Here is a 143,132-nt window from a genome sequence, read left to right on the forward strand (position 1 = left end):
GAGCATATTCTATCAAGGGCCAAGAGCCCTGGGATTCACTGGGACTTACTGCATATGTGTGGGATGAGGGTGAGGGTAGGTGTGAGGGAGCCCTGGTTAGGATGGCACCACCTCGAACTTGACTTGGTAGATTCAGCTCCCCATGCTCCTTCCTACATGGTCTCCCATGTGACCTCTTTTCCTCCTCTGCCAGGAGAGTCAAAGAAATTCTCAAAAGCTGTAGAATTTACTGAGAGAAGTAATCCGCTGTCACTGCATGGCTAGACACCCAGAGGACCGCGAGGACAGCTTCAAAATGAATTATGAAGGCTGTGTCCCAGTGTTTCTGGAGCTGTACTGGTTCATCAGTTGTAACAAGTCCATCAAACAGTGTATGAGGCTGAAAGCTGTGTGTGTGGGAAAGGGGGTCCTGTGCCGGGTGCAGAAGGGAGTCACACAACCGGATGTGTGTGGAGGTCGGAGGACAAATGATGGAGTCAGTCCTCTCCTCCCATCATTTATGGGTTCCAGGGATCAACTCGGGTTGCCAGGGCTCCACATGACCTGCTCTCATCTGCTGAGCCATCTCACTGCGCACTCACTTCTATTACCTGTATTCATTATAATCACTCACTTGAAATATAGAATGTAACCACACTGTAATTCCTATATTGCCTGAAAATCCTTGTTGGAGTATATAAGCTGTAGGATAAAAAGTATACAGTAGGAAAAGTAGGAAGAACACAAGAACGAACCTAAGAATACAGGAAGAACACAAAATAGAGAATAAAGAAGGAAACCATCAAGAGAGTGTGAGTGTCTTTCCCTAACCCCCTCAGATAGAAACGTCTAGTATGTGCCGACACTGTGGATTCCCTTTGAGCCTGTGCTGTCTTGAGGCAGGCCTCCCAGCAGCAATAATTACTAGGCACACACACACACACATTTATACTTTCCTAGTGGGCCAAACTTTTGTTATTATGGTATGTGTTTATGACTTAGAATAGATTTTTAAAATTCCTCTTGTGGGGGTGTGAGCACACATGTGGAGGTCAGAGGACCAGCTGGGGGAGTTGCTCCTTGTCATACACCATGTGAGTCCTGGGGGCGCTCAAGTCATCAGGCGTGGTAGCAGCAGCTGCCATGTGTCCTCAAGACCATGTTACTATCCAAACACTTGCCTGGGCCAGCTACTTAACTTTCGAGGTGTTGCTATCAGCTGGCCCTTTACTTCAAACACTGGCACAGCACTCTGGGGATTTTCCTGGCTCACTGGCTGCCCTCACATGATTGTCAACATGTGGACGATCAGATGTGTGAGTATTCAGTCAAGAAAGCCATCTTAAGACTTCTTGCTGGGATCACTCCTATTACCAAGGATGGTGCTAGGACCCAGTCAGCAAAACAACCCATGGGGATTGAAGATGAAGAACTAGCTACTTGGGTGATGGAAACTGACGTGGAACCCTGGGAGGTGAGCTACCCCCACCACCCCGGGGTGGGGGAAACAGTCGGAATGGGTGATGTTGGTTGCCATAGCCATATTCTAGACCTTCTGATGGAGCATCATCTGGTGTGGCTGGTACAAACTAGGTTGGTGCTATGAAGAATGGGGCTGACGGCAGAGGCGTTGACAGGGTCGCACTGAGTCACAGTCAGGGGTGAAGTGGGCTGAAATTGGGAGTCTCCTCTGGCAGTTTTCCACCGCTGGCTTCCATCGGCTGAGCCTCAGCCTCCAGGCACCATTTGTTCAGGGAGCTTGTCGGCTTTCTGTACACCACAGAGCAGGCAGGAAGGGTGGCTAAGTGATCTGCGAGCAAAACACGGATAAGGCCATGCCTTCCATTAAGGCATGAGCCCCATTACCATGACAGATCTGGGCAAGAAGGGCATTTTCATCTGCTGACCACCGCGCATCCTGGCAGGAGCTGCGGGCTGGGCTCTGTCCTTCCTATGTTCCACGGACACCACGGAACTCCTTGTGCCTGCGTCCCGGTTCCCAGGACTACCTCGTTCCAGATCCGTGAGAAGTCACTCAGAGAGCTCAGCGTAGGAGCCATGCCGCCGCCCCGTCACCGTCCTAGGGTTCACGCACGCTTGGACTCCGCATCCAGATGTGACTGCAACCGGGGTCTTTCGCAAAGCAGCGCTCAGACCGCAAGCTGCGGAAGTGCACTGCCGCCAGAACCCGACGTTACCGCGAACAGCACACAGCAACACCGCTTCACAGGCCGCCACCACTCATCCCGCGCGGAGAGGCGGGGGTGTGTCGTCGCCTAGAAGGCGCATGCGCACCTCGCGCGGAAAGCGGTGCATTATGGGAGGCGCGCGCTTTTGCCGCTTCCGCGAATATGGCGGCGCCGTAGTCCGGGCGCGGGATCCTGGGGCACGGGGAGGCTGCGGTACGCAGTCCGGGTGCGGTGATGGCGACCCCGGATCAGAAGTCTCCCAACGTCCTGCTGCAGAACCTGTGCTGCCGGATCCTGGGCCGGAGCGAAGGTACGCGTGGCGGGGCTCAGGGCATGGAGGCTGAACGCCATGACCCCGGGCGGCCGGGTAGCTGTTATCCCTGGCCCCGGGGAAGGGAAGGGGTGCGGCTCGCGGGCTGTCCCTGGCCTGGGGACCGGTGACCACCGGGCATTGTGTTCGCTCCCGGGTCCGAACTGCGCTGCGGCCTGCAGCCCTGCCTCTGCGCGCTTCTCACTCTGCTGTCACCTCCGCCTCTGGGGTGATGCTCGCTTATTCCAGTGGAGTTCGAGTAGCGGATGACGCTCCTGAGAAGCCAGACCTCAGGGCAGTTTTGCCCACTTTACCCGTGCTGGAGCGGTGGTAGTCGGGGGGGGGGGGGGGGTCAAGGATCTCGTCTCTTGAAGCTCCTTTTTGGAGATGAATGGGGGCGCGTCTTGAGGAAACAGTTTTGTAATTCACATGACTGGTTACTTGCTCCGGTGTCTCAGAATGTAAAAGATAATTCGCGCGGGTTGTCAAGGAAGACCTTTGCATTTAAGAACTGAGAGGGCCTTTTGATCGTCCATGCTTTGTAACAGCATTTGTAACAACTTGTCAGGGCAGAGGATGAATTACTATGTGTCACTGCTAAACTATTAACGCAGTTCTTACTTTATACCTTGCTGTGTTCTTTATTCATTTAAAATTTATTGATATAAAAAAATCCTGCAGTGCGAAATGTGACTAGTGTGTTGGTGGGCAGATAGTGTTTGTACGTGATAAGCGCTATGGGGAAAAGGTAGGGTAAGCCGATAGGAGTCAAGGGGAAAGTAAGTCTCCGGGAATTAAAGCCGCTATCCCAGCGACCCAGTGAGAGTGAATGAGGGTCGTTCCAGCGTCTCTGGGGAGAGTGTCCTTTCTGGTTGAGTGTCCCAGTCATAGGTGAAATCATATATCCAAGGTTATTAGTTATGATTTAGTGCACCCTAACATTATTTTTCCTTTATTGCATTGGGTCCAAAATTTTAACTTCCAGAAAGAACCTCATAGTTATAACTGGATTTTGAAGTTATTCTTTATGAATTTCTAAATTTGAATTTTTTTACATAAAGGTCCCTTTGGATTGGTAGAAGTTTTACAACTTATAGGTGATTTTTAGCAAAATTCTGTACCCTCCCATCCTCTCCCGTTTATGATTATGTCTGAGTTGGGAGTCACTGGTCTCAGATACAGGATAAAATACTGCACAAAGCTCATTAAAGGTGACGCTGGCTCTCTGTGGATGGAGTGGAGAGTTGCTGAGGGGACTAGCGTCTCCATTCGTACACACTTTGTTGGAGTTTTGTCCTGGTCTGACAGGTGTGTAGCAGTAGCTTGTTGTCCCTGGTGCTGCTGAGCATCTTTTCATGACTTCCTTCTAACAGACATTCGGACACCTTTCTAATGCTGTGTGTGATTTGTTTTGTTTTCTCTCCAGCATCTGCTTATGTCCTTGTAGAGCTGCTTCTTCCACCCTTATAGTTTTGAGTGTTCTTTATGTTTCGCGGACGAGACCTTAGTTTAGTGTTCTGAAAATGTTTTTTTCCAGTATTTTAACTCTTAACAGTTTTTTTTTTCAGACAAAAACTTTCACATTTTTAAAAGTTTTTTGAGATTAAAAGATGTGTATAGATGGGCTGGAGAGATGGCCCAGTGGTTAAGAGCACTGGCTGCTCTTCCAGAGACCTGAGTTCAATTCCTAATAACCACATTGTGACTCACAACCATCTGTAATGATATCTGGCGCCCTCTTCTGACATGCAGGCATACATGGAGGCAGATTGTTGTATACATAATAATAACTAAATAAATCCTTTAAAAAATGTGTATAGGTATTTTACTTGCATATCTGTCTGTGCATCATGTGTGTGTGTGTGCAATCTGCAGAGGACAGAGGAGGGTGAAGGATCTCCTGGAACTGGAGTTGCTGATGGTTGTGAGCCCACATGTGGGTGCTGGAAATTGCATCCTGGTCTGTTGGGAGAGCAATCAGTGCTCTGAACTGTTGAGCTATTATCTCTCTAGCCTCCAAATCTTGATAAATTTCAGTTTATCTGTATCAGAAAGGGGAGGGGCAGGGAGGTAGCTCAGCAGGTAAAAGCACTTGCTCTGCCATCTCCAGAGCCATGTAAAAGCCTTGCATGGCGGCATGCGTTTGTAATAACAGCACTATGAGGGCAACGTGGGAGGCAGAGATGGGAGACTCATCTGGAAGCCCACAGCCAGCTGGTCTGGAGTTTGCTGCTGCTGCTGCTGCTGCTGAGTGATAAGAACAGAAAGAGAGACTGCTTTCTCAGCAAGGTGGAAGGCAAGGCAAGGACTGATTCCAGAAAATAGCCCTTTGATTTCTGCATGGATGCTACCTCTCAGCCCCATAAATAAGAGAACAAAATACTTAAAAATGATCATGATTTTGGTGTCATGTGAAGAACTGTTACCAAGTCCAAAATCATAAAGGTTTCTTTCTTTTCATCTTTTCCCCTAGGAGAGGCTGTATTATATTTCTTAAGCGTGTTATGACTTAGATTTTTGCTATATGGTACAAGTCGAGATTCAGTTTTGAGTTTACCAAAGGAACCCCTCCCCGATCCGTACTTGCTTTATTCTTGTCTTGAAGACTGAAGGTGTTGAAATGGAACCTTAAAGAATGTTGATAGCATCGGCCGTGCCAGACTAGTTAAAGCCAACATTTGTGAAGGAAAGGGCCTCATGTCAGGATGGTTTTTAAAAGCACCTAATGTTTCAGAAAGGTTTAGATGTCCAAGAGAATTGCACACACACAGTCCTCATTTGCCCAACACTATCTCTTTCGTCTTGGCGTCTTGCTTCCTGATATGCATTGTCACAGTCAGTAGTAATACGTTGATGTTACTACGCAGAAACACAGCTCCCGCTCAAAGGGAGTAAGAGACAGCTTACTCTGGAGCCAGACATAAGTGACTGTAGTGTGGGAACACAGATTCGGGGTACCCCTAGTGCCTTGTCCCAGCATGCTCACAGTTTCATGAGGTTTAGTAACAATAAAATAGAGTCATCAGTCGAGGTACTTGTCGAGTATATTGGAGTGAATGTCAGGTTAGGTGGGTTACAGCAAAGCAGGGAATCTGTTGTTGGCCTCAGGCACTATTTGATGACATTCTCATCTTAGGGTTGGTGGAGGCTGGGGTTCTCTGCATTCCAAGACACTTACCTACTAGTCACAAGGACAGATGTTAGGTCAGACACAGCGGTGAACAGTGAATGGCCTTTAAGACAGCTCCAGACCCACAACATCCTACCTGTGCACAGTCACAGAAGTTCTAATTCATCATCTTTGTAGAATCTTTAATTTTTTAGACTTATTCAGGTGTTGCTTCATACTTACGCTTCCTTCTAGCTTGAGGCCCTGTCTTCTTATTCTTCAGGTCTCCTTGGGCTCCTCTGGACTTGGGTCTTTCTTGATTTTTGTTTTTTGGTGAGTTTGCCTAGTTTGGATCCTCAGGCAGCAGGAAGAAACTGTGAACCACTTAGCCTGGCTTAGGCTTTTGAAACCTGGAAGCTCACCCCCAGTGACACACCTCCTCCAACAAAGCCACACCTACTACAAGGTCACACCTCCTAATAGTGTCATTTCCTGTGAGCCTATGGGAGCCCTTCCTTTTCAAACCACCACCTGGTATGGGACAATTGTCTATATTCTGTCAAAATATGTTTTAAATAAATGCTTATTGACCAGTAGCCAGGCAAGAAGTATAGGTGGGACAGCCAGACAGGAAGTAGAGGTGGGTCAATGAGAACAGGAGAATTCTGGGAAGGAGGAAGCCCATTCCTCCCCAGTCCAGTCCCAACCACAGAAGAAGAAAGATGTGATTGCCCCGCTGAAAAAGGTACCAAGCCATGTGGCTAACATAGATAAGAATAATGGGTTGATATAAGTTATAAGAGTTAATAAGAAGCCTGAGCTAATGGGCCAATCAGTTGATTTCTTTGGGGCTAAATGGCTGTGGGACTTGGTGGGAGGACAGAAACCAGGCAGGACAGGAAACCCGGACAACAATCACCTTCTACTCCCTGGCATCCATAGGTTTGTAGTCATAGCATAATGCAACTTCATAAGTCCAACTTCAAAAGTCCTCATAGTCTATAACAGTCTAAAAAAATTTCTAAAGTCTTTTTTGAGACACATGACAATCATTTAACTATAATCCCCTGTAAAATCAAAATAAAAACGGAGGTTGCATTTTTCCAACATACAATGGCACAGAAAACATTGCTGTTTCAAAAGGGAGAAAAGGGAGCATAGCGAGGAAATGACTGGGCCAAAGCAAGACTGAAAACCAGCAGGGCAAACTCCGAACTCTGCATCTCCATTTCTCACGTCAATGGGCTCTTCAGACTCCAACTCCTTTCTGCTTTCTTGACTGCAGCACACTTCTTTGGACTGGGTCCACTCTCTGTTGGCAGCCATCCTTGGCTGGTAATCCACAGCTCTGGCATTTCTAGTGATTTGGGGTCTCCAAGCCAATCCAAGTTTCACCTTCACAGCTTTGCATAGTGGTCCTTCTAGGCCACCATGTAGGGGCACCCCTGACACACGCTTGGTTTCAGAAGCTCTCTTTAGCTACAGAAGGAGATTCCACAACTCCTTTCTTCCATCTAAAGCCAGAACCACATGGCTGAGCTGCTGCTTCTCAAGTTCTTCTGTTTCTAGGGCTGAAACTTCACCCCCTTATTCAAGTACATTTTCACCGGCTTTTTGTTTTCTGTGCTTTTTTTTTTTTTCTGGGCTTTTCTTTAATTCCTTTTCACAAGTTAGGAGCTTAGCTGATTGGGGTTTTGCCTCTAGATCACCACTTTATGCCATTTAGCATCGAGCTTTTCTTTAAGCTTTTTATCTCCTTGAGCACTGGACCTTAGATTGATTACACTTCCTGGTGTTCCTTTTCTCCTCAAACTGTACATTTTGTATTTTTCCTTGCTCAACTTGCTATTTTTCTTTGTAAATCTGCATAAGAGTGGCCACTAATAACCACATGACACAGTCAATACTAGGTTATCTTGAAATCTCCTCTGCCAGTGCCATTAATCCAAGACTCTTTACCCTCAGGCAGATTTTTCAGACAAGGGCAAAAAGCATTCTTTGCCAAAATATAAGGATGTCACTTACTGGTCACTTACTAATACTCTTCTCTGAAACCTCTTGAGCTGGTCGTCATAATCCTAATTTCTCTCATCACCATCCTTCATGCTCTTACTAGTATGACCCATTAACCCCCCTTAAAGCTTCCAACTGCTTTCCTAGCCCAAAGTCCACATTCTGCCAACATGTTTGGTTAGGTCGGCCTGTCACAGCAATACCCCACTTCTGGTACCAAGTTCTGTCTTAGTGTTCTGTTGCTGTGAAGAGACACCACGACCCTGTCAACTCTTATAAGGGAAAGTATTTAATTAAGACTTACAGTTTCAGAGATTTAGTTCATTTTCAGCATGGCAAACAGGCAGGCAGACATGGTATAGGGGAAGGAGCTGAGAGTTCTACATCTGGATCCACTGGCAACAGGAAGAGTGAGAGCCACTGGGCCTGACTTGGACTTCTGAAACCTCACAGCCTACCTCCAGTGACACACTTCTTTCAACAAGACCATCCCTCTCACTAGCTCCACTCTCTAATGACCAAACGTTCAAATCTGTGAGCGTCTGCGCATGGTAGGGGCACTTCTATTCCAGCCACCACAGAGGATAACATGAGACTTTTGGTGAAAAACAGCAGAAGGATATGGCTTAAAGTGACTTGTCTGTCAAATTGACAAGAGGTGAAATTGTGATTAGTCTTAATTATCACTGTAATTCAATATAGACCTCCCCCCCAGCCAAAAGGCAGTCGTAATGAGAGATTGTCCAGGTTGGCCTGGTGGAATGTCCATGGGGAATTATCTTAATTTGTGGGCAGTCCTGCCTCCTGTGGGTGTCACCATCATCTAGGCTGAGGATCTTGTCTTTATGAGAGTGGAGAAAGGGAGCTGACCGCCTGCATACAGTTCATTACTTTCTTGACTGAATGTAGTGTGACCAGCTGGTTCAGGTCACTGCCCTTTGACTTCCTACAATGATGGACTTGATGGATGTGACTTAGAGTTGTGAGTCAGATGAGCCCGTTCCTGTGTGAGTTGCTTGTCAGAGTTTCTATCATTGCAGCTCAGAAAGGGAAGATGGTTCCCACTCCCCTTGCCCATCCTGTCCTTGCAGACATTGGGCTTCCAGTGTCGTCCTGGAAGGAGTGCCATGTACCCGTCGCTCTCCAGCTTTTCCCTCTGCTTTCACTCCTGCTGTGGTGAATTTATGTCCTCCTTATTTCAGCTGTTTTAGTCTCAGCTTTATGTATTTCTTTAAGAAGGCAGAGACAACCTATGTTGTAAGACACTGTAGAAGTATATACATAAATCCTGCCGCTTTCTTCCTGGAGCTGCTCAGACATCTTGGCTTACTTTTCTCAGTTCCTTGTCTGGGCTGTGACTTTAATCACTTTTAAAATGGCTGTCTGTCCAGTTTGGTTTTCTTTCAGGATTTTTCTGTATCTCTGCTATCTTTCCCATAGTTTACAGAACTCTTTCTCTCAGTCCTTGATGTCATTTTGGCTTTTCTGTCCTTTCAGTTAGGACTGGGCAGAGTGGCTTGTGCCCTTGACCCGCGTGCTCTGGCCATGAAAACTGCCCTGCTGTAACCTGCACCCTTTGCTCACCTTCCAGCTGATGTCGCCCAGCAGTTCCAGTTTGCTGTGAGAGTCATCGGCAGCAACTTTGCTCCAACTGTTGAGAGAGATGAATTTCTAGTAGCTGAAAAAATCAAGAAAGAACGTATGTATTTTTGTTAACTATTATGTGTTGGATTATGAAACTTGTGAGAACTTAAGAAACTATGTGACATGTGTATGTGCATGCTCATATGTGTGTTTACATGTGTTTATACATGTATCTAAGTGTATATTTGTATGTGTGGTCACATATGTGTGTGCGTGTGCGTGGATATATACATATGTGTGTATACATGCCTGTCTGTGTTTATGTATGCACATGTGTATGCATGTGCATGAGTGTATGCTTTTCTCAAGCATGTTTTAATTATAGGTACTATTAAAAATAAGGACAGTTTAATTTTGTCTTGGTATTAAAATATAGTGAAAATTTATTTTAAATGTGTCATAACGCTTATTTAGTTTTAGGATACAAAAGATAGAAAGACTCCCTGTCCCTTCTTGCCTCTCTGATTTCCAGTATCTCATGACATGACAGTAACCACTCTCTGTTGTTGCCGTCAGAGTTGCAGCATTTCAGAACAGTGCGAGCATTTTATTTCTTTGATGGCACTTATGGCCCTCTTAAGTGGTGATGCCTTGGAGAAGAAGGTTCTCCACTCATGATCCTTGGTTTGGTAACAGTAGTTGGGTTGGGTGAGGTTGGCTCTGCCACCCTTCTCAGCTTATGGAGTGTGTTCTGGTGTCTAGGCTCTCAGTGGCAGGCAGTCTGCTGCATTGGTGGGAGAGCTGTTTGGTCCTGGTAGGGAGAGTATTTTGCTGGTGTGCTGGCCTGCTTCATGGGGACCTTCCGTGGGACTGAAGAGCCTGCCTTCGCTAGTAGCAGATTCTTCCTACTGAGGCCTACTGTTAAACTGCCAAATGAAGTGGGCTTTGCTTTGTTTCTAAATGTTTGCAGTCAGGCAATAGCAATCCCAAGAAGTCATTCTGTGTGGCATGGATTCCTGCCCCAAGCTGTTGAATTAAGAGCTGCATGGGCTGGCCGTCTGTGTGGCTGTGACCTTTCAGAGCTGTAACAGAGTTGGGAGTGTTGGCTGGTGACAGATCTGAGGCTGTGGCTCTGGAGTGATTGGATCTAGTGCCTCTGGCTCCTGAGGACTTCAGCAGTGTGACTCTTTAAGGACTCAGCGGCTAGAATGGCAGCCTTGCTGTGACACTCAGTGGTCACACCTATAGAGTGCACCTGCAATGGTCCTTGTCAGCTGCTTTACTTTCTTGGGTTTAAGTTACCCGTGGCCAACGATGGGTGGAAAATAGTGGTGGAAAAATACATCCCTGAAACAAATGATTGTAAGTTAAATGACCTGCCATCTTAAGGAGTGTGTTGAAGTCTGATGCCAGTCCACGCCTTCCCGCCTGGCTTAGTAGTCACCTCTGTTTAGTCTGTGCGTTCTTTGTGTGCCGCCACCTTGTTTCGTTAGTCGTGGAGCTGCCTTCTCTGCCACCTCTGTGACCTGTGCTTCTCATGGTCCTGGCTGGCTTCACACTTGCCATCCTTCTGTCTCACTTCCCGAAAGGCCGGGCTAATAAGCATGTGTCACCATACCGAGCTACCTTATTTTTCTTAGTGGCCCCAAAGCAGAAGGGTGCTGAACCCTGTAAATCAGGTATGCTGAAGAAAGTCAGCACTTCCTGAGAGGTAATGGAGATTTCAGATATCCCCCAGGGCTCTAGGACCCTACCTCACTAGTTAAATAAACAGAAGAATAGCAGGGGAAGGGGGTTCTGGCCTGTTACTAAATATTGAAACTTACTTTCTTTTCATGTCTTTTTAGTGTCCTGTCAATGTGAGCTCTTTCCGTGAGCTCCAAACTGCTTGCATTCTAGATTACCACCCAAAACCCTGCCTAGTGGGTGCCCCGTAAACATAATGTCCCTTATGGATTTGATTTTATGGACTCTTGGTGAGCTCATTGCCAGTGTATGTCACAGTTATGTCATTCATAACTATAGATCTTCAGGAAGTCACATAAGTTGTTTTTTCTTCAGGAAACTAGTGTACAGCTTCCTCTGTGAACGATGAACGTATATGTTGCTGGTTTAGCGCTGTGCATGTGTATGCTACCAGCAAGTGTCCTTTTGCTGTTCTTGTCCTCTTCGGTGACACTGCCCTCACTGCCTGTGGTCCTCTTGTCCAGTTGCTATGCTGGCCTGTCCCTTATCATCATTCTCTGGCATTTGAAGCTGACTATGGTTGTTGGCATCCTAAACTATTCGAGCTATAGTCAGTCCATCCTCTGGAACATCACGGGAATCCATGGCTGACTTCAGTTGTAAATATCAGTAGGTTTTGGATTGAAACCCCTACGAGCACAGTCACGCAGGAGAGGGTTCCGTTAGTCTCCTCGTCTCTTACATTGGCAAAGTGGAGTGCGTTGTAAGTCAGGACTCTACCTTTGCTAGTGACTTAGCAGGGAAAGCGGTGCTTGCTTGTGAATGCTCAGTTGCTGACTGGACTGGACTATGACAGTTTTCAGCTTCACAGTGAGCATCAATTACTCGGTGTCATGGCCGTCTTTATTTGGAGTCTGTTTCTGTTGTTTTTGTTTACTTATTTTTCAAGACATAATTTCTTTGTATAACAGTTATGGCAACTGACTTTGTAGACCAGGCTGGCCTCGAACTCAGAGAGATCCATCTGCTTGCCTCTGCCTCTGAATGCTGGGATTAAAGGTGTATGCCGCCACCTCCTGGCCATTTCGGGTGTTTGAAAGGTAACAGCTGTGTTACATTTCACTAGGATTGGTTTTATTGGTCTCCATGATTAGCTGTGTTCTCTGTAGGAAGCTGAACAGCAGCTGTGGCTGGGATTACATTGTCTCTGTGTGCAGAGCACCAGGGTCAGATCCATTCCTGTCTGTATGTGGTTAATTGGGTTAATGCTGGGTACCAGGGTTAGAGTCATTCCTGTCTCTATATGTAGTTTGCCAAGCATGGTGGTACAGGCCTTAATTCCAGCACTTTGGAAGGCACAGTTCAAGGCCAGCCTGGTCTACATAGTGAACTCCAGGCCAGCCAGAACTACATAGTGAGTACTTTTCTCAAAACTCAAATTAACAAGAAAAAGTTCTATGTTTAGTTCATGGTTAGTGCAGGAGCCGGGATCTGCTCTGCTGTTCATGGTTAGTGCAGGAGCCGGGATCAGCTCTGCTGCAGTTCATGGTTAGTCCAGGAGCCGTGATCAGCTCTGCTGCAGTTCATGGTTAGTGCAGGAGCCGGGATCAGCTCTGCTGCAGTTCATGGTTAGTCCAGGAGCCGGGATCTGCTCTGCTGCAGTTCATGGTTAGTGCAGGAGCCGGGATCAGCTCTGCTGCAGTTCATGGTTAGTGCAGGAGACGGCATCAGGTGGCTAGAATTCACTATGCAGCTTAGGCTGACTTCAGTCTCTGTCTTACTGCCTCAGTGGTCTGAGTACAGGATAATGTGCCCAACATTCTCAGCTTCTAGTTGGCTTTAAGTGTGGTGCTTTGTCTGCTAGCAGGGTCATTTCCTCTGTGTGTAGTGTGGTCCTCAGGGCACTCATGTCTGGTGTGCATCTTGTGCCTCATCGTGGAACAGAACATAGAGGGAGTTTGCCATTGGCTGCTGCTGCTTGTGATGATTGTGCGCAGAACTGGAATATCTAGACATTCATTATGAAAATGAAAACTGATAAAATTAATTATAGTAAAATAATCAACAACAACAAAAGAATAATAAAATATTGAAAATAAAATTAATAATAAATAAACCGGTATTTAGTTTGAAACAGTAAGTGGTTATTTTTATGCTGAAGCAAAATGGAATACTGACGCACATCTTAGCAAAATGTTAGAATGGGACTTTTTTTGAGTCAAGGTCTTGTCCCTATGTAGCCTTGGCAGGTCAGCGAGGCTGGCCTTGAACTTCCAGAGATCTCCTGCCCCCCCTGCCTTCTGAGTGCTAGGATTAAAGACATGCACCACCACACCTGGCTAGAATGTGGCTTTCAAAATCAGATGAACTGTCGTGTATGGTGATCTTATGAATTCATGATTTCATTTCCTAGATAACACGTTCTTCCTCCCCCGCTCTCCCTCCTGTCCTCCTGTCGTCTCTCCCTCCCTCTCTCCCAGCAGCTGCTATTCATTAGTAGAGTTGATGATAGTTGGCTTCGCTGTGGGTCGGTCAGTATTTGTAGACAGACTTCTTTTTATCCCAGCCTGATAGTCTCCATGCTTTACATACCCAGAGGGACAGACTGATACTGCTAAAAGTCTCTCGTCCTGTTCTTTGGATTTTTTCCAGCACTTCCAAGTCTGTTAGCACAGATGAAATGATTTCCTAACATTGAATCTTGGTGTGTGCAACTAATAGACTCAATTCCTTTTCTAAATTTTCAGTTATTCGACAAAGGAGAGAAGCAGATGCTGCGTTGTTTTCTGAGCTGCACAGAAAGCTTCATTCACAGGTGCGGTGAAATGTTTTGGATATTGGAATGGAGGATGGCTTGGGAATGCTTGGATGTCCTTGGGTGATCTTTTAAAACTCCCGTTTTAGCCGTTAGCTTAGGTAGCACTTCCTCTTACAAAAGCCAGTGTCAGAACTGTTAGTTGAGCTTCTGATGTGTGCTCTTGGATAGGAACTGGATTCTCCAGTTCGCACTGCAATTGCTTTAATGACATTTCCAGGAGTAGGTGCTCTGGTGGATGTCCAGGCCTGTCCCCACCACAGCCGATGCTCCCATGACTGATCTCAGGTATATAAGTAACTCATTTAATTGCTGCAAAGGGAAAGAAAGTTTTGAACCCTTTGTAACTAGATACTGATACTTGAAAATTGTCCTAATCTATTTTGATAGTCTTGTCAGCCTCTGTCAAAAAGGTTCCCCCAGGTGAGATTTTGTGGTTTCTGACCGCAGAGGAACCCAGTTCACCCAGCTCTCTCCTTTCTTCTGTAGAGAGGCCTAAGGACCCAGAGTTGAGTGTTTGCTCCACAGCTCTGTCAGCCTGAGACAGTGCCAGGGGGACCAGGGCTGCGGAGCCTGAGCTTGTTTACGGTTCTCCAGTTCTGGCCTCTTTGTGCCCTGGAGTGAGCTTACTGCCTGTTTGCAGAGTCGATCCTTAATGCAGCTTATTGACCTGGTTCACTGCCTGTGGAGCATCTCTCCATCTCGGACAGTGCTTACCAAGTAAGAAATGAGAGTTTTGTGTGCAGTCTGCCTCTCCTGGGGAGTGGTTTCCAACTGTAGTATCACTTGTGCTTTTCGTCAGCCATTGTTCCCCTGGGAATGACTTCTGCTCCTCAGGTGTGACAAAGGGGTTTAATGTGCTATGGTTAGGGAGCTGCTTGGCCTTGTTGGGATCACAGAGATAGTTTTCTACAGCAAAACCTGTTGGGTCGGCTGCCACTGGGCCGAGGCGCGCTTGGGAAACTGAAATTTAAGAAGGTTGTTTTCTAAAAGTTTATTTGAAACTCTGTTTATTTCTATGCTTGCTTGATTGCCTGTCTGTCATCTCTCTATCATCTATCATCTATCTCTATTATCTATCTTTGTATCTATCATATCTATCAGTCTATCTATCGAATCTATCATCTATCTACCTATTATCTGTCCGTCCTTCTGTCTGTCTATCATCTATCTGTCAAATCTATCTATCTGTCAAATCTATCTATCTGTCAAATCTATCTATCTATCTATCTATCTATCTATCTATCTATCTATCTATCTATCTATGTTTTTTGAGGTGGTCTTTAACTTTCTAACTACGCTCTGCTGAAACTCCCTGTGTGGCCCATGTTGGCCTTGCGCTCACAGCAGTCCTCCTGCTTCAGTGTCCCTTGTTCTGGGATTACAGGTCTAAGCCACCTCACCTGGTTCCTAAACATTGCTGTAAATGGTGGCTGGCTTTCCCCCATTCATAGCAATGCACAGCTAGCCTACAAACCCAGCCTAGTTGAATTTTCCATTCTAGAGATGAACCGTGTTTTAAAACCTAGGAGACAGTGGCCTAATTAATACTAAAGCAGCAAATATGCCCAGGTAAGTAGCCATTCCTTCTTTTTGATTAAAAAAAAATCCAACTTTTCAAAGTACAGAGGTCATTGATACTATTTTGTTCTGTTTTCTGATCAGTGATGGTGTCTCATCTACTGTGTGTGTCCCAGGACACCTTGGGAGGAAGGGTTCAGGGTGCACATGGTTTCAGAGCTAGAGCAGGGAGGGTCCAGGTGTGATAGAGGGCAGTGAGTTCTGAACTGAGTTCCAGTGTGGCTGGTAGCAGGGCAGTGGCTTATCAGGGGACAGAAGTGTGGTGAGCAGCTGGGAGTGACTGACAGGATGGTGCAGCAAGCCCGGGCAGCCCCTGCGTGTGTGAGGGTCAGGTGCCATGCGCAGCTCCAAGTAAGCACGCAGTCCTCAGAACCTTTGTTTAAAATCAGTTGACATCCAGAACATGAAGCTGTGTGTCTGTACCAAGGCCCTTTCCTAGTAGGAATCTGAGGGTAGCTATGGTGAGCTCAGCCCTCAGCACGTTGTTTACCCAGGTTGATTGCTTGCCACTCTGCCTGGGCTTCAGCTGGAGCTGTAGTGCCCTTGAGGTAGGTGGGTGGAGAGGGTAGAGACTGAGGTGAACAGCGACTCCTGGCGGCCATGCAGCGCTGTAGCTTGATGTGTTGTGTCCTTCTGGGTCCCTGGCGAAGAAGCCATCTTGGCTTCTTGGATAGCATAGGATACTGGCTGCTGCAGCTTCTCGTTTTCCTATTCCTGTCCGTACCTCAGCGCACTCTGAAGGCTCCTAAGTAAACCCCTCATCTGGCTCACCTGGTGGTTATTAGCTGTTCCCTGTGTTGTGGTAAAAAAGAAGAAAAGATAGGACTTGCTTTCTAACATGTCACTGACGGATTTCTGTATGTGCAGTTTTGTTCATTTGTCGTCCCCTCCCCCACAACCCCATCACTACTCCCCAGTCACACCCTTTCTGAAGTGAGTGCTGGGTTTCTGGCCTTCACTTTATCACACAGAGAGAGGTCTTCCTACTATTTTTCCACCCCTACATGCCTTAGGGAACTCCCATTGGGGCCCAAAGCCATGCATCCTCTGAGCTAATTTCTCAGTTTGTGTCTCTGTGTATCCACACGCGTGTAAGCAACCTGCCTCCTATTTTGTGTTCATTGCCGTCCTGACTCCTCTCGCAGACCTTCTGTCTGCCGTCCACTGGCTGTTGAAGCCGAGCAGCCAGGTTTAGTCCTGGTACTCACTCAGCGCTGTGAATCTGTTTCTCTCCTTTGTGGAAGAGTCAGTCTGATGGCATCATTGTGATGACAGGAAGTGGTCTTTATAGATTGGCCTGGGGATGTTTCTGAACGACAGCTGCTGCTACTATTGACTGACTGAGATGGGATGAGAGAGATAGAGGGAGAGAGACAGAGGCAGGGCGCTGTGTGGGGCTTGACTGACCGACGGGATGAGAGACAGGGGGAGAGAGACAGGGAGAGGGACAGAGAGAGAGAGGGAGAGAGACAGAGGTGGGTGCTGTGTGGGTCTTGACTGCTGGCCCAGGGCGAGAGGCCTGGCTCCTTTCCAGACTGCTGCAGTCTTCCTTCCTGTCCTCCAGCCACTGCTGCTGGTGAAGTGCTGTGTCCTGAGAGCACAACCCGGGCTCCCAGCCCCTTCCTTGTATGTGTAGGGGGGGTGCCCAGTTTTAGTCCATGGTCTGTTTACGCTTTCTGCCCCTCATGGCGGGATCCCTGGAGATTCCGCTCCAGTTGTGTGATTTGCCCACATGTCTCTTTCTACCAGAGCAGTTAGGTGCTCACCGGGGCGCGGCTCTTTTCATCCTTATCTTCTCTTCCCCATGGTGTTCTTTTCTGCTCTAAATGGGACACTAATCAAGAAAAGCAGTTCATCCCCCCGCCCAGACAAAGTCACAATATGTATGCTTGGTTGGCCTGAAACTCACTGTTGATGAGGCTGGCCTCGAACCCACAGAGATCCACTTGTCTCTGTGTCCTGAGTGTTGGGATTAAAGGCGTGTGTTACCACACCCAGCTTAATCCTCAGCTTTTGATAATATTTCTTTTACCAACTTTGTGTTAAGTTTTATTAATCAAAAGCAGGGTAAGTTCAGGATTTGCTTCCAGGGAGTTAAGAACCTGTGGGTGCTGGTTACAGAGTGTGGCTCCCAGCCTTCTGAGGGGTAGGTAGTACCATTTGTGACTCATGAAGGGAGCTCAGATTACATGTCAACAGGTTGGTTTTAAAATGTATGTCTATGTTGGAAATAAGTATAAACAATAAAACAGGTAATAACTCTTGTAATATTTTTAATCTATAAACAGGGAGTTTTGAAAAATAAATGGTCAATCCTCTACCTCCTGCTGAACCTCAGTGAGGACCCTCGCAAGCAGGCCAGTAAGGTGGGTGAGCGCACCTCCGCAGCGTCCCATGGGATGCTTCTACCGTGTTTTCCTAGGAGGGAGGTTAATAGGAGAAAAGCAAAAGGCCCGCCAAGCCTAGGAGTCAAGTCACTTCTTCTTTTCCAAGGGCAGTTTCTAGAAGATGTGTTTGCAAGTTGTGTTATTCTGATGTAACAGTGTGCACTGAGCAGCCCGAGTTGTTAAAGAATTGACACTGTGAAACAGGGCCATCCTGAGCTGGGAAGCCGAGGGGGTCCATGTTTTTCCAGGTGGGGGGAGCACTTGACATTGTCATTCCAGCAGGCTTCCTGCTGTAGATCCCTGTGCTCTTCCCTGATGGAGGGTCTAGTGCAGTAGAATGTTCTGCAGGCATTTGGCTGGCGAGAAGCTGAGGGTGTGGGTGGAGGATTTGTTCCAGCCTCCTTGTTAGGGAGCAGTGATAGACTTCTAAACTTGTTTGTGTTTTCTCTTGGAGTTTAGAGAACACCTGATACTATCAATTATAACAGTTCCAAAGCATCTCCATTGACTTGCTTGAATAAGTGTGAAATTCAAATCCAGTCCCAGAAATACCATGGGGATGGAAATATAAAAGTCCTGTGGGTTTGGGCAAGTCGTCCTGCAATTTCTTACCTGTGTGTTTTCAATGCACTTCATTTCAGGTAACTAGCTATGCTTCATTATTTGCACAAGCATTGCCAAGAGATGCTCACTCAACGCCTTACTACTATGCCAGGCCTCAGACCCTCCCCTTGAACTACCAGGACCGCAGCACACAGGCACAGAGCTCTGGCAGCTTGGGCAGCAGTGGCATCAGCAGCATCGGCATGTGTGGTCTCAGTGGCCCCACACCTGTGCAGCCTTTCCTCCCTGGGTAACTTGAGCTCACATACATGTACACACACACATATGACATGACAGAACTAGTGACCCATGTTCCTAGGGCACTGTGTCTGTCTCAGTGTTGGAGGTCTGTCCCCAGGTTTTCAGCTAGGCTCTTTTAAGAAGCAGCAGGGTGAATTGTCTTTAGACTGTGATTTTCAGACTCACAGTTAATGCTGTGGACAGAGGATGGAAACCAGAAATGTGCAGCTAGGACAAGGCAGTGTGGGCTTTCAGCTTTCTATCCAGTCTGTTTATGCTGAGATAGCATTCAGGGCTGAGAGAAAAGCAGGTGGCTATGTGGTTAATGGACATCAGATTCTTTTCTGTTAAGTACACATTTTGTGTGTAGGTAGTCAGATGGCTTAGCTTCTTGCCTTCGTCATTCCTGGTGATCACAGTATCACAAGACTGAGCTCCAGAGGAGCGGTGGTCAGAGAATAGGCATCAAAAGCATGCTGTATTCCATGTGAGCACAGTGGAGTCACAAGTCACTTTGACTTATAACGTGGCACAGAGGGTATTGAATGTGGATTTCATGGACCACACACAGGTTGCTCTGTGATGAGCCTTTGACATTTGCCAATAGCACTTAATAGCTGACCTAAAGCCCATAGTTGGCTGAAAGGGTCTCATGTGTGACCTTGAAACTTAGAGTGGTTATTGTTGTCATGAAAAAATGACATAGACAATTTTGAACTGAACTAGGCTTTTATTTTACATTTACAATGCTTTTTAGATGTGTAGTATTGCTGAGCCTGTTCCCCCCACTGAGGGCAGTGCAGGGCAAGAATGGCAGTGCTCCTCATTCTGAGGGCAGTGCAGGATGGGCGTGGTGCTCCTCATCCTGAGGGCAGTGCAGGGGCCGTGGTGGTGTTCCTCATCCTGGGGGCAGTGCAGGACGGCCGTGGTGGTGCTCCTCATCCTGAGGGCAGTGCAGGATGGGTGTGGTGGTGCTCCTCATCCTGAGGGCAGTGCAGGATGGACGTGGTGCTCCTCATCCTGAGGGCAGTGCAGGGGCCGTGGTGGTGCTCCTCATCTTGAGGGCAGTGCAGGATGGGCGTGGTGGTGCTCCTCATCCTGGGGCCAGTGCAGGACGGCTGTGGTGGTGCTCCTTATCCTGGGGGTAGTGCAGGATGAGAATGACTGTCACACAGTACCCTGAGGGCAGCAGGTGCAATTGAGAGCCCTGTGGCTCTTCCAGTCTTCCAAGAAGCAGTGGTTTTGTTATGGTTGTCTCTGGAAATCAGTATCAGGTTCTTAGATTTTTCACAGAGCAACTCTGATATGTTTTCCAGGTTACTTTGCCTTGCATTTTATGTATTTGTTTATTTTTCAAGTGAATTAAAGCTGCAGATTCTCTTTTCATAGTGTGCATACAAATGGTGGGGGTGGGGACTGGTGACCAGGAGCTGAGACAGGGCCCAGGTGTTGAATGAATGAAAGGCTATGATGATCTTGACTTTAAAACTACTTTAGAATTTCAAACTGCTTAGGTGCGGGTATGATGTATGCTGTGTGTTTGCCGAGAACTCAAATAAGGCAGAGAAGTGTGTGGACAGCAGGAAGAGGTGTTACCTGGGAGTTGGTCTGCATGCTGAGTCTGCATCTGGACAGTGCGAGGGGACTGGAGCTGACCGTATTAGGATCCGTGGTTTAGGAGACTGCACTAGCATGGTAACACAAGGACAATTCCTGGCACGTTTCTGTCACTGGTGGACAGTCTGGTTATCTGAAGCCCAAATGTCTCTTCATTCACTAGGCAGTCTCATCAAGCTCCGGGAGTCAGTGACAGCCTTCGGCAGCAGCTGGGGCCGCGGCTGGCATGGACCCTGACTGCAAGTCAGCCTTCTTCGCAAACGCCTACCTCTAAGGGTTTCCCGAACGCCCTTTCTCGCAGCATGACGAGGTCAAGGAGAGAAGGAGACCCGAGTGGTAAGATGTGTTTTGATATTTAGAAGCCATTTTACTCTCATCTTAAAGCTGGAACCTCACATTCAGTGATTCCTTAGTTTTCATATGATGAAACCCAGGATCTCTGCTGTGTCCGGATGCCTTGTGAGGTCACCTCATGTGGCCTGCTTTTAGCCCTGCTACCTGCCACCTCTCGGCCATCTGTCTGGTTGATTTGTTGCCTCTGCTGTACTCTCTGCCTTCTTGTCCCAGTCCCTCCCCATCTCATTCTGTTGTCCTTCTTGGGAAGTCTCTCAGAGCTTCAGGAAGATCACTTCTTATGTCCAAACCCAAGCTCTATGGAGGATGGCATCACCATGGTCATGGTACTGGTGCTTAGCATGGTGCCGGTAATGTGAAGGAAACACCCTGGCATTTCTGTGCTGGGGAGAGGAAGACCTCTTTAAGGGTTTTTTGTTTGTTTGTCTTGTTTTTGTTTTTTATTTTAATTTTTCTTTATTTTACATTCCAACCACATATGCTACCTTCTCAACCACATTATTCTACTGTGTGTAAAGTGGCTACTCAGAAGGTGATGCTTACCCGTGTGTGGAGCAAGCCTGTGCACTGTCCTCAGCCTGCAGACCTGTTTCCCTGCATAGCCAGAGGGGACCTGAAAGTAGATGAGCATAAGAAGGAGCAGTGGGGTAGGTAGGGACATCAGGAGTTTGGCTGCTTTAACCCGGGTGTGCTTGCTGAAGGCATAAATACTTACTTTCAATGACAGTTTTAAAAATAATAACTGTCTGAGTAGTTCTTGCTGCTTCTAAGAGATGCATTCTAAGAGGATTACAAATAAGTTAAAGTAAGTGGTTGCATAGATGATTTTAAAGTGAACCACTGAGGAGGGAGGCGCCTCTGTCAGTGTGGAATTCAAGTAGCCAGATGGAGGTGGGCCTTACGTACAGCCAAGGTCTACTCCTGAGGAAGCCTCAGTGAGTCTTGTACACGGCAGGAGAGTTTACTCCTGCTCATGTCAAGGTGGACAGAAGAAGAAAGAAAGAACAGGAAGCCATGTCTCACAGCTGGCTGTTAGCTGCTTCTTCGTGGGAACTGAAGGGCACTGTTAGCCTGATGGGTGACTGCAGCCGTCCTGCGCTCAGCCCAGGCTGTGCTCAAGCTGTACTGTGTGGGGCTCTGCATCTGACTGCTTCCGAGTCTCTGGGTCTCCTCGACATCCTGGGGTTCTGGGTGTTGCTCCTCGCCCTCATTTGTAACACCTTAGTTTCTTGTAGCCCTTGTTAAGAAGACCTGAGAAAACTGATGTCTTTTCTAGCCGTGCACTCCATTTCTAGTGGAGTTCACCTTGCAGTGAGCTGTTATTACCCAACCCCCTATTCTGTGACTGCTTCCTATGATTGATTTGTGCTGTTGTTACCTGTCTGATGGTCGGTCATAGGGAAGCTTGCCTTCAAAGACCTCAGCAGGGACATTCCAGGAGCCCCACCCTTCTCTGAGAGACCATACTTTGTGTCTTCCATTTCTCTTGCTTCTTGAGCTCACTTACACTCACACCTCATTAGAGCTGATATATGTGGTCTGGGAGCAAATGTATAGCACAGCTCAAGAGTCCTGCAACTCACTTTACACGGAGAGTGTTCCTTACTGTTTCTTTCTTTCTTTCTTTCTTTTTTTTTGGTTTTTCAAGACAGGGTTTCTCTGTAGCTTTGGTGCCTATCCCGGAACTAGCTCTTGTAGACCAGGCTGGCCTCGAACTCCCAGAGATCCACCTGCCTCTGCCTCCCAAGTGCTGGGATTAAAGGTGTGCGCCGCCACCACCGCCCGGCTCCTTACTGTTAAAAATCCTTTGCAGGCACGTTGGAAGTTACTGAAGCAGCACTTGTAAGAGATATTCTCTACGTATTCCAGGGCATCGATGGCAAAAATATCAAAATGAGCCACTCTGAAAACTGTTACAAAGTGGAAGGAAAGGTATGGGAACTGGATCCTGCCTGCAGCGTTCAGAGACAAGAAAGCTCAGTGGGGTCCAGATGTCAAGCTTCTCACTGACTGACGTTCCTGGGTCTTGGTAGACTTGGCATCTGACAAGTTGCACAGCTGGATGTAGCTTCTTGCCCTGCCCTTTTGTGGCTGATGTGATCTGTCATGGGCCCTCTGTGGCCGTGCTTGCTTTCCCATGAGTCCACTGATGGGGCTGCTGTAGTGAAGATGGGGCCAGAGGAACAGAGGCCAGTGTGGTGTCCTGTTCTGGACACAGCATTCCAGTGCCGTCTGAGGGTACACTCTGCTCTTGGCTTTTCTCAGCAGGACAAGGGTCATCGCTCCTTGTGTCTCTGAGGATTGTCAAGGTCCCTGGTGGGCATGCCCCAGAACGGTATTCCCAGGGTGACACAGCAGGAGTCTGGTGTCCTCTCACTCTCTATGTCCTCTCTGTTGCCATGCTTTCTTCCCTTGGTGGTGTGGTAGTCACTTCAGACTTTCTTGTGCTGGGTGGTTAAGGTTAGACTCTTAGAACAAGTGCCTGGGGCTGACGATGAGTTCTAGCGTTCACTTTTGAGTTTTGACTTCTGGTGTGTTTACTTTTCAGGCAAACTTAAATAGATCTTTGAGGGACACGGCAGTCCGGCTTGCGGAGTTGGGATGGTTACATAACAAAATCAGAAAATACGCTGACCAGAGGAGTCTGGACCGCTCTTTTGGACTTGTGGGTCAGGTATGTTCATCACTGTTAGGTTTGAAGTGCCTAATATCTTTAAGGTTTGAGTCAGGACTCTTGTTCAGGACAGTGTCCTTGGTGACGGATGATGCTGAGAAGATGCAGACTCTGGGAGCTGGTGAGCGGGTAGCAGATGGAGGTCAGAGGAAAGAGCTCGAGCCGCCTGGAGCATAAGCAATGCCCCATATTGCTAGTGCTACAGTTGTGGGAAGTGGGGACCTGCTGCTGTCACTCCCAGATGTCCATGGCCGGGTCACTGATGGACCTGCATGTCCCTTGAAGCAGCCACCTGCCCTGACTGCTGGATCTTGAGGGGAGCAGCAGATAGAAAAGTGCATGCAGGAGTTCCTCCAAAGTCCAACCTCTTGCAGAGGTTTAGTGTGTGAGCTTTTGGTCTCGGTTGCATTCTTAGGCAGTGGTTGCTGCCAGTGATATCTACAGAAATGTATGGAGAGGATCATAGGCAGCACAGAGAGGTGATGGAGTGTGGCTGGTGGCCAGGAGCATGGCAGGGGCAGTGTGACTGGTGGCCAGGAGCATGGCAGGGGCAGTGTGGCTGGTGGCCAGGGGCATGGCAGGGGCAGTGTGGCTGGTGGCCAGGAGCATGGCAGGGGCAATGTGGCTGGTGGCCAGGAGCATGGCAGGGGCAGTGTGACTCGTAGCCAGGAGTGTAACAGGGGCAGTGTGACTCGTAGCCAGGAGTGTAACGGGCAGCGTGACTCGTAGCCAGGAGTGTAACAGGGGCAGCGTGACGCGTAGCCAGAAGTGTAACAGGGGGAGCATGACTCGTAGCCAGGAGTGTAACAGGGGCAGTGTGGCTGGTAGCCAGGAGTGTAACAGGGGCAGCGTGATTCGTAGCCAGGAGTGTAATAGAGGTAGTGTGGTTAGTGGCCAGGAACTCAGCTGGAGTGTGGCTGGTGGTCAGAGCATGGGAGGGGTAGCTTGACTAGTGGCTAGGAGTGTAACAAGGGCAGCGTGGGTGGTGGCCAGGAGTGTGATTCTGAAGTGAGACCTCAGAGATGAGGCTTGGCTTCCAATGGTCTGTCACTCAGCACAGGTTCTGTCCAATCTCTGTAGTTTCCTTCTGTAATAGGAAGGTGAAGAGGGAATGCATAGTTAGCTGCTGGTCCCAAGCCTGCCAGTGTCCTTTGGTACTGTCTGCTGTCCAGGGAATTGGCCAGCTGACCGCTGCCCTTCTTCTTGAGGGCTGACACTAGAAGCAGGCCTAGCCGGGGCCAGAGCCTTTACTGACTTCACCTTTCATCCTGTCTGTGATCACAGTTCCTTCCTTCTGATTGAGCGGAATTCAGCTGCATTTCTGTTTCGGCTGTTGTGAATGGTACTGCAGTGGTGGACAGAGCACAGCTCTGCCCTCAGCATACTGACCCTGCATCTTTTCAGCATGCCGACCCTGTGTCCTTCAGCATGCTGACCCTGGGTCCTTTCAGCATGCCGACCCCTCATCCTTTCAGCATGCTGACCCCTCGTCCTTTCAGCATGCCGACCCCGGGTCCTTTCAGCATGCCGACCCTGTGTCCTTTCAGCATGCCGACCCCTCATCCTTTCAACATGCTTACCCCTCATCCTTTCAGCATGCTGACCCTGTGTCCTTTCAGCATGCTAACTCCTCATCCTTTCAGCATGCCGACCCCTCATCCTTTCAGCATGCTGACCCTGTGTCCTTTCAGCATGCTGACCCCTCATCCTTTCAGCATGCCGACCCCGGGTCCTTTCAGCATGCCGACCCCGGGTCCTTTCAGCATGCCGACCCCGGGTCCTTTCAGCATGCTGACCCTGTGTCCTTTCAGCATGCCGACCCCGGGTCCTTTCAGCATGCCGACCCCGGGTCCTTTCAGCATGCCGACCCCGGGTCCTTTCAGCATGCCGACCCCGGGTCCTTTCAGCATGCTGACCCTGTGTCCTTTCAGCATGCCGACCCCGGGTCCTTTCAGCATGCTGACCCCGGGTCCTTTCAGCATGCCGACCCTGTGTCCTTTCAGCATGCCGACCCCGGGTCCTTTCAGCATGCCGACCCCTCATCCTTTCAGCATGCTGACCCTGTGTCCTTTCAGCATGCTGACCCCTCATCCTTTCAGCATGCCGACCCCGGGTCCTTTCAGCATGCCGACCCTGTGTCCTTTCAGCATGCCGACCCCGGGTCCTTTCAGCATGCCGACCCTGTGTCCTTTCAGCATGCCGACCCCGGGTCCTTTCAGCATGCCGACCCTGTGTCCTTTCAGCATGCTGACCCTGTGTCCTTTCAGCATGCTAACTCCTCATCCTTTCAGCATGCCGACCCCGGGTCCTTTCAGCATGCCGACCCTGTGTCCTTTCAGCATGCCGACCCTGTGTCCTTTCAGCATGCTGACCCTGTGTCCTTTCAGCATGCTAACTCCTCATCCTTTCAGCATGCTGACCCCTCATCCTTTCAGCATGCCGACCCTGTGTTCTTTCAGCATGCTGACCCTGTGTCCTTTCAGCATGCTGACCCCGGGTCCTTTCAGCATGCTGACCCTGTGTCCTTTCAGCATGCTGACCCCGGGTCCTTTCAGCATGCCGACCCTGTGTCCTTTCAGCATACCGACCTTGCATCCTTTCAGCATGCTGACCCTGCATGCTTTCAGCATGCCGACCCTGTGTTCTTTCAGCATGCTGACCCTGTGTCCTTTCAGCATGCTGACCCTGTGTCCTTTCAGCATGCTGACCCTGGGTCCTTTCAGCATGCTGACCCCTCATCCTTTCAACATGCTGACCCTGGGTCCTTTGGACATGAGCCCTATGGTGTGGTGCTGGCATCTGGAAGTTGTACTTTTTATAATTATGTGAGGGGCCTCTGCATAACTGATACAGTGTCACCCCTCATCCCGGTCCCCCATTCCTGACAGCAGCGGCTCTTCTGGAATCAGACTGTTTCTCAGGTTTTGGTCTGCATGTCCCTGGTGCTCCCCCATTTTTTCAGGTGCCCATTGGCTGTATTTTTGAGAAATGTCCAATTCTCTCCTTTAAGATTCAGCCTGGGTTTCTTTGCCTTTGTGCATTCTGGGTACTGATGCTTGCCAGCTGTGTGTCTTAGACATCTTATCACTGCAGTGTCATAAGAATCTTACAGTATTTAAATCTTGTTCTCCTATTATATTGATTACCCTGACAGTCTCTAAAATCAGCAGGGTGGTATTCATTCATTGATTCTGCAGAAGCAGAAGTTGTACTATCAAAGTTTATCTTGACGTGTTCTGACAGTGGGAGGCAGCTACATGTAACTCCTGAAAAAGACTTTCCATCTCATTTCCTGCTGTGAAGTCAAGAAGTTATGGCTGACCATATTAGATTTGTTGAGTGCTCTTGTTGGGGTGATCTCACCCCTGTTGGGTGGCTCTGTGTCTGTTGCCCTGGGTAGTAACTGTGCATGTTCTCTCTGAAGCCTCAGAAGAGCCCATCTCACTTCCAGTTCTCAGCATCGCTTCTCTCTAGTAAGGCCAGGCAGCCCAGCCCAGCTAAGCACGCACTCTCTCTGGCTGTAGATGACAGTGCTCATGGGTGTGGGAAACCGTGGAGCTGCATATTTCTTTAAAGAGGGTAGATCTTAGCCTTTGCTGGTGTGTTTATGGTAGCTTGTCTTACAATGCAGACTTTAGGCTGTGTGCTCTGTTGATAGCCTTGCGTTCATGCCAGGAGGGTCTTAGTGTTCAGGCTGGAGATGCAGAGAGAAGTGTTCAGTGCACTGAGTGGGAACATAAACCATGTCCAAGCTGGGGCTTCTAGAAGTTCCTCATGCTTCAAAGAGCATTTCAGGAACTCCAGCTCTAAAACTTAAAGGGCCATCCTCTAAGCTGACCACACCTATAGCTCCATGAGAAAAGGCCACATCCCCATTTCTCTTCACAAGGCTTTGTTATTAGAATAGATGCTGCAGGTCCAGGATTTCTGCTCTGCTGAGCTTTGTGGGGAGGTGTCTCCTCTCTCAGAGAGAGCCATTGTGTGTGCATGGCCATGCCTTAACCTCTTTATCCCTCCCACACAGAGCTTTTGTGCTGCCTTGCATCAAGAGCTCAAAGAATACTACAGGCTCCTCTCTGTTCTGCACTCCCAGGTAAGTGCTTCCTGTAGAATCCTTCAAGTTCTCAAGGGTTAGAACATCGATGCTGTAGAGGGGATTTTGTTACTTCATACATATACAAGAGTAACCACTTCCATAATGCAAGATTTATTCATTGCATCTTAGAGCCAATTAATTGCTCATTTCAGGGTCCTGTCTACCGTATGAAGTCTTAGTTGTATGCAGTCCGAAAGTGCTGTAGTGTTACAATGGGACCTTTGACCTTGTCGTTAGAATAGTTATGGCTTGTCTTCACTGTGTGGCTCAAGGGCTGATGGGATGTTCTCAGCTACTTCTCTTTAACCTCTCCCTGTTGTTTTTAGCTCCAGCTAGAGGACGACCAGGGTGTGAATTTGGGACTGGAGAGTAGCCTCACACTGCGGCGCCTCCTGGTTTGGACATATGACCCCAAAATAAGACTAAAGACCCTTGCTGCGCTGGTAGATCACTGCCAAGGTCTTCTGAATTCCTTTTTTCTGTGCTTCTAGACTTTAGTGCAGAACTTGTTTGTAGGTGGGGCCTGTGATTCTCTGCTTGAGGGTACACTCAGTGAGCACAGATAACAGATACGGGCTCACGGGGAAAGTCACCTTGTATCAGTGTTGTCTGCTTATTAACCTGGGCCTCTCAGGGTGCCACCAAGATGAAACTGGGACCAGAGGCAGTGTGGAGGCTACATGCCAGGGCCTACCTGTGCTCCTACCTGCTCGCTTTACCTGGCAGCCTTCTCTGCCTTCCCATGCTCTCCACTCTTTGCCGCTCTCCCAGGACCTGAACTTTACACACACCTGAGTCCAAGTTCTCCACAGACTATCCAGGGGTAGCCTCCCTCACTTGTGGTAATTCTGTGAAACAGAGAGAAGTGGGGGCAAAACTAAACCACTCCCCCATCCCTCCTCATACCACACCTCTGCCAGCTGGGTCCCTGCCGCCATTCCTCTCCCTCTGGCGTCTTCACCTTTTCAGTAGCTAGTTGATCACTGCAGCCTTGCAGCTGTCTTATCTGTCCTGTTTGGTCTTTGGCAGATGTTGTTAAAGGAACTGCTCCTGGGTCTTAGGTGTCCACTTATCAGCCCCTCTGCATGCACCCCGGAGCAGTCTGTAAGACTCAGGGCCACATAGAGCCCTCGGCTTCTAGTGCAGCACTGATAACTGTGCTTGCATTGCTGGAAGCCATCCTGCCACTTCTGGGCCTTCTGTAGAGGTCCTTCTGGGCCCTAGCTACCTATAAGTGTCAGGTTGCACTGCCACTGGCAGGGAGCACGACCTTGTGTGCTACACCCCAAGTCTTGTCATTATTGCTCCTTAGACCCTTTGCTTTTTGTGGATACTTAGGTGTGTACTAAACTGCAGTGTGAAATGGGACTTTCAAGTGTCTAGACTGGGCAGTTGGTCACGTTAATAACTGAGAAACTCCTTGGCTGACTCCTGCTTGAGTGTGTGCAAAGCCTGGGCCTTGCTCATTGCATGCTACTGCTGCTAAATGTAAGGAGTCCTCAATAACGGAGGGAAGCTGATGCACATTGTCTCTGCTACTTGGCTGTCTTCTGTCTTCGGTTTAGTGTTAGTGATTAGTGTATGCCATGTATTCAAATTTATTTCTGTGTATTGTTTCCTCATTCCCCTAGGACGGAAAGGGGGTGAGCTGGCCTCTGCTGTTCATGCCTACACAAAGACAGGAGACCCCTACATGAAGTCCCTTGTGCAGCACATTCTGAGTCTAGTGTCTCACCCTATCCTCAGCTTCCTCTACCGATGGATATATGATGGGGAGTTGGAGGACACTTACCATGAAGTAAGTACCAAGACTTGGGGTTAAGGACCGTGAGCACCACCTTTTCCAGTAATGTGACTTATCTCAACCGTTTCATTTCCTCTGAACAGGACTGTGCCTGCATCTCATTTGAAGGCCATTCACATGTAACATGTGCCTTGTTACATGGTCAGTGGTAAGCTGTTCTCTCAGGATCACTGCTGGGAGCTCAGCAAGGTGGAAGTGCACGTCGAGGCACTTGGCCACTTTATAAGCTTGGTCAGCTGTGCTTGGTTTGAATGAAGCAAGCTGATGGATGCGTGCTTGTTTTCCTTCTGAAGTACAGTAGCTATGGTGTGATGCCACGTGCAGAGCCATGCAGCAAACAGGATTGGCTGGTGGATGAGTGCTTGTTTTCCTTCTGAAGTACAGTAGCTATGGTGTGATGCCACGTGCAGAGCCGTGCAGCAAACAGGATTGACAGTTGCTGGGGAGCAGGACTAGGGACATCACACTCAAACGTGTTGTCAGTAGCACTCAGAAGTGGAACAGCAGACATCTGATAGAAGTTGTATTATATAGTAACACATACTAAGACGTTAAGAAATAAACAGATGCCACGCTAAATACAGCATTCATCATAAAAATGCCAATGTTTGCCATGGAAGTGGGTGCAGGAGAGGTATTTTTCAGGGGAAGTAGATGTTGAATCCAGGCCACATGCTTGCTAGACAAATGCTCCACCACTAACCTATGCCACCACCCTTCTTTCTGGAGTTCTGAAATGTGTGGTACAGACACTGACTTCCTGTGATTTAGTACGATATGCACTTGGGTCTTTTGGGGACACCTGGCTGCTGGGAATGTAAGACTTTAGGCTTTGACTTAGTGTGTGTGTGTGTGTGTGTGTGTGTAAGCCAGAAGTTAGTCTCGTATTGCTCTTCACTCTCTGAGACTTCCAGGTCTCTCACTAACCTGGAAGTTGCTGAGCAGACCAGGCTGGCCATCCAGCATGCCCCAGGAGCTGGCCTGTCTGTCTCCAGAACTCAGTTTACAATTACATGCCACTGCACCCAGGGTTTGTTTTTAATGGTATTGTTATTTTTTTCTACGTTTTTTCATATAATATTCTGATTATGGTTCCCCCTCTCTCAACTCTTCACAGGGCCTCCCTACTTCCCCTACCCAAATCCATACCCATTCTTTGTCATTAGAAAACAAGTGGGTATCTAGAAAATAATAAAATATGATAAATTAAAAACAAATTTGTCAGAATAGTACAAAACAGATGAATAAACAAAAGAAAAGAGACAAAGAAAAGGCACAAGAAACATACATGCAGAAACAGAGAAATGCCATAAAAACACAAAATTGGAAGTTATATATCTATATCTAGATATATAGATATATCTATTTTGGAAAACATTTATCAAAATTGGAAACTATATATATATTACTAAATGTACTACAGAAACTATATCTATCTATCTATCTATCTATCTATCTATCTATCTATCTATCTATCTATCTATCTACCTATATATAAAAAAAGTACCTTATCTTATTTGAAATTGCACATGTTTAAGGATAGTGCCCAGAGTCTAGAAAAGGGCTTTGGCTCCTCTGGAGCTCTGGAGTTAGTAGGAAGTTGTGAGCCACCAAGTATGGGTGGTGAGAATCAAACTTTTGTCCTCTGCGATTGCAGTACCTGCTCTCTGCAGCCCTGCCCAGGCTTTGTTTTTCTTCACCCACTGAACCGTCTCTCTAGATCTTGGTTTTGTAAGTTACTGAGCGAGCGTCTTTGTTGAGTACGGTAGAATTGGTTCATCTCATCACTCAACAAACACCCTCAGTTCTTGTCCCATTGATAAGATTTTATTCTTTTCATGCTTTTCTTTTTACTTAATTTAAAATTCCTAGAAAAGTCCCACGAGTTCTGCAGACACCCCTGGGTCCTCCCCAGGGTTATCTGAGACCCAGCATGCCAATACAGTATCTCATCAGTGTTCTCACCCATCCTCACCCCCAAAGACTCTACAGTCCGATGCTAATGCAGAACCCCTGAATTTACGCAGGGCACCTTCACAGCCAAGATCCCTAGTTGTTTGTCTTTCAGTTCCTTTGCCCAGTGACCCTTTGACGCTGTACTCTACTTACCTCGCTCCTTTTGTTGGTGAGTGATGACTGACAGGTAGCAGTTCCTTCTGAGGTTGGGGCAGCGTGGTCTTTGTGAGGGTTACTGTGCTTGCCCCTGCAGTCCGCTTTGTCATGACTCAAAGCTACTCCATGGCTGCTGGGTCTACCTCACTCAGCTTCCCCCTCACCTGGATCTGTAAAGGTTGGGCCTATTCAGGGCATTCTGTGGACTAGAGTAAGACACGCCGCAGGGGGCAAGATTTACCCAAGCCTGTTTCAGTCTGGAATATTGGGTGACACTTAGCCATCTTCTGTCCCTGAGTATAGAATCCTAATGTCCTTCATTGTCTGGCAAATTCTATAAATAGTTTTTATTTAAGTTTTAAGTCACTTCTGGCAAGATTTTCCTTAAAAGTCAGTAGCTTAGAAAATTACATTGTGCATTTGATTACTGTGTAATGAATATTTGAGGACTTTGCCTCTTTAGTCCCCGCATAGGCTAATTCTTCCTTGGCATGGCCAAAGTGAGTTATAATTGGGTTGTGAAGTTACTTTCTTCAAGTGCCGACTGAGTGGCTGTGTGTGAGCTGTGCAGTCACGGATCTTGTGTGGTGTGTGGACTATCTGTGTGTGAGCTATGCAGTCACGGATCTCGTGTGGTGTATGGACTATCTGAGCTTTGCAGTCACAGATCTTGTGTGGTGTGTGGACTATCTGTGTGAGCTGTGCAGTCATGGATCTCATGTGGTGTGTGGACTATCTGTGTGTGAGCTGTGCAGTCACGAATCTCGTGTGGTGTATGGACTATCTGTGTGAATTGGGTAGTCACAGATCTCATGTGGTGTATGGACTATCTGCAGAGGAAGTGCTTCTTCAGCAAAGAGAACTGGAAAAGGAGCCAACTAGAACCTGTGAGCTGAAATCCCTGGCTGCCTGGCGAGCAGCCACCTGGTGTGTCTGAGAAGAGGAGCCCAGTGAGGACTAGTCCGTAGGATGTGTGAGGAGCAGCACCCCAGAGTGGGCTGGGGGCCCAGACTCAACAAGAGGGGAAGAGAGAAAACCAGGGAGGGTGGCATCCTCTGCTCTGCACACTGCCCGCCACTGCGGACCTCATCTCTGAACCATGACTGACAGAGACCTCCCTTTCTTCAGTGTGCTGTCCCCACAGCAGCAAACGGTCCTACTGCTCTACCACAGACTTGAGCAGAGAAGAGACACACCCACTCCTGGAAGTGAGATGAGACTGCCCCAGTTTGACAGACAGGGAGAACAAGGAAGGGAGGGGAAAGACAGCTTGAGCTGCGGCATGGAGCTGATGAGCAAAATCACTTATTATCCATGTTTAGTCGATGAGAACTGTATCGAGAGGTCCACAGAGAGCAGTGAGGCATATTAGGACAGATCTGCCGAGAGACAGAGACAGGGACACCTACCTGTCTTCCACCACTTGCTGTTGAGCTCAGCAGCTGCCTTTCCATGAGAAGGCCAGGAGGTGGCGGGAGCATGGAGTAACCATCACTGGGAATTCTGCAGCTAGTGAAAATCTCGTTCAGAAATAGAGAAAGGAGAGACTTAAGTAAAACCCGAGAGTGTTCCCAGAATGCAGAATTGCCCAGATGGATTTCCAGAGAAACAGGAATGTGCTCAGACCTTCAGCAGGCCTGTGGATCTGTCAGTGATGGAGAGAATCCCTGGGGAAAGGCCATGCTGTGATGCTTGTTCAGTGAATCAGGTACAGATTCACCACCAGGCCTTCTTGCACATAGGAAGTACAATAGGAAGGAACATGGAGTCTGTTTTACGAGGCCACTGTAGCACCACACAAATATGTGACCACATCCCTTAGGACTATAGATGTGGAAAGCTTCCACTCAGTACCAGGACACAGAATCCAGGAGCATGTTTAAATTCTGTCTTATAGCAAGGAGGTTTATCCCCATAATAGAGAGGTGTGAGCCATAGTCCATCAGGGTCACAGCCATGGTTAGAATGTGGGAGCAGTCTGCTCTGTTGATGCTAGAGAATCATCTGCTAACATCCAGCACAATTTGGTGATAAAATACTGAACCTTGATCAGACAGGAAGTTTTTTCTGGAGCAATAACAGCTAATGCCTGGGTGGTAAGAGGCTATCTGCCTTCTCATTGGATGAAGATTAAGACAAGGTATCCGCCATCGTGACTCCTGCTTGGCATTGTGCTGCATACTAGCAAGACAGGAGTGAAGAGGAATCCAATTGAGTAGAAAAGAAAGAAAGAAACTTTCCTCATTCCAGGTGACATGATCTTAACATACAAAAAGCCCAGCATGCATTGGGAAGGCGGGTACACCTGTGTCTGATACTAAGATTCTCAAACTAGCAGCCCCGCCAGTCAGTGACAAAGACCCCGTGTGTTTCTCTATACTCGGTGAATGCTGCAAACAGGAGGCAAAACAGCTCCACTAGCATCAAACATGATTTCTAATTGGTGTTAATAATAAAGCTAGGAGTCAGATATTAGGGAGGGAACGCTGAAGGATCAGAGAAGCAGAACAGCCAGGCACTAGTTCTTAGCTCTACGAAATCCTCAGACCAAATGGAATGTCCTGTCTCTATAAGTCCTCAGACCGAATGCTGTCTATGAAACCTCAGACTGAATCCTGAGCTCCTGTCCCTCCTGCCTTACATTCCTCTCTCCACCCAGCCATGTCACTCCTGTCTCCAGCTCCCTAGTGCTGGGATTAAAGCTGTGAGCCACCATTGCTTGGCTCTGTTTCTCTTTTAGACAGATTCAATCTTACTTAGCCCAGGGTGACCTTGAGCTCAGAGATCCACCTGCCTCTATCTCCTGAGTGCTGGGATTAAAGGTGTGTGCCACCACTGTCTGACCTCTGTGGCCAACTAGTAGGGCTCGCTCCACACTCTGATCTCAGGCAAGCTTTGCAAGCTTTATTTGTTAAAGCATAAACAAAATATCATCTCACACATTAAATATTTAGGAATAAGTTCAGACTAGGACCAGTCTGGTGCCCTTTGAAATACTAGACTTGAAGTTTGCGTGGTCCATGACCTTTGTGACACAAGGAAGCTGACTGAATTGTGCCCTGTTGAAAGTGCTGTGAGCTCTTAAGTACTAACTTGGAGTCCCGGCTGCCATAGAGGCACATGGGTGTGGGGGCTGCTGTGCTCTGTGCTGATGTATAGGACTCCTAGGAACTAAGTCGCATGCTAAGAAAATGTCCCCTTTGCTCCTGTTTTTGGGGTGGGGAGTGTACATTTGTCTAGCAGTTAATGAGAAATCAAGGTACAATGACTTTTTATTTTTTTCACTAGATTCTTTCTGTGTTTGACATAATGGTAGAAATTAAAGGAAGGACCTTGAAGGGAAAATACATCAATATAATGAAGGCTTATTGCAATTATATTCTGACCTTGGTTCTTTCCTCTGCCACCATATATGTCTCACAGAGTTGATTATATTCTAAAGAGGAGTGCAGCCTTTGTGCTCACCACTAGCTGCTCCTAGAGTGACTGCACGCTCCTGTGCACTAGATGAAGCAATGTGTTCATGACTTCCGAAGATGACTGAATTGCCTGGGAGTTTTTTATGGTTTAAATTAAAATTTCTTATTGTTCACGCTGATAGAAACCCAGCTGCACTCCAGCTATCAGGATAGATTGGTGTGCTGTCTATAAAAACTAGCTCTGTGTTTAAGTGAATAACAGAGAAATATAATTTATATGCAGTTAATCTAATCTATTGAATGACAAGCCAAAGGGCAGTCACAGCACAGCTATGGTAACCGGAGAGATGCTCACGGTGGCCTGTAACGTCTTCTTGCTTCTCTCGGGGTTAATTTCAGTATGTGTTGCACCGTAACCTCATCAGAGTGCCTTGGCTGTATATTTTCAGTTGCAAAGGTAACATACAGTAAAAGGGTGTGAGGTAGATTCGTTAGTTGGAAGCAATTGGCTCTTTCTCTGTGGTTACAAGAATGCCAGCATTCGTAAACTTGGCCTACACAGTCAAGTCACTGACAGTTACACAGCTTGGCAGTGGATTTCTACAGAAGAAAAACTGTTAATTGCTCTGGGAGAATAATGCTATCTTTAAAAACAACAATGTTTAACTGGTATCAATTATTAAAATTTTCTGATTTACAAATTATATGTGCAATTTAAAAGTTCTGATAGTTATAAATGCTTCCAGCAGAGAGTTGGGATTTTGTTAGTAATCTGATCATGAGGGGTGATATTTGTGTTTACTCGGTTCCAACTGGACTGTGTATCATGTCATACATAATGTTTTCTTAGAAATAGATAATGAGTGTCTTTTCCTTTAAATTATTTGCCAAATTCTTAAAATGTTCTTTGAAATTCTGACTAGCTATTAGTCTGACCTGTAATTGAAAATGCACATTTGCATTTTGTTTTTCCTGGAAAGATTAGTGGTTTTCCTCAAGTCCTTAGAGATCTGTGACAATTAGTAAGTGACTTCATTTTTAATGATTGCATGATCATTATAGATTATTGACATATTCACTTGGTTTTTGAAATTTTTTCCAACAAAGCTGGCTTAGTCATCAATTGTGTGATTGTCTAAATGGAAAGCCCAAGAAAAACCACTGTTAGAACTAATGAATCTAATAGTTTCAAGCTTTTGAGTTATATTGGTTTGTTTGTCTATTTTTGAGGCAGGGTCTTACTATGTAGACCAGGCTGGCCTCAATACTTGACCTACCTGCCTCCCAGCTGGTAGCATTAAAGACATGCACCACCACCCCAGATAGTCTCTGACATTTTAATAACATGTTAGAAATATAATAAACTTCTATAAAAAAAAGATTTTACCGGGCTGGAGAGATGGCTCAGCTGTTAAGAGCACTGACTGCTCTTCCAAACCTGGGTTCAACTTGTGACACCCACATGGCAGCTAACAACTGTCTGTAACTCCAGTTTCTGGGGACCTGAAACATCCCATGGTAAAACACCAATGGGCATAAGTAAATAAATAAATATATAAATTAAATAAAGGAAAAATTTTACTAATAAAAGATTATTTAGAATAACTAATGATAGAAATAGCAAAGCAGTAAAAATAAAATGGTAAACATATATTTCTGTAATCTGAAAATGGGAAGCTCATATGAGAGTCGGGAAGCCCAAAGCTGTAACAACAACAACAACAAACAGAATAGGGCGAACAAAAAACATGGAACATACTGCAAACCCTGGGAAATGTTCAACTTTGGAAAGCTGAATTTGTAACATGCAGTGATTTCCAATTTTAAATGTATAATGCCTGAAGAATCTGTGTACTAGTAAAAATTGAAATAGAAGGGTAGGCTAAAGACAGGAGGAAAACACCAAAGGGAATTGGCAGTATGGCAGTATGCTAAACTTTATTTAGCTAAGGGTATAGCATGCAGGGTACCCTGCTGGTGGGGGTGCCAGCTGCATGGGCTTTGAGGGTGTGTGGCATCACACGTACAAACTGAACCTCCCTCACTCATCAGTTCTGCTTCCAGAAAGCTAGGTAGCAGGGATGAGAGCAGTGGTACTAAACCCTGTGTCTGAAGTGGAGGTGGCATCTTTATAGTGTAGATAAATTGGAGCAGTGGCAGCTGGATCTTCTCCTGCTACAGAAAGTCCTTCCTGCGATGTGGGTGTAGGAAGGGGAAGATGACCTGGGACTTGGATGAGTAGATGAGAGTCACAGGAGAAAGTCTCTTCCTCTAGTGCCCTTGGCTAGTTGGTTGTAGTTAGCCTTTGCGTAGGAGCTCCTGTGTGCTGTGAGCACTGCAGCAGGTGGCAGTTTGTGTGCTGCTACATGCTCAGGTGGTGCTGACCTCGCCTGCATGTGGCGCTCTGAATGGAGGGGGTCAGGAGTTCTTAAACCGAGGGCAACTGGACACGAGTGCTAAGAATGCTCTTGAATTCCATGTTGAGGCCACGTTCAGAGCTCCACAGCAGGCAGAAGTTCTCAGGACACAGATCCTGGAGCTCTGGGGAAAGCTTCATTGGTACTCATGCTGAGACTCGCTTCTAAGTCTCCACAGAAAGGCCCGACTTGTTTTTGTTATAATTTGGTTATAAATGTCTGGGAAGATAATCAACTTACGAGAGCTTTCTGTCCAGAATGCTTTGCCAAACAAGTTTGTTGTATAAATGAGTGGACTCCTGGTGTCTGAGTAACTTACATATAGAATAATTATAATTTTTTTGTTACTAGTAGCTAATCTTTTTCACAAATATTTCTAATGCCCCGTGTTCCTTTACTCTTAGTTTTTTGTGGCATCAGATCCAACCGTTAAAACTGACCGTCTGTGGCATGACAAGTACACACTGAGAAAGTCTATGATCCCTTCCTTCATGACGATGGACCAGTCTAGAAAGGTAGGGCTGGGCTGGAAGACACTTTGCCATTGTCTGTTGTCATTACTCAGAATGTGTGAACTATGTGACGGCAAACTAAGTTCCAGTTAGAGCAGTTTTCTTGTGTCTTCCTAATGGACTGTGCTGATATACGTTTATCCTTCTGTTTTCTTGAGCACCAAGAACTCACTTGATAGAGAGCCAGTGTTCATGTCTTGTATTTTTAAATCAATAGCTAATAATATGTAATTTATGAATATTTGGATGTTTGGATCACTAACTTTTGTATAAAGGTAATCAGCATATTTTCCTTTTTAGGTCCTTTTGATAGGAAAGTCAATAAATTTCTTGCACCAAGTTTGTCACGATCAGACACCGACTACAAAAATGATAGCCGTGACTAAGCCTGCAGAGTCCCCTGGTGATGGTACGGCTCTAGGTGCTGGTGCTGGGGGGGATGGGGGTGGGGATGTGGCTGTGCTGGTGCGGGACAGTGGGAGACACACTGGTGGTGGTGACATGTTGCTAGGTTACCTGAATTATACACAGCATATATGTACATCCGGGAAATAATCTATTGCTTTGTGGGTGTTCAGTTTTTTAAAATATGGAGTTAGCATTGGAGTAGTGTTGACCATTTCCTCCTTAGTAATTTGCATTGCTTTATTCTCCTTCATAATAAAAAGATAGTGAATAAATACAGCCAACAGGAAGGCAGTGTTAGCCTCATGACTCAGCTTCTTCAGAGGTTGGTTTCATTGTATAGGTTCTCCCCTGTCAGCTGGTAGAAATCTGCTCCTCTTCCCTCTTCGTTTTCTCTCCTTGCTGCCTGACTCAGCCTCCATGTTCCCCTTTCAGGGTATTTCCAGCCTCCCAGTACTCTTGCCATCTTGGTTCTGTTACTTTGCATAAGATGCTGTGTTGGCAGTGGTTCATGAAAACTCCAACAAAAGGCTGGGGCAGAATTTAGAGATTTCGGGAGTGCCTGATTCTCCATGACGGCTAAGGGCAAGGCCATTCTGAGGGCTTCTAAGGTTAGGAGGCAGCCTGTGCAGTTCCTGAGAGCCACAGCATCTCAGCATCTCACGCAAGTGACTTATGTGCAGACTTCCATTTATCTTCTGGGGTATTCCTGGAAGAAAGAGGGGATCAGAGCCAACTTGGGGGAAGATAACTGTGATTAAGAGATGGAAGAGGAGCCGGGCGGTGGTGGCGCACGCCTTTAATTCCAGCACTTGAGAAGCAGAGGCAGGCGGATCTCTGTGAGTTCGAGACCAGCCTGGTCTACAAGAGCTAGTTCCAGGACAGGCTCCAAAACCACAGAGAAACCCTGTCTCGAAGAAAAAAAAAAAAAAGAAGAGCTGGAAGAGGAGTCAGAAGACCGTTTGTAGTGCTGGAGTTAAGATCTTTCCATCATGCTAGAACATACAAGAGGTGTAGGTGGTCTCCTGGAGTCTCCTAGTCCTATTGGGATTCTGGTGCTCGAATGTGGCTGTGAGAGGAGTTAGTGAAACTGACTTTAGTTACAGCCTGCACTGTGGTCCTTGGGTTTACAGGCAGTGAAGCCAGGTGCCAGCATCTGCTCTTGGTGAGGGGCACGCTGGCCTTTCAGTCTCAGGACTGCCTTGCCTTCACTGACTGCCTGGCTGGGGTCTACACAGATGGGCTGGCTCTGAGTCCATGTATGCACTATGTTCCTTGTTAAGATGCATGTTACATGGGTGTGTACCTCTCCCTTTGTTACACATGGGTGTGTACCTCTCCCCTTTGTTACACATGGGTGTGTACCTCTCCCTTTATTACACATGGGTGTGTACCTCTCCCTTTATTACACATGGGTGTGTACCTCTCCCCTTTGTTACACATGGGTGTGTACCTCTCCCTTTGTTACACATGGGTGTGTACCTCTCCCCTTTATTACACATGGGTGTGTACTTAGACATGGGTGTGTACCTCTCCCTTTATTACACATGGGTGTGTACCTCTCCCCTTTGTTACACATGGGTGTGTACCTCTCCCTTTGTTACACATGGGTGTGTACCTCTCCCCTTTATTACACATGGGTGTGTACCTCTCCCTTTATTACACATGGGTGTGTACCTCTCCCTTTGTTACACATGGGTGTGTACCTCTCCCTTTGTTACACATGGGTGTGTACCTCTCCCTTTATTACACATGGGTGTGTACCTCTCCCCTTTGTTACACATGGGTGTGTACCTCTCCCTTTATTACACATGGGTGTGTACCTCTCCCTTTGTTACACATGGGTGTGTACCTCTCCCTTTGTTACACATGGGTGTGTACCTCTTCCTTTTGTTCTCCACAGCTGCAGATTTAGTCACAGACTTAGAAAACGCATTTCAAGGGAAAATTGACGCTGCTTATTTTGAAACCAGCAAATATCTACTGGATGTCCTCAATAAGAAATACAGCTTGTTGGAGCACATGCAGGCCATGCGGCGGTACCTGCTTCTCGGCCAAGGAGACTTCATAAGGCACCTAATGGATTTGCTAAAGTGAGAAACTCCATCTTTAAAGGATGCAGTATCTTTACCATGATGATTTTTCTTTAAAGGAATAAGTGGCTTTAGGAGGGAATTAGTTGAATTCTTAGAAACTCTGTGTTTAAAACAAGCTACATAGATACTGTTTTCGTGAGTTAAATCCTACTTTCTTCTTTGGTTGCCAGCAGACCGTCAGATGTGTGCCTTGCTGAGTTAATGGGCACGCCCCATGTCCCCCTGAGCACCATGACATGTATAGTAGCTTCCTGAGTGGGTAGAGCTGGGCAGTAGTCACAGTTAACTGTGGCTTCAGTTTGAAGCTAATTTGATAATTACATATTTTAAATTGACTTTTAGTTGATGTGTTTTATGCAGCTTGACAAAGCATTGCCCTTCTCACTGTGCTCCCTGCTGTCTTCTTCCTGTTGCGGAGCATCCGTACCTGATGTAGCTCAGGGCTCCAGATAGGGCTGTTGATGAATGGGCCACATGTGGTCACAGCAGGGCAGTGTTTTCACTGAGGCATTTGTGTGGTGTTGTCAGTTGCCGTGAATCAGTGTTCCCTTTAGGATACACAATTAAACTTCACTCTTAGGAGGAAAAGGGAACAAGTTACCGGTACACCTTGCTTGTGCTAGTGAAGCTGATGTTTTGGCCCGGTGACCTCAAAGTTAGATTTATCTGATTTCTGTGGAGGTCTGGTCTCCAGCTGTCCCGTCTCATCAACCCGACAGTTTGTGTGGTGCTGCTCACCTGGAACACCTGAGTTAGAGTTGGTCACTGGTGTGGATGCTTGGCAGTCCCACTCAGAGCAGAGCATTTCCACAGCAGAAGTGAGGCAGCTTCCTGGAGAGTTAGAGCGTGTGACGAGGAGCTCTCAGAGGGAAGATGTCCTCTAGGTGCATGTAGAGGTGCACAGAGTGTGGGTATGCATGGTGCACATGTGTGCAGGCAGCACAGAGTGTGGGTGTGCATGGTGCACATGGGTGTAGGCAGCACGGAGTGGGTGTGCATGGTGCACATGTGTGCAGGCAGCACAGAGTGTGGGTTGCATGGTGCACATGTGTGTGGGCAGCACAGTGTGGATGTGAATGGGCATGTGTGTGGGCAGCACGGAGTGGGTGTGCATGGTGCACATGTGTGTAGGCAGCACGGAGTGGGTGTGCATGGTGCACATGTGTGCAGGCAGCACAGAGTGTGGGTTGCATGGTGCACATGTGTGTGGGCAGCACAGTGTGGATGTGAATGGGCATGTGTGCGGGCAGCACGGAGTGGGTGTGCATGGTGCACATGTGTGCAGGCAGCATGGAGTGTGGGTGTGCATGGTACACATGTGTGTGGGCAGCACGGAGTGTGGGTGTGCCTGGTGCACATGTGTGCGGGCAGCACGGAGTGTGGGTGTGCATGGTGCACATGTGTGCGGGCAGCACTGAGTGGGTGTGCATGGTGCACATGTGTGAGGGCAGCACGGAGTGTGGGTGTGAATGGTGCACATGTGTGCAGGCAGCACGGAATGTGGGTGTGAATGGTGCACATGTATGCAGGCATCCTCGCAGGGCAGCACAGTGTGGGTATGCATGGTGTACATGTGTGCAGGAATCCTTGCTAGGCAGCACAGAGTTAGCCGTCTGGAGAGCATTGCAGATGCCCTCTTCCCAGAGCCCTCTCTGCCCCTCCTGGAGCGTCATCTGGCAGTGCTGTCTTCTCTTCTCAGAGGTGTGATTTAAGTGTAAGGGGAGAACCCCCACTCTCTCCCGCTTTCCCCTTGTCCCTGCCTACCACTTCATAGGCACCCCTGAGATGATCGCCATCTCTTAATCAGAAGAGTGGGCACCTCATGTTTGTAGACACGGCCCTTAGCACTGAAGTGTGGTGGTATGGCTCCACTGGGCCCTTTGGAACTGTGATATCTGTACTTGTGTAGACATTGGGTCTTCATAGGAAGTTATATTAAGGGTATAATTATATACCCTTAAGCCAGTCATAATTTGAAATTTTCATCAAAATGTATAGCATGCACGTACTTTCAGCCTAAGCTGAATGAAAATTAGTGTTTTTTAACATTTTGAAGAACTGTGCTTTCTACAACCCTATATGCAATTGCTGTCATGAAGGGTTTTTTTTGATGAACCAGACGTAGAGAGTTTGTTAAAGGTATGTTAATAGCTATTAAGCACAGAGGTGGGAAAAAGAAGCCTTAGAAGACAGTGAAGCATTCCAGATTGTGGTGTGTGTGCTCAGAGCGGCTCACTTGGTTGTCTTTACAGTGAGCAACACAGGGTTTTGGAGCTATACTCTTTATTTATTTATTTTTTATTTTTTATATTTATTATTTATTTATTTATTTATTTATTTATTTATTTATTTATTTATTTTGGTTTTTCGAGACAGGGTTTCTCTGTAGCTTTGGAGCCTGTCCTGGAACTCCCTTTGTAGACCAGGCTGGCCTCGAACTCACAGAGATCTGCCTGCCTCTGCCTCCCGAGTGCTGGGATTAAAGGCGTGCGCCAGAGCTATACTCTTTAAAAGGCTTCTAAGAAACCTGCCTGAGACCACAGGGTGGTTGCTGGGGGCACCGTAATGCATTTATAGCTACATTTACCCATCCCATTTGTCTTCTCAGTTTTTGAACTTTTACTTTTTTAATTCATAAGTTTTAAAAATTCAAGTAACAATAACTTTAATTTTGAACACGTTTCTTAAGACCAGAACTTGTTCGCCCAGCAACGACTTTATATCAACATAACTTGACGGGGATTCTTGAAACTGCTGTTAGAGCCACCAATGCTCAGTTTGACAGCCCGGAGATCCTTAGGAGGCTGGATGTGAGGCTGCTGGAGGTATGTGAGGCTGCCAGGGGCTTGTGAGGCTGCTGGGGGCTTGTGAGGGTGTTGTGGGCATGTGAGGGTGCCGGGGGCTTGTGAGGGTGTCGTGGGCATGCGAGGGTGCCGGGGGCTTGTGAGGGTGTCGTGGGCATGCGAGGGTGCCGGGGGCAGGTGAAGATGCTGGGGGCTTGTGAGGGTGCCAGGGGCATGTGTGGGGCACTTGAGTCCAGTGTCCTCTCCAGTCTCTTCCTGTTGTGTCAAACACAAGTCTTGTTCCTGGAAACTACCTGGGTGTGCTCTGCCCTGTGTTAGAGGCAGCAAGTTCTTCTCCTTAAGTCACATCATCATCCTTCTAAGGGGACAGCTCCCAAGTTGGATGCTGTGCATGAAACAGGTTCCACAGAGCATGGGGACATCACAGATGCTTAGTGAAGTGAACCACACTTAATGGTAAATTGGAGGTGATACACACGGTCGGCAGGCAGGGGCCACGTCTGCCCTCAGACCACTGGAGTCTGGAGGTGGTGGCAGAAGGGCCGTGCGTGGAGGTGAGGTTGTGAATGAGAGTCCTCACTGACTGACTGCGTCACAGCTAGAACCCATGCTTTTCTTGAAATGCAGGCTTTGGGGATTTAGAGCCTGATAGGAGACAGTGTGGTGCCGTCCCCAGAGGTGCTGTGGTGTTCGCAGAGCACATGTGACTGCTGTGGGCGCTGTCGCTGAGGCGGAGGCAGATCTCTGTCGTCCATTACTTTACTGTCTTTTCTTAGAACAGTTAACAGGCTCTTCAGCAGTAAGAACTTGTTTTGTTTTATTACTATTAGGTCTCTCCAGGTGACACCGGGTGGGATGTCTTCAGCCTGGATTACCACGTTGATGGACCGATCGCCACCGTAAGAGCATTCTATGTACTTGTGCGTGATGTTCACAGCTGTTTGGATTGCTGGCGTTTTACTGTTTCAAACTGACTTCCTTGTCTGAAAACTAAGGTTCGAAGTCATTGTGCCGGTAGGGTTTACCCACTGAATGAGTTGCTTAAGCCAGGACTGTGTTTCATATAATTATTAATGAGAGCTGAAATGCTCTATTATTTTAAGAATTCTTAGAAATATCATTTGTTCTGTCACAGATTTCAGCAAGTGCTTAATAAATGCATTGTTCATTTTATGCCATTATTCTTAGACTGTAGCAACTAATTTAGGATAATTTGAAAGGAAGCATAAAGTATATTTTCGGGGAATCACATTTTCCTTCTCAGATGAAGTTTGATATTAGCATTGATTTAAGCTGATGAGTCCATAGCTGTTGCGTTGTTCATAGCTCTTTCACCCGTGTTGAGAAAGATGGGCCGCTTCTCCTACCACGGCACAGAAGCTTGAGGGTTCCCTTTACATGTCTGTCTCTAGGACTGAGTCAATTCTCCTGACCACAGAACCTCTTTCACCAGTCATTTCTCTGTCTGAAATGCTGGGGAACTACATTGTATTTCTTTTACCGTTGGGGCTGTTTGCTAAGCATGGTCTGATTGGGCTCTAAAATCATTTCTCTAGTGCTTGGTGCAGAGTGACTTCATGACTGTCCCTTCTGTGGGATAAATCATGTCCACAGAATGCCATGTGTCTTAAGTCCACTGTGGCCTGCGAGCTGTAATGGAGGTTTCTTTGACTCATGAATCTCATATTTGGCTTTGATCAGGTCAGAGCTACTGGTTTAAATGCACAACTATTCTTCAGGTTTAATCTTTCACCGTATTCATATTGGCCTTTCTCCTTGGCTTGTGTCCTGAGCACTGCTCTGAGTAGCGGTTAGTGTGCGGAACCGTGTGGTATTTCAGCAAGTTATTTAGGACTTCATATTATCTGCTTTGTTAGTTTATGTGCATTATGTATTTTCATTCATGAAAGATACAGTAACAAGGCCCAGGATGTAGCTCAGTGCTAGAGCACTTACTTATGAGTAAGGTCCTGAGTTCCATTTGAGGCCCCACAGCCAAAGATCCCGTAGTAAAGATAATCGCATTGGTTGTTAAGGAAGTGGAGGGGCTGTGATGAGGAAGGAGGAGTGTTGTCCAGGTGTGTCCTGTCAGCGTTCCATTGTGTGCTGTGTACGGCTAAAACTCGGGTTCTGAATACAGCTTTAGCAGGACTGAAGAACAGTTTATACCCAGCTTTCTTTTAATGACACATCTGTGACAGCTCTCTCTGGCCCACAGGATCAATCGTAGGTCAGCTGTGTTGTCTGTGACAGCAGCCTGGGCTGCCAGATGGAGAAAGAAGAAAGGACTCTGGGGTTGTTGGGTAGCTCAGCCAGGAATAAGTGTAGGGGTGCTCTCCTGCATGACTTTTGGTGTTTCTGTTTGTGGGTGGTGAAATTTTATCAATTGCCATAACTAAAGGCATATTAGTACACAAGCACACTTGCTCAAACTAGTATTAGACACTGTTTGTCAGATATAATATTATCCAGAAGTCACTGAGATGTAAAAGGAGGGCCAGGGAGATGGCTCAGTGGGTTAAGCATTTGCGGCAAAGCTTGGTGACTGTAGCTCAGATCTTCAGTTCTCATGCTGAGTGCCCATGCAAGCCTCCTGCGATTTCAGTCATAGATGTTGTGCAAATTCTGATTGGTCTCAATAATAAAAACCCAAGTCAGACATAGGGATAGATACTGAAAGATCAGAGAAGCAGAGCAGCCAGCCACTAGTTCTTTTTTTTTTAATGGTTTTTATTGAGAGATATATTTTTCTCTGTTCCCCTCCCTGTCTCTCCCCTCCCCTTCTATTCCCATGATCCCCATGCTCCCAATTTACTCAGGAGATCTTGTCTTTTTCTACTTCCCATGTAGATTAGATCCATGTATGTCTCTCTTAGGGTCCTCTTTGTTGTCTAGGTTCTCTGGGATTGTGAATTGTAGGCTGGTTTTTCTTTGCTTTATGTCTAGAAGCCACTTATGAGTGAGTACATACTATATTTGTCATTTTGGACCTAGGTTACCTCACTCAATATGATGTTTTCTAGATCCATTGATTTGCCCACAAATATTAAGATGTCATTATTTTTTCCTGCTGTGTAGTACTCCATTGTGTAAATGTACCACATTTTCCTTATCCATTCTTCGGTCAAGGGGCATTTAGGTTGTTTCCAGGTTCTCAGCCAGTATTCTTACTTCTACTCAATCTTCAGACCAAAGGGATGATCCTGTTTCTAGGAATCCACAGACTGAATGTTTTGAGTTCCTGTCTCCTTCTGCCTTGTATTTCTCTCTCTGCCCAGCCATATCCCTTCCTATCTCCACTTTCCTAGTACTAGAATTAAAGGTGTGTGACTCCCAAGTGCTGGGATTAAGGGTATGTGCCACCACTGCCTGGCTTCTATGGCTAACTAGTGTCTAGCTCTGAACTCTGATCTTTAGGCAAGCTCTACTTGTTAGATCACAAACAAAATATCGCCACATATAGGAAGGAGAAATGGGAGGTTACCAGAATAAACTGGTATTATTGGAGTAGTTGAATTAGTGAGCTCTGGATTCAGACAAGAGACTAAATCAATACTAGGGGGAGAGCAATTGAAGACATCTGCATGCACATACAACCATAATACACACACATGCAATTGAAGACATCTGCATGCACATACAACCATAATACACACACATGCAATTGAAGACATCTGCGTGCACATGCGCCCATAGTACACACACATGCAATTGAAGACATCTGTATGCACATGCACCCATAGTGCACACATGCAATTGAAGACATCTGCGTGCACATGCACCCATAATACACACACATGCAAAAAGAAAACCATGAAAGACAAAAGGGAAGCCTATTTTATAAACACAGGTTTTTTTCTGCTTTTCCCTTAGCTAATTTGTGTGTTACCTGTTTCCGTTCTATTCTCATTAATTGTGGTTGTCATTTTTGAACAGAATTTAATTATAGTAGGAATATATCTTGTAGCAATCATATAATTATATCTTGTATAATAGCAATGTTAGCTTCTCTAATTCTAAGATATAAAATGTCAGTGAAATTTTGAATAAGTCTAATTTGGGACATTGTAAAATTCACAACCCAAGTTACTGAGGAACACATTAGCTAAATGTTGCTTATTAACTGTGTGAAGTATTTCTGGTTGACCTTGCTTTTCATGAGCTCCAAATTATTTGTGGTAAAGTCCATCCAGATCTGAGTGTAGTGAGGTCACGGAATCTTGATTCCAGCTGCAGGAGGCTGATTTGGAGGACTTCGGGCCATGCTATGTGCTAGCATCCAAGGTTGGTGAGGAAGGCTGGGAACAGGGCCTCATCAGGGCTGCTTGTTCCCACACTGAACAGGATGGAGACTTGCTCGTTGTTGAGATCTCTGCAGATGTGGAGTCTGGAGTTTGCTGTATTTCTGGACCATAGTCTCCCTTAGGTGGGCAGTGTAGCCAGATGGTAAAACTGTTATGGGTGGCACTTGCTTCCGGGTCAGAGCTGGGTGTCTTCCTTTTATACAGTCAGTACTTGAAAGATTATGGCTTAGCTGAATTTTTAAAATCTATGAGAATAAGGTACTTCGAAGACCACTTTATGATATATCATGTATATAGAGAAGAATCCAGTAATTGACTCATAGCATCTGCTTAATCTCTGTTATCACAGAGTGGTAATTAATAGTGTAGGAAACCAATGATACACAGATAGTGCCCTAGACTCTTGGGTTTGATTTTTGAATTACTTAAGAGTAGTTTCAGTCAGTCCTTTGTGTGGTTGTTTCCTTGTCCACCATCACCACCATCATCACCATCATCACCACCATCATCATCACCACCACCACCATCACCATCATCATCACCATCATCACCATCATCACCACCATCATCATCATCACCATCATCACCACCATCATCATCATCACCATCACCACCATCACCATCATCATCACCATCATCACCATCATTAGGACAGAGTCAGAGGGCCTGTAATGATGACCTCAGCATGGAGATGCTGCTGGGCTTGCCTTTACTGTCGTCACCAAAGCAAGTGAGCCCTCTGTATGTGTCTCTTAGAATTTGGGGGTTACAGTCAAGGGTCCACATTTAGACTAATAGAGGCTTGGTTTAAAGTTTGGTTGAGTTGTGGCTAGAGAGTTGGCTCAGTGCTTAGGAACACTTGCTGCTCTTCTAGAGGACCCACGTTCTACTCCCAGTGCCCAGACAGTGGCTCACAACCATCTGTAGCTACAGCCATGGGGATCCAATGTCCTTTTCTGGCCTTCAGGGGCACAAGGCATGCCCATGGTGCATAGACATACATGTTGGCAAGACATAAATAATAAAAAACTGGATGTGGTGGTGCACACCTTTAATCTTAACACTTGGGGGCAGAGGCAGGCGAGTCTCTTGAGTTTGAGACTGGCCTGGTCTACATAGGGAGTTCCAGTTCCTGGTTTTGACAACTGGAGGGTTAAGAAAAGTCCTGGTGATCTGTCTTCCTGTCACATTACCCTCACCCTTGTCCAGCTCCAAGACTGACATACACGTAGCTATTGCTGCTGTTAGAGTCTGCCTGCCTGGCCTGTGAGGGAGCAGGTGGCTGTTGTTGCAGGGTGGTTCTTCTGAAGTGTGCGGCCTGCCTTACCTCTGTACCACACAGAACGTACTGGAGTCCTGTGTTTGCCTATGATGGGAAGGCGAGGGCCTGGACTAGGAGATTCTTTGCTCAAGATCCACGCCCTGTCTTTTGCCTCTGTAGGTGTTCACACGAGAATGCATGAGCCACTACCTGAGAGTGTTTAACTTCCTGTGGAGGGCCAAGCGCATGGAGTACATCCTCACGGACATACGGAAAGGACACATGTGCAATGCGAAACTCCTAAGGAACATGCCAGGTAAAGCCGGGGCCCAGCTGCATCTGTGCTGCCACACCCTATTCTTTTGGAGCTGCGCTGAAAGACCTCACTCTTGGGCCTTGGGTTGGAGCATTGGGTCTTGACTTCATTAGAGAGTAAGAGAAAATTAAGTCACAGTAGATTTTTTCCATACCATGAAGATTCTTTTAAAATCATATTTTTTTTTACTAATGTTCATGTTTAATTTAAAAAATCGTAAAAAAAAAAAATGTGTGAGTGTCTGTGTATGTGCACCATGTGTACTTGGTACATACAGAGACCAGAAGAGGGTGTTGGGTCCTCTGGAATTGGCCTTATAGACGATTGTCAGCTGCTCTGTGGGTCCTGGTCATCTGACCAGATTCTTTGAAGGAGCAGACAGTGCTCTTAACCACTGAGCCGTCTTCCCAGCCCTGACTTGAGTTTCTTTAGTCACTAATTTCCAAGGAAGGAGAACCTTTCAATAGGTCCTTGGCTTATTTAATTTCACTTAGTGCCTTAATTATATTCTCTTTGAGGTGTCAAATTTTATTTTGACCATAATCTAGGATGTGGACATGTTTTATATTTTATAATTTAGAGCTATAGTTATGACACTTAGGCCTTTAGTCTAGATATGGTTCATGTTATAATATTGAATTACATCAGTTATGAATAATTTTGAGTTCATTATGTTGAAATTGACTATGAAAACATCTCATAAACCTCTCTAAAGAATAACTAAACTGAATCTGCCCTCTGATTAGTAAAGTTAATCATAAATAAAATGGCGGTTATTGGAAAGAAGAGGTTTCCTCACGCTGCTGTGGTTGTCATCTGTGATGGCTGCAGCGGGTCACAGGCATTGTGGCCACCCAAGTGTGGCCGTAGGAAAGAGTGGCCTTTACCAGGGCTCTCAACACAGCTGTCTAGTCCTTGATGGCTGATTCCTGTCTCCTGGTTGGTGGCCGAGAAGGAAGTAAAGGGGATGCAACTAGTTTCCTGCTTCACGTGATGAAACTGGCAGTGTGGAGGGTGAGCTTGTCTTCCTCACAGCCTTCTCTCTCTTTGTCTGTCTGTCTGTCTGTCTCTGTTTCTCTCTTTCTTTCTCTGTCTCTCTCTGTCTCTCACATACACACACTCGGGGGGCAGGGGAGAGATTGGCCTCTTAGGCCCTCTAAGAGGAAGAATAGCAACTTTGTACAGAGCTGAGGCTAGACTTGTGCAGTAAGGTGTCTGGTCTTCTCCACGCCCCCAAGTCTGACCCTGCAATTGTATTTCCTTTCATTTAAGCTGTTTGCTTACTAATTGAGATGCAAAATGATGTTTAAACATTGGGCTCTTAGGAGTGTTAATCCTCTGGTAGTGTTGGCAACAAAGCACACTGGTTGGGGGCAGTGCACTATGTTATGTGTGAGATAGTCAAACTCTATGAAATGTGAGTAAGTGGCTGGAGAGAGTACTTGCTGCTCTTGCTGAGGACTGAGGTTCAGTTTCTAACACCCACATGGTGGTCACAACCACCTATTACTCCAGTCCCAGAGGAATCGATGCCCTCTTCTAATAGGCTCTGGCACTAACCTACATGTGGTGCATATGCATACACGCAGGCAAACTGAAAGCCTCTGACACCAGCATGCATGAGGTGCATATATGTACATACACGCAAACTGACAACCTCTGACACCAGCATGCATGTTGTGCATATACATACATGCAGGTAAAACACTCAAACTATAATAAAACAAATACTAATTTATCATAAAATAGTAAAAACATATATAAAGAAATGTAAATAATAATTCTGTTTGAAATTAGTGTGTTTGAAGTACCACATTATCCCTGGACTAAAATGTTAGCAGTCTGCTTCTCTCTGGCCCTTCTGACTGCCGAGTAGGACTGCTCCTGCTGATTGATGTCTGCAGTGAGGCCGTGCCCCTGCTGAGTGCTGTGTCTGGTCTGGAGTCACCCTTTTAGGGGCATCAGTCACCAGTCAGTCACAAAACCTCTCTGGAGGCATTGTGGAGACCTTATTGTCACATGCCCTTCCCTCCAGTGGAGAACAGTCCAGGACTGAGTGAGGGAAGTGATTGGCCCAGGATTCTATAATTGCATGTCTGTACTTGGCTTGACTCTTAAGTGTATTGGAAGGCAAAAATGGAAGCCTTGGAGAAAATGAGTCAAGAACAAAATGAAATGAATCAAAGATGGAAGGCTTTGTGGAGGAACCCAAGTTTCTTTCAGCACAGAAGCCATGGAGGAACTTGGAAGGAGGCATAGGTGACAGTTTTCTGGTCACTGCATTCTAGGAAGCTTTGGTGACAAGAGGTTGGATGGGTGCCGAGGAGTTAGCCTCCTCCTGTGTCATAGCCTCACTTGCCACCGCTGCTCACTGCTCCTTGCTCAGCCTGTGCCTGCAGTAGACAGGGAAGGTGGGAAGCCGAGCCCGCTCACTGTCTACTCAGAAACCGTGGGAACCTAGGGTTAGCTTGAAGTCAGCATGTTCCTCTGTCTCCACTCTTTAGGTGTCCGAAGCTGCTACGCTGCAGCCATCAGTGACTGCATTGCCTGCATGTATGTCACCACAGCCTTGGTTGGTTGCCTTTGGAAAGATGGCCCAGTGGTTCTGGACGGAGCTGTAGGAGGGCAGTGTGCGTTACTAATCACTGTAGGGAGAGGGGCAGGCACTGGGAAGTGACTTGGGCCTACAGACGGATGGGCAGCACAGGCCGGTCTGCTTGGCAGCTGTTTTCTTTGTGGTGATGTAGTTAATGATGATGCACCTTACAAAGTTGGTACCTCAGATGCCTTTCTCTCCAAACCTGTGTCCGGGTGACTTGATGTTAGTGGGCAGATGAGTCTTTGTGATCAGCAGTGAGACAGCTCTCTGCCTGCCTTGGGTTTGACTGCCTACAGTTGCGGGACTAAATTTGCAAACAAGTCCTCGGAACCGCACACAGCTTGAGCTCCACAGTGAGTTGTTGTTTTTGTGAGTGACACTTGCCTGTAACTAATTCACACAGTCCGAATGATGTTAGAGGGACATGAGGGCAACTGGATGTAGAACACAAGACATGGAGAAAAATGCTGGTTCCTAAAACCTTTTAAATCCCAAGTGTTGGACAGTGAATCAGATAGGTATTTGATTGAGCCACCTTAAACAGCAGAACCAGGGAAGAACTTTAAAAAGAACTCTTGGGCTTAGGGAAGTGTCCCCGCTGCAGGAGTGTCTGCCTGGAGCAAGGAGCTGCTCATGCAGCTCACACTGAAGATCTTTGAGTAGCCTTTAGAGGGCAGTAGACAGCCAGGAATGAGTCTGCATATCTAGGGTCTAGATAAGCCCAGGGAAGGACATCTGAGTATTTCCCTGCATATGCATATGTGCATCGTGTGTATGCCTGGTGTCTTCAGAGCTAGAAGAGGGTGTTGGGTCTCCTGAAATTGGCATTACTGACAATCATGAGCTGCTATGTGGGTACTGAGAAACTCTCTGCAAGAACAGGAAATGCTCTTAACTGCCAAGCCATCTCTCCAGCCCCCATAGACATCCCTAACTCTGTGTGCAGAACTAGGAGTTAGCCCAGCAGTGTTCATTGCACCACAGTGCTGGCCTCACACCGAGACCGCTCCCACGGCTGGGATGCTTCTTCTGGGCCAGTCATAAGACATACTTTAAGCATGTATTTTGTGTGCATTTTCAGGGTACTGGGTAAAGCCAAGGGATAGCAGGTGCAGGTGATATTTCCAGGTATAAAGGAATATGCTGTGCTTTTGAATAAAGACTGTATAATCCTCAGAGCCTCACAGCAGCTGGTAGACTGTTTTGATTCCTTGGCCGGGAAGGACAGCCATGAGGGTAACAGATTTCAGTTATGCCTGGAGGGGTTGTGTTCTCAACTTTGTTTTCCAATAGCCCGACCTCACATCAGTGGTCACTACAGAAGAGTGTCTCCTTCACAAGATGAAGGGACATGTTTTCCTAGAAAGAAAGCTACGTCTGTCATGTAATAGGAACTGGAAAAAGACGGTCTATGTTAACACTGATCCAGGTGGCCCTGGGTATGCAGGTCTTGTGAGTACTGGGATGAAAGTGAATGCCCGGAGGCTGTTTCAGAAAATACTCAGAGGGCACACATGTATGTATATGAGGAAGCATACCTTAGTAGACATGGGTGTTTTAGTGTGCACTGCTGTGTTCCAGGGAGGATCCCCAGAACATTTACCATCAGGGTGGGAGAGGCGGAGCCTTTTCCTTCTAGCTCTGGTGAAAACCCGCAGTAGATCTGCAGAGTATTTTCTTCTGAGGGTACAGCCATGTGTAACTGAGCGCCTCTCGACAAAGGAAGGCTTTGTCCTCTGCATGGAAATCAGAAGTCAAATTGTGTGGCTAGACAGCTAGGTTAGCTAGCCCAGTTTCAGAAGAGAAACCACTCTGTTCTAGGCCTTCAGGAGGACTGGGAAGCATAGCATCCTTGTCGGATGTGTGTTCACCTTTGTGTGACTTTTGCTGGGGAGATGTGAACAGACTCTGCTCGTTCCAGACAGGGACCCAAGGCAGACCACAGTAGTGACCACCCCGAAGTTCAGCTCTGCACACCCGTGAGTTCATTGGGGTGAGGAGTATTGGTGAGGGGCTACTTGAAGGAGCATGTGTGACTCAAAGGCAGCTGTGTCACCAAAAATCCCTAGCTGTGTCCCTGAAGCTCTGCACCCCTGTAGATGCGTAGACAGCTCGACAGGTTAGAAGGCCATCTCCTGGCAATCGTCCCTGCTCCTGTAAAAAAGATGAGTCTTGCAGATTCTCTTGACTAGGGAGGTTTATATTAACTGCTTTACAAACCTCCCTTTGTCTGGTGAGACTGTTTCAATTAAAAGAAAATGACTACGTAACAGCTCTATTCATGGATACAGATTTCAAACTGTCGGGGAGACCTATGGAGTGTGGTACTCTTCTGAGGGTCCTTTGCTGGATGCTGGTTAGGCACATTCCTGGTTGAAGGATGCTAATAGTCATAAAGGAAGTGGCACCTGTGGTGTGGACACATCGTTCTCTTCAGCTATCTGGGGTCCTGATGGAAGCCGTAAACACTCTCTGGTGTTTTGTAAGGAAGGTGTAGATGTATTTCAAACAAATGAGCTGTGACTTCTAGCCAGAGGAACATGGGAATCCTGGGGCCTGTCCCTGTAGATTCCTTGGGCTGACAACTTTTGCACAAAAACCCCTGGTGCCTGACACTCTCTGAGGAGTTTGTGTTCAGCCTAGATAGGGAAGGCAACAGCAGAATTTCACCCTAGTCTAGGTCTGTGATCCAGTAAATTTAATTAGGATCACTCATAGGAGTAAGGGCGACTTCCATGTGGCTAAACCATGAAAGAATTTCCCTCTTCCCCAGCAATTGGTAATTGCTTGTGTGTCCCGGGGAAGGGCTGATAAATCTCATGCAGTTTGTTCATGAGGAGCTATTAGTGGGCTCAGCCTGGGAGAGTCTGCAATAATCGCAGGTTGCTCTGATTTAAGATGTGCTGTCCATGTCTTGGCCAGAGGGCAGTTTTGCAATATCCTGCTTTGGTTTGCTTACTTCCAGGCCCTTGCCTGAGGGACACTGTGTCAGTGCCTACTTTCAAAGAGTAACTCAGGGCTCTCTGCATACAAAGAGTAACTCGGGGCTCCACCGGTTCTCTCTGCACAAAAAAAGCTCGAAACAGCACTTGTTTCATTTTATTTGGATTTATTTATTTGTGGGGTGTGTATGTGTGTGTGTGTGTGTGTGTGTGTGTGTGTGTGTGTAAGACAGGCTAGCTCTGGGGAGTTGTTTATACACTACTCCCATGTTGGTTCAGGGCTTGAGCACAGGGTGTTAGAATTGTGGCAAAGCCCCTTTACCTGCTGGCTCTTGAAAAATTTTAAGAGTCTTTTGTTATTGCCAAACATAAGTTATATAGGATTTGTTGACAGAAGTTTCTGTCCCACCTGATCATACAGCCATTCAGTCCCAAAGAAACACACAGAGGCCTACATTAATCATAAACTGGTTGGCCTATTAGTTCAGGCTTCTTAGTAGTTAGCTCTTACATCTTATTAACCCATAATTTTTGTCTGTGTTAGCCATGTGGCTTGGTACTTTTTATCAGTGAGGCATTCTTATCCTGCATCCTCTTCATCTGGGTGATGATTGCAGATTGAGCCTTTCCGCTTTCCAGAATTCTCCTGTTCTGGTCGCCCTGCCTGTACTTCCGCCTGGCTACTGGCCAATCAGCATTCTATTAAATCAATGTAAGTGACAGATCTTTACAGGGTATAAGACCATTGTCCCACAGCAAGGATTTATACCTTTTTTTTCTTTCTCATGAAAGAAATGGTTACGTATCTTCATGTGGGTCAAGTTGGTCACTGTGTGTCAGTAGTGCCAGCCCTCCCTTGGAGTGAATCCTCGGCAGGCGGCCCGTTAGCAACATCTGCCTTCTGTGTTTTCCATCTCACTCCAGAAGCATGCTTCCTCAACCCCTTATCAGATTCATTAGGGTCACACTTGCCCCTGCCTGCTCGTGTGACTACTTGCGCGCGTGTGCACAGTCTACATGGACACACTGATTTATATTTATGCACTGGGCTATGTTAATTATCTGTTGAAGAATTTAAATTTTCTTTTAAACTTGGGATCATGTTTCCATCTTTTCTCTCTTGATTAAATGTGTCCACTGCATCAGAACAGCAGAGCCACGTGGTCTCTAGCCCTTGAGGTGTGTCTTTGATGTCTTGCTCTCTCTAGGACCCACGGCCCTACAGCGGCCCTTACCTGTCGGTATTCCTTTGTTGGGACTGCTGTTGTTTTTAGGACCCATCACCACAAGCTGGGTCACTTAAAACATCAACTGAAGGTCAGAAATCTAAAATGAAGGCTCTGCTCCCTCTGAAACCCAGGGAGGCCTCTCCTGCTTCCTCTTGCTGCCAGCGCTGGAGTCCCTGCCTTTTCTTCCTACTGAGTTAGGACAGCACCTGAGGCTACCCACTCAAGTTCTCCTGTCTCCAGATGACTAGGGGGAAGTAAACAGTCTGTGTGTGGTGGATGGACCAGTCACAGAGAAGTCATAAAATCAGGCTCTATTTATGCACAATGCTCACTTTTATAAAATAAACTTTTATACTTAGCTGTGTGTTGTGCCCATGACCAAGCACAGAGACCAGAAGAGGAGGACATCTAGGATTCTTCTCTGTCACTTTGCACCTCACTCCCTAGGCTGTCATTCAGCCAGCCCCTGAGATTTTCCTGTCTCTGACCCTCCAGTTCTGGCATGCACAGCCATGCCCAGCCTTTACATGGGTACCCGGAATCTGAAATCATGTCCATATGCTTGCAAAGCGAGTACTCCTGCCACCGAGCCGTTTCCCTAGCTTCGTACTTATCTGTTAAATATGATTGTATCTTGTTTCATGCTGTTCCTCCTCAGGCCTTATCTTCGGTAAAGTAATATGTTTCTCCTGGATTGTGTAGCCAGGTCCTTTAGCTAAAGCACAGAAGTGGGTGGAGAGCTTGTTTCCTCCTCGGGAGTCTGGAATAAGACTTGTGGCTTCATGAGAGGGCAGCGTACAGGCAGGGGTCTGTGCTGTCATTGGGCACCACCCCCCACCATGATGCTCTGTCCCTTGCAGAGTTCTCCGGGGTTCTGCACCAGTGTCACATCCTGGCCTCCGAGATGGTCCACTTCATTCATCAAATGCAGTACTACATTACCTTTGAGGTAAGCTGCTTCCTGCCCTGGGCAGTGTGGCTCGGTGGTGTGATGGGTGCTACCTTGAGAAGAATAGGCCTTCCCAAAATCTCATCTCGTCCTTTTAGGTTCTCGAGTGCTCCTGGGATGAGCTTTGGAACAGAGTGCAACAGGCCCAGGACTTGGACCACATCATCGCAGCGCATGAGGCATTCCTGGACACCATCACCTCCCGCTGTCTCCTGGACAGCGACTCCAGGGTAGGTCTTCACGCCTACAAACCAGAGCTGAAACTGTCAAATACAGCAGCTTGGGAGTTGGCAGATACTACTGCATCAGTGATACCTGAGAAAGGTTTATTAAACTAGGTGTTTGCAGGTCACATTCTGAGCAGAATTGTAATAAAATTGGTGAAATGAGAGCATACTCTACCATCTGATGTGTCTGTGACAGCAGCAGTGAGCAGCAGTGCCCTGTTGATGGTGTAGAATTCATCCCAAGTGACGTCCTTCAGACCCCAGCAAGGCATCTAGTCATTAGAACAAGTGGTGGCATGGATGAAAGCCCCAAAGGATGCAGATGCCCTAGACTGAGTACCCCATCTGGTGTCATGTTCTTAGTCTAGGGATAGCGGGGTTTAAGTCAATGGCGTGTGGCTGCATGAAATCAAACATACTGTGCAGAGCTATGCGCATCCCCTGGCCCAGGTCTTTTTGCTGAATCCCTTTCTTGTAGAGGCCCCTGTTCTTGGAAGGTGCTGAGTAGCAAGGCTCTGGAGTTCTGATTTCCTTTAAAAATCTGGATTGAGAAAGAACACGTCCTGAGCTTGAATCAGGGAAACTGCATCTGGGTGAAGCCCCCAGAGCGTTCCTTACAATGTGCACTGCTTGAGACATCCCAGGCCTGCAGGGAGCTCTGCTGCCTGTGCTCTACCAAGTCTTTTGTGTTCTGTTCACCTGCATTAGCCTACTGTGGTGGAGAAAGTATTGGATAAACTGAATTGTTAGTGAGTGTACAACAAACAGTGATCCAAGGCACTGCTCTGTGGAATCTGCTTCCTACATAACTGAAATAATGGCATTAGAAGCACTTAAAATACTTGAGCATGCTTAGTAACTCATGAAATGTGCATCTGGAGTGGTCTGGGGTCCTGCTGAGCATTCACTAAGTCCAGCTCTGTGAGGTTGATACTGCAGTGGGTGTCTGCCACACCTATGTTTGTTGTGAAGGTGTCCTCAGACATTCTGTGATGTGCATTAGACATGGAGCACTCATTCGTGGGCCAGAGTCAGTGTTCACACTGGTGACAGGCTCTCCTGTTTTCAGAGGCACAATGTAAATTTGTGGGAATTAAATGATTCACCATGGTAACCATGTAGATGTCTGTGCTACCCTTTTCAGACTGTTTCATGTTGTTTTGCATAGGTTAAACAGGTGTGAAGTCACCAGATGTAATGTTGGAATTGCTAAGGACTACACCCACACAGGCACCCTACTAAGTGTGCTCTCTGCAGCTGTGCTGACAAGGGTACTGAGCCATAGGAGGATGGGAAGTGCCTGACACAAACTGAGTCACCCTAACTCTTGCCTTTGCAGACTGGCTGTGGGTATGAGCAAAGTCCAGAGAGTCTGCTGCTGCCTGCCTCTAGGGCAGTGGACACAGGGATGTTTGGGGTAGCTCCCAACCAGCTTCACTGAAGGAGCCCTGCCTTAGGCTCCAACAGGCCTGGGGCTGTGCCTTTGTGGGTGCTTGATGTAATGATTGGCTGTTGTTAGTTTGCTTTAGAACAGGGTCCTGCTATGTAGCTCAGACTGGCCTGGGACTTGTGATTCTCCTGCCTCAGCCTCCAGTGTGCTGAGATTAGAGGTGTAAATGGAGATTGTGCTTTTATTTCCTGGCCACCCAGACTCAAATAATGACACAAAAACTATATTACCATACTGTTTGGCCAATGGCTCAGGTGTTTAGTGTGTGTTCACACTTTGTGCAGTAGATGTTACGTTAAACAGTCCATTCTCAAGTCAGTTCAGTCCTGTGGGACTCCAGGAGCCCCTGTGACAGCATTGACTGCTTTGGCAGGGTAGAGGCCTCATGACCCAAACTCCTCCAGCATGGTTATCCTGGGGACCAGTGTCTCAGGGCTAGAGGGACAAAGCTCTAGTGTCATATCTTGTAGAAACACCTCGTTGGCATGTTGAGGTTCCGCCCATTTAAAAATGCCATGTCTTTTCAGGTACTTTTAAATCAACTCAGAGCTGTGTTTGATCAAATTATTGAACTTCAAAATGCCCAAGATGCGATGTATAGAGCCGCTCTGGAAGAATTACAGAGGCGGCTACAGTTTGAAGAGAAAAAGAAACAGCGTGAAATCGAGGTAGGTGTGAAACTCATGCTTTCGCTGCTGGCCAGCAACATGGCGGCAGCAACAGCTTTTCTGCTGAAATCCACTCTGGGTCAGGGAAGTTCTAACTGCGTCAAAGTGAGTGATGTCCCAGTGTCCAAACTTGACCCTGTCTGTGCTGTTATCTCCAGAGTTAGCCCGGTGCTGTGTCACTGACTTGAAGCTGAGTCCTCAGGCACCTGACCTGTTTACTGGCACATGAACTAGGTTTCCTTAGGGTATTTCTGTGTGTTCCCAGTGGCCAAAAGTGAGGAAGATCCATCACACAAATCAGGCTGGTGCTGGGGTTTCTTGTTCTTCCTGGCCTGGACTGTCTGCTCTTTCAAGGTGCTTGTCTTGGGCAACGAAAGGCTGGTTGTTTAGTTGGCAGTTAGGTTGATTTTACTTTTGAGTTTTATTCCTGGAAAGCCCACATGAGGGACTTGGCAACCATGTCACAGGCACTGAGGTGTGGTAGAGTATGGAAGCAGGAGGATGTGTCCTTTTGGTGCTGTTGGGTTATCTCCTGGCTGCAGTGGTTTGTGGGTAATTGTGAAGAGCCATGAGATTTGCACATACATAATCTCCTGACCCATGCCGAGTAGCCTGTGTGTGACCGGCAGACACAGGATTCCACCTTAGCCATCTCTGTGCCGTTGGTAGAGTTGTCATGGCTTGACTTATAAAGTAATCATGGTACTGTGACCTCAGTGTCCTGTTTTCACAGTGGCGGGCATAGCACTTAGCCAGCATCAGTCAGCTTCAGTCCTGCTGGCCGCTCCCTTCCGAACCCGCCCTCTGGAAAGCTGTTTGACTATGTGTCACATCACACTGAAATCAGCCTTTAAAAGTTTACTGTCCAGGCAGGCGTGGTGGCGCACACCTTTCATTCCACCACTCTGGAGGTAGAGGCAGGTGGATCTCTGAATTCAAGGCCAGCCTGGTCTACAGAGTGAGTTTCAGAACAGCCAGGGCTGTATAGTAAGACCCTGTCTCAAAAAAAAAACAAAAATCAAACAAACTAAAAAAGATTTGTCATTCTGATAATAATATGTGTGCAGGTGGTGCTCTCCCCAGATGTCAGTTCTCAGCGACAGAAGGGCCACGGGCACATAGAAAGTGCAGGCCTATTGGGTGTGTTTCAGAGACACCTGGTCATGTAGGGCGAGCTGTGGTGCTGAAACTGCCTGCAAAATCTATTTAAATCCAACAGTCACTCAGATGTGGTCCACTGGATCTGTGAGAGGTGGGACTGGCTCCTGAAAGGGTTTCGGCATCTTGAGTGCCTTGCTGCGGAGGTTGGCTTCCGCGTTCTGTCATGTTGCTGTTAGGTGGAGCAGTCCCAGAGGTCCTTCCTTCTGCAATTCATGGTTCCTCCCTACTCTCTTCCCACTTTTCTTCTCAAAACCCCTTCTGTTATTATGATATTTCCAATTCAAATTTAGGATTGAAGGGCTTTTACTTCTTTTAGTTTTAAAAACTACATTTTACACATTGACACTCCTGGATTCTAGCATTAGCATACTTACTTCCTGCTGCCTGTGACTCCCACACTTCTGTACACACCCGTGCTCCTTGAGATTCTCTATTACTTCCCTGAGGGTCTGTCCCACTAGGCGAGAGCATTCAGAATCACGCTGTCCTGAACCGTGAAGTGTTGGTGCGGATTAACTGGCTTCATTCCTGCTGTTCTCTGTGTAGTAGAACATGGATGTGAAGCTCCATAACTTTTATTAGTTGATGGAAATGGAAAGTATGTCACAGAATGTTTGAGATCATTCCAGGAATACAGAGTCTGTATTGGTCTAATAAAATTACTTTTGCAAAATAAAAGAAAAAAATAATTAATCCCAAGTAAAATCTGATTAAAGATCTGTGTGGCAGATCTGTCCATTTGTGAACTCTGAGAGCTTCATAGGTGAGAATGAGACTAGGCACTGATGGTCCCCCAGTGTGAGCATGGCAGGGAAGTAGGGCAGAGAAAGCAGGTTCTTTTGCAGAAGTGGTTGGCATCAAATCCAAGATAACCCTGAAATGAATTACTGGAATGAATGAGTTTGTCCAGCTGTCTAGAAAAAAAATTAATCTGCAGCAGTCAGTTTTCTTTCTCTCAGTGGCGGTTGGGATGAACGTTGAAAATAAATACCATTAAAAATAAATGTAATGTTCACATTTCCATAAGGAATGCTTATCGACAACTTGACTTTCTTTCATTCTTTCTTGGTATCCGGCAAGGCTCGTGGAGCCAGTCCCCTATGCTGATGTTTGGAGCCAGTTCCCTATGCTGATCTTCTGAGCCAGTTCCCTATGCTGATCTTCTGAGCCAGTTCCCTATGCTGATCTTCTGAGCCGTCCCCTATGCTGATGTTCTGAGCCAGTCCCCTATGCTGATGTTCTTCCAACTGTAATAAAATATCCTGATGAAGCAGCCTAGGGGAGAGAGGGTTTATTTCCGTTCACAATTCAGGCTGTATACAGTGGCAGACGTTTGAGGAGCTGTATCATGTCAAGTAGACAAAGCAGAAAGTTGTAATGACTAACTTCCTGCTTTATCTACTTGGCACATGAATACATTACTCTTAGGCCACACCCTTCTGTCTTAGTTAGGATTTCTATTGCTATAATGAAACATTGTGACCCAAAGTAAGTTGGAGAGGAAAGGGTTTATTTGGTTTACATTTCCACATTGGAGTCCATCACTGAAGGAAGTCAGGGCAGGAACTCAAGCCGGCAGGAACCTGGAGGCAGGAGCTGATGCAGAGGTCATGAAGGAGTGCTGCTTACTGACTTGCCTTCCATGACTTGATCAGCCTGCTTTCTTGGAGAATCCAGGACCAGCAGCCCAGGGGTGGCACCACCCACGATGGGCCAGGCCCTCTCCCATCAGTTGCTAACTAAGAAAATACACTGCAGGTTTGATTACAGCACAATCTCATGGAGACATCTCAGGGCCCCTTCTCTCAGATCACTATAGCTTGTGTCAGGTTGACATAAATTAGTCAGTACACCTTCTGTTCCTTGTCCCCAAAGTCTCATGCCACTCTTCTAACATAAAATACAGTCCCATTGTAAAGTCCAGTGCTGTAGACGTTCAGTGACTCTATCCTGTGGACTCCTAGAGATCAGAAACAGCTCACATACGTCCAACATATGATGGCATAGAATAAACTTTCCTGTTTATTCAAAATGAAACAATCAAGGGCATGGCAAGGAATAATCAAACCCAAATCTCAAATCCAACAGTGCTAATACCAAATCCTGCTGCTCTGTCTGTGCCCAGCAGGATGTTTCTGTTCGCTAAGGGGGAAGAAACCTGTTGAGAGTACAGTCGGCCCTGCTGGAAAAGCTACCACCCTGCCTAGCCACAGTTCCATTGCCAGGCAGTGTGAGGCACCTGAGGCCGATGTGACTCAGAAGGAACAAACCTGAGCTCTGAATATCAATGGGCAAACCACATAAAATGCAAATGAGAAGCCCTAGCAAAATAACAGTTTCTTAAGACCAGGGTGTCTGCCAGGAATGCAAAGGTTCCCATGAGAAAATGTAGTGGATGGAATTTACCATGTGTGCTAATGAAGAGAACTTGTAACTCCCACACAGGCTGGCTGGACATATGTGCAGTCAAGTCTACCGTTTCCCGGGGGAAGAGATGGGATATGGTCTCACTGTGACAACCCAGTCTGGCCTTCAGCTTAACTGTTCTCTTGCCTCAGCTGGGATTAGAGGTGTGGACTCCCATGCATGTGTGGCTGAAAATGACCTTTTAGTATGAGAGTAGATGGATGTGTCTCTAGGGAGACTGTGAGAGGAGTTCCCCCTGGAGTCAGGAGTTCCAGCACTCAGACTACTGTCTGAATGAGGGACCATGGACGGACACAGGGTCACCTCTCCCGTGGCGCAGAGTGGGAGTGGATCTCACAGTGGCGTGCTCAGCATGTGGTGCTGTTGGTATCACATCAGGAGGCATCCAGCAGTTGAACTGCCTGCTTCTAATTGTCCAGGGCCAGTGGGGAGTGACGGCGGCAGAGGAAGAGGAGGAGAACAGGAGGATCCGCGAATTCCAGGACTCCATACCAAAAATGTGTTCACAACTGCGAATACTGACGCACTTCTACCAGGTGCGTATAAGTACAAACCACGGTGCCCTCTTCCGTGGCTGCGCTTGCTCCCAGATGATGGAGATCTAGGTCATCCTTGTCACAGGACCAGCATTCAGGGTGGTGTGCCTCGGGAGCTGCTGGTCCCCCTGAGGATTCATCCTCTCTCGGCTCTCCTGGGGCAGCTGTCCAGCTTGGATGAGAGCCTTGACGGGAGATTGGCACTGGGAACCTGTGACTTCCCATGCTCTTCAGAGTGACTCACTGAGTGTCGTTGCCTTGGAAGGTGCAGGCAGAGTGGGCTTGTTGAGAGATCTAAGCCATGACTACCCACAGGGACTTTGCTACATCAGCATCTGACAGACCTTGTGTCCTGCAGGAAGGCTGCCCTTCACACTGGTGTGCAGCCCTAGTAGTGGTTTCGAACTTGAATCCGTTCCCCTGTAGAGTGATGGCCCAGCATGCATTTGTAAGCCAGTGAGATGCGAGGGCTGACCTGTGGACCCTGAGCTCTATGCTCACCACAGAATAAGATTCCTTAGCATCTGTGACTCGGCTTATTCCTGGGGCGTGAATGCAGAGGGGATGTCAGGTGGCCAGGTGCTCTTGCACAGAATGTGTGCATTGCCTGTCTAACTGCCAAAAGTGGCTCCTGCTGGGAGCATTCCTGCTAGAGGCTTGTTGGTGCAGTGGCACTGGGAGGGACAAGGTGCTCCAACTGACTCTCCTGTGGTTTCCGCCCTAGGGTGTTGTGCAGCAGTTTCTGGTGTTGCTGACGACCAGCTCTGATGAAAGTCTCCGGTTTCTCAGCTTCAGGCTGGACTTCAATGAACATTACAAAGCCAGAGAACCCAGGCTCCGGGTTTCTCTGGTCGGTAGGGGGCGACGCAGTTCCCACACGTGAGACTGAGACTGTTGCGGGGTTATTAGACGCCCACTGGAGCCCAGACCCTCCAGGCAGCTGGAGCTGCAGGTGCCCCTGTCTGCACACAGACCACAGTGTTTCAGCACTGTCTGCTGGAAGAAGTCTCGTTACCCTCTGGACTACTTGAGTGTAATGTTGCCGAGTTCAGCAGGCTGCTCACCTACAACGTAGTCTTCGTAGTTGAAAGACGCTGTGATGTGTTGGAGCATCTTATTTCCACCACGTAATTTATATTTGTCACTTTAAAAAGCAACAAACTGTTTCTTGCCAAAACAAAACAGAAAACCTAGGACAGTGGTATGTTCCTAAACTAAGAGTAACGTTGGTATTTTTTAGCATCCTCTGTAGAGACAGTTTTGTTAACATGATCACACTAGTTGGAACGTGTCTCTAAGAAAATACGTACATGTTTTACTTTGGTTTTAGTGTTTGACACACTAGCCTGCATAAGGACATGGATACCCAAGCATCGCCTTTACACACTTGTTCTTACTTTCTCTTCCAAAGTTTACATTTTTATATTTAGTTTGCTATTTCAGATAACCTGTAAAGCAGTACAAAGAACAGGGCCATGTGGAGCAGGGGTGGCTCAGCTGGCAGCGCCCAGCTGTGCAGGCCACCAGCTGAGCAGCGTGGGTGCGAGTCAAGCAAGGCGGAATCGTTTTATTTTCAAATTGTGATAAGTGTCGGAAAGAAATCGACTTGGATATTGGAGGTTTCCCTTCTCCTTGCCTATTTTTTCATTGTAAATATTTATATACTACTGACCAGATGATGAAGGGAACTGTTTTTTTTGTAAAAATGTCCTATCCGGTCACATAATTATGCCTTTTTTATGTTGCATAAATGAGAACTTAGAGAATTAAAAACCATTATCTTTCAGATGTTTTGTGTGTTTCTTGGGTAGTCTGGAAAAACTATCCGCTTGCTGGGTTTGTGAGTTGGAGCTGCTGGAATTTGATTGACTGTATTACAGTGCACGATCGGTTTAATTTGTGGAACTCATAGACCACTTGGAGTGCAGCTCTCGAGAGAGCAAGAGAGCGTTGCTGTGCACTGGTCCCTTCCACCAGCAGATGGCACACCCTGCTCTGTTTAAAGTTCTGGGATACTGGGGAGTCCTGGCATCGCAGAAGTGAATCCACGGTGATGGCTAGGAGTTCTTAGTACATAGCTTTAACTGAGTGTAGTGGCGCATGCCTGTAACCTCTATCTGAATGGGTAGAGGCAGGAGGACCAGGAGTTCAAGGTCATCCTTTGCTGCACAGGGAGGGTGAAACCCCTTGGGATATACAAGCTCCCCCCCCCCCCCAAAAAAAAAGGGTTCATAAAATCAGAACTTTGCAGCAAGTTTCCCTCCCATAAGACTTTGCAGCAATTCTGGTGTGTGGTATATTTCCAAGAGACAGCTCCAGTGTCGCTTGATCATGGCACTGCTTTGTCTTGTTCTGGTCCCAGATGCTCCAGGGGTTAGTCCTTTGTAGAAGCCCAACAACCAGCTCTAGTGGCTCTGTTCTCAGGGGCAACGGAATGGTGAGAGGCTGGCCGGCCTGGACCTCGCCGTGCACGGCAGGCTTTCCCTGGAGCTGAGGACCACACTCCTTCACCATACAGAAGGGGGGCGTGGGAGGGGGGCCGTGGGAGAGGCGTCCATTTCCTGTGGGACACAAGCAGGACTTCCGGTGACCTCATGGTGGCATGACAGGGAGACAGCTGTGCAACAGGCACTTCATCTTAGCAAAAAGAGAGAGAGAGAACCTGCCAATCTTGTTTGTGGTGGCAGATGGCACTGTGAGTAAGCCGCCGGGCAGATATTCTGAAAACCACAGAAACACTGCACCCGCCTCTCCTGGGTAGATGCTACAAATGATGTTTTGACAGTGAACAAGGAGATAAACACCTCTCAAAAGACGTGCATCTGTGCGAAAACATTTTGAAGATGGGTTTTCAGAAATGTTATAAAATTTTATGATTTTGTCGGTAAGGGTGATGTGTGTTTCTGCTTTTCTTTGTCTCAGTTAAGAAATTCGGAAATGTGGTTTTAAGACTCGTTCCAAATGTTCAAGGCAGTGAGTTTTGGTAGGTGCTCCCACCTGTCAAAATTCACAGTTGAGAGCATTTACCCCAGAGCATGAGTATTTGCTGGTCCCACTTGAACAGAAGCCTGGTGGTTTGTCGTCCAGCTGGTGAGGCATGTCTCCAGCCTGCCTTCTGGCCTGCAGTCCTCCTAGGGAGCTGCCTTTTTCAGGCATCGCAGTCATAGGAGCTGAGGTGGCACAGAGGCATCGCTTCCCATCATGCAATGCAGTGTTAAGCCAAGCACTTCAGAGGTAGGAAAGCCTCTCCAAGCTCAGCTCTGGCCGTTCTACACATTTCCCAGTAAGGAAGAAATGGTGGGTGGCTGCTAGCATGGTTTACAATCTCACCCTCGTCTTTGAAAGTTTGTTTCAATTCAGCAGCACCAGTAACATTCTGACAGTTCTCCTTAGAAAGGTCCCCACTTCCCCACACTCACACCTCTAGCCCACTGCCGTCCTTCCTGCCAGGGCCTCCCCAGAGCTGGGACTGTAGTTGAGTGCCAGCCCTGGCTTCAGGTTTTTAAAATCAGTTTCAGGCTTGGGATCTTCAGAGGATGGTGTCCTGTGTCCCACAGGAGCAGCATGACTGCGTGACTCTGGCTGTGTTACTTTGCCTGCCTAAAACACCTGATTGGTCTAATAAAGAGCTGAATGGCCAATAGCAAGGCAGGACAAAGGATAGGTGGAGCTGGTAGGCAGAGAATAAGTAGGAGGAGAAATCTGGGAAGAAAGATCAAGGAGCAAGAGGAGGAAAAGGAGGAGGAGAGAGGACTCCAGGGATCAGCCATCCAGCTACACAACAAGCCACAGAGTAAGAAGTAAAGAAAGGTATATAGAATTGAGAAAAATAAAAGCCCAGAGGCAAAAGGTAGACAGAATAATTTAAGAACAGCTGGCTAGAAATAAGCCAAGCTAAGGCCAAGCATTCGTAAGTAAGGATGTCTCTGTGTGCTTATTGGGAGCTGGATAGTGGGCCCCTAAAGAGTTAAAAAAAAAAAAACAACTACAGATACCAACACAGCACAAAACAGACACACAGATCTGTGGAGTAGAATAGAGGACATGGACTTACGACCACACAGCTGTGGCCACCTGAGTTTTGACAGAGGCTGGAACAATAAACATGGGAGAAAAGAGCACCTTCAGCACACCTGCTGGTAGAACTGGGCACGACAGTCAGTTCCAGCTGCAGTAAAGACTTTGATGTGAAACCTGAACCCTAGCACTGCCAGAGGAAAAGGCGGGGAAGTCTTTAAGATCCCAGCTGGTACCTTGGGCAACTAAGGAGAGGGAACCTGAAATGACCCTATCCTATACTGATGAATATCTTGCATATCACCTTAGAACCTTCATCTGGCGATGGATCGAGGTAGAGACAGATTCTCAATTTGGAGCAACGGTCTGAGCTCTTAAGGTCCAAATGAGGAGCAGAAGGAGGGAGAACAAGAGCAAAAAATCAGGACCACGAGGGATGCACCCACCCACTGTGACAGTGGAACTGATTTATTAGGAGCCCACCAAGGCCAGCTGGTCTGGGACTGAATAAGCATGGGTTGATTCCGGACTCTCTGAGCATGGCGGTCAATGAAGACTGATGAGAAGCCAAGGACAATGGCACTAGGTTTCAATCCTAATACATGAACTGGCTTTGTGGGAGCTTAGCCTGTTTAGAAGCTCACCTTCCTGGACGTAGATAGAAGACCTTCGTCTTCCCGCAGGGCAGAGAATTTGGACTGCTCTTCAGTATCGAGAGGGAGGGGGAATGGTGTGGGGGGAGGAGAAGAGGAGTGGGGATAGGGGGAGGGGAGTGGGGGGAGGGGGCAATATTTGGGAGGAGGGGAGGGAAATGGGAAACGGGGAGCAGGTGGAAATTTTAATTAAAAAAGAATAAAAAATAAATAAAAGAAAAAAAAAGATCTCAGGGGGGCGCTTTCCGAGCCGGCTCCACGAAGAGACGGAGCTGCATGAAATTGAAAGGCTTCAGCACAGCACAGGAAGCAAGCGAGGAAGCAGCAGCTTCCAGTAGATTTCTGCTAGCTATACGTCTGGCGGAGGTTTGACATCCAGAATATACCGAGAGCTCAAACAGAACAAACGCAACCAAAACAACTCAATAAGAAATGGGCTAATGGGCTGGAGAGATGGCTCAGCGGTTAAGAGCATTGCCTGCTCTTCCAAAGGTCCTGAGTTCAATTCCCAGCAACCACATGATGGCTCACAATCTGTAAAGAGGTCTGGCGCCCTCTTCTGGCCTGCAGGCATACACGCAGACAGAATATTGTATACATAATAAATAAATAAATATTTTAAAAAAAAAAAAAAAAAAAAAAAAAAAAGAAATGGGCTAATGAAGAGTTCTCAGAAGGAGAAATATAAACAGCCAGTAGATGTGGAAAGACGTTCAGCCCCATGCTATCAGAGGATAAAGTCAGAAGGACGTTGAGTTCTGTCTCACTGGTCACAATGACAGCTGCTCAGGAAACAGCAAACGCTGATCTAGATGTGGACGAAGGGAACCATCAACTGTTAGCTCTACTATGGGAATCAGTGTAGAGCCTCCTCCAGACGCCAAAAGAGGACCCACTGCGCAGCCCAGATAGGCCCACGGAGCAACCCAGGTAGACCCACTATGTGACCCACATAACCCATTGTTTGATCCAGATAGACCTACTGTGTGACCCAGATAGACCCACTGCATGACCCAGGTAAGACCCACTGCATGACCCAGGTAGGCCCACCACGCGACCCGTAGGTCCACCGCGTGACCCAGGTAGACCCACTGCGTGATCCAGGTAGGTCCACTGAGTGGCCCAGATAGGCCACTCCTGGATGGTAATCCAGACTCCCAGTCCACACATCCGGAGACACCTGCCCATCAGGGTCTAAAACTGCTCATGGAGCCAAGCACCGGAACCGAGGGAGGTTCCACTCAATCAAGTTATATTGTTGGTAGGAAAATGGATGTAACGGGAGATTAATCACATTAAATGAATTAAGGCAGTCTCTGGACGAACACGTATGTGGGTTTTTTTCTCTCTAGATCTTAAAGATGTATAAAATGGATGGGCAGATGACGTGAGAGTAGAAGACAGAGCATCTAGGGGAACAGAGACTAATGGAGAAGAAAGAGGACACGGGTCTATAAAAGGAAGTATGTTCAAAGCATCTGCATAAACTTGAACAAAGATAGCCTGTGTTGCCTATTAGCACTATTTAATCTTTATAAGCCAAGCTCAGGTGGTAGGTTGGTGCCCACCGTTGCTATGGAGCCTCCGCCCTTGGGATGGAAGTGTTTGGCTGGCGATGCCCCTGCCGAACCGCCACCGCTGCCCCTGCCGGGCAGCCCCACTCCGCAGGTCATCTCACGCCCTCACTGCAGTGCCTCAAAGGGTCTCTTAAGGTAGTTTGCATGCACGTTTATTAATTTTCTGTGAAACAGAGAGTGGCCAGGCGTCTCCAAGAGTACAAGGCTCCTGCCTTGCGAGTCTGTGCCGTCTGTGCTGCTGTATGGCTCTTCAGGCTTGGGATGCCAGGATGGGGCAGCCTGAAGCTAGTGCCCGGGGCCAAGGGTGAAGGCACACTCTCCTCTCTTGCCTGCGGCTCTGTAATAGGGCTAGACATGCACTCATTCCCTCTTTGGGGAGTCAGGCTCCTGGGTACCCTCTAATCAGGCCTGATCTGCTTTTCCTGCTTAGAGTCCACTCCTAGAGATGTCGGGGCTAAGGAATGGGGCTGTGGCCATCTATGGCTCTCTCTCAGTCAGCCCTCCTCACCTCAATGCCCCTGTGGGAATGAGCTTCATTCTTACCTCTGCCAATCCCGAACCCCCATATTTACTTCAGGCAGAAGAGCTATTAGAGCTTGTGTGAAACTTTAGACTGGGAGGCTAGGACCAGCGAAGACCTCGCCCAGTCACTGTTTCCCCTCCCCCTCCTTCTCCTGCCTGCTTCCTGCTCTGACTAAGTCTGGGACTCTGCTGCTCCGGAGCAAGGCCCTTCTCTCTGGTGAATTCTAAACTGAAGTCACACAGCTGGCTAGTAAATCAAATTTGATAAATAAACAAGCCATTCTTTCGAGTATTGTCCTTAGGTCTTATTTCTCTTGTCTCCCTTCATTAGAGGTTTTGATTGTCATCTCTGCGGCTCAACAGACAGTACAATCTGCCCTGTTAATTTTGTAATTGAGGTCTGTGCAAACACATCGCCACAGCCCCGGGGAATGTTTACCCTTCCTCAGCTGAGCACACAGTACAGTGTTCGTTGAATAAGATCCGACTGAAAAGGCACAAATCAAGCATTTAAAAATAGAACAAGGACTCGAAGCGCCGAGTGTCGATATCCCCATCGAGTATCTAGTGATGGCAAGTGGAGGAGCTGGTTCCGTGGCTCCTCGTGGCTCCTGGGGTCTCATCCCCACAGATACCGTCTGTTGAGCAGACAGCAGTGCACAGCATGGCTCAGCCGGGGAGACCATGTTTCAAACAGTTGCCCTTTTCTTTAACCCAAAGCTGACACTTGTTGCTATGGGTTTTTCTTGTGTCTCTGAGGAGTGAAAATCTTTGCTCTGATCAGCTTAGTGGCCAAGTTGATGAATGAGACCCTGAAGAACCATGAGGCTCACAGTAGATCCTCCTGAGAAGGACAGTGCTCAAACTTAATGGACCCTGAGGCGAATGACACCGTTCAACCCTGCGGTCTGTGCGTACGCGGGGTTAGGGTAGGGTCCCCACAGCCTGGGTTGGCCTGTGGAACCTGGAAGCAGCAGCAAGCCTCCATGCTCCTCTGTTCCCTCACTGCAGCACCAGCCAGAAATGCATGTGTGCAGCCTGACTGTCTTTAACACATCGGCAAGCATCTAAGTTGGCGAGTCAGGGGCAGCATCCTTTAACTGTGACAGCACATTAGCAGGTTTCTGTTATGATTCACTGGCTCTTCTCTCTTAAATTTTCATTTGTGTGTTAAGATCCTTGGGGTCACAGACCGTTAGCCACTGACCTGAAGGCGACAGGACTACCCAAACCTCAAATCCAAGTCCCCGTCTGAGGGGGAGGTGAAACGCTCGAGCTGAGCTGGGAGGGGCTCGAGCTGAGCTGGGAGGGGCTCAAGCTGTGATGGAAGGCATGGGAACTGTGCACAGGGCGTGTGGTGAGCATGTCTGTGCAGGGACAAATAGGAAAAGCAGTAGGAATGGGGGCCCTGGGTGTACAATGGGACTGTCTGGAATGAGGTGCACCCCCAAACCCTGGAGGAATGCCCACAATGGCTGCTGGCCTCATAGCACCCGGAGTGAGCAGTGGGCACAGTAATAAACGCTGAGAGGACCAGGAGCCCTCCAGCATGGCCACCCCGTCACCCGCCACTAAAAGGTGCAGGGGCGTCAGCTAGTGGTTTCAAGTGTCACCCAGAGCAAGGCCGCAGGGACAATGAGGAGAGCTGAGAGCAGGGTGGACGTGAGGAGTCGTCTGTGGTACCCATTTTCCTTCAAGTGCACGTTGGGCTCACTTCTCATGGTTTCAACTGGTGCTGTGTCCAGAGCTAAAGGGACAGTGGCAGGGAGACATCCCTGGTGGCTCCTCCGAATGTGTGACCCCTTAGATGCACGTTATGAGCACAGGGCAGCAGCCTGTTGTCCTCTCCCTCCCCTCCATGAAAGCCTCTCTTTGTGGCTGGGAAGGAGACTGTCTAAAACCAGGTTCATCCACACACCAGACAAGCCCCAGGTCCTTAAAAGTCTTTCCGGGTCGACAGTGCCCTGCCCTGCATTCCTTGACTTTGCTGCAGAAGCAGTGAGATGGGGTCTAGGGAGCCATGACACGGATCAGACAGGGTTTTCTTATAGCTGCTGGGGAGCAAAATTGCTGGAGTTCCCCTGATTCATGTCAGGAACGAAGAGCTTTGGGGGGGGGGATGTGGGAGAGGACCTGGTGGGCAGTGGCTAGGACCTCCCTGATTGGACAGGTGGCTGCTGTTTTTGGGGGATCCATGGGGAGGCAGTGCAAGACAGTGGTTGTGATTCTGGACCAGGGCAGCAAGGGGATCAGAAGCAGAATGCTGACGTGTGTCTCCCAGGACAGCAGGACCCTGTGATGGTTCATCTGCCAGCATGGCTAGCTCTGATCCCAGCTGGATGTCCCAGAGTTAACAACGCACTAGAAAGAGAAGCCGAGGAAAAGACTGTCATCCTTGGGGAAGGGGACGTCCTCCTTTCTATGTCTGTAGCATAGATTCTTGTCTGAGTCTGCAGCCTGGCCGTTCGTGTCCCCCACGTCTGACCTGCTGGTCTCAGCGGTCATTGAGTCAGCCGGCCAATTTTCCTACTAGTTCTGACGATCATGTCTTCGAAGTTGTCACCTCTGATTTCCAGTCTACATCAGTTATAACAGCCACAGCTGTCACTTCCAGTTCGGAGGAAAGACAGACTTCGTTCCAAGGTCACCATGGTGGTCAGGCAGGCAGGTCACACTGTGGGGGAGCTGGGGATGCCTTGAGGGCCCCTGCCAGCCCTGCCCTGCCTATCCACCTGCCTGGGGCCCGTGTTTGCTCACGGGGTGTGTGATACAGGACTGCAGAGCCACCCTTTGTAATGCTCCATTGCCAGTGACTGTAATCGAGCTGAGTGTCACGTGGGTACTTCAACTAGAAAACATTCCTCAGCCACTTTGAACCGGACGGCTTTTTAAACCGCCTCACTGGCCTGACACTTCCAGCCTTGGAGACGCGGATGAAAATTTGTTCCATAGGGAAACAATGCAGCTCCTTCTGCTGTCAGGGAGTTCTAAGGACGGGAGACACAACTGCAAAACATCTGGTATGGTGGACATGGTGCGTGTCCTGGGAGAGCCGTGGGATCACACAGGGTACAGCAGTTGCCTGGAGATGGAAGGCAGAGCTCCCATGCCAAAGGGCAGCAGGATTATTCTGGAACTAAACACGAGTGACCATGGACCAGAAGCCCCCAAGCACCATGGTCCAACATGATAATTGTTTTGTGAAAGTTTTACAGTAACAGAACCGTGGGAACTGTAGAGATGGTGCTGAGGTTAAGATGAGCACTGCTCTTGCAGAGAACCCAGGTTCGGTTCCCACGACCCCATCAGGTGACTCACAACTGTCTGTAACTTCAGCTCCTGGGGATTCAGTGCCCTTCTGGCCTCTGTGTGCACTCTACTCACATGAGCAAACCCACAGATGGAGCAAATATGCATGTATGAATGTTTTCAATATTAAAATTAGCATGCTGGCAAGTGATATGTCAACTTGACACAAGCTAAACCTATCTGGGAGGAGGGAACTTCAATTGAAAATAACCTCTGTGAAATGGAGCTGTAGGCGAGACTGTAGGGTGGGGCTGTGGGTGAGCCTGTAGGGCATTTTCTTAATGATCCACACAGGAGGGCCCAGGGCATTGAAGGTGGGGGGGACCATTCCTGGGCTGATTGTCCTGGGTTCTATAAGAAAGGCTAAAAAAGCCATAAAGAGCAAGCCAGTAAGCAGCACCCCTCCATGGCCTCTGCATCAGTTTCTACCTTCAGGTTCCTACCCTGTTTGAGTTCTTGCCTTGGCTTCCCTCAATGGACTGTGGCTGAATATGTAAGCCAAATAAATCCTTTCCTCCCCAACTTGCTTTTGGGCATAGTGTTTCATCATAGCAATAATATCCCTACCAGGACAGAAATTGGTACCAGGACAGTGGAGTGTTGCTGTGACAGACCTGACCATGTTGTTTGTGGAATGACTTTGGAACTTTGGACTAGCAAAGCCACTGGGTACTGAGAACTCAGTGAGCTGTCCTGTAGGAGCTTGGAAGAAGGGAATATTCAGGGCAATGCAGATGGAGGCCTGGCTTGTGAAGTTTCAGAGGGAAGCAAAGACTACCAGGCCTTCTGTGTGAAGAATCTATGGTGTCAGGCCAGCTGGGGCTGAAGGATCAGCCATGATTAACAAGAGTCCAGAACCACTGAAATAAAACCTTTGTGTTATTTGGGCAATGGATGCTGGTCAGCTGGAGCTGAGAAATTAGTGGTGATTAAGAGACCAGCATTGTTGGTGAAGTCTCCTGGGAAGTGTTTCCTGAGAGTCAGCACCCAGAAGCCGTGTTCCAGAGGCAGCCAGGGTTGTACCTCATGCTGGAAGCTGAACGAGGTACTGGTTTTGAAGGCATGAAGGATTTGGGGAGAGTAGCCGAGGCTTGGCCTTGTGAGAAGCTACAAGGCTATTGTTGAAGTTGCAGGTGGAGTGGCAGTTGAAGCCCCAGGATTCTAGGGGTCATGGAGAAAAACTGAGCCTTTGTACCATGAAGAGAGCCCAGGAGAGGCCATTGGTGAAACCGCAGCCGGGTTTCAGCAGATTAATACCAGCATTTTGGAGACACCAGTACCATGGGACGACCGTAGAGTGGAGCCAGCCAGAGCCTAGAAGACAAGCTGTGTCTGCTGCAGAGGGAGAAGTGACCCAAGTCCTTTGGAGGAGTCCGGAAGATCGTGAGTGAACACCGAGTTATTTACACTGTTGGAGTTTGGATTTTCTTTCTTCAGTTTGTGACTGCTCCCTGGTTCTTCTCTCTTGAAGTAGGAAAGTAATTATTTAGTTTTAATTTTACAGGAGCCCACAGGTGAGAGCTTTCAAACTTTTAAAAAGAGATTTGGGAGTTTTACGGAGACTTTTGATTTTAAAAGATACTAGCTATTTTTAAAGAGATAACTATTAAGGTCTTTGAATTTATAAAGTTGTGGGACTTGGTTTGTAAAATATTTCATAGTATGATGTCTTTATTAGTGTGTGATCTTGAGGATGAACAAGAAAGGAAATGTCGTATCTTAACAGAGATGTGCTTGTATGTCATGATGTGGGACTCCCCTCTATATGCTATGAATATGTTTTATTACCATTGGTTGTTAAAGAAGCTGTTTCCTAGCCAGGCGGGAAATCTGAAGAGAGATATAGAAAGTAGGCTGCGTAGAAGAGACACCATGTAGCTGCCAATAGAAAATGCCGCCAGCCGCCAGCCAGAACCTTATTGGTAGGCCACAGCCTCATGGCAATACATAAATAGAAATGGGTTAATTTAAGATGTAAGAGTCAGCTAGAAATATGCCTAAGCTATTGACCAAACAGTGTTGTAATTGATGTGGTTTCTGCGTTATTATTCGGGTCAAGTTGACAGAAGGTCAGTTGTGCTGGTCAGTGATATGTCCACTCGGCTCAAACTAAAGTCACCCGAGCAAAGGGAACTTGAGTTGAGAAAACGCCTCTATAAGATGGGGCGTAGGCGCCAAGCCTGTAGGGCATTTTCTTAATGATCCACAGAGGAGGGCCCAGACCTTGTGGGTGCGGCCACACCTGGGCTGATGGTCCTGGGTTCTATAAGAAAGCGGGCTGAGCAAGCCGTGAGGAACAAGCCAGTAAACAGCACCCCTCCAAGGCCTCTGCATCAACTCCTGCCTCCAGGTCAGGTTCCAGGCCTGTTTGAGTTCCTGCCTTGGCTTCCCTCAGTGAACTCTAGATATGGAAGCCAAATAAACCCTTCCCTCCCCAGGTTGCTTGTTTCTCATGGTGTTTCATCACCGCAATCATAACCCTAAAGGACGAAGAAAATAGTAAATTAAGACACTGAAAAACAGATTTGTGGGGGCAGGGGCTGGAGAGGCGGCTCAGACATTAAGAGCACCTGTTACTCTGGCAGAGGACCTGGGTTTGAGTCCAAGTATCCAGCTAGCAGCTCACAACAGTCTAACTCTGGTTCCAAGGGATTTGGCTCACTCTTCTGGCATACGCATGACACACATATATGCACGTGTAAATACCCGCACCTTTAAAGTTAATAATAAAAAATGTGAAACACACTGGTAGAAAGTGAGGAAGTTTCTACTATCGGCTTCAGACACTCTCTGATGACATCATTAGCCTTTGAATTGGTGGAAGGCAGGGCTCAGTATGTTCCGGAAGGATTTACCTAAGTCACATGGATATGATATCAGACACAGAAGTGGACAGTTAAGGGGATAATTTGGCTCCCAACCTGTAACATTCCAGCTCTCCACAGTCAGCCCATCAGCCTAGTAGCATGTTTAGTGTAGGTTAGCCCCTAAACACCAGCTCATAGCAACTGGTAAGCAACTAACCATATTGGGACAGGGCAGGCTGAGATGCCACTGGGCTCCCAAGGGCAGTGACAGGGCAGGCTGAGGTACCACTGGGCATGTCTTTTAATCCTGAAAGGGAAGGTTGGGAGCACAATGAGAAGGGTCTTCCCAGAAAGAGGTCGTGAGCCTCTTTCTGTTCAGCGAAAGTCAGGAACAGAATGCCTCCCATCCCCACTGATGGATTTGTCTCTGTGGGGGTCTTTTCCAGGTCCCTGGAGATGCCCAAACTCCAGAACATGAGAAAACTACATTTGAAGAAAGAGGGTGAGGGCAGAAGGGGCACAGCACTCACCCATCCTAAGCAGCAGCCTTCTTTAAAGAGACTGATCCTCCAGACTTCACAGAGTCCTGGGACCACTGGTATGACCTGCCATGGTGGTGGGGAAGGTGGTGGCAGGAGCCCGCTGGCCACATTGCATTCAGAGAGAGATGTGTGCTGGTCTTTAGTTCACTTCCTTCCTTCTGGTCCAGGCTTCCACCCCAGGGCATGGTGCTGCCCACACTTAGAGGGACTCTTGCTTCTCTACTGAAGGTTTTTCTGGAAACACCCTTGCAGACGTATCCAGAACTGCGTTTCCATGGTGATTCTCAATCCAGTCAAGTTGACAAAGATGAACTGCCACAGCCGTGAAGAGATGGAAACCTATCCAGACCTGTAGTCATCCATGGTGCTAAACAGACCTGGCAAAGTCGCTGCCCATGCGGCCTGGACACTTGGTTTGCAAAGGAATTGCTACATGCCCGTGTGGTAAATGAGTGTGTGCAGCTAAGCATGGTGAGCGAGGCTTTGCTGGCAGGAGGAGCTGAGCCCTGGAAACTCAATTGTATCTGCATGTCATCTGGAGAGGCTTTAACTGGTAAAGGCACATATCCTGATGGTTTTGAACTTTAATGTTTTGAGTTTATGATACACACCCAGCAAAAACTGTATCTTGAGTTTTGGTATTTCCCCAGGATGGCAATACACAGAACAACTCTCTAGAGGCACGGGGACCATGGGACCCTGATATAAAAGCCTTCAGTGCCCTGTTTTGCTCAGCTGTGCTGTACAGGAGGTAGATTCTCCTTCCCTGACTAAGGCTGGTTGGGAGATGGAGCATGTCATAAGTAAATCAGACACTATCTGCTCTCTGCTTTGTAGTCAGTGTTCTCAACCAACCATTTTGCTGCCTTTAAAAAGAACTGGTTAAGCTGAATGGTGGTGGCACACGTCTTTAATCCCAGCACTCTGGAGGCAGAGGCAGGTGGATCTCTGTGAGTTTGAGGCCAACCTGGTCTACAAAGTGAGTTCCAGGGCAGCCAGAGCAGTTATGCAGAGAAAGCCTGTCTTGAGAAACCAAAAATCAAGAAGAGCCAGTTGGAATCCATTTATACAGTTAAAGGAGAAACCTAAAATAACGACATCACCCGGGGCCTTTTGATCCGATTTTCCTGGGAATCACGTGTCTTGCTCCAGAGCGGGAGAGGAAATCTCCCTCTGGTTCTGCACGGCTCCTACCATCATTCCTAGGGATGTCAGTGTCAGTGACATTTTCCAAGCAAAGCAAGTGGCGTCAGGTCCTCCACTGCTCTGAGCTGCCATTTCCCTCCCTGTTCAGCTCTCCCTGCCTTGTCAGCTTGACCTGCAGCGGCAGCCCAGGTAAGGGTGCCCTTCCCTTCTTCCCTGGATGCACCTGGCCTGGATTCCAGCCATGGCAGCCTCGGGAAGCTTGAGGATGAGGGCTGCTCTATGAGGAGCTCTTTGGTCCATGACAGGCAGTCAGTGAACGACCCCGGGAGATCTCTTCCCTTTAAGAGGTGATTTAGGGCTCCCTCATATGAGCCAGATAAAAAGAGCAACACTAACAAGAGAGACTCTCTTCTTTTGGCGCTCTCCGCCCCCTCCCACTAGGTGTGGAAACAGCCAGGTCTCATGAGTTGTCCTTTGAACACTTTTTCTTTCATTATCTGTATTTTTCTAGCTACTAGGCCAATATAGAGCTCCATGTCTGGAATGGTGGACTGGCGTGTAGCTTAGTTATTCTGCTGAAAACAGAAGCTGTCTGTCTGTCTGTCCTCACACATTAGCCTGTCCTGGAACGTTAGATTTTAGCTCCATGTGAATGCCCCCCAAGAGGAGCAGCTGTGCATCTCTACAGCTCTCAGAGGATGCCCGAGAACAACCAAGTTTTAATAACACCGAGATGCGACATTTTGCCCTGGTTTGGGTGTCACTGCAGAGAGACTGGCGGAGTCGAAGGGCTTTCTCCTGTCGACGATAGCTATAATCTGGTGTGATTAGAGCGCAGATATGGAAAGCCAGAAGACGGTCTGTGGCAACTTATGAACAAGGCAGAACCCTGCAAAAGCAGAACCCTTTAACCCCACATAACTCAGCTTAGGCTTATGTGGAAAAAATTGTCTTTTATGAATAGATAACAACGAATGTGCGCATTCCCTAAGCACGAGTGGTGTGGAGCTCGCCAGTGGCTCCAAGCATTTCTAACGAGCTCAGGAGCGCCTGCGCCACGCTGTCCTCCTGGGCTTGGTCCTCTTCTCCTAAAAGACGCTTTCTGTTTGGAAAGAGGAGATTTTCCTAAGAAGATGTGCATGCCTGTCATCCCTGCTGCTCCATATCCCGTGGCTTGTGGGCAAGACTGAAAACAAACAGTCCAAGCTTCCCACGTGGTTGACCAGCTATAGGAAAAGATTTTCTGGGAGGCAGGGTCTCCACCTGAAGAATCAGAAGCTTTGTAATCTTCTAGGGGTCACTCTGGGGCTCTCAGGGATGTACAGCAACCAGATGGCCGTCCTCCCTGCCTGCCACTCAACTATCCTTGGCTTATAAGCAGATTGAGGGACCTCATGGGTTATGGGCCCCTATGCTGGAAGGATAGGGTTTCTTGACAGAACCCCTTTAGGGTTCTGTGGCACCCTTTGTGAAGGGTGATGTTTATGAAGCTGGAGGAGGCCTGTGGGGGGCTTTAGGGGTTCTGATGGAAGGGGTTGGTGGAGACATCAAGTCTCTCCAAAGCTATTGCAAAGTCCAAATGAGACTCTAGTATAAGGGACCGGGCCTTACAGGCCCAGTGGGAACTGACCAAGTCTAAGAGACTCTGTTGGCTTGTGAAGTTAGTTAAGTGGGTCTTGGATGTCCACTAACCTTCATCACCTCCCTCTGGCTGTTATTAGATGTGGCCCCTCCCCCAGGAACAGGCAAATAGGACCTGAGAGCCACTCTGAAGCCAGGCTCTGGCTCACGCCTTGCAAGATCACTAAACTCCATCTTGACACCCAGGAGGGAGCTGAAGTTGCGCCACGTTGAGTACCCAGAGCTACAGCTCAGGGATCGGACCACTGGCCAACATCTATGTAAGGTCCAGATGTGTCACCCCGCTATCAGGCCAATTCCTCTCAGTCCGCGTGGGAAATGTGAAAGAGGGTGGGATGGGGCTCAGTCTCGAAGGGAGGACTCCTTCCCCTGAGAAGGCCCAACAGATGTGCTGGTCACGAATGGGACAGGCGTGGTGGCCGGGACCATGGTAGGGGTGACAAGCACTCTGAGGTACTAACTGTTTCTGGGAGAGGGAGAACCACACTTTTGCTTTGGCTGAGGTGGGAACCCTTCAATGACTTGGCCTAGGACCCCTTAATTTGGACTTGTCCAGGCAAATACTCATGCAAAACCCCAGCTTATCCAAGAGCTGCTAGGAAGAGCCACGCTGGCAGGTGGCGTTCTTAGTTCACCTCTGCCCAGCAGGGGACCTGCAGATTCGGGGCCACTTGCCTCTTAGTTCCAGGCTGTCTTCATATCTTCCTATGTTTTGAAGGATTCTGTCCAGAACGGACACTTTCCTGTGCTTGTCATTGTTCGAACTCTTCTTTTCTGTGGAGAAAAATATACCGTGATTAAACTTTGATTAAAAAAAAACCAAACAGAGCGTGGTGCTTTTTCTCTTTAACTTCAGAAACTTAACACAGGCTAAGTATTGAGTTCACTGGTAGCATTAATGAGGCTCTAGATTTGATCAGTAGCAACATGCAAACAATTTAAGTAAAAACTTAACTCCTAAGATCCTCTGAGAAAAATGAGAAAAGCCACGGCGGTTGAAGAGCCTGGACGCTGACTCTGTAAGCTATAGCATGACCTAGAAACAGGGTCTTTGCAGATACAATAGATTGGAGTAAGGAGAAGCTTGATGAATAAAACTCAGGGAGAGAAATAGGAGCTCAACCTGAAGATCCGAAAGGCAAAGCAGACAGTCACTGGCTCTCACCTCAACCTCAGGCCGAAAACGCGATCCTGCCTCCAGGAATCTCAGAATGAGACTGTGTTGAGAGCTGTCTCCTCCCATTTTATAATCCTCTCTAGGGCTGGGATTAAAGGTGTGCACCACTGAGATTAAAGGCATGCACTGCCCAGTTTCTATGGCAACTAGTGTGGCTGCTGGGATTAAAGGTGTGTGTTACCATAACCTGGTCCATAAGGCTGACCAGTTGGACTGTTTTACTTTTGGATCTTCAGACAGTCTTTATTTATTAAAATAAAATTGAAATGCCACTACTGTGAAGTCTTAAAGGAAAAGCTTGGCCCTACTCCATCCAATGTGACCATGCCCTCAGAAAAATGGAAGACCTGAACACAGACACACATGGGGAAAGCTGGGTAAACAGAGCAAAGCCATAGAACACCAGGAATGTCCACCAGGACGACCAGCCCCATCCGTTCCTGCATCTCAGACTTCAGGCTCTGAATTCCTGTGAAGTCAACCACATGGTATGTGGGTGTTTGCTAGGACTACCCTAGGACACAGGCGTGAAAGATCAGCCAGTCATGCTGCAGATAGTAAGTCTAGTGATTGATTCAAATGTGGACAGGACTCCGTGTGGTCCCTACATGTGGCTGCCCCAACTTCAGTGCCGTGACAGAGGCCGTCACCATTGTAGGTGTCTCTGCAAGATGGCTTCCCAGGCCTCACGGTTGCCCTGGATCTCAGAGGCTCGAGAACTGGATGAGTGCACCCCCACTTTCTCTGGGTTCAGGTCACAGTAAGAAATTCATGCTGCGACCACATTTGCTCTCCTGCCGCTGAAACAGACACTCCGTCAGTGTGTGTGGTTTTTGTTTTTTGGTTTTTTTTTGTTGTTGTTGTTGTTGTTGTTTTATGTTGGAACAACTTAGTAGGTTTTATGAGCCATTCCTGGGTAGACTCAGTGTAAGAAACTGCCAGGTGGTGCTGAGGGAAGTCACCTGCCCTGGGTCTCGGGGAGAGGATGACTTGCCACGGGGTGGGTTTCCTCATCTGCGTCCTTCTGTTCTAGTTGATGCTGTAGTTGCCTTCAGTGGCTGTGAAGGGAGGCTGCCCCTTGGCTGTGTTCTGTCTGCATATGCCAGGTCTCCTGTCTTCACCCAGTGCACTGTTTCCTGACTGTTCCAACAAGGCTGTGTGCACCTCACAGGCACACGGATGACACATGGCTGACACGCAGGTGTCCTGGAATAGGGCGGAACTATAGGTGAAAGCCTCAGGACTATTGCTCGGTTATCTCTCCTTCATGCCAGTGAGTCTGGGAGCCTTTCTAGGCTTGTCATGTTCTCACAGAGATGCCTCTGCCTGGCCTTTAGCCAAGTAGGCCCTGGAGCTCTGCATGCCCCTCAGTGTGTGTGCTCATTCATTCATTCATTCATTCATTCAGCCTGTCAACCACACCTGTGCTGTGTCAGGGACTCAGGCAGCAAGGAAGGGCTTCCTGCTCCCGTAGGAGGCCATTTTCACAATGGACACACACTCCTGAGGGTGGCAGGCTCGTTCCTGTCCCCAGGAATTCAGTGGCCCTGACCTCCACCTGACAGCTCTCTTTTAATTTTTAGGAGCAAGCTAAATTAGGAGCTGTCTTACTGCTTCCATTTAGCTTCTTCTAAAAATTACAAGGTGTGACTCGGGCTGTTGGAGGCAGGGGAGCCATAGTGATCGCCAATGCTGGGCTCAAGGAAGGCTCCAGATGGGGCTGGAGGCTCTGCCTCTTTGCCTCTCTTCCATGAAGGAGGGTGTGGACCACAAGGTCAATTTCCTTTCCGTTTTAATGCTACCTCCAACCCCTGGTGTCACCGGGCATGTGCCAGCCCTATGGCCTTCTGTCATTTCATTCAATGAAAACAGTCATCCCCTGAGCTGTCCAAACACCCAAGAGTCTGGCATTCCATCCCTCTAGAGGGACCACCAAGTCTCTCTGGGCTAAAGGAGAGGAAAGCTATGGCTTTGGAAGCAGAAAGTCTTGTCTTAGACCAGAGGGAAATAACAGCAGACTATCTACCTTCAGGTTCTTCAGAAGAGTAGTTCCTGGATGCCAAATGGTACCCAGGCCCAAAAATGCTCGTGTGGCGCTGTGCACAACCGGGTAGTTCTCTTGACTCTTGGAAGACATCCGGATGATTTATAAGCAATAATACATTACAAATGTTATGAAAATACTTTGCTGTATTGATGAGGCAATCAGGACAAGAAAAGAGCCTGTGAGTGTTCAGTACAGAGGACATTTGTAGGGGGAATATTTTTGATCCCCAGTTGGTTGAATCCGCTGATGTGGAGCCTGAGGCCCAAGGATGAGAACATTATAACGAATAAAACAGTGGCTGAGAATCAAGGGGAGATCTCGCCTAGCCACACTGCCACAGACTGTCGCGGGGACAACTTTGTGTGATCGCTTTATCTGGGGGAACCCTTGTTAGGGTATGTCCCCAGATTTACCATGTCTTTCCTCATCTCTGCATCTGCTCTCACCTTCCCATTCTTCCTCCGCCACCGACAAAGCTTCCAGGTGACGGAGCCTCTTCCTCAGAGCACACTTAGAGGACGCACTTCAGCCGGGCTCTCATTCTAGGTCAGTTGCTCTGTTTTCTTCATTGCAGTACCTTGATATTTTATGTCTTCAATTCTTTTCTCACACGTATGAATGATTTCAAACATTTTAGTACAAACATTTAGTGCTTTAACTTTTCACAGAAGCCCTGATTTCTCTCCCACAAATTTCAGCATGACTTTTCATTTTTATTCAATTAAAAATATTTCCAAATTCCCCTTTTGACTTCTTTACACAGTGGGTCATTGAGAAGCGTGCTGTGTAAATTAGCAAATATTTAGACAATGTCCCCACGTCTCTTTACATCGTTGACTTCTCGTTTATTTCTGCCGTGGCTAGAGAATGTTTTTGGTATGCTTTTAATTGTTCTAAATTGTTCGCTGCTAGTTTCATAGCTGAGCCGCCACATGTGCTAGTGAGGGTCCCATTTGCAGCTGTGAGAAACGAGATAACTAAAGTCAGAGAAAAAAATCAGACAAGGATCACTGATGCTCGGACTTGTTGCTGCCAGCCTGCTGGTTACTTTGTGTTTGCCTGATTTTGCCTTTCTTCTCCTCCTCCTCTTCACCTCCTTCCTCTTTCTCCTCTTCCTCCTCCTCTTCCTAGTCATTGTCCTCCTCCTCCTCCTCTTCTTTCCTGCCCCTGAACTGTTTATGATTCGATTTAATCTGACTTGTTATAGACGCCTTGAACCATTAGTGCTGACTTGGCCTTTCTGATCCATCGCTAACTCGCTCCTACCTGCCTTGATGCGATTATTGTTGTTCCGTGTGCTAGGACCTTAAAATGGTTTGTTGCTGCTCCTTTGTGCTGTTGAGGACATGCATTTGTTTTGAATATTGGTTACTTTTACACATTTCCTCCCTCCATCCCTTCTCTTCCTTCCTTCTTCCCAGCCCCTCCATCCCACTTCCTTCTCTCCTTTCCGACTTTTCTTCCCCGCTTTGGCAATAGAGTGCTATATCAGAGTGCTTGTAAGTAACAGGCACCATGCGTCTTTCCAGCTACATTTATTTATCTATTTTTGACACTTTCACATCTGTGCAATCCACATCTCAGCCTCCCTCTCATTATTTCTTATTCCACAGACCTGCAAACAATGCTCATTCCGGCTTTCATTGTCCTGAAGAACCGAAAGATGCTGTCATTGGGCACAGGATTCACATTTCCATGTCTCAGTGACAGTAGCCCAGCATCCCCCGGAGAGTGTGATTTCTGATGGGAAGTTTGGTATGCTGGTACAGAAGCACAGTGAACCTACACAACACACCTGCAACATCATGACGGAGCTGTGCTCAGTCATCAGTCACACCGCTATAGAAGTGGCTTCCATGGAATGTAAGGCTCATGAACACGCTGTGTACTCAGAGAGATGCTCAGTTTAGAAAGACATGCATACACCAGTTGCGCTTATTGGTTGTCAATGGAGACTCTAGCTGTTCCTGCAGCTAAGCAGTTGTGAACTGTGGTTTTGTGAACGTGGGTGTGCAAAAACATCTTCCAGATTGCTCCGTTCTTTTGAGCGCGTGCACAGAAGTGCAGCTGTGGCACCGTACGACAAATGGTTCATATCCCGAATGTCTTCTGAGTGCAGCACTGTTCCCCACCGTGGCTCTGCCTCCGCGCCTGCTCACAGACAAGGCATGCTGTTCCTTTCCTCTACGTCTTTACCCACACTTGCTGCTGTTCACCACGTGGGTGGCAAAGATGGCACCTTGCTGAAATTTGAAGGAAATAATTATTTATATAGTGCACACACCTGTCAGGTTCCACAGCTAGAACCGACTCTTCCTACAGGACCGAGTGTGCTGTAATCACAAGTGGAGTTCTGAGCTCTGCGCCATTGTGAGAGCAGTCTTTCTTACTGTCCTGCACATGGGACAAACGTTCGTGAGCTTTCGGGGCTTTCCGGAATGGCTCAGTTGCTAGAAGAGCACCCCCCTGCACACACCCCAGGTCTGAACTTGCAAGTTACTCCTGCTCTCTGAAAGATGGATCCCAGTGTGACCAAAAGATTCCACGTCTGGGTTCTTCACGATCATGAACTGTGGAGAATTTCCTAGGGTAGGATGCTTCTTGTAAAACACAAGTGCCAGACGCTGAGCATCCATTCCAGCTGCCTGGACCATCTCCTCTCACCTTCAGCCGCCGAGGTCTTCCCTTGCTTCTCTCTTCATCAGGTGGCAGCTTCCACACCAGGCAGTGCTGGCGAGAAGGCGCCTCTTTCCCACATCACCCTACCGCAGTTCTGTTCCCCATGTCCTGATAACTGGAGGTAGTGGTGCCTTTGCTAGTAGCTGCTGTCTACCGGTGCGTTTTCTTTGGAGAATTGTATATTCAAGTCCTTCACAAGTCTTGGATTGGGCAGTTTGCTTATGCTATGTTTTCATTCTCTGAATGTTTTAGAAATTACCCCTTTATAGGGGATACAACCTGGAAGTTGTTCGGCCTTAAAAAGGAAGAAGATTTAGTCTAGAGCAACACTGATTACTAAGTACAGTGTGGTAAAGTGGAATATGCAGATTGAAGAAGACAGACCTGTGTGAGTCCACTTATCCGGACACCCTTGAGAAACAGAAAGTAGAGCAGTGGTTCCAAAGGGCGGAGGGGAGGGGAACCAAGGGGTTACTATGGAGATGGTAGTGGTGCTGGGTGTGCATTTTAACTGCAATACCCCTGAACTGCACAGTTAAAATGGTTGTGAAGGCAAATTCCACTATGGATGTATTTTTAATGAACAAAAAGGTAAATGAATGACAATGTTGAAGAATGAAGAAAAATTTCACAAGTAAAACAATCAGAAAGTAGAAAGAACAAGCCTTATGTCAGAGAAAGCAAGGTGCAGTCCCCTAAAGCTTCAAACACATAGCAAGTTCTTTTTAGTCTTGAGTGCTGAAAGTCATAATGAATGTAAAACATCCGTAAAAAAATCTATGTGTCAAATAATAGACACCACACTTAGGAAGTAAAAATCTAGAAAAGTGTATCGAGACACATGCAGAAGACATTTGTAACAGGATAACAATATAACACTCTCAATAGAAGAGTCAGAGAACAAAATAGTGTGGCCGACACAACAGAAGTCACAAACACGGGTAGAGTTCCTGAGGCGTAGTGACAGTAGGGTACAAATCTTCTTTATCACTGTTCATGGGACTTTCATAAAATTCATCGTGTGCTTGATGCCCACGGGGGAATTCATACGGTAGTACTATTACAAATGATGTACTCTAAACATGATATAATGAAACTGTAAGTTATTTTTAAAGCAACATTAAAAGACATTTTTATTAGAAAGCCAGTAATCCCAAAAGTAAAGCCTAAAACTCAACATCATAAAGGGTCAGTTCTTTCCTAAATAATCTTATAAAATGTCATACAATAATAGAAAACATACAACCTAAATCATCTTATAAAATGCCATACAATAGTAGGAAACATACAACCTAGATCATTTTATTAAATGCCATACAATAATAGGAAACATATAACCTAAATCATTTTATAAAATATCATATAATAGTAGGAAACATACAAGTTTTTAAAAGGGAAATTAAACACAAAAATTGAAGAATAATCAGGAAAGAGTGGGAGGTGGGGAGAGATAGGAGGCTATGTGCCTCTGAAGCTAGAATACACCTTTATGAAACCCTGTGGCAGCAAGATATTAACTTGTACAAGTCAGGAAAGAAAAAAAACAGCCACACATCTGGGGATTTGGTGTATTTTAAGTGTGGGTCTGCAAATCATGGGGATGACCTTTGAGCAGGTCATGTGCAGCCATATTTAAAGAGATGAGATTAAGAGCATGTTATTCCAATAAATTCTAAAGCAGTTAGAGACCACATGGGACCAAAGAAGTGACATAGAGAGCGGAGGGAACGGCAGCTTCTCTTCAGCGCTGGCTCTGGCTTACGCCATATTAAAAACAAGACTGCTTATTATGACAGAACAAAAGTCAGGGTTTTGTTTTTTGCATGAAAAAAAAATACAAACATCCTCAAAAGTAACCTGATCAGGACTGAGGAGGTGGCTCAGCAGTTAAGAGGGATTACTGCTCCTGCAAAGGGCCCAGGCTGAACTCCCAGCACACACTACAGCGCACAGTCACCTGTCATCTCCAGTCCAGGGGAAACGATGCCCTTCTCCAGACTCCAGGGACTCCCCCACACATGCAGGCAAAACACAATACATATGGATAAAATAAATCTTAAAAACAAAGCCGACTGAGAAATTTGAAAAACTCATTTACAATTTACTCATTTACAGACTTGGTTTTGTTTACATGTTTAACTGTCTTTTTTTAAAAAAAATCACACTTCAAATTTGGAGAGGGAAAAAACCTCCAGAAATTGACAAAAATGAGACAATAATATGAACAGATTCCCAAAAACAATCGGAGAGCGGACTTTAAACAGGAAACAAAAAGCCATATTCATAAGCAGAGAATCGCAAGTGAAAAGCAACCTTGAAGCTGCACCCCTGCCTCCCACGCATGCTCTTTCCCCATGTGGCTCCCTTGTGGCAGGGAAGGGCAGTTACTGTGGGTCTTGTTCTCACCGTTTAAAGAGAAGTGTGGCTCAACCTTGGTCGGAGAACTGTGCTCATGGAGGTTCTCGACGGTACTTCTGTCTTTAAAGAAGAACATGAAAAAAAAGGGGGGAGGGACATTTTCTGAATGATACCCTGGCAGACACCAGGAGGGTTGTTTTAAACGTTGGTTGCAATGCTACCACTATTCCCGAGTTTTGATCTGAAAAATGAGTTAAGAAGCCACTGTGTGAAAACCGTACATTCCCTTCTCCATCTTTTGACTCCTCCATGCCTGGTTAAGAGTTGGTCCCACAAATACATTTCCGAGGTATGAAAAGCCCTACACTTCAGGCTGTTCACCATAGCCATTATCTGCTTGCAAATACCCTACCTACAGAGGCCTGAGGCTGTGTGAACTAAGGAGAGAAAGGCAGAGGGAGGGAAAGGACGGAATGGATCCAAAGTTGTACATGGATGTCACCAAGCCTCCTGGCTTGTCTGGCTGAGCAGTGTTGCCATCCCTGGTTCTCGGTCTTTTAGGGGGATTTAACCTAGCAAAAAGGAGTGGGCATGGGCAGGGAGTCACCAGATAAGCCCCAAGCACCTCGGGGGTGGGCAATGAACATGGGAATGGCACTCAAGGCCAGGAATAGGAGGATGAGGTCAGCTGTAGCATCAGCTATAGTGGGCATTAGTGCCCAGCATTAGTGACTGGGTGGGGATTGTGAGGAAATACGGTAACTAAGCAAAGGTGGCTATGGCTTAGATCATACTCCTGATTACTCAATGATACTAAGTAAACGAAGAATTATTGTTCAGCAAACCCTGTGACAAACCATTGGGCAGTTTGTACAAACCTCTGAGTGCGACAAGCTCGGGCCTGGTAAGCACTCGTTTTAAGTAGAATCATGTTTGTATTTACATGAAACTATTCAGTCAGTTCCAACACCAGAGGCCAGGCCTTGGAGGCTCTGCGTGGGGCGTGGGTTGTAAATCCAGGGCCCAGGGCCCAAACAGCTGTATAGCAGGCCCTGGGGTGTGTGTTAAAGACCTCCTCTGCCCCATGCCAGGAGCCACCATGCTTTGGAGCCTTGGTCTCGTTCTGTATGTCAGTCACACTTCAGAGTACTGCACAGACTCTCTTCCTAGTCCTAACCCTCAACAACAACAAAACCACTCTATGAGACATGGACATCAAACTTCTAGAGCCACAGTGCACTGGTTCTGCTAGAGGGAGGCTTTTCCTGACTCCCAGGGCCATGGAGTCTTGCTCTCTCTCCTTCTGCCACAGAGGAGAGGTGCATTGGCTGGAAGCTTGCAGAGAGGCCTCTCTTCCACTCCTGACTTCCACAGACCTGGGCAGAGACATTTCTGCTGGCTGTGGACGGTGAAGTCCAGGGCAGAGCTAAGGAAGCAGGGGACCCTCAGCCTCAGCGCCAGGCTACTTAACTCAGGTGGAGCGGTCGTCAAATGCTGTAGTGATATTTCATTTGTATTTTAATAAATAAAGCTTACCTGAAGATCAGGGAGTAAAACAGCCTCACTGGTCAGCCTTACAGACCAGGCAGTGATGACACACACTTTTAATCCCAGCAGCCACACTAGTTTGCCACAGAAACCTGGCAGTAGTGGTGCATGCCTTTAATCCCAGCACTAGAGAGGATTATAAGATGGGAGGGGCAGCTCTCAGACACAGTCTCTTTCTGAGATTCCTGACGCAGGATCACCATTTGGGACTGAGGTAAAGAGCCAGTGGCTGGCTGTTTTGCTTTTCTGACCTTCGGGTTGAATCCCAATTTCTGTCTCTGGGTTTTTATTAATTGTGATACAAAACACATCAGATGCTGGCTCCCTGGTAGTCTCCAAGCTCAGCAGAGGCTACATCATATTTACCATAATTGTCGGTTTTATCCTTGCTCATAGTCGAGGGTTCTATATTCTCCAGTAATTCATGGTAATTCTCGGAGCCATCTTCTTGGTAGTTTTCATCAATACCCATGTCTTGGATGAAGAAGATGGAAAGAAACAGGGAAAGGTTTTCTTGTTACACACTTGATTGGGGGGTGGTGTGGGCACTAATCCCTATTTTACAATGCTGCTCTGGAAGGATAGCCCAGTGTTCAATTCCTAGTTGAAAATGTGTGTTGGGAAATTAGTATTTCACTAGTCAGGTGTTATCTTACTACTGGGAGCCCAGTTGGTTATGTCTAGGCAGATGTGGAATGAGCAAACTCTTACAATCTTGTCACATCTGAACATAACAAAAAAAAAAAAAAAAAAACCTTCAAGGGCATGTTGAACCGTCCTGCTTCTGAGTGCATTTCCCACAGAGCCTCAGGGCTTCTTAACACCAGGCCTCTCCTTGCCGCTGTCCGTCACACTACCTGTCTGCACAATCGTGCAGTGTGGAAACTGTACTTTGCAAAGCATGTGCTTTGTCTCTGCTGTGCTTCTTGGTTTGGGGCACGGCATATACTGACCTTGGTTTTATCTCACTCAGCTCCAGGGCACAGCAGAAGAGCTGTGTGCCCCTTGGAAGCTGTAGGTGAGCGTGCTGTGGGATGGGGGTATGTTAAACTCTAATGACCTGGCTCATCTGTAAGCCTGTGTTCCTGCAGTGGCTGGACCCCACGGACATGCTGAGCCCCAGGGTACACATGGATGTGACTCAGAGATCACCTCAGAGTGAAGCCAACCACCCTGCCTCAGAGGGGACTCCCTCCTTAGTCTTAGACCACAGCGGCTCTCATGTTTCCAAAGCCGGTTCCAGTAAATGCTCACATAGAGTGACGCCGTCAGCCCCTCAGATCTCTCTGAGTACAAGCGCGTAGAGGGGCGAGAAGGGTATACTTGCTTTTGTCCTTGGTTTGTGCTGTTGTTTGTGTGGATACTTTGGTTGTTGCTGATGTTTCAGACACTGCCGATGATGCGTTTGGCTCCAGAATCTCTTGGGCTAGAATTTCATCTTGAGGAAGTATAGAAGAACATGTTAGAGCCAGTAAGGCAGGCTGCATGGCTGTGCAGTTAGCACTTGAGGCACCCTGTGAACACTGTAGCTAGAAAAAAGAACTCAAGGAATTGGTAGACCCTCTACAGAACCTTGCATGGATGGTCACTGCCTCCCTAATAATTTCAGAGAAGCGGGTACCATCTGGATATCTCCTAAACCATGCCCCGATCTGTTGAATGGTCCCACACCCATGTTTTAGTTAGTTTTGTTGTCTGAATGTCCCTATGTCCATGTTTTAATTAGCTTTGTCACCTCTGTGACTCACTACCCGGGGTGCAACATAAGGGGGAAGGAGGTTATTTTGCTTCCAGCTTCAGCAATTTCGGCCCATTGTGGCATGCAAGAAACTGCTTGCATGATGGCAGCCAGGAAGCAGAGTGAAGATCATCTGGAAGGAACTTGGCAAAGAGACATTCCTTAAATTCTTGTAACTCACAGCAGAGTTCCATTACATCTTAACAATCAATTCAAATTTGGAATCCCTTAGCAGATTAAACCAGTCTTCCTGCCGCAGCCTTAGTGAGCTCACCATCTCTGGAAATGCCCTCTGACACACAATACACAGAGGTGTGCTTTAATAATCCCCCAGGAATCTGCTATAGGACACAGCCCTCCCAACAAAGCATCTGACAAGGCCACCATCTTCATGAGGCCTGCTGGCTAGGGGCATTGCTCGGGCTTGTTGATTATTGACAGTCCCTCACGGAAAGACAGGGTGGGAAGAGTTACTACACTCTTGCCTCTGAATCAGCACCATTTGTATGCAATTCAGCCCTGATTGCACATGGCCTCTAGAATCCTGGGGAAGGCGTAGAGTATGAAGCCAAGGGAGGTACAGAAGGGGCCTCCATCTGAGCGGGAGAAGCCACCAGCCATGCTGGGTGAAGACTTTCCAGTCCTGCCTCAGAGTCACCAGAGACTCCCGCTAGCAACCCCTCCCCCATGCTTCATAAGCAGACTCACTCTGCTCATTCATTCTCCAGGGTGAACTTTGATAGAACAGAGCTTTAGTCTGTGTGGGAAGCTTATGAGGAAGGGTTAGACACTGTCTACCCGGGGAAGGAATATCCACAACAGCCTCAGTCGAGTCAATCTGACAGTTAAGATCACCCACAGCAAATATGTCCCTTTGTCAACTTTACACACAAGCACACCTCCTTAAATGACAGCATTCCACTGTTGGCCTGGCTCCTGTCAGTCTCCTGATGCAAATCACAGCGGTCTGGCTCCACGAGTCCCCACAATCTTTTCAGTTTCAACATGTCTAAAGTCTGAACGCAAAGACTCTCTGAAGGCTGCAGGCAAGTCTCATCTAAGTCTCCACAAAACGGGACAAGTTGCTTCCAAATGCAGTATCACAGAGTACACATTCCCATTCCCAAAGAACAGCAAAGAAAAAGTGCACCAAAGCAAGACCAACATCTAGCAGGGGAAGCATGAAGTTCAGTAGATCCATGTCTGGCAAGGGGGCAACTGGTGCGAGGTGAACTCAAAAGAGCTTGGTTTGTCCTGTCCCTATGGCTTGGCTGTTTGCAGTCTGCATGGCTCCTTTCTGGGGCTGTGTGTATTCGTTGCCTATGGCTTCCATTGACAAATATTCCATGTCCCCGGGTCTCTACTGCGGCTTATGTTTATAATCTCTTTTGCCCTCTTACAGGGAATTTGGACTGGCTATACACTTCCCCAGCTTCTCAGTCTTTCCTTTGAAATAGGGTTGGAAGCTTCTATGAAACTGCAACTCTTACATTCCATGTGTCTACAAAGCCCCATCATGTAGAGGAGGCCAATGTGAGCAGTAACCGGGTCTATGGATCCTGGCTACGTCTTAGGCCAGGTGGCGTCTTAGGGTTAGGTGAGGAGGACTGACGAAAGAATATTGGGTAGCAACTTCTCAGGCAGCCCCAAGGTGAACAGTGTGCCCCAGGAGCATTATTTTCTCCGGAGAAAAAGGTTTCAGTGAAGTTTGCCCTGTAAACTTGAGCACATTTTGGATCTAGACAACTCCTACAAGGTGTTGGATGCACCAGGGGCCTTGGTTTCTTTTTGATAATCGTACTCTTTTCTTCCCTAGTCCCCACTTAACACAGGCTTTTCTGATTAGCTTGCAAACTTTTCAAGTCTTTCTGCTCTGCCCTTCCCCCTGGCTCTCACTGGAAACCTGTCTGAAAGCATCCAGTAGTAGCCAGACCATAGCCTAAAAGTGGGACTGATGTACAATTTTCTTGGCTGGGTTAATTAGTTCATTACCTTTAACCTAGTTTCCCATACTGCTGCAAGTCATGCATAAAAGACAGACAAGTTCTTGATGAGAATGTGGAAGACTTCAGGGCAATTCTCATCAGGGTCTTCATATCAATGTGAAGCTTCATAAGCCTGGAGTTTTGTTAGGGTTTCTAACTTTGCTATGATGAAACACCATGACCAAAAGTAGCCTGGGGAGGAAAGGATTTATTCCACTTCCACATTAGAGTCCATTCCTGAAGGAAGTCAGGACAGGAACTCAAGCAGGGCAGGGACCTGAAGGCAGGAGCTGATGCAGAGGCCATGGAGGGGAGCTGCTTACTGACTTGTTCCCCATGGCTTGCTCAGCCTGTTTTCTAATAGAACCCAGGTTCACCAGCCCAGGAGTGACTCCATTCGCAATGGGCTGGACCCCTAGTTAAGGACTGAGCACGGCCTGATGTTACAGAGGCATTTTCTTAGTGGAAGTTCCCCCCTCTCAGAGGACCTTAGCTTGTGTCAGGTTGACTTAAAAGCACCCAGCATTCCTGGCCTCTACCACCTACATTCCTATTGCATCTTGGTATTCTGACCTCCCAACAGAATCACCCATTTAGCCCAGTTTATGTTATCCCAAGTGTTCTCTAGTTCACATCTTCAACCTTTCCAATTTCCCCCCACAAACCAGTTCCAGAGGATAAGGAATTAACCATCAAGGTTTGTCATAGCAGTGACCCCATGTCATTGATACCAAGTTTCTGCCTTAGATTTTGTTCCTGGGACAAGGTACCCAACAAACATGACTTAAGAGGGCAAGGTATTAGTCTATAGCTTTTGACACCATTGATTCTGGGCCTTTGGCGTGGTCAACTCTTATGACGGTTAGGAGCACGTGACAGGAGCCACTTATGTCGTGCCAACAGGAAGCAAATCAGAGCAGTAGCCAGGGGCGAAGGCAAGATTCAATGCCCAAGGACACATAATAATAACATATTTCCTCCGACGAGTCCCATACTCCAGAATTCTGCCTCTCCCTTATTAGGTTTAGAATCCATCTGTAGATTAAATCGCTCATTAATCAGAGTATCCGTGATCCATTTGCTTTGGGAATCCCCTCACAGACACACCTAGAAGTGTGCTGTCCTCAGCACCTAGGTACTTCTTCCTCTCCTTCAGTAGAGCATCAGGAGTAGCCATCATTACTCATGCCTTAGAGGCTTGGTTGCCAGGGTGACACTATTGTGAGGTGATTGAGCCTTCAGGGAATGTGTAATAGGAGGCCTTTAGGTCAGTGGGGCGTGGCCTTTTTTTCCCTGGTGTGCCTGAGTGTTTTGCTTCACTCATTACGTCCATGACACATGGGCTTCCGCTACAGGACCAAGCATCCAGGCTAACAAATCATTTGACTGGAAGCTCCAAAAACTGAGCCCAAAGAATCCCTGTTCTCTTCATAAGTTTGTCACCTCAGATACTTTGTCATAGTGAGAGAAAACTGGTTAATACACCCTCCACAACCAAGGATAGAAAATCTGGCTCCGGGCATAGTCATGGTTATCCCTATTGTAATTTGGTCCCATCTCTGCTCCCTCATATGAGAGAGCGTCGTGTCTTACCTAAACTGTGTTTTATTCACTACACTCTTCCTGTCTCTCCTATGAAGCCTCCAACATAAGTGTCCTGGACATAAAACCTCAGACTCGGTCTGCAGCTTTTCTCAGTCAGATAGAATCTCGGGTGATTTTCTTCACCTCTGACCTTCAGTGGCCCCTTCCGTAAAATCAGGGACAATCTTATCTCATGGCTTTTATAAGGTACCATGTATGGTGTGGGACCACACTGAGAGCTGAACAAGCAAGCATCTGGAAGCAGCCTCCATCTCTGTAGCTTGATGCTTTTTGGGACCAGGGACAGCGCTGGGGAGCCGCCTGGAGCCCAAGTGGACCTGCTTATCCTAGCGTCAGGAGCCTGGTCCAAACAGACCAGTTAGAGTTGGTGTCCTTGCCGTAGTCTTTGGGATATGGATGCCAGAAAGTGTAGCACCTTATGTGCACCTGCGCTCCATCTCCGCGGGACGGCGCTGGCCAGACCAACGGCACTCACACTGTATGTAGGTAAATCTGCCTCTGATGTTGGCACTAAAGCTGCAGGAGAGGAGAACCTGATTCAGGACTCAGAGCAAGTCACCCCAATGTCCGCAGCTGGTGACAGGTTATTTGGGGAAGGTCCCAGTCTCTCACCACATACCGGGTTCTGTATGGGGAATCCTTACCAAAAACTTCAGGTATGCATGGGAATCCTTACCAAAAACTTCAGGTGCATGGGAATCCTTACCAAAAACTTCAGGTATGTCTTCTGTTGTTGAATTGAGCGCATCTTCAGTAAGTGGACCTGGGAGCAGAGAAGGAGAAGATAAACATCTATAGTTTAATAGCATCCACTGATTTTTTTCACCCACCTCTCTGTGAGCGGGTAGTTGTAAGGGATGGCCCCAGCCTGCTATAGAGGAAAGATCCCACGGGGAGTGCTGCTTCCCCGTGTGTGCTGAGGGAAGCCTCTGGGACTTGAGTTTCTCACTTGGAAAATGGGAAAGGCATTACCTATGGGACGGCTGTGTGGGTGGAACCTATGATTGCCCCAATTGCCTTGATTAGAACCGCTCTCTTGGTCACTAGAGAGGTCCTCGTGGGTGGTAAGACAGTGTCCACACTCAGGGACAACTCAGCTCTATCACAGGGGCAAAGAAGGAAGAGGGCCGTGTGCTCTGTTGTAGGAGGCAGTGCTTTGCCTCCTGCATAGCTGGTGATACTATCTGGGTGGCCACCAGGCTGGGGAACTCCTTCCTGGGATCCCATCTGAGCAGCCCAAAGCCCAGCTTGGCACACAGGGAGAAGCGGCCGTTGCCCCGCCCCTGACTAAGACTTTCCATGTCGCTTTGTTCTGTGATGAGAAAACACCTCACAAGTGTTTTTTCTCTGAGCCCCAGGTAACCTGCATGCTCTCTTGTGCTGAGGTTCTCTCAGGGGGAGAGGAGGGCCAGAGGCTGGTCACCTCCTTCCTCCTGTGTGAGCAGAGCCCTCCAGGGGGTCTGTCTGCTGGTAAGAAGTGGAGTCGCTGGTTAGTGAACTGAAGAGTTCTGGATGGCAGTTGTCTCCAGGGCCCAGGGCTGTCTTATCTTTGATGTCTGCTTCCTGATGGACAGAAGGAGCTGTGCTGGGTGTACAGGGTCTGGCTCTATCCGGGCACTGTGGGAATTCTGAGGACCAGTTTCCCCTTTGCAGCGTCCAGCATACACTTCCTCCTGCCGACGTGACCTCTGTTTATCTCAGGGTCTGTGCTGTCTCTTGATCTGGTACATCCCTTAGTTTGAGCTCAGGGTTGGCCTCTTCCAGCTCCCAGGTCCTGGGACCCCAAAGATGGCAAACAGGGCCACCGTCCCTTCTCTTTCTGAGGCACAGAGCTGTCTGGGAGAACTAAAGTTGCAGCTAAACCAATGACAAAGCTGTTCTCAAAGGCTTTAATGATGGACAATCTGCATCCCAATGTGCTCATCTGCACGGCTCAGAACAATGGGAAATATGTAAGGAGGTCTGTGCCGGTGATGACAATTGCTTCCCAGTGTGCTGACCTCGGTAAACCAAACAAACAGTACAGTTCTCTCCGCATGAGACATTAATGGATCATTACGAACGGGTACAGCTGCGCAGCGCCAGCACTTTGTTAAAAATATTCTTTTCATCTCGTGTCTGTCCCGTAATCACAATGGAAGCATTGTGCAAGTCAGCCGTGCGCACATGCGTGGTATGTATGCTCATGTTGTCCATGCCTGTTAACGTGCATTGTCAAGTGTAGCTGCTCCACTGTGCTTTTCCTGTTGTCACCTCCTCCTGAGAGTCACAGCTTCCAGACAGCACACATCCCCAAGGTCAGGACACTATGATGTCTTCCCAGTGCCCACGTCAGCATTCCGGCTCCATGAAGTCCACTGTTGCTTTCCGAGTTCACGCAGGTTAATTGGGTGAATGAGAGAGAGCCCTTCTCCATTATGAGGGTTTTATCAACTTCTGTCCTTCCTCTCAGTGGCCAGCGTGTCCCTGTGTGGGACCCACACACTGTAGCTCACACAGCTCCTCTCCTGCCAAGCAGTGGGAATACCTCGGATGAGATTAGTCTACCTGCATCTCTCTTGGAGCAACGTGAAAACTGCTCTTTCATGGGCCCCCCAACTGAAGAAGACCTTGAGTGTCACATGGGGTAATAACCAGGTCTCAAGCTGGGAGGACCTTGAGAGTCACCCAGAATTTATCCAGGTCATAAACTGGTTTAAAAAAAAAATCTTAGAAGTCACCTGGGTTAGATCTGGGTCTGGAGAAGATATTGGATGTCATCAAAGCTTTGACTAGGACTCTAGAGGAGATAGTGGCCAGCCACAACAGCAGCAGTTTGGCAGCTAGACATAGGCATGGACATGTGGTGGTCATAGAGACATCAGTAAGGGTGTGTGTGTTAAGCCAACCTTAGACCCGCCCAGCCCCAGTCCCTCATAACACTTCGCTAGTGCACGCCTCAGACCTTAAGCAAAAGGAAACTGGTAATGCTGGGATATTTCGTGTCATCGTTGGGCCATGGAGACCTTCCTGGGAAATGGAGCTGGGGACCCTAGCTGGGCTCATTTTGTGACCCTTGGTCCTTGATTATCTCCGAGGAAGGCTGATGGGGAGGAAGGCCGTGGCTTGAGCATGCTCAGATGTGTGTCAGGACAAAAGCCACATGTGGCCCTGCTTGGGCTTGACATCAGCTGTCCTAAAGGGCATTCTGAAACAGTGGATGTTCCTCAGTGTGAATTGGGTATCTCAAGGCAGGATAGAAAGACAGAGAAAATGAGGGGGGGCATGAGAAAAAGAAAGAGCCCCCTAGCTCTGGACTTTGTTTAGGAATCACAGAAATGACTGATCCAGTTACCCGCAAAGAATACTACTCCTTTTACCAGAAAGCTGAAGTGTCTGTGATCTTTTGAGCTCACCCTCATTGTTCTCCTTACACAACAAACTGCCTCTCTGAGTAAAGTCTCACAAACAAGCTCATCCACTTTTATAGTCAAAACTATGCCTGGATGTCCAAAGGAACTATTGGTAGACATTCCTTAGCCTTCTTGGCTCCTGTTATGACTAGTTATTTTGTCAGCCTGTAGGTCTACATAGTGCACCCCAGAGTACCTTGTGATCTCATGTACTAATGTGAAATCCCATAGAGAAAAACAAGGAGATGACAGCCTTTGGATGATGCAACTGGAAAGCTCACCATGGCCATGTGTATAGCCATGGTTAAGATACTTTTATGAGAACTAGTGTTTTTCCTGCATGTATGTCTCTGTGTTGTGTGCCCTAGAACTGGAGTTAGAGATAGTTGTGTGCTGCTGAATGGGTTCTGGAATTTGAACCTGGGTCCTCTGGAAGAACAGTCAGTGCTTTTGACCACTGAGCCATCTCTCCAGTCCTTGGTTAAGACCCAAACGATTCTGTCTTGAGAAGCTTGCACTCCCTCCTGTGTGTGTGCACCGTTCCATTTCTGAAGCGTCTCTCTCAGCACTCAGTGAGTTCTGTGACTTGTGGGGCTGTGTGAACACCTGAACCTCTGCAGCCTGGGCTCTGAGTGCTGAGAGAAAGCAAGAAGCGACTTAGAGGCAATCTCTAACCTTCCTAGGACCACCGCAATTAGTAGCACTTTGTAGAACTTGTAAGTAATCTAAGCTAAGATCTAAGACACTCGCTGTTAGGAACGAGTTTGCATTTGCAGGCTTGTCTTCTTGCTCCTTCCAGAGAGGGACTAACTGCCTTAGGTCTGTTAATAAGCCTGCTGCTTCTGCCGCATTGTCGGTGGTGGGCTGGGGAGGTGGGTTACTTCTTCCTCTGCAAGTGTGAGGACTTGAATTCAGATCCCCTCGGAAGCCACAGAAAAAGCCAGGCATGGTAGCATGCACCTACAAGCACCAGCATCACATTGAGGGAGGGCAAAGACAGGTTCACTTCTCTGAGCCTGAGGGCCAGCACTTGAGGCTGACCTCTGACCTTCACGTGCCTGTGCACACACGTGCACATGTACAGGCACTCCTACACGAATGCACACACCTGCACCCACTAAAATGATACAGTCACGGCTCTAAGCTGTATAAGATGGAAGTTCAGGAAACTTGCCCCTCATTATGGTGACCGATAATTCATAGCCTCTAAGTTTTCTCTGTTCAAATTACTCCTTATGCATGTAATTAAAACTCCCGTGATCCAGGAAGGAGAGGCAGACTTTGCAAACAGGCTTCGGTCCAAGCGATCTGTGTTTCGTAAGGGAAGCCACGAGACATAAAGGATGGATCTTTGTTAAAGTGAGAAGAAAGTCATTTTTTCATAAATAATTTAAAAGTTATTTAATAAAGAAAAGGGGGAAAGAAAGGAACAAAAAACCTAAATGGGTAGGGTAAGGTGTGAGGATCTATGAGAAAAAAGAGAAATCTAATCTCCCATGGCTGGACTGGGTAAATGGACGGCCATTGTCAAGTTTTAAAATAAGGTCTGGTATCAGGCGTGCGGCCATGTGGAACGGCCTCGGCTTCTCTCTGTGCTGAAAGGGCAGAGTCCCTGGACGGTTAGCCTCCTCTTCATAAGAGAGTACAAGTGTTTTCTTTACCTGTTGAGTAGCCTCCCACATAGACAAAGGCTCTGTTCTTACCAAAATAATTTCCTGTGCTTCGTGTCATCTTTTCAAACTTTTTATTACTTAAGAACGTGGAACCCTCTCAATATTGAGAGAGCGAGGGTAGGTTATTTCCCCCCTTTAACCACTATCTACCTCCTCCCTTTCCCTGAAAAGCGCTGTCCTTTAAGTTAGCTGGGAAGCTAAGCACTGTTCCATAGAAGACGTGAGCTCAGTCAACTCGTCAAAGCTCTTGGCATTTTTTGACACCTTGAATTAAATTCTAAATGCAGTCTTTCTGACCTCAAGCTAACTTTGAAATTTCCCAGAGGCCCCTGGAAAGTCTCAGGGGATTTGTTCTGTCATCGAGTGAAAGACAGCTCTTCAGCTAATTAGTTTGCTGGTGACGTGAAATCGTACGGGAAGCTTCGTGGAGTAGAGCAGTGTTGAATCCTTTGAGTCCCACCTTTGTGGAGGTATGTCAGGTGCCAGCAGCTCTGAGATCTCCAGAGATTTGCCTTCTCTTTACTAGCCGTGATAGGTCCATGGACGTGTGATTGACCATCGTGGCAGTTACTAATGTAAAACACTGGCTGCTGTGAGAATGACCACCTCCCCCTGCTGACCTCAGAATGGTGGGCATGCAGCAGGTTTGAGAGCCTGTGTTCTTTGCGGACACTCCCTGTTTTTCTCGGATGCTTTTCTGAAAGCAGGTGTACTCAGCTACAGTCCACACTCCGCAGGGAGTCTCAGGACACGGACTAAGAGACCAGAATTTGCCTGCTGATATTTCCAAGAGTGTCTGCTGGTCTTTGGGGTCCTCATGAATCCAGGAAGAAGCAGATGGGTCGTTGAAGTGAGCAGACTGTGGCCTGGTGGAGCAGCACCAAGTGGCTATGCTTTCGGAGCCTTTGTCTGGAGCATCATTGGTGTGTTTCCGCTCATTCAAAGACAGCTCGTTATCCACTAACTCTGAGAAACTTTGAAATTACCCTTGTTTTTGTTTTGATTTTTGTTTTTGGAGGTAGGGTCTCTTCATAGCCCTGTCTGTTCTGGGGCTCACTAAGTTGACCAGGCTGGCCTTGAACTCACGGAGTTTTGCCTCTGCCTCCTCAGTGCTGGGATTAAGAATGTGCACCACCAAACCCAGCTTGAAATTGTACTTTTTAAAAGTATATTTATTCTTTTTAAAGATTTATTTACTTATTTCTGTGCGGGTGACTGTGTGCTGTGTGCTGTGTGTGTGTGTGTGTGTGTTGTGTGTGTGTGTGTGTGTGTGTGCCTATGGAGATCAGAAGAAGGTGTTGGATCCTCTGGAGCTAGACTTATAGGTGGTTGTGAGCTACCCAACCTGGGTGCTGGGAAGCAACATCTACTAGTCCTGTGTAAGAGTGGCAAGGGCACTTCACTGCTGAGCCGTCTCTCCTGACTCTCATAACTACACTTTTACAAAAAACTTATATTCTATCTGATCCCTCTTAAATATCTATCAACATTTATTTTATAGTCATATAAGTATTTGTATAAGTTCAATAAGATATTATTCTTTATTTTAAAAAATAATTTGTTTATTTTACAAGTGTAGATATATTTGCGAGCAGGCATGTCTGCGAGCCATCTGCATGCCTGACGCTTGTGGAGGCTGTAAGAGGGTCTCAGATCCCCTGAGACTGGAGTTACAGACACTTGAAAACTGCCATATGAGTGCTGGGAATTGAACCAGAGTCCTTGGAAGAGCAGCCGGTGCTTTTAACTCCTGAACTATCTCTTCAGCCCCATGATGCTATTCTTGGGCCAGGTAGATAGTTCAGCTGGCAAATGCTTGCTGTGGAAACTTGAGGACCTAAGTTCAAATCCCCGGGACCCACAAAGAAACCAGGGTGTGGTGGCACATGCCTGTAGTCCCAGAGCTGGGGAGGTAGAGAAAAGAGGGTCCCTGGGGCTCTCTGCCCAGCCTGTCTAGTCAAATCAGTGAGCTCCAGGTTTAGGAAGTGATAATAGTTCTTTAAAATAGATAGTAATTGAGGAAGATGTCTGATAACATCTGGCCTCCATATACACAGCCACTTACATGTGTTAATGTTTACCGTGCACACATATAGACACATGCACTCCAAGATTTTTTTCCCCTTGGAACAGAACACTATTGGAAATGCTGGCCACGTGGCCAAGGCATTGGCTTGGCTTTCCCACTCCAGATACTTAGAATCAGATGTGAGGAACTGAGGCTGTGGCCTAGACCAGCCCACCTGGCACCTGGCTCCCTGGGCTCCCAATCTTGTGGACGGGTGGAAAGGTCACTTCCTAGTAACCTAGGAACCTTACAGGGGGCAGGAGTCCACCCACATCCCAAAGGCTTGGAGAAGCCAAATCTGAGATTCCCTATAAAAAGTTCCAAGAAGGCTCACCCAAATCACAGCATCAAGACTGAATACCCCTCACACTTCACTTTCACAAATAAGCAGGCAGGGCCGTGAAGGTGGGGTTTACAGCCAGGAATCACATCTTTTGGTTGATCTTTGTAAATGAGGATTTAACGGAAACTGCAGCATACACCTGTGGTTCCCATGCCCATTTCCGCTCTTGGAAAACTTCATTTTGCTCTCTTTCTCTCTCTCTCTCTCTCTCTCTCTCTCTCTCTCTCTCTCTCTCTCTCTCTCTCTCTCTCTCTCTCTCTCTCTCTCTCTCTCTCTCTCTCTCTCTCGTCACTGACCCTGAGGTCTGGACTGTACTCTGAACTTGGGTTTCTCTAGTGTCTCCTGTGAGCAGACCCTTCTTCTGATTGTCTGTTTTCTTGCTCTCCTGACTGGGTACCACTGGCAGCTGAAATTAATGGTCTCTTTCCCAGAAACGGTTTTATGACATAAGAGACCTTGGCCACATAGGAAGGCAGTGCTTCATACTGTGTGCACAGAATAGACACAGAATTCATATGTCCTTTTAATGTGATCTTCGGGTATATTTTACCCACTTCACAGAGTCATAAGTTACTGGGACAGTGCTGATTGCTCCCCAAAAGAAGGGTATGTGTGTGTGCACTCGCGCGTGCATGCTCATTTGTTGTGTATATGTGTGTGTGTCTATATATGTATTGTACGGTGCATGCGCATGTGTGTATAAAAAACAAGTTGGGAAATGTACAGTTATTAAAGCTGAGGATGGACACACGGCGGTTTGTGACATTATTCCTCTATCTTGGGATACATTAGTACATTCCCGTTAAGTTAATATTTAGCGGCTCCCTGGCATTCCTGTTTGAAAGACATTCGAAGATGGAAAACCTTCCGGTTCTCTCTGTTCCCCGAGTTCCCATGAAAGAAGAGGACACAAAGGAGAAGGCCGCTCCCATGGCATCCAGGCTGAAGTTCTGTCCACCCACCTCCCTGCGGCCGTACCTGAAGTTGAGTTGATCGGCTGTAGATCAGTTCCGTACCAGCAGCACAGCAGGAAGACAGATAAGAAGGTCTCTAATCCCCTATTCACTGCCATGGTCCCTCCAGTCACTGGAGGACACCCTTCCCTGCAAAGTCTTCAGCTTCCTCAGCCTTGGTCTCCTGGATACGCGGAATGTCCGGGACCTGTGACATCACCACCAAGAAGTGATCTGGGTTCTTTCTCCATTACCGAGCATGTGCTATGTCATGGACTTGTGACAAAATGGTTAGGAAGTGAACTGAGGTCCTGTCCTGCGTGGGGTTCATTTCCCTGTGGTGCTGTTGACCTATTCACACCCCTAAACACCCCTTGTGGGCCCTCCCTGTGGATCTGCTTTAATAAGCCTTAGTAGCTCTTACTTGTGGCTTCCCAGGAGCCTCCCCATGGCCATAGCCCAGCAGCTAGAATCAAGGGGCAGGAGCTGACCTGGTCACATAAGGCCAACAGTACCTTCCAGATTCAGTGTGGACCCTAGGACGGCTGCTACCAGTAACCCTCGGCTCTTTGTTGTTGGCTATGGAGTTGGCGTGTGAGGCTTTCTTGGTAGACGTAACCAATCAACCTCAGAGAATGAGAGTGAGGAATCTAGGTTTTGGGGTAGCCACAAAGACACAGAGCACTGTGGACCACCCAGGTGTCATGATTTGAGTCCTCTGAGCTAATAAAGGGTGTGAATAGGACCCAGCCATGTGGCCACAGCTCTCCAGGGTGTGACTCAGTTGAGTGACTGAAGACAAAGGGACATAGCCAGGCCCTGGTGTGGTAGTGAATCTGTCTATGATGTAGGCCCCAGCAGGATGTAGGACCAAGCCTAGCAGAGAAGATTCACCCCAAAAGACAATCTGTATGGTCATCCCCAAACTTGGTCTCCTAAAGTAACCAGTGTGTACTGTCATCTGTAATTGTGGGTTAGCTCTGCAGGGCTGATTCGTCCGGTGGTCCAGTGTGACTTCATGCCTCTAACCTGCCGTGTCCTGCTTCTTGTCCTGTTGTGGTTCACTGAGCTTGGTCACTACTGGGGAGACAGCACACCCACTAGAGACAAGCCCTTCCTGTGCCCCATTTGCTAACCCACTGGCCAGACTCAAGAGAGCTGCACAGAGAAGGTGTCTGAGCTGCTCAGGCCACAGAGCTCTTGCTGCCTGTTTGCAGAGACACTGGGTTTACCGGGTGGAGGCAATGGGGTATCAGGGTACCAGTTGCTTCCCGGGATTCCAGTTTATAGATGGATTCCAAATTTTCCTCTGGTCTTTGCTACCCGTTAGCAAGAATTATATACAACCACCCCTTTGCATGGATGTTTTTAAAAAAGTATTAAAATGAGGGAATTCAGAATGTTGACCTATTGACAGCCATTTTGTGGAAAGCAGACTTTAACTCACTGGCATATCTGGCTTGGGACAAGTAGATACCCACCCTTGCTGCACCCTCAGTGGAGGGATTGGCTTGAGTCCCGGGCATTTGGTCCCTGCATCTTCTGAGAAGGTTCCGAGAGAAAGAGGCAAATACTGTTATTGTTGTTGTTGTTTAAATAACTTTAATTTTAAAAATATTGATGGGGGCTGGAGAGATGGCTCAGCAGTTAAGAGCACTGACTGTTCTTCCAGAGGACCTGGGTTCGCTTCCCAGCGCCCACATGGCAGCTCACAACTGTCTGTAACTCCAGTTCCAGGAAACCCAACAGCCTCACACAGACATGCATGCAGGCAAAACACCAATGCACATAAAATAAAAATAAGTAAAAATTTAGAGACAGGGCCTCATGTACGCCGTCTTGACCTTAAACTCAGTGTGTAGCCAAGAATGACTGAGTTCCTGATCCTCCTGCCTCTACCTCCCAAGTGATGGAATCACAAGCATGGATTGCCATGCTCATGTTATTGTTTTTTTTTTTTTTTTAAGAATGATTTCTATGGGTGTTTTGAATACATGTATGTAGGTACACCAAAGAAGATGGTGTCAAATTCCCTGTAACTAGAGTTATAGATTGTTGTTAGACCTCATCTAGGTGTTGGGACTTGAACCAAGAGACTCTGGACAAACAGCCATTAAGCCATTTTTCTAGCCCCATGGCTTTTTTTTTCAATCAGACTTTCCTTAATGTTTTGACTTTTGGAAACGTATGAATTCAGAAAGGTTGTAAGAACAGTCATCCTCATTTCTGGAGTTCTGTGCTCACGGCATCTTGGAACATTCCATTGTTAGAGTAAATACCAAAACACACACTTACCATGGAGAAATCAAGTGATAGAAATACAAGAAGGTGACGTTTAGAAATATCTCAGTTCCGGTGGCAGGTCGTGATCTGTGGCTGAGGAACCAGCATCCTGCAGAACGTTCTTGGGGATCCCATCTGCTTCCTGCCTCTCTCTGGGTTCTGACGCTTGCTTGGGCTCATTTTGTGCACAGCACCCATGTGAGAAGAGCAAAGTAGGCATCCTCCCCAGTTTCCCTCCTGTAGAAGCCCCTTCCTGCTTACGATGCTCCTGAGAAGATGTCTCAGGTCTAGTGGCATTCTGCACGGGCCATGCTCACTGTGATCGAGGCTCCTGAGTGGTCAGATTGCATGATTTAATTCCTGGCCCAGCCACGAACCAATTAGTGGTCTGGACAAATCACTTGTTCTGAGCCTCAGTGTCCTCTTTGTCCAACCACCATGGTGTCTTTGGGTGAGCCACAGCTTCCTCCTAACAGGCTAAGATTTCCGAGAAGCTCAGTGTTGAGAACGGCTGGCATCTCTTCAATCCGCGGACTCTCCCTCTGAGGGGCTCAGTGGGACAGTCTGAATCTGGGCCGGACTCAGCTATTCTCAAGCACTCTGGTCATTGTCCTCTCTCAGCTGGGGTGACATGGATGACCTGTTTCTCAAGGCTGGTTCTGGTATATTCTCATGATCTTGCCAGAAGAGGATTAAGGATAAGCCAGGCCAAAAGCCCAGCAGGGTCTCTCTGCCTTCCTGGTGCCCCTTGGTGAATGCCGGGCAGCTGAGCATGTGAGGGGTGGGGTGCCCTTTACCCCGCAGGCCCTCAGGTCAGAGACTCCCAGCTGAAGATCCTTCCCAAAGCCCTTTTGTGTTGTTTTCACTTATGAAAATATCCCACAGACCCATAATTTGGCAATATACATACAACCAATTGTTTTAAAAACAGAAGTGATGCCGGCTATTATAATGTAAACTGTTTTCTAAATGAAAGAATTAAAGGAATGTAATTGGAGAAGCATACAAACAGTGGTTAAGACGCTGCCTCTGGGAAGACATAGTACAAGTTATAATCTTCCTCTATGGGTGTGCGTTGTTGGTGTCTAATCAGGCATGTGAATGGATTCAGGTGTTCCGTCCTATTAGCTGGAAATTGCTCTGCTATTTGCTGAGCTGTTTGTGTTACATTGTTACTGGCTCTGAGTTTCTCTTTCTCTGGAGCTCCTTCCTCTGGCCCCTGCAATCTATATAATTGTCTTCCTCACTTTTGTCTTTAGGAAGCTTTAAATAGAGCTCCCTGGATGATGTGTGGTATCCGAGGGAACATTCTGGAACCGCACAGAAGAACCCTAGAGCTGTGGAGCTGTGACAGAGGTACTGCAGCTGGCAGAAGTTGCACTTCCATCTCACAGGGCCACCACGGGTCTGTCACCAATAGCCTGTCCCCTCTAGTGAGGGTCACAGGAGAATCCCTGCGGACCAGCCTCTGTAGTGAGGGTTTGATCTCAGCCCTCCACAATTGCTCTCTGTTCCAAGGATTCTTGGACTGAGGGGTTAGTGGCAGAAACACCAAGGGGACTTGCCTTTTCTGGGGAAGCAACAGCAAAAGGTTTGCTAGGTGAGGAAAGCCTTCAACATCGTTCTGCATTCATTCATTCATTCATTCATTCATTCACTGGTTTTCCTCTCTCTGTCTCCCTCTCATGGAGCATGCTTCCTGGCAGGCCCAGGGCTCCGCACTGATATTCTTGGACATTAGACTACTGGTCACTTTCTCCAGTTCAACACCTCCCAACATGTGCTGGAGCCAACAGTCAGAGCCACTAGCATGGGAGCTCCTCCAAACACAGGGCCCTGCAACCTGGCAGGCATGCAGTCAGGGCCACTAGCATGGGAGCTGCTCCAAACACAGGGCCCTGCAACCTGGCAGGTATGCAGTCAGGGCCATTAGCAAGGGAGCTGCTCCAAACACAGGACCCTGCAACCTGGCAGGTATGCTCTCCAGTGCTGGGTGTGCCAGACTTTTGAATTCAAAGGAATCCAATGGTACTGTAAGAAAGAACTTCCACAAAATCAAATGAAGTCACTACCCGAAGACATCTCCCCGGTGACGTGAGATAGATAAGGCACTGCGGTGTAGCCATTAGAGAGTCCTTATACAAGCTATGGATCCTAAGGCCACATAGCCTCCTGCCACCTCTGTCATATCCACAGCCTGTCCTTGACCACCACACAGAGCATGACTCATAGGTGTACAATGCACAATGGAGCAGTTGTGCAAGAGCGGTTCTGCTGGAAGGGATGACATCGCTGAGAGAACCCAGTGATAATCAGGAAGCTGTGAGAGAGGGAGGAGAGAGATAAAGAGATGTCAGAGACAATCCCTCAGGGATAGGGGCACGGTCCCTCAGGGGCCAGAGGTACAGTCACTCAGGTGCCGGAGGCATGGTCACTCGGGCTGGAGGCACGGTCATTCAGGGGCTGGGGGCACGGTCATTCAGGGGCTGGGGGCACGGTCATTCAGGGGCTGGGGGAACGGTCATTCAGGGGCTGGGGGCACGGTCCCGCAGGGGCAGGGGCACAATCACTCAGGGGCTGGGAGCACGGTCCTCAGGGGCTGGAGGCACGGTCATTCAGGAGCTGGTGGCACAATCATGCAGAGGCAGGGGGCACGGTCCCTCAGGGGCTGGGGGCACAGTTACTCAGGTACTGGGGGCACGGTCACTCAGGGGCAGGGACACGGCTCATTTGCTAAAGTGTTTGCTTTGCATGAGAGGCTGAGTTCCATACCCCAGAACCCATCTTGAAAACAACAAACAAAAACCCGTGCAGGCTCATACTTGTAATCCCAGCACTAGGAAGGAGGCAGAGACAGGTGGGTCACTGGCGTTTACTGACCAGTCATCCTAGTGAGAGGCCCTGACTCAAAAAAACAACAAACAAACAAAAACAGTGGATGGGGCCTGAGGAATGACATGAGCAGCTGAGGTTATGCTCTGGCTTACAATACACATGCGCTGGCACACACATATCTACACACATGTTTTCTCAGACAACTGGTTATTTGCAAAATATTACTATAGAGAAGGCTTCTGCTAGCAGAACTTAAATTCAGTTTTCTTGTATGTATGTATATATGTACATGCCTTTGCATGTGTGCATGTGTGTGAAATCATGTGTGTGCATGCATGTGCATACATGTGCACACCTGTGTATATGGAGGCCAGAGACTGGCACCACGTGTTCCCGGTTATCCTCTACCTTCTTTTCACGCAGCAGGGCCTCTCACAGAATCCGAGCCTCACTGCTTTGGCCAGACAGACCAGAGAACCCCAGCAATCTTTTCTCCCCATCTTCCCCGGGCTGAGATCACAGAGGAGAACATAGAGCCTGTAACTGCTGAGATTACAGACGAGAACCATGGAGCCTTTTACTGTGGAGATCTGAACTCACATCCTCACTGCGAGCACTTAGCTAACCGAGCTGTCTCCCCAGTCCCCAGCTTTCTTCTTTAAAGAGCGTCATTAACTGGAAGGACAGAGTTCAAGAGACCGATGGCAAAGCGCTTGCTCACAGAGCTCCAGCTGAGAGAGCTTGGGCACCCCTCCACAGCCCTGCAACTGAGGGGAGCAGGACTTAAGCTCCTCAGATGTCCTCTGTGGGGTGTAGCATCTGCTCCAGTGTCAGGCCTCCAGCTATTGGGGCTAGTAGTGACTGAGGGCAAGACTGGATGCTGGGGAGACAGCTCAGGCCATGCACGCAAAGAGGCCATGCACGCAAAGGGGCCATGCAAGCAAAGGGGCCATGCAAGCAAAGGGGCCATGCACGCAAAGGGGCCATGCACGCAAAGGGGCCTGTATTTGGTCCACCAGAGCCCACATTTAGAAAGCTGGGCATGGTGATATGTGCTTGCAATCTCAAGGTTTGTAAGATTAATTAGGGACAGGCAGATCATGGGATGTGCTAGTCAGTCAGTCTATTGTAACTGGTGAACCCCAGGTCCTAGTTAAAGACCCTGTCTTAAGACAATAATAACAGCAACAAAAGTGAAAGTTGCCTAAAGCCCTATACCCAATGCAGAATCTGATATCCACACGCACATGCATACACGTATGTGCCCTTGCACACACAAGAACACATGTATACTCAATGTGTGACATTTTAAGGTTTGGTTTTCATTTACGTGTATGTGTATGAGCCTGAATGAGTTTGTGTACATCAGAAGCCCAAGAAGGCCAGAAGAGGGGGTCCATAGATCTAGGCAGTTATGAGCTACCCAACATAGATGTTGAAAACCAAACCTGGGTCCTCCGTGAGTGCAGCAAGCAGTTAGCTGCTAAGCCACCTCTCCAACCCCTGAAGAACATTGTAAATTTAAATCCACACCTTATAGTAGGTTTCCTTTCCCCAGACAACGTGTGAACGTTTTCTGGACAAGTAGATCTGGCAGTGGCTGGTTCAGAGTGGCTACCCTGACTGGAGCTCATGGCCAAGGAAGCGAAGCTCAGGGGCCCCCTCAGGGCAGAGTAGGGTGAGCAGCTGCTGAGGGCCTCTCCTTGCCAGACTGCTCTGTGAAGAGGGTTAGTGTTGGCAAGTGACAAAGAAGAGAAAATTGGTGTTGCACCCCGTAGTTAACGTGACAACATGCAGCTAATGAGACTTAATGTTCCCTCCCTGATCATTCTGTCACCCCTGAGCACGTCACTTGTTTTATACTTAGCCTTCCAGTGTAGGATTAGCTTTCCGCTAAAGTGAATTAGTCAGGGCTCTTTAAAACTTAGAACAAAGGTGCTGGGAGTGTGTGGGGCAAAGAGGAGGCCGAGCCTCACCGGCGGAAGGGAACTGGACTAAGGCATGCCAACTGGGACTAAAGTTTTATGTCACACTTAGAGAGACCTTCACCTTACATGGGATGTGTCCTTCTACCTGAAGTTGTCATGGAAGAGATGGCAAGCTTGTCGGAGTTCTCAAGACACAAAGATCCCAACCCCAGAGGAAAAACAGTGTCCCAAACATCTTATATTTCAAAACACAGAGAGCCAGTCATTTGTCACATACACAGAGATACAAACACACATGTTCATTCATGCATACACAGGCATAGATACTCAATACGTATACACATGTGCAGGCACACAGACTTTTCCATACATATACACATATGTGCATTCATACATGCATGGGTATGTATGTGCAAATACACCCATAATACATATACATATGTGCACACACGTGTGCAAAGCATGTGCAAACACACACATGCACATGTCACAGGCACACCTACATGTGTATATTTCATACCCTTTCTTTCTTGCCTGGCATCTCAGTTCCTTTCATCTCCCCTCCCAGCTCTTTCCCGCTCCTCAGGTGACATCATCCAACTCCAGGAATACAGCGAAGAGGTAGAATCTGCTCTTTTTCTCTCTAGGTCAAAGGTTGTTCCCAGTGACTCAAATGGTCCCTAGAGGAGCTTGGGAGAGTCTCATGGTGAGCAGAGGCTAACCTCGCAGGATGACGGGGTGGTTCTGTGCTCCCTTCTTCCTGAAACCATGCCCAGTATCACACATTTATCCTTGCGCATCCAGAGAACCTATTCCTACAACAGTGCAGAAGAACATGAGAGGGCTGCCTGGGAGGTGCCAGCAATGTGTTTAGAATTGTTTGCCCTGGCTCCTGCTGACCTGATTGCAAACTCAGCTGGGACTCTGCAGTTCACAGAACCAACCATAGATGTCGACACAGTACGCAGCTCTTTGAGATCTGGCCTTTTTCATTGGCTCAGGTGGCTAAAGTTTGACCATTAATTAGGCATTTTCCTTTCCTTGAAATAGTAGTTTGTGTGGGGCCACTTGAAAGCCACATGCTCAGTGGATAGAACATTGTCTTGCCAGTGAGAGGGCTGCAGTTTGGAACCCCAGAACCCAGGTAAAACCTGCCCAGGTGGGACATTTGATAAACAGTGGTTGGGGATTCCCTGGTATAAGCTGGTTAGCTAGACCAGCTGGAATCAGTGCACTCTGGGTTCAGTGAGACACTCATTTTTTTAAAAAGTGGAGAAAAACTGAAGAAGGCAATTGAGAGCAACTTTGGATCTCTATACACACACGTGCCTGCACACTTGTGCCCACACACATTTGGACATCTATACACACAGACACATAAATACACAAAACAGAAATTATATGCTTTGGAAAAAGGTAGCAATCAATAATGGGTCAGCCTTGATGTTAAAGGATGAATTAACTTAGGAAATGGGTTTCCATGGCTGTGTGTGTGTGTGTGTGTGTGTGTGTGTGTGTGTGTGTGTGATGGACAGGTATGAAGGAATGGGGAAAGAGAGAGTGTAACACAAGCCGCTGAGGGTCCCACAGGTTTGCCACATCCTGGTGTGCACACAGAAGCCAGCTCCTAACGTTGTTGCATCCAGCGCCACACCACGCCTGTACAGTTTCCTTTGGGCGGTCTCACTGTCTCGGTGGGGCGAAGGGCTCTGTGTACTTAAACCTCACACAGACAAAGGTATGAGGCAAGGGGGCTTGGGGATAGTCACATCCCTAGCATCTTCATTTGAAATTGGACAGCCAATGAGGCTGTTTCTTCATTCTGATGTCTGGGCACTCTGGGAGGGGAGCAGGCCAGACTGCAATTCCATCGTAATAGACCTTACCTTTGCCCTCTGCTCTCAAAGGCCGCTTCGTCCATTAGTGCGCCTAACCCTGCCATGTGGAGCTGGAAGTCTCCAGATGGGCAACAGGCTCCATGCGAACTTGTCTTGCCCAGGGTGATTTGTAAAAACAAGCCAGACTTGGGGTTTTGATTTCCTTTCCATCGATTTACACTAGCAGATTTAATTCCGTCTTGGAGATGGCTATTCAATTGGAGCTTTGTAGTGAGGAAGCCATTAAGACCGGAGTGGTAGAGCTGCCCCTATCCCAGCGGGATGGGGAACAACAGGTTAATTTCATTTCAAGATCTCATCGGTGCCCAAGGACACAGACCAAGGCCAGGTGTCAGCGCTTGCATAGAGCCTGGGATCTTGCTCCTGAGCCTACTTGGGCAGGGCCTGGGATGCTAAGGCTACAGGAAACCCAAGGCCGTGGGACTTGTGCACTGTCCTCACCTAACAGGAAGCTTTGCATGTCCTCATTCACCTTTATTTGGACTAATTGCATGCAATTTTAAAAATTAATTTTGGTCTTCAAAGTGTCACCATTCTTCATGCTAGAACCAGGCTTAACGCAGCTCTGGCCCGGGCGGGGCAAGTGTTCAAAGTACGTGTGTTGCTTGCCTTTGTTTAGAGGGAAGGTGTGTGTCCTCTGCAGATGGCCAGCGTGGTTCTGTGCTGTACAGACCTGTCCTTAGGGAGAGAAATGACATAAGGAGATAAACCTGCTGAAACCCAAAACTGGTGTAAATAATGATTTAAAAAAAATTTCAAAGTTTTCAAACCTGATTTTTGCTTTAAAAAGAATTAAATGCCATCACAGTTTGTTCTGGGCTCTTTTCAGACATTTTTTCCTGCCATACAGATTTATTATAATGATGATATGCCGTTCCAGGCATCCAGTGCTCTAGAGCAGTGTTTCTCCACCTTCCTAACGCTGCGACCCTTTGACACAGATCTTTGTCCTGTGCTGACCCCAACCATAATATTATTTCCATTGCTACTTCAAAACTGTCATTTTGCTACTGCCATGAATTGTAATGTAAATGTCTGTGTTTTCTGATGATCTTGGATGACCCTGAAGGGGTCCCAGCCTGTAGGGTGAGAACCACCAGTCTGTACCTTCATAGCATCTTTGCATGGGCCCCCCTCTTGTCTGATGAGGCAGTAGCACCCTCAGATGATGGAGGCATGCAGAAATGAGACCCTCAAAGGCGATGGGGTAAGGAAGGTTAAGGGAAGGTAGTGAAACTTGCTGCTTCATGGTTCTACCGAGTAGCCCAGGGAATGTCAGCAGGGCTGGAGGTGGGTGTTGATGTTGAACTTGGAGTGGGATTTTATCCAGGGCCAAACTCAAAGGAGGAACTGAATGCCTTCCTCCTAGTCTTCGGGAGACCTTGGCCTCGGGGTCCTGGGAGAGGGCCACAGAAGGTGGGGTCCTCAGAAGGTGGGGCCCTGGTCACCGCCACTTGAAAGATGCTGTTCTGGCTGTACAGTGAGCCAGGGCTGCTCCCCATATACATCTACAAACGGAGCTTTGCTGTCCCCATGGCCATTCTTCCCACCTCCGGGGCACAGACCTCAGACCTCTAGGTGGCGTCTTGTCTCAGCTTTGGTAACTACTGCAAGTGGCTACCCCCCACCCACCCTGAGGACCTGGGGCCCCTTTCCCCATGACCCCACCCTGGATACCTGCAGAGAGGAACCTTACAGCAGGCCTGATGTTACATGACTGGTCTTTTACATGCTCTTACTCCGGGAGTAACTGGTTTCTGCTGAGCCTGTTGCTTCTTCAGCTGACTGAAGGAATGCGGAGTTTTAGCAGGTCCTGAAGCCCCATCTGGGAAGGCCTCAGGGTGCGCATTCACGACTGCCGGAGCTCACAAAGGGGCCTATTTGTATTCCTGGGGAGTCCGCCCCTTCCATCCTTTCTGTCTTCTCACCCACAGACATGAGTCACCTGAAAGCACTTGAAGGTTTTAGTCTTCTGAAAACTGGATCTACATCTTTGCACAATGGGCTCTGATGGCCAGGCAGGATCCTCCTGCCCCTGTGGGAGAGGCAAGTCGGGAGAAGCAGTAGCATACTTTAGAGGACTGCTCAATATGAGTTTCTGAAATAGCTCTAATTCTTTGGGGAAAACAAGTGTGTTGATGATGCATCAGGCTTGGTACTCTCTTGGAAAGCTCGTGGTCCTCAGGCTGTGGTGCAGGGCATCTCAGGGATGCTCTGTGACTCCATGGATAAAGACCCCAGGTCAATTCTCCTTCCACATCTTCAAGAGTGCCCTGTCCTCACTGTGCTTGTGCTAAAAGTCAAACTCCTGGGTATTTGCTGTGTTTAGATGGTGACGTCAGAGCACAGGAACTTGCCGGCTCTGTGGAGCTGGTACATGAGGGAATTGTGGGTGCCCCATCGCCTCAGCTGAGGAGCTGTTTGTGCATTTGTCCCCAGGAGCCTGGGTTTCCTGGAGAGATGTGGAGCACTTCCCTTGCCCTCTGAAGCTGCAGTTTCCAGATGTGATGGTTTGAATGAGATGTTCTTGGTCATTTGAATACTTGGTTCCCAGTTCATGGTGTAGTTTGGTGAGGTTTAGGAGGTATGGCCTTGCTGCAGGAAGTGTGTCACTGGGGGCAGGCTTTGAGGTCTCAAAAGAGGTCTCAAAAGACTCACTATTCTCTCTCTCTCTGTCTCTGTGTGTGTGTGTGTGCACATGTGTGCGCATGTGCGTGTGTGTTTCCACTTTCCTACTTCTGGCTCCAGATGTCAGCTCTCAGCTGTTCCAGCCAACCACGCCCCGCTGCTGTCAGACTTCCCTGCCTCGATGGTGCTGGACTCTCATCCCTCTGGGACCTTACGTCTAGATAAACCCTCCCTCCTATAGGTTGCCTTGGTCATGGTGTTCCATCATAGCAACAGAAAGGTGACTGATACACTGGCCGTGTCCCACACAGAAGGCACCACTGCCATTCACAAATGTCACATTTCCCTTTACTTGGACTGAAGGTCACAGCTGGTTAACTTGTCAACACACCTGAAAATGCTTTTAAATTAACATGGGAAGGTAACCCAAATAAACCGTAATAAACATTAATTCCCAAACAGTGTGTGTTTCAGCATGCAAGCATCCAATATAGCAACAGGCACCCAGAAGATGATAATTTAAAAGGCCACGCTTGCTGACCATCACTGGTACTTAGTATTGTATGTGTTGAAGGAGCGATTCACAGACTGTGTTCTTGCAGACATAGTGGGGTGGAAGGATCCCTCAGGAGGCCACATATGTGGACGTGTAATGTCTTCACATAGATACGGCAGCCGGGACGTCCGTATGTCAGATATCCAGGCATGGATGACTTTTCTGGGTTAGGCTGTGGTTTTCCTAAATGACAAACTGTTTCTGTTAGATTTTGAGGAAAGAGAGAACCAACTGGTCTTGATTTACAGGGACTCATTGCGTGGCTAGAAATCTAGGAGCTGCTTAAACCATGCTTCAGAGTTCTGGTAACAAAGCAGACTCGCCTTTGGCAGATGTGAGCAGCGTGTTGCCACGAGGGTCATTCTGAGGAAGGACTAGTGGCTGTGGGCACTCCTCGGAACATATTTCTGGCATCCCTGGTGTCACCCTGGTGTGAAGAGACTGCTTCACTGTGAGGGTCTCCCTATTCCAGGAGTGGGGCTCAGGGGCTGTGGACTCCACCGTGGCCAGATCCCCATTCATCTCACAGCAGGACCCACGTTTCCAGAGTGCTTCTGTCTCCTCCGATGTGTGAGCTACTCCACCACCTTGAACTCAGACAGCCCAATGTGCCCTGTGGGTGCGACAGATGCTGCTGCATGAGGAAGGCCCACTTTCCAAGCACCTGAGCTGCCCCATCCTCCTGTGTCCTGTTGCTCTTTGAGAAGCCAACAGCCAGTGGCTTTTCATAGATGGGGTCCCCAACAAGAGGCTATGGACACTTTCTTAAACTTGGGTGCAACACCTGAAACTCTTCCAGACTTTTCTGCCTTGCAGGCTTATTACAGAGCCACATCGGACACCCTGCTGGGGTGGTGGGAGACTCAGAGGGCAGAAGAACACTCAGCATGCTTGGTCAGAGTTGCTACCTCTGTCACCTCCACGTTTGTGGCAGGTAGGGGATAGTTCCAGCCGGACTTATCCACCTGAGCAGCAGCCCGCATCTCCGCAACTCACAGCTCACAGGGCCTCAGAGACTAAGCATACAAGCATGCAAACAAGCAAGCAACATGCAAGCATGCACTGAACCACAGCAAGGAGTAAATGCTTCTGTCCTTTAGACAGACAGACAGACGGACAGATGCAGGTAGTAGGGACTGAATGATGGGGAGCCCTCCTATGGCCATCCCAGCTCATCCTGACAGGTGACAGGGACTCCTCAACCACGAAACCACTGAACTGAATCCTGGGTCGTGAGAGGGAGAAGTGTGTCATGATTTTGAGCCATGAACTCTGATGCTCCTAGTCATTTGTGAACCTGGGTAAAGGGGTTGGAAGAGCGTTTGAAGCATGTCACTTCCCTTCTCGCTGCCCCCGTGAGTCTATCCAAGTACAGGGCAGGTGGGTCTGCTGTGCTGGTGATATGGTCGTCTTATGGTCCAAGCTACAGTATGTAGGGGAGTTGGCTGTGAGGTGCTGCCATATGGCTGGTGACAGTCCAAGGCAGCTTGGTCTATACATGAGGGCTTTCTCTTAGGAGTAGGACACGTTGAGTAGATGGTGTCATATGTGCGGAACAACCAAGAGATAAGGAGACAAGACTGGGTTGGAGTGCCATAGGGGCTCCCTGTCCTGGCTGCTTTGGCTTGGATGTGGCCCAGGGGCCACCAGGTGGAAGGAGGCAGAAGAAATGTTCCTGTGACCACAGCAGGGTGGTCAGGACCAAGATAGCCAAGGACAGCCCTTGGGAGGGTCCAATCTCACCTCCAGCACATCTTCCCAGTGCCTGAGGAGTGAGCAATGACTCAGTGTGGTCCTGAACTCAGTGATGTTAGACAGACACTCTGCCTGCCAGGGAGAACATCATCCCGTCCTCCCCATCCTCCCCCTCCTCCCCCTCCTCCCCGTCCTCCCCCTCCTCCAGCTCTTACATTCTTTCCTCCTCCTCTGTGTTCTCAAAGCCTAAGCAGGCGAGAGAAGGTCCCATTTATGGCAGAGCCCTCGCTCTATCTCATAACTCTTAGATGAGATTTTCAAAAGTCGCTCAGATTCCCTAATGGCCACCGCATGTGAGTTAATGAAATGGGTAGCTTTAGGGCATTTTCCTTCCGAGTCCTGAAGATCATTCTCCAGGTGTAAGCGGACTGTGTAAGGCTGGGTCGTGGTTACTCACTTTCCCATCGGTGTAGGAAACACTGTGGTTCATTTCAACAGTGATGTCTCTAAACACCTGCTTCTACAGCCAGAGAAAACTCTTTCGGATATGCCCTGTAAGGCAGGAGTTGTGAGCTGTAGGTCTTTGGTGGGTGGAGATGGGCGCAGCCGCAGTCAAACAAATATATCTACCACGCTTCTATCTAACACCCAGACTTAGCAGACCCCTTAGAAGAGAAAACACACATATACAAGAGCAATTCATTTGCAAAATTCTAGCTTTCTAACACTGGTACCAATGGCTGTACCTGTGTTGTATGATAATTATATATTCATTGGCTCTGGCCTGCTCTGCCTCCATTTGAATAAGAAGCAAAAAATGCTCTTTACTGCACCGGCCCAGTTCACATAATAGCATATTATATAACAGTATATACCTTTAATGTTCCCATTTGAACTTCAAGTTTGCTTTTGACCAACCCAGAGGGGTCGGTTATTCTTCCACATGAGTCAGCTAGACTGCACAGGGAAATCGGGGGAGATGCTTTAGCTGCCACCGTGTCCTTCATTTACCAGAAAGGACATGAAAGTCTTGCATCTTCTGCTTGTTTACGGTTTCATGTCATTACTGCAGTGTGATACAGCACAGGTCGTGCCTGCGCCTGGAACCACAGCTGCCCTCCTGGTTTAGGGTGCAGAGCCTGGAACCACATCTGCCCTCCTTGTTTAGGGTGCAGAGCCTTTTGCCGCAGCCTTGCATCCCTCCCTCCGCCCACGGTGTCCAGTAACCATCCAGAAATGCATGCCTCAGAGAAGCTCATGGCTTCCATGCAGGGTCAACAGGGTCAATGCGGAGAAAGGAGAAGGATAATGATGATTACCTCCCGGGGAGACCCTCGAAAATGAACTATGAAATAATGGCATCGCACACAGGCTCTTTTGCTTCCAAAAACCGCAGAAAGCACCAAGAAGTTGCCTATTTTGCCTTGCAGCACAAGCTCTCCGAGGAAGCATTAATGACTCTCACACTGAGCGTCAGCTGGCTGCCTGCTAGGGCCCCAGGGCTAACTTCTGAGGAAGGTTAAGCGGTATGTTCCGCTCTGGATTACCGCTGCCATTCAACTCATTAGAAGAGTTTATGGACTTACAATATGTCTGTAATTTATAGCCTGCTTACTGACAAAGCTCCATGCTAACATGTGTCTAATTTGCCAAGGTTATCTCGGGTTCCATTCATCTCCTCCACTAACAATGTACCTCTGATTCCATGCTTCCCGGATGAGGTACATGTGGTTTCATATTTAGCGCTATCAATCACAGGTAATTGCCTCCAGCTCCCCCAGCTTAGGGTGGAGGGTGGCTTCTCTGTAGCCCTTGATGACAGATGGCAGGGCTACACCACCAGAGGAGGGCGCCATGCCCCAGCCTCCCCAGAAGGGGCCTGTTTCTGTGGCCTTGGAACTCACCATGTATCCCAGCAGAAATGCAATCACCAGGGACTCAAGGCTTCCCTGTCACTTACCATGGTTTCTGTGGGGAAGAGAGGATGCTGTTGCTGGGGTCCTGACTAGGATCCGGTGGATGTGGCCAGGTGTGATCCAATGTAACAACTCCTGGCACAATCTGAATGCCTGGCTTGACCAGCCTTCCCCTGTCTGTGCCTCCCAAACTCTTTATAGATCCCGGCTATGAGAAGGGCCTGGGGCAGTGGAATTGTGGGATTTTGGTGTGTGCGACCATGCCCTGAGACTTGGCACTGCTTGCCAAGCCTCTGCTGGGGATGCACAATCAAAACTGAGAGCTGGGCTACCTGCCCAGAATAAAGCAGGTTACCTAGCCAGCCTCATTCTCCTAAGGAAGTGACCTTACTGCCTGCTTTGACCATGTGTGAGCATGTGTGAGTGCATGTATGTGTGCATGTATGTGTGTGTGCGTGTGCATGCACGCATGTATGTATGTGTGCATGTGCATGTAGATATGCACACATATATGGAGGTGTTGGTCTTCAGGAGCCTTCCTTCTTGTCTTTTGAGTCAGGATATCTCGTTGGTCTAGAATTCAGTGAGTAGGTTAGGTGGCTGGCCAGAAAGTCCCAGGCATCCATCCCCCTGTCTTTCTCTCCTCAGTACTGGGATTACAAGCAGGTAACATCACACCTGGATTTTCACACAGGTTCTGGGTGATGAGGTCGGTTCCCATTCTCACAAGAACTGTGCCGTCTCACCAGCTGGTACTTTGTGGATTTCTTGATGAAAAGTACCAACTACTCGACGTAAGAAGCATAAGATTGTAGCTACAAATATTCTCTGTCCCATTGCTCCCCCAGGACCAGGTTTTCTCTGCCTGCCTGTTCCGGAAGTTGTTTATGAAATAACCACTCTGAGACTTAATACTAATTATGCAATCTTTGGTCTATTAGCTCAGGCTTCTTATTAACTAACTCTTACCTCTTAAGTTAACCCATTTCTATTATTTTATATTTTACCACGAGGCTCATGGTTTGTTCTTGATTTTTGGGCAGCTACATGGCATCTCTTTGACTCTGCCTATATATATCTGTTTGGATTTCCTGTCTGGCTTTACTCTGCTAAGCCATTGGCTGAAACAGCTTTATTCATCAACCAATAAAATCAACACATATACAGAAGGACATCCCACATCATAAGATGATGTGGTGGTTTGGTGCTTGACGTATGGAGAGAACACGGAACCACTGTGAGCCTCCAAATCTCCAGTTAGAGGCAGGTGACCGAACCTGAGGACTGATCAAGTGAGCGGCTGGCCTAGGCCTGTACTCTGAATTCTTGTACTATTTTTGACGTGGCTGGGGATTCCACACTGGGGGAGGTTTGCACTGCTGAACAGCCCAATGTCAGTGTCTACACTGATGTCCAAGTGTTTCAATGAATCCAAAGAGCAGAAGCAAGCCAGCAACCCTGGTGGTATTTGACACCATCTAGGGGACAGCAACAGAACAAGGGGAAAACATGACATCCTAACTATTCTTTCCTTCTGAGCAGGAGATCAGCAGCAATGGTCATGGAAGAATAAAATTCCCCAAGGATGGCTTTTAAACCTGGCATGGATGTGTATGCCCCTTAATGTGGGGCACACAGAGACTTGTTCTTCATTTTAGCGCCGATTCCTTGAGTCATGATTTTGTCTTTCTGTGTCCAACCAGTGATCTGGAATCACAGTTGGTTCACAATTGGCTTGAGGAGCCTCCCCAAGAACAGACAAGAGTGCTGCTGGGGGAGCCCAGGATTTGGTCATTGGACACAAAGATGTGTGCACATCTTGTTCTAGATCATAGGTTAGAAGTCTGCCTCAGAAGAAAAGGAAAAATAAAGGAATGGTTTTTAAGAGTTATTTATTTGTAACAATGTATAACTGATATTTACAAATTCAAAGCCCAGTGTGGCTACCAGGCTTGGTGGTAAGACAATGTTCAAACAGGGACAGTTTTACTTCTGCAAGATCAGATCCCTAGGTGACAGACATCCTGAACAAGGTGTCTAAAAACAGGCAAAGTGCGAAGTTTTGTTAGTGGGTTTTAGCACAATTAAAAATTCCTGAAGATTAAATGATCAGCTCACAGCAGGCCTTGCGGATCCCAGAGCAATAGAGGGCAACAGCCAGCCAGCTCAGTAGATCCCAGAGCAATAGAGGGCAACATCAGCCAGTGAGTTGGAAATGATATACTGTTGGTTCACAATTGGCCTGAGGAGTCTCCCCAGGAATAGACAAGTGTGTTGGTCAAGGGCCCACATTGGGAATGGAGAGGCCTACATGCCATGGGCAGCTGGCAAGGGCTGTGAACATCATTCCTTTTTAAAATTTTTTTCAGAAGTTGACAGACTGTAGGAGATTTTCTAATTAGCCATCACTGCCGAGGGTAAGGACAAACTGGGGCATGACGTGGCTCTTCCATCACTCTCACAGGATCCGGGGAAGAGGAGGGCACAAGGCCTGGCATTGGCAACAGCCAATATCTCTGGTCTGGGGCAGTCACGTTTGGTCCACTGGGCGCTCATCAGAGGAGATCATTACTCTCTGAGCCTATCTGGAGACCCTTTCTCACAACAGTGACAAGCCTGTGTACTTCCTTTGGGGACCCAGCACTTTGTGGAAGACCCACCTGATGCATCTGTACTCTGAGGACCCTGTTCTGGAAGGCAGCTGATGAGTGCCCTGAGTCCTCTGAATCAGGAGTCCATCCCTGAAGATGCAGCTGTGTGCTCTGCTGTTTGTCAGAACCCAGGATACACACAGGTGCCTCACCTTGTGCTTCTCTACTGTGATTTTGAGATGGGTCTCTGGTCACCCTGTTTTGTAGAGCAAAGAGGAACAATGGGCAAAGATGAATGTTGGGGAAGCTCAAGGGCAGGATCTGCTCTTTAGACAAAAGGACGCATGCATGACTTATTCTAGGTCATGGCTTAGAAGCTGCACCTGAAGAAAAAGAAGAGAAAGGAATGGTTTTTGAGAGCTACTTATTTTTATTTTATGTGTATGAGTGTTTTGTCTGCATGTATGTATGTGAACATCATGTAGACCAGCTGAAGCCAGAAGTGGGCATTGGATCCCCTGGAACCAAAGTTACGAACAGTTGTGAGCCACGGTGTGCATGCTGGGAACTGAACCGGGGTGCTCTTAACGATGGAGCCAACTCTCTGGCCCCCAAGAAAGGGATGTTCTCAAGGACACTTACAGAGCAGCCAAGGTCGCATTCTTTCCGAATGGTAAACTAGAGAAGTTCTCAATAAAATGTGCAAAACAAACAGGAATGGACATCTGCCTAGGAAGGAAACTATGGCGTAATACAAAGGAGCTAACCCTCTAGAAAATTCCCTGCTTTTAGCCTAGGGTTGTGTTTTCAGTAGCTCAGAGGTTACCCGTACAGAAAGGGGCAGAGAGTTGGTAAGAAGTCTCTAGACAGATGACAGACGGTTTATACATAGATGGCAGTTATTAGATGACAGGGGATAGTCATATAAATGCAGACATGTAAATGACAGATAGCTGGGGAGCAGATACATAGATGGAAGAAAGTAAGGTTGATTAGTAAGTGTAAGGACTTGGGCAGACAGTTATTTCGACTCTTGTGCCAGGAGCTATCTGGCCAGCTGGTAGACGATCTCCAACCATTGTTTGCTGAACATCCTAGAAAGCAAACCGCTGTGTTAGCTCCCTTCCATGCTGGCTTTATAATTATTACAACAATCCTGCAAAAGATTTGCACCGCTGAAGATGCAAAGAAGAGCGCAGAGGTACGGGGTCCTGGTCAACGTTTGTGGCGATACTGTGTAGGAAAGTCAGCCTGGCACCGCGGCTGGGTGGTCTTCATCATGGCTCTCTGTTGAGTGGCTTTTTCTGGTAAATGTGACTAAATGTCCATTTCCCTCAGCTAGGGCAACAATGACAGACCAAAAGCTGACCCCACCCGTGTCTCGCTTAGAGAATAGTGAGTTTGTGGGATTACTTGCAGGAATGCCATGAACTCATGCAAGATGCCTCCCTGCTGTCTCTTGCAGAACTCAGGAAGGAGCCTCGCGTACCTTTTGAGCCTCTAAGCTCTGTTAGTCCTGTTAAGTTTCCTTTGTTTCTGAGTTGCATGGCTTTGGAGAAGTCACACAGAGTCTGTGCCCTCTTCTGATTGAGGAATGTGAGCAGACTCGTGATTTTTGCTTCATTTAGAGAAGCATTTCCTTGATGCCACAACAAAGTGCCATAGTGCTGACTTCTGAGAGGACAGCTACTGCAGAGTCTGTGGTGGTTTGAGTGAAAACAGCCCCCCCCCATAGGTAGGGGCACTATTAGGAGGTGTGGCCTTGTTGGAGGAAGTGTGTCACTAGGGGGCGGGCTTTAAGGCCTCAGGCTCTGGAGCCTGGCCAATGTGCCTCAGTTCATAGCCTGTGGTCTGCAGATCAGGATGTAGAACCCTCAGCTTCTTCTCCAGCACCATGTCTGCCTGCATGCCACCATGTCCCACCATGGAGAAAATGGACTGAATCTCCGAACTGTAGGCCAACCCCAATTAAATGTTTTCCTTTTTAAGAGTTGCTATGGTCATGGTGTCTCTTCACAGCAGTAAAACCCCAACTAGGACAGAATCTAACACTGTATCTGAGATAATTTCTTACCTTGTTATTGTTGCCATCTTAGATATGGAGAAGCACCTTTGCCAGCATGCTGGGCTATGCTGGGTTTCCAAATATTGGTATGTTCTGCTGTGCAATATTAAAAGTCATCCATTGACATCTCCCTGGCCTTGCTGAGAAAGCCTACAGGAATTAGTTTGCCAGGATTTGGGTAATAGATCCACATTTTGCATGTGACCTTGAAAGTTCCAATCTCATCACTGACAGCAATTCCTGTTGCAATTGCTCTTTATGGGAAAGACTGATGCTATCATCTCTGGAGAAACTCTCCTGTCTGTGTCTGAAGCCCATCTGTGAAAATGTGGCCAGTTTAGCTGGTAACTCAGCCCTGGCCTCCTTCCCCCTCCCCGGACATAGTCATATCTGGCTATGTAGCAGAGGTGCTTTTCTTTCTCTATGTGGTACTGGGGTGGAAGCTGGGGTCTTGGGCAGACTAGACAAGTGATATCCCAATCAGCTACATCCCAAACCTGGGGAGAATATATAGAGATTACAGTTTCATTTTTTCCTAAGGAACACAGATCTATACTTTATAATATGAACATTCTCATCTGATAATGGGAGCACTGTAAATTGAGAGCAGTCAAAATGAGGCCGCTTACTTCATGACTTTGCAAAGCCAGACACTGACCTGAAAGGCAAGCAAGCTGACTGAGTGCAGAGAACAATTTAAGGACGCTAACACGTGACCCTCCATTTGAGGGAACAATTTTCCATGCTGTCTAGGCCTTATCTCAGTCCCTGCAGCTTAGGTTTGTTTTTCTCACCCAAAACACTGTGTGGATTTTTCATGACTATTCCATAGCCCATCAGCTGCATGACCGTGCAGGCCAGCTTGGCTCTTTGGTAATTCCATACTCCACGTTTCTAGTCTAGGTGTCCTTTGGGGAGCCTGAGCATCTGGAGGGACAGCTAGACTAGCAAGCGTTAGCAGGGGTCTCATATTTTCTTCCCATTTGTATGTGACCTAAGCCGAGTCACAGCACCTCTGAAAATGAACCATCTGGCTTATGACGGCTGCCTAAGTAGGTGGAGCCGGTCTGAGGGGCAAACACGGCACACCCTAGCAAGATACAATGAAGACTCTGAACTTCTGCCAGCGGAACCTTCACCAAGGCAGCCCAGATGAGCGTGAGGGCACAGCCTATGCTCAGAGATCCTGTTCTGCCAAGACTCATAGACTGGGAATGAGACTTGGAACTTTTACTGTTTTGTCAACCTGCTTCTGCTTCTCCTCTTCCTCCCTCTTGGTCCTCTGAGAGAGCAGCAAGTCTTCTTAACCTCTCAGTCATCACTCCAGCCCCAAATTTATTTCTAAATTGTCCTACCAGTGTATATTATATGCTGAACACATTCCCACCAATAACCTCCGACAAGCCTTTTCTTGCTCCTCCTCCATGTCAGTCCCCATGTCCCCTTAGACTATTCTGTGTTATATGTGCATGCATGATTTTATGTATCTATGTTAAATCTTGAAACCATGCATGAGAAGAACCATATTGTGTTTGCCTTTCTCAATCCGACTCAATTTGATGCTCCTGCCTCTGCCTTCTGAGTACTGAGACTAGAGCCGTGTGCCACCATGCCCAGCTCCTAGCAGACAGGTTCTTTTGCATGCCCAGTTTCTATCGATTTATTTTTTGAGACAGGTTCTCTTGTATCCCAGGCTGGCCTCCAACTCACTATGTAGCTGAGGATGGCCTTGAACTTGGGATTCTCCTGCCTCTACCTCTTGACTACTAGGATTGCAGGCATGCACCACTATGCCAGGCTTACACGGTGTTGGGGATGGAACCCTGGGGGTGAAACCCAGGGTTTTGTGCACGCACACTGAGCAGGTATTCTTATCTACTGAGCTATATCTCTGGCCCTAGAACACATGCTTAAAAACAGCAATGAAAACTCAGTTCTTTTTGCTTTCCATAAAACACCCAGGACCGGGCATGGCGGTCCCACTCGGTCAGAGTGGGGTTTTCCTGGCTTTAGCTGCCTCTTGACCTAGCTGCCTTGGCTGTTCTGCAGGCCATGTGCATAGGTGTCCCTCTTCTTTCTACTTCAATCAATTCCTTGGCATTGTTTTTAGATGCAAAGAAGTTAATAACCCAGGGCGTGCTTCTAAACTATCCTTAAAAGTCAGGAGAGTCTATGAATCTGAGGAATGGGTCAAGGGAGTCATTCATTCATTCGTTTGTTCGTTGAAACTGGGTCTCATGGTACAGTTTGGCCTCCAACTTCCTAGGTAGCTGATGCTGACTCTTTATTGCTCTGTGTGCTGGGGTTAGAGGTGTGAGCCGTCCTGACAGGGCCGACAGCGGTGCTAGACCTGGGAGTTCCCAGAAAGCAGCCCTGTGGGAACCTGTCCCAGAAACAGGTCGCCGTTGTCCCTTCTGTGAACCTCCCTCCCCTCCCAGGAACTCACCCTACCTCACTGCACACAAAAGGCTGCACACTTAAGGCCCTCTCAGCAGACTTCTTTTTAAAAAGACATCTTTCATTTATGCCGGAGCAGGGAGAAGATTCATTAAAAAGAAAAAGATAAAAAAAAAAAGCCCCCATCCCAGGCTTGATGACAAAGGGCACCTCCCTGTTTGGCTCTCCCCAATGGTGGGACCTAATTGCCAGCGGTCCTGGCGGGCTGGGCCTGGGCTGCCAGCTCTGCAGAGTACAGCTCCTTTAATTACACACACATTTCCCTGCTCTCCGCTCTCTGGCAGCCCCATGGCCGGCACCTGTGCTCTCAGACCTGGGGCCCGGGTCGTCCTGCAGATGTCGAGGCTCTTTTGTTGATTTCCTATTAGAGGCACTTAATAGGCAGGGGCTGGGGACAGCTTTGCAGAGCGCCTGGCAATGGACTGCAAACATTGTTCCCTCGGTGGGTAAAGGGTCAAATGGTCTCTCCCCTGCCCAGGCTCAGCTGGATAATTGCTGGTGATTAGCAATTTTAATTACCAGGTGCGAGGGGTCGCCCCTCCCCCATAATTGGGCAGGTTCTTAATAGTCCTGTGGCTGCAACCAGGGAGTGCCTTTTACCAATATGCTCTGGGCCTTTTAAAGTTAATTAAATTAAAGCCCCCGAAACCGCCAGAGATGGGTTGGGGATCTTCCGCTCCAGATACCAGGTTTCCAATAACATGCCTCTTACAGATGAACGTGAACACAGCTCCAAGAACAGAGATTAACCTCTGGTAAGCAGTGTGCTCCCCTGTGCCTGCAACCATGGTGGCCCTAGAAGCCTCTTTTCGCTGTCTTGGATGGCAGCCCCAAGACACCCCAGTGTACTAGTTTTTTTTTTTTTTTTAAATACATTGTTTATTGGCTGATTCAGTTTTAACCTGACTTTTGGGGGCATCACAGGATTCCTGACTTTGTCCTGACCCCAGGGCACAGCCTCAGTTTCTCCAAATGGAAGAAACTAACGAGCACAAGTATTTATTTCAGTTAAGTAAATGCTTCCCAGGGCCAGAAACTTGACAATTCTGGGGGTGAGAGTTTGCGGGGTGGGGGTCGGGCAGAGGAGAAGAAGGAAGAAGGGAGAAGAGAAAGGAGGAAGGGAGAGAAGGGGATGGAAGATGAGGAGAAAAGGAAGGAGGGAGGGAGGAAGGGTAGAGAGTAGAGGAGGAGAAGAGGTGGTGGAAACACACAGCCCTGGCTGATCTCTAAGTCCCAGTTTCTCCTGTGGGACATGCTTTGGAGCAGTTTAGCTGGTAACTTGGGAGGTGGACGTCTGGAGCAAAGAGCACAGTGGACCCTGAGGAGAGATGGAGGGAGGGCAGATGCACGGAGGCGAGGGGCTGAGAACAAGAGTGAAGACCTTGTTTTCAATGGTGCCTCTTCCTGCTGGGGAAGATGACCTGGGCTGGAAACCCTTCCAGAAGGCCCTTGACCCACAGCTGGCCCTATACCAGTGGCATGCAGGAGGCAGATGAACTACAGCCACGTTCTGCCTTAACCTTGGTTTCTCTGGCCCTGCGTTTAGCAGCTTTAATTAAAATTAACAGCTCCCTGAGGACCATGCAGACACCTCTGTGTCCCCGAGATTAGATTCTGCCGTAGCCTGTGCCTCAGAAGCCTTCCTTGACTACAGCAGTGTACAGTCCCACTTCGGGTTCCCACAATCCCTTGAGGGTTGTGAGACTCTCGGAGTGCCTAGCCGCTGGCCCGAGAGCCTGGGGAGCTTCTGGTGTGAACACAGTGAGAAGGAGGCTCTGACTAAAAGGTGGGTAGGGAGTGGCAGGAGGCCAGCTAGGCCCAGGTGTTGGGTCTTGCAGGTTCACAGACACGAGGCAGATTAGGAGGATACATAGGAGGTTGACCAGGTGAGTGTGAAAGTGAGTCATCACCCGGACATGGAGTCCATGACCCAGTAACTTGTGATTCAAAATTACCCATGTGTTCCCTGCTCCACCTGTTGACTTCCTGCTTCCTGTCCACAGCATCGTGGGTGAACACCAGGTTCCACTCACATGAGTGGCTGTATAGAGCCCTGTTCCTATTTCTGCCCATAGCCTATCTTCTGCTCTTCTACTGAACTGGGGATCGGGGGACCTGTGCAGACCCTAAGTCCCTCTGACCTCCCCCCCCCCCCCGCTAAGGTGGTATGTGCAGTGTTCTGCTCTTCAGTAGGTAGCCTGGCCTTGGAGGAGGGTGGGTACCTGGATCTCACAGGGCCTGGACAGCAGCTAGAAGCCTTGGTTTCCCCCAGTATCACCATTCCTTCTAGGCACTAGAAAAGCTGGTTTCTCCCCAGAGACATCATAAGGGCCCCTATTTGAAGACACTGATGAGCAGAGCAGCTGACTGTGGCCCCTTTGTCTGTGGCAGGTCCTAGTATGGCAGCAGGCTGAAGACTCTCGCTAGCAGTACAAGAGAGACTTGCTGGCACATGGGCAAACATAATTTGGGTGTATGTGAAGTCTTGGCTAGCAGACAAATAGAACATTGTTCTGGGTTTTGTGTCTGCTTTTTAAAAAATTATTACACAGCGTTTGCTGGCACAAGCCTGAATCCCAGTACTTGGGAGTCTAAGGCAGGCAAATCTCTGTGAGTTCAAGGCCAGCCTGTTCTACACAGCCCGTCATGGGACAGACAGGACTACTAAGAGAGACCTTGTCTCAAAAAGACAAAATAATAATAAAGTAATAATAATTACTAATAATGATAATAGTAAAATTATTACATTTATTAATTTGAGTAGGTGTTTAGATACATGGAGGTCAGAGGACAGCTCTTGAGAATGGTTTCTCTCCTTCCACCATGTGGGTCCCAGTTATAAAACTTACGTCATAAAGCTTGGCAGCAGGGACTTTTAGGTGGAGCCATTTCACTGGCCTTAGTGGGCACTGGACTCTTGCAGAGTGACCATGTAGGTTAAGTTCTAAGGATGGGTTATCTGGAGGGCAAAATACACCCGAAGATCACATTAAAAGGACATATGAATTCTGTGTCTATTCTGTGCACACAGTATGAAGCACTGCCTTCCTATGTGGCCAAGGTCTCTTATGTCATAAAACCGTTTCTGGGAAAGAGACCGTTAAAGTCTGAGACCACAGGTGAGGGCAGAGGAGGCATACTGGCCAGCACTGGCCACAGGGGAGGTATGCAGAGAGGGGAGCCCAGAGAGAGGGAAAGAGAGGAAGGATAGAAGGAGGAAGAGGAGAGAAAAGGGGCGAGGGAGAAGAAAGTAGAAAGGGAAGGGGAGGCAGAGGAGAAGCGAAGGGAGAAGGGGAGAAGAAGGAGACAGAGAGGGAAGAAGGGAGAGAAGGAAGGAGGTGGAGAGAGAGAGAGAGAGAGAGAGAGAGAGAGAGAGAGAGATCCTGCCAGTGACCTCCTAAGTGACTCCCACTGTGCCACTGTTAGCCAGCTTTCTCTTGTCCCAAGGGAAGCCTGGCTTTCTTCAGTACCTCAGTGGTCACTAAGCTACGGTGCTGATGACAGAGGTGAGGGCTGCTCTCCACACCCACCCGGGAAGTTTGTCCTTGGGCTACAAGGGTGACTGAGGCTTACCTCAGTTTTCTGTGCTGACTTCAGCCCCTGCTCTGCTGCCTGAAGACAAGCCTGGCGACTCTATTGCCATCCATCTCCCGTGGCGCCTCTCTATACTGTGGACTGTCTCCAAGCGGACTTCCTTGCTGTGCTCTGAGAACACAGGTATTGTGCCCTGAATTATGATCTTGCTGTGATAATACACTGTATTGATTCAATAGAACGACTTGCCTATTCTGTCTTCTCTCCCCCAACTCTGAGAAGGGAGACTGGCAATCAGGAACAGAAATATTTTGGACTTTGCATCTTGTGGCATGAAGATGATTTTTTAACAAGTTTAGTAATTGAAAAATACCTTTTTTTTTTTTTTTTTTTTTTTTTTTTTTTTTTTTTAAAACAGGGAAATGCGGCTCTCTCTGAACCAGGATGTTGAACTTCATGAAGCCCTTGTTCCAGAGTGGTGTTAAATTCTGAGTGTCCGGGCTCCAGAGCAGGAGAGAGTTGACAGTGTCGTCCTGAAGTTACGGCCGCACAGATGGGACTAAAGACGATGCTGCCTGGGTCATGGGGGTTTGCGCTTCAAAAATGAGAGGACATGGTTCCATCTCTGCCCTGCTTTGCTCTCTTCCAGCCTCTGGGCCCTAAGCGTTCTGACGCCGCTGCAGATGGTCTAAAGTCGTCTGTGTCACACAAGGTTGCTTTCCCATATATCCGTATCCACGGAAGCAGGCTGGATTCCAGACAACTGGCAGATATAAGTGAACATTTGTACAAGGCACCCTGGCGGCTGGGGTTATTTTCATTAATAAGTACTTTTGTAAGCAAATAGGAAGTTATTTTCCTTCAGAACAGTTCCATCCAGGTCTCACTAGCTGCACCCACCGCGGCGCCATGAAGTCAGCGATGATTTGAGGTTTCACAGCTGCTGTCCCCAGTCTGGCAAACAGAGGCTGGTGTGAAGGGCGAGGGCAGTGCCGAGCTTCTGTTCCTCCTGCTCGACTTGCACAGACAGCCCTGCAGATACAGGACCCTTGCTGGTGTGCTTCTCCACCCAGATTCCCCTTTTACCAGGCGGTTTTTCTTCCTAAGGTCAGGGTCACTCCATTGGCCAGGGACATCAGCAGGTGTACTCACAGGTATCTCGGGCCTGGATGCCGATGCTGATGCTGATGCTTTTCTTTCTAAAGGATGGGACGTCAGGCCAGCTTTGCCTTGCTGGGTTGCTGGGTTGTGGTCTGCCTTTTTTGTGATTCTTGCCCTTGGGGCTGTGATAAAAATCCATGACACAGTTGTGCAGATAACAGCTCAGTGTGCTCTGGGAGTTAAGATCTGAAACACAAGTCTGTGTTTTGCCTTTTGCTTTCACTCTTGAAAGGGTAGTGTTACATAGGACAAGGGCAAACTTGTTGCTCCCATGGGTAGAGAAAATAAACCCTGTGTGCTCTTGGATCAGAGTCCCTGAGACTATAGTACATCTTCTCTGTGAATGAGCAAAGGTATGTATGAGTGTAAGATTGTATGAATGCAGCTGTGTGCATGTGTGCAAATGTATGTGGACATGTGTGTGTGAGCATGGGTGTGAGACTTATGAATACAGCTGTGTGCATGTGTGCAAATGTTTGTGGACATGTGTGTGTGAGCATGGGTGTGAGACTATGAATACAACTGTGTGCATGTGTGCAAATGTTTGTGCACATATGTGTGAGTGTGTGTGTGAGATTGCATGAATGCATCTTTTGGTGTGCTATATAGATCTGTGTGTGCAAGCCTGTGTGTGTGCGTATACGCGCACACATGGCTCCTAATCATGAAAAGCAAGCAGAGAAAGGTGAGCAGTGAGCTGTGGCAGGAGAGGGACCCACAGCCTTCCCACCCTGACGAGAACATACCATTTTTATTTTGACGCACATCTGTGGGAAGAGACCATTTTGAACCACAGCAGTGGAAACTGTATGTACAGCCACCTCCTGCGGAACAGCCTGGACTTCTTAAAGAAATAATGAAATTCCTTTAGATATCTTTTGTTTCTTGAATTTTAATGAAAAGATTGATTTCTGGTCATTATTTATCTATTGTCAACTTTAACAAACAGCTGTAGTGATAATTGCTGGATTTCCACTCTGTGTTTAGAGGGAACTGTCAGTTCACAAACATGGAATTGTGCTATTATCTATGTCTACAGCGTTTTTCTGTAAATACACAGACTTACTGCTGGTTTTCAATAAGTACACAAAGATGCTAATTACTACTATAACTATGTTAACACACCAAAATACATAAAAATAAATAACAAAAATGCGGTTTTTTTGTTAGAAATTAAAAAATGCTCGTTTTGAGGCAGCCTGTCACACTATCTTGGAAGTGGCACCACCGTTGGGTCTGTTTTCTGGACCTCAGTAGCAGCTTTCTGGCCCTCACTGTGGGCCTTGCCTGGAGTCTTCCCTGTTCTTGGTGGTTACATCTCTAAGATGCCTGGCCTTCAACTGTCGCTGGTTTTGAACTCCTGTAGGCACTGGGCCTTGTGACACATTCCTCAGAAAAGGAGCAGAGTGCCAACTGATGAGGTGCTGAGCCGTCGGCACAGGCGTGTGAGCTCCTCTAAGGAAATCCAATTTGGGAGATGGTGCTGGTCAGGAAGTACAGCTTCACACTGACTCTGATCTTGATGCTAAGCTGGAAGCGGCCCTATTAAAAGATAAACACTTTCTCCTTTTATTGGATGCCACCATGCTAACAGCGTCCTTCAGGGTGGGCTGTAGGTCTTGGGAGTCTAAATGTTTGACAGGGGCATCTGAAGAAGGGGCCCAGGCCCACTGAAGGTGCTGTTTGGTCACTCCTCTGGAGACAATTGTCTTCACTTTGCTGAGTTTCTGACTGAAGTAATGCATGTGGCTATGGCATGGTTGAGGGTGTGTGTGGTAGCACATGTGTGTTTTGACACATGTATGCATGTATATACTTCATGACCAAGAAAGGCAAGGTTTCTACAGTAGACAATTAGATTCTAGCATGGAACCAAAATATATATCTACCCAGTATCACCTGGGAACAGAATCGATAGGATACATATAGGTAAACATATTTATATGCTGTGTATGTGTTATATACACACAATGTGGAGAGAGACTTTTAAAAAATTAAGTTTTATGTGTGTTTTACCTACATGTATGTCTATGGAACACATGTATCTGGTGCCCATGGAGGCTAAAAGATGATCTTGGAACCCCTGGTTGAAGGTGAGGACTGGAGCCTGGGTCCTCTGAAAGAGCAGTCCATGTTCTTACTGAGAATTGTTATTTTCAGGAATTACTATACATAATTATGAAGACCAACGAAGCCCTAGAATATGCAGAGAGTACAGCAGGCCGGAGAATGGCAAATGGTGCAGGCCTAGTCTCAGAGTCAATACAGTCAAGTCTGAAAGCCAGTTGGATGGAGACCTGGAGAGTTGGGGTTCCAATTACTAAAAGCAAAGAAAAACAAACATGAAAGGGGCATAGTAACAAAGTCAGTAGATTAAGGTAGAATACAGAAAATTTCAAGTAATTAAAAAAATAAATTAGAGATATCAAGAGAGCATAGATAAGCAAAAATCAAAATTGTGCTACTAGTATAATATACATACATATCAACAGTGTATTAAATACCATCATTTCAAACTCACCAGCACAAAAACTCAACTATATGCTGTCAACAAGAAACCCACTTTAAAGTGAATAAATAACCCCAAAGATTAGATGCAAATAGGGGCCAGAGAGATGGCTTAACTTATAAAGGCACCTGCGACCAAGCCTGAGTTCAATCCCCACAGCCCACATGGTGGAGGGAAAGAACCAATTCTCGGGCTGTCCTCTGACCTCCACACATGGACCGTGGCATGTGTGCACACCCCCATTCACACACATGCATATACACAATATTAAAAAGACTCAAATGTGATAGGAAAGGAGGTCTAGTTGCTTGTGCAATATCAAATGAAGCAGACTACATAACAAGAATGAAGACCAGGGATGGAGAAGCAGCTGGTCATCCAGACGACACGATAAAATACCCGTGGACTTAAAGGAAGAACTCCAGAATTTACAAAGCAAAACACACGCCTGAAAAGGGCTAATAATCAAACCCACAGGCACAAGTGGATTTTTCTTGGCCCTCCTCTATAGCGGACAGAGTAAGTTAATAGAGACAGTGTCTTTAGTCAATGCTGCTGTGGTGAAACACCAAGGCCAAAAGCAACTTGGGAAGGGAAGGGTTCCTTTGGCTTAGGCTTCCATATCACTGTTCATCATCAAAGGAAGTCAAGACAGGAGCTCAAACAGGGCAGGGACCTGGAGGCAGGAGCTGATGCAGAGGCCACGGAGGGTGCTGCTTACCGGCTTTCTCCCCCTGACTTGCTCAGCCTGCTTTTATAGAATCCAGGAACACCAGCCCAGGGATGGCACCACCCACAGTGGGCCGGGCCTTCCACCATCAATCACTAATTAATAAAATGCCCCACAGGATTGCTCACAGCCCAGTATTTTGGAGGCATTTTCTCAAGTGGGGTTCCCTCCTGTCAGATGACTATAACTTGTGTTCAGTTGACGGAACAGACAGCAAGGACAGAGATGACCTAAAGGATGCGATTGGACAGGCAGATTTGATTGATACATCTGACCCTGTCTATCTTCTTTCCAAGTGAGTGTGGAATATCCACTAGGATAAAACACATTCTATGGCTTAGAACAAAGTTTCAAGTTTTTTTAATATGACTAATTCAAAGCATGTTCTCTGTACATAATAAAATAGAATAACAAAGTAACACTGATACAATCTACAAATACTTGAAAGTTGAAAAAGATACTTGTAATTTTGTTAAGCGTGGGCACTGTTGGAGAGATGGCTCAGAGGTTAAGAGTGCTGTTCGCTCTTGCAGAGGACCCAGATTCAGTTTCTAGCACCCATATCAGGTGGCTCACAGCCATCTATAACTTTAACTCTGGGGGATCTGATGTCTTCTTCTGGTCTCCAGAGGCACCTTCAGTCATACACATACCCGCACACAGATATACATACGCACAGATACAATTAAAAACAAAAGCAAATATTTTACAAAAAATTACAAGGATAAGAATTAAGCGGGAATAGTATGAGCTGAATTAAAACAAGAGTATGCTATATTAAAGTTTGTGGGAAGCATTTAACCAAAGAGGAGAGGAGATTCATTCAAAACATAAACAGAGAGATTGGTAGCACGAACTATTTTATTAGAAAGCAATAAAACTTGCAAATCAGAAATCTGATTTTTCACATCTGGGAACTGAGCAAAGCATACGTTAAACCCAAGTAAGTGAGAGAGAAAACAATAAAGATAGGAACCAAGTTGAGAGCAGAAAATCAACAGGGGAAAAAAATGAATTCAAGAGCCGGTTTTTTGAAAAGACAAAACTGAAAAATTGTTAGTGAGGGCTGCTGCCGTAAGAAGAAAGAGGACAGTGCTGTGTTTTGAAGAGGGACTGTTCTCCCCCACCTGCTGACCCCTGCCGTGGGTTCCATGTTTGAACACTTGATCCCTGGCTATTGGTCTGTGTTAGCAGGCTCCAAAGTCTTTAGATGAAATCTGACAGAAGGAATGGGTCACTTGGGGTGGGTCTTGAGATTGTATAGCGTTCCCTACTTCCTGTTCACCCTCTGCTTCCTGTCCCACCTAGCCGTTATGTGAGGGGTCCTAGCTACATACTTCTGCTCCCATGGAGGTTCCTGCACTGTTCCTTCCTGCTCCGTGAGACAGCCTGTGTCCCCATGAACCATGAGGCAATATAAATCCTGCCTCCCTTAGCTGCTTACCCCACCCACGGGGGGAAGAAAGGTATGGACAACAGCAGAATCTGGAAATGCCTTGTGCGCATGGCAGGCTCTTCCCTCTGACCTAGAGATTTTCCAGCGGTAACCCCTGCTGCTCAGGTTCCTCCAGGGATGTGGTGTGTGACGCTTACCCTGTCCATCCCAGGCTAAGTCTGTGTTAGATAGAGCTGCCTCTCCATCGCGTCCCCCAGGGGAAGCTGAGGCAATGTTCAGCTCGATCACCTTCCCTTACTCAGAGAATATCTACGGGATCATCCCCATCAGAACCCATGAGGCTGTCATGGCCTCCCGGCCCTCTGCCCGCTCTGCTCCCCTCTTTGAAGCAGCAGAGAGAGATGGAGAGAATGGTGGAGATATAGGAAGGGAAAAGAGTCGCTCATCAGCTAAGAAGCATGAATTCTGGCATGTGCTGGACAAAAAGAGTTTGCCACCCAGAGATACAAGCCTGAATACCTGAATTCAACCTCCCAGAGCCTATGTTTCCCAGCAGCCCCATCCATCCCAGTGAGGATGGTGTGGTGACCTTCTCCAGGCATCTGTCTTCCTCCATCAGAGTAATAACATGTGTTGACCTGATTGGACGTGAGGCCCTGGGCCAGTGCAGGCAGAACTGGAGGCAGAGAAGTAGGCGTTTAGGACTACTTAGCACCTCACAATTCTCAGCCAGTTAGGGTCCGGCTTCCCCGTCTGTAAAGCTGGTTTCTCCAGGGAAAACTGGAGGTTATGAAAGAGTTCCTATACAAACCCCACCTTTCCTTGCTGATATTACAGGGGTATTATGATTGTTATCATCACATATTGATCTCTGACCAGAAATCAGGACTCAGGAAGACGGACGTGGTAGGGAGCCGACAGAGCCAACAGGAAGCACTCTCTATCCTGCCAAGCTTATTAGGGGCGAGCAAAGCCTCTTTAGTAACTGATAGAGATGTGGGGCACAGCCTGGATGCTCAGTCATCACTATCGAGAGGCCAACAATTCCATACAGATGGCAGCCAGGTCCCTGGCACAGGGCAGACAGATCCCAGCACACACCAGCTTAAGACGCGATTAGTGTGGAGCATGGAGGAGCTGGCGAGTCTGCATGGGTGAGATAAGGAAGCCGAAGCAGCAGAAAAACCTGTGCTACCCAGGCTCCCCACGGAGGGAGCTGGGCAGGGGCTGGAACCCATCGCAGTGGGCACCTTTGGAACATCTGCTGTGTCACCTAGCCTGCAGGGGCTGTGGAGGAAATACATAAAGCATTGACAGCACAGGAAACTCCCGAAATGCGTGTGAATTCATCTGATGATATACAGTATAGAGGTTTTGATGCTGGAGGAGGCAGAGGAAGACAGCAGAAGCAGTCTGGGAACTTCTTGCCTCTGTCTTCAAGGACCTGATGCCTCTGATGTCTCCACTGCCTCATGGGCTCTCACATTCTGCCTGCTCTTTGTTCTTGCCTTGCTGCCTCTGCCACGGCCACGCCACCCCTTCCTTACCTTTCCATTCTGTTCCAGTGTGTTCACTTGTTCTAGTGCGAACAGACGCTGATCAGACGCGGCTGATCACCAAAAGGTGGAAGGGACAGCTTCAAGCGTGGTTGTGAGCAGGACTCTACAAATGTGGACAGACTTGGCCATGTACTTCCGGGCTGTGAGAGCAGAAGACTCCATGAGCAATGCATGCCAAAATCACACATTTGTGTAAGTGCACAGTTCCCACAAAAACACCAGCCAGCCAACCCAGTGACTCATCTATGCATGCATGTTGGTCCAGGGCCAGAAAACTGTAAAAATTTACCCTCCTCACAGATGGGAGGAAGAAAAGAACCCTATGCTCTTCTCGAAACTCGCAGAATATGTGTAAGGACATATCCTTGATGTCTTGTTAAAATAAGAACAGAGGAACTTTTTTTCTCCTGGAAAGATTGAAACGACAACAAACAAAAACCAAAGCAAAGGGGAAGAAACCTGACGTGGTAAATCTCTTTATCAGCGGAATTGTGGGCTCCCAGCATCTTGCTCAACACTGAATAAGCCGAATGTGAAATTTTAGATGTGATGATCATTTCATTAGATGCAGAAATGGCCTTTGACAAAACCCAACACCCTTTCATGAGAGAAGTCCTGGAGAGAGTAGGGATACAAGGGCCGTACCTAACCATAGTAAAGGCAATTTACAGTAAGCCTACAGCCAACATCAAGTGAAATGGAGAGAAACTCAAGGCAATTCCACTAAAATCAGGAACAAGACAAGGCTGTCCACTCTCTCCACAGCTATTCAATATAGTGCTTGAGGTTCTAGAGTAATAAGACACCAAAAGGAGATTGAATGGGTACAAATTGGAAAGGAAGAAGTCAAAGTATCATTATTTGCAGATGATATGATGCTATACATAAATGACCCTAAAAATTCCACTGGGGACTCCCACAGCTGATAACCGTGTTCAGCAAAGTGGCAGGATACAAGATTAAAAAAAAAAATCAGTAACCTCCTATATACAAATGACTCATGGACTTGCCGATAAAGAAATCAGAGAAAAAAACATCTTTCACAATATCCTCAAATAATATAAAATATCTTTTGGGTAACTCTAACCAAGCAAGTGAAAGACATGCATGATAAGAACTTCAGGTCTCTGAAGAAAGAAACTGAAGAAGATATCAGAAGAGGGAAAAATCTTCAATGCTCATGGGTCAGAAGGATTAACATGTCAAAATGGCCATCCTATCAAAAGCATAGATTCAGTGCAATCCCCATTAAAAATTCCAACAAAATGCTGGACGGTGGTGGCGCACGCCTTTAATCCCAGCCCTCGGGAGGCAGAGGCAGGCGGATCTCTGTGAGTTCGAGACCAGCCTGGTCTACAAGAGCTAGTTCCAGGACAGGCTCCAATAAAGGAACTGTTGGAGGTGTCACCATCCCTGATTTCAAGCTGTGCAGAGCTATAGCAATAACAACCACATGGTACTGATATACAAACCGACACATTGATTGGTGGAATCCAATTGAAGACCCAGATATAAATCCCAATACATATGGACCCCTGATTTTTGATAAAGAAGCCAGAAATACACAATGGAAAAAAGAAAGCATCTTTAACAAATGGTGCTGGTCTAACTGGAAGTCTGCATGTGGAAAAAATGCAAATAGATCCATATTTATCACCCTGCACAAAACTCAAGTCCAAGTGGATTAAAAAACCTCAACATAAATCCAGTTACACTGAACCCAATAGAAGAGAAAGTGGGGAACAGTCTTGGGTGCATTGGCACAGGAGAAGACTTTCTGAACAGAACACCAATAACATTGGCACTAAGATCAACAATTAATAAATGGGACCTCATGAAACGGAAAAGCTTCTGTAAGGCAAAGGACACCATCAATAGGGCAAAGCAACAGTCTACAATATGGAAAAACAGTTTTACAAACTCCACATCCGATAGAGGGCTAGTATCCAAAATTTGTAAAGAACTAAAGAAACTAGATGTCAAAAACCCACAAATAATCTAATGTTAAGACGAGATACAGATCCAAACAGATAATTCCCAATTGAGGAATAGCAAACAGCTGAGAAACACTTAAAAAATGATCCACATCCTCAGCCATCAGGGAAATGCAAATCAAAACTACTTTGTGATTCCACCTTACACCTGTCAGAATGGCTAAGAGGAATAACCACTGTTGGGCGTGTACCCAAAAGACACACCATCCAACCACAAGGACACTTGCTCAGCCATGTTCATTGCAGCTTTATTCTTAATAGCCAGAAACTGGAAACAACCTAAATGTCCCTCAACAGAAGAATAGGTAAAGAAAAGGTGGTACATTAATATGGTGCAGTATTACTCAGCTGTTAAAAAGATAACATCATGAAATTTGCAGACGAAAAACATTATCCCGAGTGAGGTGACCCAGAACCAGAACTTATTTCCTTAGTAAGTGGATATTAGCTGTTAGATGGTAACCAAGCTACAAGTCTTAGACCTAGAGAGGTTAGGTACAGAGGAGAGGTCTAGGGAGTACACATTGATATCCTTGGAAAGGGAAAAGAGAATAGATTTTACAGGGGACCTGAGGTGGGTGGGACAGGAGTGGGAGGGGTCAGTGATGGGGGAGATGGGATAGAGGGGGAGAATGTATGGAGAGATGGCTGGAATGGGGGGCATTTGGTGGGTGGTGTAGAAAGATGGCTGGAGTCAGGGGGCATTTGGTGGGGGTGTGGAGAGATGGCTGGAATGGGGGGCATTTGGTGGGTGGTGTAGAGAGATGGCTGGAGTCAGGGGGCATTTGGTGGGGGTGTGGAGAGATGGCTGGAATGGGGGGCATTTGGTGGGTGGTGTAGAGAGATGGCTGGAATGGGGGGCATTTGGTGGGTGGTGTGGAGAGATGGCTGGAATGGGGGGCATTTGGTGGGTGGTGTAGAGAGATGGCTGGAGTCAGGGGGCATTTGGTGGGGGTGTGGAGAGATGGCTGGAATGGGGGGCATTTGGTGGGTGGTGTAGAAAGATGGCTGGAGTCAGGGGGCATTTGGTGGGGGTGTGGAGAGATGGCTGGAATGGGGGGCATTTGGTGGGTGGTGTAGAAAGATGGCTGGAGTCAGGGGGCATTTGGTGGGGGTGTGGAGAGATGGCTGGAATCAGGGGGCATTTGGTGGGTGGTGTAGAGAGATGGCTGGAGTCAGGGGGCATTTGGTGGGGGTGTGGAGAGATGGCTGGAATGGGGGGCATTTGGTGGGTGGTGTAGAAAGATGGCTGGAATCAGGGGGCATTTGGTGGGCAATGTGGAGAGATGGCTGGAGTCAGGGGGCATTTGGTGGGCGATGTGGAGAGATGGCTGGAATCAGGGGGCATTTGGTGGGTGGTGTGGAGAGACAGCTGGAATCAGGGAGCATTTGGTGGGCGATGTGAAGAGATGGCTGGAGTCAGGGGGCATTTGGTGGGCGATGTGGAGAGATGGCTGGAATCAGGGGGCATTTGGTGGGCGATGTGGAGAGATGGCTGGAATCAGGGGGCATTTGGTGGGCGGTGTGGAGAGATGGCTGGAATCAGGGGGCATTTGGTGGGCGATGTGGAGAGATGGCTGGAGTCAGGGGGCATTTGGTGGGCGGTGTGGAGAGATGGCTGGAATCAGGGGGCATTTGGTGGGTGGTGTGGCAATCTAATGCAGTGGAAACCTCCTGGAATCAATGAAGGTGATCCTAAGAGGACTTGTGGTAATGGGGCATACCCTCAACCGGCCATGTCTTGCAGCCAAGAAAGGTTTCTGGTGGGAGGACTGGGCTGCATTCCTTTGAGTTTTTGCCAAGGGATTCCCATGGAAATCCCAAACAACCCAGACTGATTCCGAGACAAAGGGTTGCTCTCCACAAACTGACACCATCATCAAAGACAATGTCCACACAGCTCATTGAACATGGAGAAGTCAAGCTGGTGCCCACATGGAGCCTTCGCTCCTAAATTCCAGTCTCTTGGTGCAGGTAGGTACTCTGTAGGCCACTGAAATAGAAATGTGGACACCAACCCAGCCTCAAAACCTTTGACCTACAATTTGTTCTTCCTGCAAAATACACTAGAGCATTGGTGGCGCAGAACTTGTGGGCGTGGCCAACCAATGTCTGATGTGACTTAAGGGCCACACAAGAAGGAATCCACACCTGACACTCCCTGGGTGCCCAAGAAAGAGACTAGACAGCCCAGAGACCTAGGGTAAAACCAAACATGACTGGTCTAAAAAAAATCGACAAAATGATTCCTATGATATTCTGCTATACTCATAGGTCAGTGCCTTATTTGTCATCAGAGAGGCTTCCTCTAGCAGCAAACGGGAACAGATGCAGAGACCCACAGCCAGGCATTACCCATAGAGAGAGAGTCTAAGTGGGAGGTCTCCATCACATCTCTCCCCTCCGAGTTCAGGAAACCCCCAGGAAGAGAAGGTAGAAAGATTGTAAGAACCAGAGGCCTTGGAGGACACCAGGACAGCAAGGCCCTCTGGATCAGCTAAGCAAGGCACACATGAGCTCACAAAGACTGAAGCAGCAGCACAGAACCAACATGGCTCTGCACCAGGATTTTTTAGAATTCGCTATAGCTATTAGCTTAATGTTTTTATGGGTCTCTACTCTCATGCATGCTCTTGGGACTCTTTCCCTCCTGTTAGGTTGCTGTGTCCAACTTCAATAGGAAAGTTTTTGCTTTATCTTATTATAGTTTATCATTCTTGGTTGTTATCTCTCAGAAACCTGTTCTTTTCTAATGTAAGACAGAAGGGGAATGGATCCGGAGGGGAGGGGAGGAGAGGCCGGGAGGATGGGGAGGAGCAGAGGGAGGGGAAACTATAATCAGGATATATTGTGTGAGAAAAGAATCTGCTTTCAATTTTTAAAAAGAATTAATAAAAAAAGAGATGTTAAGGTGTGTAAGGACAGAAACACAGCAACCAAACCCTGTCATTATTTGGATGAGTAGGTTAAGAAGAGCCCTCCCCGAACCGTAAACACTGGGGAAATGCTTTGGAATCCAGAAAGTGTTTATATTTGTTGAGTAATACATGTCAGTCAACAAAGCTGAAGATCTGCCCACTGCCTTGTGGAGGGTTTAATTTAGAAGTCAGTTGGAGCCTATCTGAGGTCAGTACGGAACAGCGGGCGCTAACTGAAGCCTTGTACTGGCTCATTCTATGTCAACTTGACACAAAGTGGAGCTATCAGAGAGGAGAGAACCTCAATTGAGCAAATGGCTCCTTAAGATCAGGCTGTAGGCAAGCCTGTAGGGCATTCTCTTAATTAGTGATTGATGGGGGAGGATCCAGCTCATTGTGGGTAGTGCTATCCCTGGGCTGGTAGTCCTGGGCTCTATAAGGAAGCAGGCTGAGCATGCCTTGAGGAACAAGCCAGGAAGCAGCACCTGGCTCCGGGTCTTCCCGGTTGGAGTTCTTGCCTTGCTTTCCCTCAAAGAACTATGACTCAGGACATGTAAGCCAAGTAAACCCCTTTCTCCCCAAGTTCTTTCTGGTCACGGTGCATCACCGCAACAACAGACACCCTAAAGCAAGCCTCCAGTCTGAAACAAGTAAAACCTGACAAATTTAGATAATACCCTGGGTTGCGTCATTGACTGTAAGGTTTACTGTTTCTTTAAAATTACATTTTTATGTTTTATGCTAAGTCTGTACTAAAACTTGGTTTTCACTTTCATAAACAGTTTTGGGGAAAACCCTTATACATGTGCATGTTCTTGGTGTGTGTGTGTGTTTCTCTCTCTGTCTCTGTGTCTTTCTGTTTCTCCTGTATATGTGTGTGTGCATGCATACGCATGCGTATTTGTACGTGTGTGTGTGTGTGTTTGTGTGTGTGTGTAGGAGTGCAGGTGTGCTTGCCTGTGCCCCCGTGGAGGCAAAAGGTGACTTTGTCTTCTATTTTTACTTTTGGAGACAGGGTCTCTCACTGAATTTGAAGTTTCTACTTCAGATGAATCTGTAGGATCTGTCTGTCTCGGTCTCCCTAACACTGGGGTCAGAGATGCATGCCACCACACCACACCACTCTGGGGATCTGAATTTGGGTCCTCGTGTTCATTCAGCGAATAATCAGAGTTCCCCAAATGAACAGAGTTGATAGAATTCATATACGTTAGAAGGAGGTTTACTAGAGTGACTTACAGGCTGTGGTCCAGAGGTTGTAACAATGGCTGCTTTGTGCTTGGAAGCTGAGAATCCAGTTGTTGTTCCGTCCTGAAGGCTAAATGTCTCTGCAGTCCCAATCTGGTGCCAGAGACCTGGATGCCCAAGAGAGGCTGGTTTTCAGCCTGCACTGGAGTCCTGGAGAAGTTAGACTTAGTACCGGCCACACCGGCAGGGTAGGCAAACTCGCCAGCAAGAGTGGAGGCAAGCAGACGAAAAGCTAAACTTTCTTCTCTCGTGTCTTTTCATGTGGGATGCCATCAGAAGGTGTGGCCTAGGGGTTGGTCTTCCTTCTTCAAATAATCTGATTAATTAAATCCATCCCCCACAGGGGTGCTCAACAGCTTCAGTTTAGGTTGATTCAAGATGTAATCAAGTTGACAACCAAAATTAGACATCACACTCAGCAGCCACTTTACAAACTGAGCCCTATTCCCAGCCACCAAACATACCTATCCTAGACCCATAGATTTTAGGGTGATTTAACTGATTGCTCCTTATCTCAAAAGAGAACTGAGAGACATCCAGATCGTGTGTCTGCAAGGTTGTTTCCAGAGAGGACTG

The 143,132-nt window shown here is 47.6% G+C and overlaps 2 protein-coding genes across 3 annotated transcripts; one reads left to right on the plus strand and one right to left on the minus strand.

Moving 5' to 3' along the window:
• The first annotated feature begins 2,329 nt into the window (after positions 1-2,329).
• Tubgcp3 (tubulin gamma complex component 3) lies at positions 2,330-64,646 on the plus strand. Of its 2 annotated transcripts, XM_057752772.1 has the most exons (22): positions 2,330-2,478; positions 9,192-9,299; positions 13,618-13,685; positions 17,555-17,632; positions 18,295-18,506; positions 20,277-20,449; positions 22,281-22,399; positions 23,016-23,141; positions 27,166-27,234; positions 27,564-27,696; positions 28,869-29,035; positions 37,394-37,504; positions 37,802-37,910; positions 39,810-39,999; positions 42,692-42,827; positions 43,637-43,705; positions 48,552-48,687; positions 56,318-56,406; positions 56,505-56,636; positions 58,611-58,751; positions 62,759-62,875; positions 63,600-64,646. In XM_057752772.1, exons 1-22 carry the CDS (start codon positions 2,403-2,405, stop codon positions 63,756-63,758), a joined length of 2,718 nt encoding a protein of 905 aa, XP_057608755.1. In that variant the 5' UTR covers positions 2,330-2,402; the 3' UTR covers positions 63,759-64,646. The 2 variants fall into 2 exon arrangements, with proteins under 2 accessions (XP_057608755.1, XP_057608756.1); XM_057752773.1 differs by lacking the exons at positions 2,330-2,478; positions 13,618-13,685 and having other exon boundaries at positions 9,251-9,299.
• Positions 64,647-79,720: 15,074 nt separating this feature from the next.
• On the minus strand, positions 79,721-102,774 carry Spaca7 (sperm acrosome associated 7). Its single transcript, XM_057752356.1, has 6 exons — positions 102,681-102,774; positions 94,933-94,989; positions 90,226-90,336; positions 89,265-89,372; positions 87,399-87,470; positions 79,721-79,863 (listed from the first exon to the last, which is right to left on the minus strand). The coding sequence occupies exons 1-6, from the start codon at positions 102,772-102,774 to the stop codon at positions 79,721-79,723; spliced, it is 585 nt and encodes a 194-aa protein (XP_057608339.1).
• Positions 102,775-143,132: the final 40,358 nt, after the last annotated feature.

This window comes from Chionomys nivalis, chromosome 20 (assembly GCF_950005125.1).
Source record: "Chionomys nivalis chromosome 20, mChiNiv1.1, whole genome shotgun sequence".
In the NCBI taxonomy this organism is placed as follows: Eukaryota; Metazoa; Chordata; class Mammalia; order Rodentia; family Cricetidae; genus Chionomys; species Chionomys nivalis.

Coding starts and splice junctions, on each gene's coding strand:
- Spaca7 (XM_057752356.1), bottom strand. CDS start 102,774: ATGGCAGTGAATAGGGGATTAGAGACCTTCTTATCTGTCTTCCTGCTG. Junction 90,337..94,932: donor AGACATACCTGAAGTTTTTG/GTAAGGATTCCC, acceptor TACTTCCTCAAG/ATGAAATTCTAGCCCAAGAG. Junction 79,864..87,398: donor GCCACACTTCTCTTTAAACG/GTGAGAACAAGA, acceptor TTTTCTCCACAG/AAAAGAAGAGTTCGAACAAT.
- Tubgcp3 (XM_057752772.1), top strand. CDS start 2,403: ATGGCGACCCCGGATCAGAAGTCTCCCAACGTCCTGCTGCAGAACCTG. Junction 42,828..43,636: donor TGGATGTGAGGCTGCTGGAG/GTATGTGAGGCT, acceptor TATTACTATTAG/GTCTCTCCAGGTGACACCGG. Junction 56,637..58,610: donor TCCTGGACAGCGACTCCAGG/GTAGGTCTTCAC, acceptor ATGTCTTTTCAG/GTACTTTTAAATCAACTCAG.